Raw genomic sequence first — 122839 nt, forward strand, 5'->3', positions numbered from 1 at the left:
AACTTAAGATGCCACGATTCTCTTGTACTTGCCACAATTGTACCAATCACGATGACATGAGAGTGGACTCATGTCAGAGGGCTGTGCAGCCTTCGAAAATGCCAAAAATGGGGGCGGCGATGCGTAGAAAAAAGAAAAAGAGAGAGAGAGATAGAGAAGGGGGTGGGGGTGCTCTTAATCAAGATCCAAGAAGATCTGGAATTTTCCCAGGAAACAAACAGAAAAGGCAGGCCAGTCCTCCTGGCTCGCAAGCAAGTGCTCAGGGATTTTGATTCAAGCCCTCTCCCTCTCTCCTATCTGCCTAAATTTGCGTAATAATCAAAAGAGGCAATTGGATTTGGTAGTAGTGAAAGCTGAGCCGATTCGATTCCGTTTTTGGAACATACGGCGGAATGGGACGGGTGGTGCCCCGCCACCCGCCTGTGATGTTGATTTGAGGCCGCCGGCCGGAATGTGGCCTTTGCTTTCCCGGCAATCATCATTTTGGTTCGTTCATGCCCACTTCACACTAGTAGGTCTACAGGCCCTCCTCTCCTCCATTTTAGGCCATGGATGAATTGGGGATGGAATTGAAATCTTTAATAGAATTACATTTACCTAATGTATAATGTAGTCCTGAGTCTAGAAATATAGTGACATTAAGTGATCTTTTTGAAGTATTATAATTAATATCAGACCTTCAAACTAAACATATTAAGATTTAATATATTATTATTTTACCATAACTTTATATCACACAAACTTAGAAAGGAAATTCTATCTTCTGAGTGATTTGCTCTCTGGAGTCATATTTTATTAAAATATATAATTAAAATAATTTAAGTAAAAATTCAAAAATAACTTTACACAGCCATCCAACTTACTTCTCGCATATGCCATCTCGCCCTTTCGCTGCTGTCCCTTTCCACCTTTGCCTTCTATAGTGCCACCCAACGACGTTACTTCTTTGTCGGCTCCTCCTCAGAATTGCCATCATCAGCGACGGTCGTGGCACTGCCAAGCAGGGTCGTGCCTGCCATTGCCGGTGTCGATGGCGATGCTGCCCAGCGTTCCTTCAATCACTGTCGGCATCACTAGCGACGATGACGCCGTTCACTATCAAGAACCACGATGCTGTCCCACCGAACCCCAAGGTTCGGAGTGCCTTAAAGGGCCTCAAACCCAGGGGTTCGGGCCATCTTCTTCGACCGTCTGTGTCTGTGTCTGTGTCTGTGTATGTCTGTCTTTTTCGACTGTCTGTGTATGTGTATATGTAACTCTTCATTTTTTCTGAGTATTAAATAACTTAGGAATTTCAAGAATATTTTTTTTTCTCAATATAAATCATTTCCCGATAATCCCGTTCTACATTCCCAACATACCAAAATAAGAATCAATAAGTTAAGATAGGTAATCATCATAAATGCGGAAGCTAAAATCGAAACCTAATATGATACATAACCGAATTTACTTTAATCATAATATAAGAATTTGTACCATCGTATCATCAAATAATTAAATACATGGAGACTCATTTATTGAAATAACAACCAAGCATCTCAGGTACAATCTAATGATGCCTCAAAAATATATTAAACCATATCAATTATACATGATCATCAATATAGTATAATATTTTAAACATGACTAAAAACATATCCTAAATTCTCACGAATGTGCATATACTAGAACAACTCGTCGAACCCATCGGCCACGTCATGACGTGCCGTCACTTCTCAATCATCCCCTTGCCATAGCTGCAAATCCTAATTAGAACGTTTGAATGTTTTAGGGGCATAACCCAATTAGAAGATAACTCTTCTAGTGAGGGTTTAATAATATGATACAATAAAGTGAATGATCACATGTTCTAGTGTAACTTCCTTATCCCATCGGCCTGGCACGAAATTCTAGGCAGAATCCTGACCTATTTTCAGGATAATCCTAACGTTGTTCCATCATTTTCTCTTGGGGAATTACGATCACACTATTAGGGTGACATCTATCAATATGCCAATAATATCGTGCCATGTAAAAATCATAATCCATTGATGCAACAATACATGTATAAATATGATAGGATGCTCATATAATACATATAACTTAGCCACTTTTATGACTATCATACTGAACATAGGCAAAATACAATATGTATAAACTTTTGAGAAAAAATTACTCACTTTTAGCACGAAGTTTGGAATACCTCGAAAAACGTGCATCGCCTCGATTTGCGTGCATGACCTCGATTTTTGTGCCAAACCTCAAAAGTTGCACAAATCACTACTCCTCGAACACAACAATCCTATAAAATCATATTCATTCACAAAACACCTCAATACCTCAATATTTTAATATTTTTCTTTATTTTCTCCTATTTTCCCTTCTAAAAATTCAAATAAATACCTTCGAGACTATTTTCTCCAATATTTTTCCACAAAAATTCATTAAATTCTAAGAAATTCAAAGGAAAATTCTAAGACTTACCTCAAATCTTCGTTTGCATGCAAAACGAGGCTGGTCGTTGCGTTTATCAAGAAACTGGGAAGGCAAACACCAAAACTTTTTGCACAACCCTCAAGAGAATAATTTTTCAGAATTTTTGACATTTTTTTCACATTTTTCCAAGTTCCCACCCGCCCCTACTTGTCGCGCGTGGCTTCTGAGAGTGAAGGCTGCCCGTGAAGGTCACGCACCGGTCTTCTTCTCCAACGACGGTGATATTTTACTCTTGGTAATAAAATAGTTTTGATAATGACTATATGAAAATCAATCTTTATTATATGGATTATATGTATGAGAAAATCAATCTTTAAATCTCCTTGAAGCAAAGTTATGAAAATTTATATAGAAGAAATGTTGAAGTGTGGTTGAGTGTGTTTAGATTCAAAATAAATATATTTTTGATAATCTCAACTTGCTTTCAAAAGAATCAAAATGAGGAGTTATTAAGTTTTAAATCTTTTCAAATGGATAGTCGACTATGTGGTTTATTCTGTTGACTATGCCTGAAAATAGTCAACTATGCTGTTAAGGATAGTTAACTATGCATTAGAATAAACGATTATGCTGGTTTTATCTGTCGACTATTTGAGGCTTCTGTCGACTATTTTTGGATTTGTCGACTATCATGTAAGGATAGTCGACTATGGCTTTTCATCTGTCGATTATTTTTGTTCATAAAATTCAAAATCCTCTTCATATTTTTACATCTGTTGACTATGTTTAAGTATTTATCAACTATGAAAAATTTGTGTTATAAGATAGTCGACTATGCCTTCTTATCTGTCAACTATGTCTTGTTTTACTTGTAAAAATAGTCAACTATGCATTTTCTTTTGTCGACTATATCTTTTGTAGAAAGCTTCCAACGGCTAGTTTTTCAAACTCCAACGATTACAAACGGCTACATTTCTCTTCAATCTTTTGAGAAGCCTATAAATACAATTCAAGGATGATCAAGAAAAGACCAATGGATGGAAAGGAAATGATTTGAGCTTACATCGTATACATATTTGTATTTATATTGACTATGCTTTAATTTTCTCTCTTCAAAGTTTTGATCTTCACTTGTAATTATTTATTTCAAGCCTTGTATTATTTTTGAGAGACATTGTAACTAAGAGATTTATCTCTTAGATCCTCTCTTTGTTATACTTCTTGTATTTCCTAACTTGTGTAGCTAGAGGGCCTACTTGGTTTAAATAGAAGGTTGTATTTCCTAGCTTGTGTAACTAGAGGGCCTACTTGTATAAGTATGAGGTTTTAGTGAATTGGTTTAAAATTCTTAGTGGGAGCTAAGGTAGTGGATTAGGTTTGGTTTAAGCCGAACCACTAAAAATCCTTTGTGTCATTTATTCTTCTTGCTTTACATTTGTCATTTCATATGTTCTATGTTTTAAATCACTAAAACCTCTTGGTGTGTGTCATAGCACCTTTCGTTCTAACAGACGGCACATCGGAGATTTTGGGTCTCGATGCCATCTTCTTCGCCTTCATCAATCGATCCATATTGCACAAAGAACTGGTCGAAAATAGCACCGGAAGGCCTCCGTTTTTCTGGCCAAAAGCTCAGTCAGATGGTCCGCCTCCCATCTCCGGCGAAGCCTTGAATAGCTCTCAAACCACCACCAAAACGTATGAAAATCTCCAGATTTCATCATTAAGCCATGGGCAAAGAAAGTCCCTTAATTTGGTGCCCCAATTCTTTCAAAAATGAGGTAGATTTGAAGATCAAATCTTGCAAAACCCTCAGCCTCTATATCTTCTATTTATACTCGAATTCGACCCATAAAACGACTAATTTTGCATAACCCAAAGCCACTAGTGTCTTCCCTTGCCATATATCCGTCCAAAACCCACCGAAATAGCCCTCAAAAGCTTGATTAAAGTGGCCAAACTTTCGATCGAAAGTTGGCCAAATCCAATCGATTTTTGGCTATTTAACAGCCATGAAGCTTGTCTTGGCCTTGCTTCGAGACCCCTCATCCACTTCCTCGGGTCTCCCATGGCCGATTTCGACAATTGGATGGTTGGTCAGCCATGGATGTTTTTTTTTAAAATTACACTTTCACCCATTAAATTTTTGAATTGCATTTTTGGCTCTTTCCACAAGGCCCCCGTGTTTTCCAACATTACAGTTGAGACCCTTACATTCTAAATTTTTCGTTTGACCCCTGAGTTTCCAGGAAATACGTCATTTTGACCTTCCTCGGGTAATTTCAAAAATTACACTTTGGCCCAGACTTATGCTTTGCTTGCAAAACCTCCTTGTTTCACCATGAAACCACTTAAGGGTTGTTTATCAGGCCCAATTTGACTCTTTTAAAGGTTTCATTGACTTTTCAAAAGTCCCTTAGAACAATTCGATTTTTCATCCCAATTCGAAGTTGTACTGAAAATTGTCTCTGATCCGATTTTTCTCAATGCTAAAAATTATTTCTCGAGACGCTCGTCAATACCATATCATTTTTCTTAGATATCTCAGCTCCAAGGCACTCCTTGCAGTCGATTCGGTTAATTTTTTGAGCTATTTAGATATCAATCTTTCTAAAAATTTTATTTTTCTAATAAAACACTTATTCTCAAATAATTTTAATTTCTTGGGTATTACAGTATATATAGTCTTTATTGGTTGTCTAGAGGAATGGTGATGTTGGGCAGCATTGCCATTGACGTCGGAGATGGTGAACACGGTGTTGCTGGGTAATGCCACGATCGTCGCTGATGATGGCAATTTCGGTCGTGTTGTAAGCGGGACCGATGGAGATGGGACGTTGCTATGGAAGGTAGAGATGGAAAGGGATGGCGACGGAAAGACGAAATGGTGTGCGAAGAGTAAATGGGATGGCTGTGTAAGGTTATTTTTGAATTTTTACTTAAATTAATTTAATTATATTAAATTTTAATAAAATATGACTACGAAGAGCAAATCACTCGCCTGTAGATAAAATTTCTCAACTTAAAATAGGATATATGTTGGGCAAATAAATGTTGTATAAGAAAATACTAAAACAAAGGAAAAAGAAAAAAAAAAAAAAAAGGTTATCTATGAGACCACTATACATACATAATTAATATTCTTGATACGGAGTTGACTTGGTAGTACTAAACACCCTAAGTTACAAAATCATCCACGTAGTAACATTGTGGAATGATGGGTGTGAATTTTCTTTCAAACCCTTTTATTGACAAGTATTCCTTTCTTTTCTTACCTTCCAAACAAAGCTTTCAATCTAATCTTTGAAACCATCAACGTGCCAAAACTGCTATTCCAATAAAATTTTCTCCCACAAAATTCTCTATCAACCTCTCTTTTATTATTATTAGAATACAATAATAAATTTATTTAACTGAAAATATTATCATCAAATCGTTCGAATATGCAAGAAAAGAAAATCGTTAGCGGACGAAGAGAGATTCTTGTGCAAATATGTTAATATTTAAATTAGACACTAAAAATTGTGAATATTGAAATTAGTATTAGATATATACATTTTTTACAATAAGTATTTGCTTATTTATAGAAGGATATAAAGTAATCTTAAATAGTCTAAGATTAAAATTTTTATCATTAATATCTATCTTGATTTTTTTCTAATCATGTTTGGATTAAGATTCTTTATGGATAATTATTTATCCCTTTTGTAGATTTTTTAGAGGAATTTTTGAATGTTAGAATTATTTAATTTACACGTTGTGCGGGACCTTTGTATTTGAAAAAAATTACTCTTTTTAACTCAAAAAATTATTTTGAACTTTTGAAATTTTTTAATATTTTAATGAATTTTTGCGTATGACACAACATCTTTAAAAATGAAGTGCCTTTGATGAACTCATTTTTATTATTCTCTTTAAAAGGCTTATTATAATTTGATAATGAATTTTTAATTTTGAAATTGATGGTAAAATATTATATAATTTATGACTTATAAGACGTACCCATTGAAGATTGAGATGCAAAGAATGGTAGTTTTGATCTGTTTTTGTTTTCGAAATTTGGGCCTAGATTTTACTACTTTTGCCCCCTTTCCTTTATTTGTTTGTACATGAAGATGAACATGTTCACTTATGGGCTTCAGTCGTGGGCCTAGTAAAGCTCAAATGGGCCCTACACAATTTGGTTGGGCTGGACTGATTGTCCCAACACTCCACACAAGATAAAAGCAAAGAAATTACGCCCAATGCATCCCTCAACTTTTACCTTTTTTTGGTAGTATCCTTAACTTTATTTGGTTTCATTTATATCTGAATTAGCCAATTTTATGTTATATGAACACTTAGCTTAGCCGGGTTTGGAGATGTGTCTGATATGCACAGGCGTTGATGTGGACATTAGGCGGGAAACGTGCGCTGCAATAGACAACTCTCCAAATTTCCTACGCAAAATTGAAACCCTTCTCTAGAAATTAAACCTTAATCCTAGTGATCTGGTGGTAAAATGTGTCATATGTTTAGGTTTGCATTGGACAGATCTCTTTCTTTGAGAAAAGGTAAGAAAACTAGACATCGAACAAATCTCTTTCTTTACAATTTTCGTCGAATGGTTATTGGATTTAAAAAGTTAGGCTGTATTCTCTTTGCTTTTTAATTTTTAGTTTTGATTTTTGAATTCATTTTTAGTTTTCTATTTTGATAATCTGTTTTTAGAAAATTGAAAACGCGTGCTCTTTGTCATTTTGAAAAACTATTTTTCAAAACATAAAATTAGAAAACGCGTTCTCTTTAAAATTTTGAAAATAATTTTTTAATGATATTTTATTCAATAAATTTGATTATTTAGTAAATTAGAAATATTTAATATTAATATATTATTAAAAAAATATATACATTTTAAAGTTAATGAATTTTGTAATATTTTTTTTATTATAATAATAAAATATAAATAAATAAATAAATGTGTTTTGAGTTTAAAGTTTGTTTCGGATAAAAACATTTAAAACAACTTTTTGTTGTTTTGAGTCTTCTTTACAATTTTTTTTTTGTTTTCAAAAATATATTTTTAAAAATAGTAAAGAGAACGCGTTTTTATTATTTTAGAAAATCAAAAACTAAAAATGACTTGAAAACAACAAAGAGAACGTAACCTTAATTTCCTCTATCTGTGTTTAGGTTTGCTTTCAAATACTAAAAGCAACCCTTTTATATGTATTCTTTATTCACAATATGCAACTTGGTTGGGAATTTAATTTCGGTGGGAGATGAATTTAAGCACTTGTTTAAAATATTATTATAGGTATTTTTCGAACTACACCTTATGGGCCGGACTCGACCCAACGTGACGGCTCAAATCGCCTCAAGCCCAGTAAGCTCTAGCCGAGCTTATCAGAACAAGGTCATATATCGCTGAAACCCGAACTTAGATTACGGAACCAAGTGAGCTCCCAGTAAGCTCCCGGAAAACTTCCAGCGAGCTCTGAACGATATACCCAGCAAGCTCCTAGCGATGCTTCCAGCTTGCTGGCCTAATCATATAGTTCGACGGTAAAACTATTCAGCTTGCATAACAACATTGCTGCTGAATAATTGAAGGTATGGACCCATCTACTTTATTTGATGCAAACCAAATCCCTAGTAATACGAAGCCCCATTTCTAATTTTATGGAATTAATAAAGACGTCTTGTCTCCGTGATGTCATCCTCCCACTTTGGTATTTTATGCAATTATAAACACCCCCCACTATAAATAGGGGTTAAAAACACCCTTATAAAAAAGAAAAAAAATCAAATAATGATACACTGTTACTCTATCGGAATACCTAGAGGACAGTCATGGAGTAGGCATCATTCTGATAGAATTACGTAAAAATTCTCTGTATCCGTTCTATTTTGTTCTTCTTCCTTGCATTTCGATTTATTTATTCATTGTAGGCCTACGAATCACGGTCGGCTAATTCTGAACGTCGACAGATATATATATATATATTTTTAATGTCTGTAAAGGTGAGAATATGCAGTGACATCCCAAGGTGTCGTGCCGGGATCGATGATGGGGCAGTGATGGCGAATAAGGCAGTGGAAGATGTTGCGGCAAAGAGTAGTGGGGCATGGGTGTTGGATCCAATAATGGGACATTACAAGCTGGAGAACTAGGCGAACTAGATCGATGTGGCAAAGTTGCGTGAGATACTCTTGAAGAGAAACATGAGATGACATTGAGATGGAGATGAAAAGGCTGGAGGGCCGATTGATCGTCCATGCTACTTGAGATTGGCTTTCTTCTCAAGGTTTTAATTCAAATACAATCACCATTAGTTAATAGACGAGTGCACATCACTCATCTTGAGCCATGTTAGTCAAATGTTCATATGCTGTGAAATTAATTAATTCAAATGGAACCAAATTAAGTTGATGATGCCACAATAAAAAACAGTGAAAGTTGATGGTACATTTATGCATTTGGCCAAGAAACAAAAAAGAGGTAAAAAGACGTGGGGTTGATGAGGTGTTTCTTACTTACTTTCAACCCAAAGAAAATACAAAAAAGAATAAAAGAAATCACAGTCTTCTTTGATCTAATTTATTTCATTCATTCTTTTATCTAATGGAACAAGCTGATGAAGAAGATTAAAAAAAAGCTTTATAAGCAATCATATATATATATATATATATATATATTGAAATTTCCAAAATCTTAAAGCACCATAACTCTTGAGCAAGAACATCTCTTACTTATAGTTTCTTGCCTAATGAGGAGCAATCGATGAACCAATTTGGCCAAATCTTCGAATCTAATCTAATCTACTCTTCCCCTTCTTCCCTCTCCCTGGGAACAGCTCCAAAGTGATCGACCAAAATTTGAACAAGCAGGGGCACCAAATCTTCACAAGGCACAGCCTTCTTGTAGAGCTCTCCCAGATGTGAATCACTCCCAATCCTTCCTCCCAAGTACACATCAACTCCTTCCACAGCTTTCCCAGTTTTGTTCCTTGTCATGCATCCCATGAATCCGATATCGGCCACCTGAACCTGCCCACAGGTGTTGGGGCAGCCTGTCCAGTGCATCCTCACTGGCCGGGTAACCGCCACCTGCCTCTGCACCTCCTCCGTCACCTTCAGAGCCCGGGCCTTGGTCTCGATTATGGCTTGCCCGCAGAACTGGTTGCCGGTGCAGGCTACCAGTCCTTTCATTAGAATGGGGGGCGATGGCGAGAACCTGTCCTGCAAAAGAGGCTCTCTTAGCAGGGCTTCAATCTTCGAGTTGGGGATGTTGGGGATTAGGATGTTCTGCTCCACCGTCAGCCGGAGTTCTCCCGAACCGTACTCGTCAGCGAGGCGTGCCAGCTCGTCCATGTCGTCAGCCTGAACGCGACCCACCGGGATGTGAAGGCCCACGAAGCTGTAGCCTTGCTGTTTCTGAGGATGGACACCCAGATAGTCTCTCCTCTCCCATTGCTTCTGAACCAAATCTTCAGAGCCCGCTGCTCTCTCCAGCTCTTGTCGAGGCATTCTCTTCACTACCTCTGATCTGAACCCCTCAATCCCCTGCGTTTTCACAAGAAAAATTAGGAAAGCCCAATGGCTTATCGCTGCAGAAAAGCTGAGAGAATACTAAATAGACTCACCAGTTCATCAATCAGCCACATCATCCTTGTCTTTTGCCTGTTCCCTCTGGTGCCCAGATCTCTGAAAGTTTCCAGCACTGCCTTGCACACCGGGGTCACGTCATCTGCTGGAACCCAGGCATCGAGAGCAACTGCTTCAGCACACCGCTTGGGGCTGAAGAATCCGCCCACCAACAAATTGAATCCAAATCGCCCATCCTTTGTGGCCGGCATGTAAGCCAGATCATTGATGTGGGGATGCTCAAATAGGTCGTGAGAACCCACTACACACACATTCCACTTTCTTGGCCTGCCAAACCATATAGGAATGAATTCATAAGAAGATACAATACAATGCCATGCCGGTTTATAGCAGCATCAATGTATTAATAGTAGTGCAGTGAACTCACAAGTTAGTGAAAGCCGGATTGCCTTGAGAATTGGCAGTGATGAAGTGAGATAACAAGTTCGTGTAAGCCCTGGTATCAACAATTTCATGCGGGTCGATCCCTGCAAGAGGATTTCCAACAGGGTTCCTCACATTGTCCATTCCGCTCTGTAAGCTCGTCAAGCCCACTTCGGCCAGACCCTCGAGTATTTCTGGCACATCGCCCAATACCACCCCACGAATTTGCCAGTTCTGCCTTGTAGTCACATCTGCGCACCCTTCTTTCCCGTATTTCCTTATAACACTGGCTAGATAGCGAGTCTGCGCGCTTGTCGTTACGCCATTTGGTAGCTTCAGTCTCATCATAAATCTACCATCTGATCCATCACCATGACAAAGCAAATTACAACAAGAAGATGATGCCGTTTCTGCAAAACCTTTCTTCCAATGGATTATTGGAATTAAGTCAATCGAGTTCTGTTTGGTTACCAAGAAAATATGAAAAGGATAGAAATCCAAATCCAGGATTCTGAATCTTACTCCTTCCATCGAATTACTAATCTATGATAAAAAACAACCGAACTAGTAGACGTTTTTATAGGCGACAACTCTATTCACATTCAGATTGAGTTTTATCAGATTAGATGAAATGAAATTGAAGAACTGATGAGGCGAGAAGCTTACACTGATGCTTCCTCCGGTGGAAAAGGCCAAGCCATTTGAGCCTGACGTCGATGTCATTTTTGGTGAGCTTGGATTTATCAATCTCTTCAAGAGACATCTTAGCAAGCTCTTCAATCCCATTCTCCATGAACAGCTTCATCGGCTCCTTCTCCAGCTTCACCTTCTCTTGAGGATTTATGCCCGCCCTGAACTCCTCCTTCAGCACCCAGAACCCTTCCCTCTCCTCCACCCTCGGCTCCAGCCTCCCGGCCTCGATCTCCGCCGCCCCTGACGGCGACGGCGCCACCGTCTGCGCCGGACTGGCGCACACCCTCGTCCTCAGGCGGCCGGAATTTGGCAACGAGGGCACCATGAACCTGACGGCAAAAGACGACATCCTGTCGGAATTGCTGGCGGTGGTGAGGGATGGAGGAAGAGAGCATTATGTAGGGAGGGGATTGGAGCCTTAAGGCGGCGGCGGTGGCCATGTTGATCCATTGGAGTGGCTCTTGGAGAGCGCCAGGGGCCAGAGACGGTTAATTTGTGTGGACGGAAATGCCCCCTGTTGCCGTTGGATTTGTTCGCCCGGCGTTGAAAGCTGTGCCAGGTGATGGCCGCGTCCTTCGCGGGTCCCTGGAGGGGCAGAATGGTAAACGGATCAAAGAAGGACACGTGTCGGTTGGATGAGCCTGTGGTTCTGGTGGGAAATGATAACAATTAAGTTTAAGTCGGTCTGGTACGTTTGTCTAATGGCTACTCGCTGGTTGTATAAGGCGGATGGCGGGCACATGTCCTTTGGCTGTCCGAAGAGGGTCTCTTTAGGTACCAAATAAGAGAGGGCGAACCATTATTGAAATCCCACCATTTAGATTGTCCTACCTCTAGAAAGACTATAAATTTAAATTAAATATAAGATTATTGTGCTCATGAGCGAATTTAAGAGGGTATATGGGTTGTTTAGACATAAAATTATTTTAATCACGGACAAATCTAAAAGACTTGGCACGAACTATTTAGATTTAAGATTATTATGATCATAGGTGAATTTAGGGGAGGTCGACATGAGTTAATACTCCTGTATATGTATATATATATGAAGAATCAATAGTCAAATGGATTCATTGTCCCTATTGTTCCATCTACGAGTGGATCTGAGGAGAGCTAGTACAGCTTTCAATCCTTGGATTCGTCCTTAATTGTGATGAACCTAAATTTATCCAAGAGAGAGAGAGAGAGTGACTTATTGTCACAATTTTCTCTATTAAATCATCGTTGTCGTCTATGTTAAACCACCGTTATCTTTCCATCATTTAGATAATTCCAAATCTAGAATGATTATCCAGATTTATTATTCGCATCATTCTATATCTAAAACAATTGCTGATACAATCAAAGTCTTAGAGTTGCAACCATAGTCATTGTTGCTATCACTACCAACATCGATGGAAAAAGAGAGACGAGATTTGAGAATAGATATAAATAAAAATAAAAAAAAGTCCTAAATATGAAATATTTTGGTTATTTTTTATGTTTAATTGGGGTTACAACATAACATTAAACTGCATCGATAATTCACTATATTTTTTCAAGTATTTCTTATAATTATTTTTAATATAAAAAAATATGACACCTAATCTTTCGTATCAACGAGGAGGCCAACTTTGAGAGTTGGGTGCTGTCATTGATTTGATTTAATGATCAAACAATAGAGAAATGATTGGGTAGGAAGGAGCCTTAACGTGACAAGGCCTTCCCTCCCTCCCTCCCTAAGTTAGCATTGTTTTCAAATATTACTTTAATGAAGCCTTGGCTTAGCCCTCAATTTTTAACTCATTGTGGGGAACATCTTTTTATTATTTATTTCAGAAATACTACTTGGAACACTTCAACTATCATATTTAGCGTGACATTCTCATTTTAGTGCATTATAATATATATTAATGTAAAAGTATCATATTAAGTGTCACTCATAAATTTAAGAGTAATATTTTTTTTTATCAAATTTATATTTTTGTTCATATATTTTTTTTTTTTGGTTGTTTAAACTCTTTATTGTTTCGATTATATCATTAAATTTATATTTTTAAATTAATTTAATCTTTATATTTTAACTTTTTTTGTATGATAACATAAATTTTTTATTGTTTCAATTATATATTTAGATTTATATTTTTAAATTAATTTAATATTTATATTTTGATATGAACAAAACGTGTGACGTGTATTTTATTATTTTATTTTATTTTTTTACACATAAAAATAAAAATATTAAATTAATTAAAATATATATATTTAAAGATGTAATTAAAACAATGAAAAGATCAAATTAACATGTGAAAAAAATTAAAATATATGAATTAAATTAATTTAAAAATTAAATTCAATGGTGTAATCAAAACAACTACAAAATTTAAATAAAACCATCATTATAGATTTGGCCAATATTTTTGTAATTAGTTATCTAACTTATTGGTCGTTTTGAACCATCATATTTTGTTTGTATCATGTCAATTTATAAAAATTATTTATGAATATAGTAATTTTTTTAAAAATAATTATTATTTATCATTTGAAGTTGCTGCCATGACGCTACGGCTTGCAGAAAAATCTAAGAGCATTGAATAATTTCAGGAATAGACACTGACGACTAGTCAGCGTACCCAACTTGGCAAGCAGCTGAAGAGCCGCCAGAGCGGCGAAGAGCCACCACCGGCCTCCACCTTCCGCCGCGCCGCATCTCTCTTGGGGGGCCCGCCCGCCGAAACATGTGGCGCCCGGCATAGGGCCTCAGACCTTTAATTTTGACTTTCTTTTTTCCAAATGCCGTGGGCACCCCTTAAATTTTATTATATTACAATTTATACGCTATGTTTTAAAAATTATATTGACGTCCCCCAACATAGACAACCATTCACAAATCCAAACAAGTACGTAATCTAATACAAGAAATTAGTACAGTTTCAGGCATTAACTGTTAATTGCTTCTGATCTGAAGAGTAAATAAGCAATTAATTGCATTTAAACAGACCAAACAAGAGAGAGATAAGAGAGAGAAAGAGAGAGAGAGACAAAGGAGTTGCAGTCATCTGTGTAAAGGTTTAGGCTCCAAAGTGAAGTTTCTCCCCATAAAAGGATTTGCAGTTGGTTAGCCAAAACAAACAAACAAACAGCCTTTGGAGACTGTAAGCTGCAGATCCCCGAAAAAATGTCTACAAGGAGGGTTGAGACCAATAGAAGACTGCGTCGCGTCGCAAGTGTCGTGTTGTGTGACCTTTACAAAAAAAATTAGGGGGAGGGGGGGGGGGGAGAAATGCTGAAAGGTCATCGAGTCGATCTTGTCAAGCCAATAAGATGAGCTAAACGAAAATGACTTCGAATTTTGCACAGGGGTTCCTTTCAATGTGACTTCTGAATTTGGCATCCCCTTCGAATCTAAAGGTGTACAGACCTTCCCTCTGCGTCTTGCTGACGGGATAGATTCTATGAATTTTGAGGTCGTCTCCACCTCTTATGCTTTCGGGTCTTTCTGGTTTCCAGATTGGTGTATGTTTCAGAGACTTGAACTTCAAGAGCACAGCAGATGCCATGGCCTCCAGTGTCAAGTTTGAGTTCCTGCCATTAGAAACATAAAAACTGTAGAGACCAAGATGATGCAAGAGACAGGCAAACTGTGAGCATCATGCGAATTGCAGCATCCAATCTAAAGATCAAGCCTTTCAGAACAAAGAGAAAGCACTTACTATATTAATTTTACACCCAAGCCCTAGAGAATGATGCTCAGGAAGCAAACAAAACACAAGCCTAAACCGACAAAAGCAGGTTGGGAAAATAAAAATCTGCTTGATTAATTCGTTTGAAATGAGCTATAATAAGTAAGACACTGGGAGTAAGCATTTCACTGTGGTGCTTTGTGCAATTGACAAATGAATCTGGGTCGCATTGAAAAATTCGATGTTTAGCTTGGGGTTCGAGTTGGACTAGATGAAACAATGTTATGTTACTAGAAATGTTGAATATTTACTGTCAAGAATTTGAATAACTATTCATCAGCCAAAGCAAGTTTGTCCATTTGTATCAGTAGATCCTAGAACCACCAAAGAGCTAAACACAAAACACAACTATAGCACAATGAATAAATCAACTATAGCATTAAATTAAAATGAAAACGGAAAATAAAGGAGAAGAAGATGTTAACAAACAAGCAAATTCCTCAGTTCTGGCAATGAAGGATTCATGATATATTGGTGCATCTACCCTTTCAAATGATCAAACTCCCAATGGGCACTACTGACCATAAAACGCAGATAGATACATTCAAAATGCATTTCTGTATTGTATTGTCAAAGAAGGTTACCTCAAGAAAATGGATTCCATCTCAAACCTCCCCCTTTCCCTTACATATACATGATAGACAGTTTCTGAGCCTCTGGTACACTTGCAGGGGCGTTTCAGAAAGCGTGGGCTCTTTTCTTCTTTTTCACGGATCACTGTTGCTAGGTAAATACATAAACGGCAAGATGAGTGGACCGCTGCCATATCAACAAGGGCCTTGAAAGAATCAGATGGGCCTTCAAACTTCCACCTGAAGAATAAATATCAAATTATCACCCGCATCTACCCTTAGTTTAGGAAATAATAAAGGGCAAATCCCAGCAGATATCTAAAGAACCAAAAGTTAATCAAGGCATTCAACCTCTTCAAATAATATTCCATTAAAAACGATAAAAAATTCAGTACGGGATCATAAATTGATCTTTACCTTAATGATTGATTGTATGCATCAGCATTTACAGCAAGGTATTTCATGGTCTTGGCAACTGACTGAGCATTCTCCAGCTCTCTAATATGTAGAACTGAACTAAGAGAAGGAGCAAAATCTTGGATATTTGGTGCACCAACAACCACAGGAACACTTCCTACATATTTGACAACACTGACTATTATAATATATTAAAATAATTTTTAGGAAAATTCCAAAAATGATTTTTCGCAATGCATCTAAAATAACAAATAGGGATTATATGCAGATGAAACTATTTGCAAGTCCCAATGATGGTGCATAATGTCATTATTTGGAAATAGATTCCAGATATGGTTAAATAGCTCCCAGAACTGCTCCAAAGAGTTCATATTAGAAATGCATGTTGCATATTTAGCAGGACTGTTACCCATCAACAAAGTCATAATTGGTTTCTCATATTAGTCTGGATGCCAGCTCAAGTACCATCAACAGCAATACCAGTTTCACCAACTTGTTTTAAGATATATTTCAGAATGATATGCAAATATCAAAAGAAATAAATGAATTATGTGGCCTTTTTCTCAACTGAAGAAATTGAAGTCTTCCACTAAATACAGGGGAAATCAGATTTCTAAAACTTAACAAGACCAACATAACATTCACACAAACCCCCCAACACCCCCCCCCGGCAGGCAAAAATAAATAAATAAACAAGGGAGAAAAAAAAAAGAGAAAGAAAATAAGATATCCAGGTATTCCATATGGATCAAGAATAAAATACAGGGAAAAAATACGAGTTAAATTTCATACCTGCAACGAGAGACTGGAAGAACTTTTCAGTTACATAGTCCTCCTCATTTGAGTTCTCAAAAGCCAAGCTAAACTTGTACCGCCTCAGAGTTTCCACTTTGTCCACTGCACAACTTTGAGCACAGCAATAATTACACACAAGTTCAAAGGGAAGGGGTGAACAAAAGAATGATCAACACACAACAACACCAATTCTTAATCAAACTAAGTGGATAATATAATGGACATAAACAACAATTCCAAGCCTTAATCCCACTAGGTGGGGTTGGCTACAAGAATTCAAGATTTCCAACCATCTTCATTCACAACGACATAAAGGGTGTCCCCAGTGCACAAAAGGCTCCTCAGTCCTCATATTGTGAGGGATGAGGGTCATTTTTGTATGCAACTTTATCTTTAGTTTGCAAATAGGCTAATTACCTAGAAAATCATATTTTGCTATCAAATTCATGGAAGTGTTTAATATTAAGTTAAATAATTTTCCAGATAAGGATTCTAGTCAAGAGATCGTAGACAAATTAATGGCAACACAAATTCATGGCCATTCTCATTACACAAAAAATCAGTGACTACAATCACTTCACAGTCCAAGCTCCATTTTGCAAATGAAAGTCATAGCATATAATCTAATAAGATGGCTAATTACAGCCCCCAAGGCACAGGTCAAGTGTTTGGACCATGATAAATTGGGATTCGCATCAGTAGATTATGGGTTCGACTTCTTGTCCTGTGCAGTGAGGCAAAGCCTCCACCTATAATTTACCTCTTCTGCCGAAATCAAGGGCACGAGCGGTGGGGGATCGCGCAAGGGTGGTAATCCCAAGATGGCTAATTACAATAAAATTAAAGGAGACCCCCACCCCAATTTCCATTCTACACAAACATCAGTTATGGTAACTATGAAATTTTAAATAAATACTAGTATAGAATCTTTTCAGCATCCTGTCTGTATAAAAGATAGTCAGCAGAAATAAGTTTATCTAGTAGTGCCTCAAATAAAGGGGCATTTTTGTTCAATTCTCTCTCTAGTTAATTACCCAGGTGAAGGCAGTTCTCTTAAACATAAGTTCCCAGCCATCTTATTAAAGTAGTGTGGCAAACTCTCATTTTTAACTGCCATGACAAAAAAGTAGGCCAGAATAAAGGGAAAAGCAAAGATGATATTCTTTAAATGTTAGCATTATGGCAAGCTAATAGCTAATATAACTGAAACACCAAATTGATTTAGATAAGGGCACACAATATTAAAAGATAATATAAACTAGCTAGCCACCGAGCTAAAGATAATATAAACTGGTCAGCCTAGTGCCCTTCCTGTAATTAATGAAAGTACCTGTATAGTATAACAAATACAATATTATTTTATTTGATAAATTACAATGACCTTCCTATGTGCTTGTAAAACATCACAGGGCTCCCTCCATCCATTACACAAGCAAAATGGCAAACCATCATCATTAAACCAAGACTGAACCTCTATTACCAAACTGTTTCCAAATATGTGTTGCATATATTTTATATATTCAATCACACAACAATATCTTTCCTCCACCTTCCTACTACAATCCATGGGAGAATTTGAGATATACATCGTGATTATATATAGGTACACGGGTTTATGCACACAGATCTGCGTGCATGCTATCTCCTTCTTATTTTTGGAGGGGGAGGGGTGGGAGTTCTGGGGTGAGGGGAGGGTGTTCTCTCTATGGCCACCTGGCTCCTGCAACCCTTTCCACCTACACTTCATCTCTTTATACCACCCTTCCTCTCTCTACCCCATTCTCCCTGTGTTAATCTCTTTCTATCATCCAATCAGCCCATTAAGTTCACCCATCTTGAATCACCAGCATCTCCATAGGTGGGTGTGTGCACATCCATTGAATGCATAGAAGGTCTGTTTGTCATATTTGTATAATCCTTGAGTATACATATTGTGTATATACGTATAATCCACGTTTGCAATTTGAAACTGAAATTTGTACCATAGCTATCAAATTTTGTTTCCACCTGTCATAAAATTGTATGGGGTGTGTGAGCAAGAGATGCAGAGATTGACAGACATTGATGTAGAGAGAGACAAAAAATAAGCAGTGGTTTCATCAGGAAGTGTGTTCAGAATTCAATACAAGAAAAGTATGTTAATTTACTTCTGGTACATTATGAAGGTGTAGGTGTACAATGGGTATACACTGATAGTAAGGCCAGGTGTCACAGATTTCACGTAAGATAAAAGGGTACACCTTGGGCCACACAAGGGTTCAGCAATACCTATTTAAGTTAAAGTGTTTGGGCTGGCTTGGAAGCATCTGGACCTGACAAAGTGGTAACACTTCTGATTCTTGATTCAGTTCACATGAAGTGCTCTAAAGAGAGAATGTAGTGGTCCAACTTGTTTCCAGAGGCAGAGCAAATCGGGTAGAGCAATGGATCGCAGACCCCACATTGTATAAAAAGAGGGAGATTATATCATAGTAGGCAGCACCACTTGACAAATAAAATGGTAAGCACCTGGCTCATGTCACAGGACTACAGTGCAATCATTATGATGTAAGGATTGGATTACTGGGGGATTTTAGACATAGAGAGACAGTCTTGATTTGCTTGCTTCATGTGGTATCCCATCAATTTTCTAATTTCATGGTCTAAGCCTTAATCTTACTAGGTAGGTTCAGTTACATGTATTTTTTAGCTCTCCAATCTTCTCCGCTAAGGTCATATCTTTTGTAAAGTTATTATAACCCTTTTCATGTCTAAGAGTTGCCCACTATTTCTTTTTCTTTTTATCTTCTTCTATCTTGTTTACTACAAATTTTTCACATTTCATACACTTATATTCAAACTATCTAATTGCATTTAGCACATTTTATCTTCAATAAGGACCCTCAATTTTATTGTGAATACTTTTGTTTTTATCTCTACCTTTTCTTATACGCTTGCATAATCACTCTAACATTCTCATCTCAAATATGTTCATCATACAAAAATTACAGTCTTATAACTGTCTAATAAAAGTGTCCTTTTAACTTCAAACAAAAAATATGATCATAGAAGATATTGAACAAACTTATTCACTTCAACTATCCTACCTTGATTCTGGGAGCAACATTCTCAATAATTTTTCCCTTAATAATAGGAATAATTTTTATGGGAATAATCTTTTATAATTTGATAAATTAATCTTTTATAGGAATAATTTGATCTACAAGTCCCACACCACATCTATATTTCTTTTATACTAAATTTACATTCATATAATCAATTTTAGACCTGCTCAACTTGGCACTTTTGGCTTCTGAGGAGTCCCTCCATAATTTAGGCTTAGTATTCACACTTTCTTTTGTTCATCCACTAAGACAATATCATCTGCAAATAAGATAACAAAGGCATCTCTTCTTGGATGTGGTTTGTAAGTTCATCTATCACAAAAGCAAAGAAATAAAGGCTTCGGGAAAATCCTTTATGCAATCTAGTTGTAATTAAAAAAGCTCAGTATCTTGACCACAAATCCTAATACAAACAAATTAGAAACATTTTCTTATACACCCATCCACTTCTCTGCTCTCATGACCATTTAAGTCCTCTCCTACAATGGTTTTCTAATTCTCATGATTAGCAAAAGAAATTGTGGGGCCAAAAAGACAATGCATTACTGAAGAATGTGAAGTTGGTGAGCTCCAATGGGCAAGATCATATATGTATATACAAAAATAACACATTCTACGTAATAGGTAAGTGTAATTAGAAGACAATGTGCAACTTTTAAACTCATACTCATAAAAGTTCAAAATTCAAAATTCCCAAACAACTAAAAAGTTTAAAAGAGAGAACTATGTAAATCTAAATCTATATTGTTTTTATTTGATAAATGATATTTAACTTTATTTTTAGAACTTATAAGATAATTCTAGTGCAAGCTCAAGTGATGGAAATGCAGTAGTGTAGCCCAAGTGTTGTAAAGCATTCGAAACTAAATAAATTAAAAAAATAATAGGATAAGTTTAGATAAATGAAAGATGTGCATTTAGTGTATCCAACAAGTATTGAGTCCAACATGATACAGTGCTGCTTAGCAGATCAGTTCAAAAATTAACTCCTGGTGTCCAAATCTGTGTCTCATCTCTACCCTAAATGTATTTATTCTTCTTACAATTAGGCTGGCAGTCCACAATATATAGAACACTCCAAGGCCAACCATACAGCAAGCTTAAAGATTAGGAAAACCTATCATACAAGTACCTAAAGATATTAAAGAAGATGAGCTGTATAAAGAAATCCAAAATCCAGTACAAAAATCAGTGAAAACATAACAATTTCAGACTACCAAGAACTACAACCAGTAAATTTTAAAAACAAATCATAACAATATATATGACCTCATAGATGCAATGATAAACATTAAGGAAATCCTCCAAAATATCAAACAAAATATAGCATGCGCACCTCTTCCATCACGGTTGCGATGACAACCACCATAAGAATCTATCTCAATGCCTTCCCTTTCAAGTGCTTCAAGAGCTTGCAAGCGAAAGTTGCGAGCGCCACAATTGGAAATGAAAGCTGCTGCCAAAGCTTTTTCAGTCTTTGGTTTTACTGGGGCCATAATATCATACTCAGCCCAAGAGAAATACCCAACAGGGACATCTGATGAGAGACTAGTAGTCATTACAACACTATATCCCCTCCTAATACATGAATAACATTAAGATCAGTTTTATTAAGAGTTTCAAGCAGGATATAGCTTCTACATTAGGAACCCAAAAAAAAGAAATCCAAATACAAAAGCTAGGGGTCTCAGAATAGAGAAACAGGAAGAAATGTAATAGAAAAGTGAGAAAGGATTCACTTGGTTCTTATTGTGTAGGTTAGTAAATTGTTCTGCAGCACTGCTGCTTTTGTGCCTCTGAGGTAATCATGTTTTTTCAAGACAATGCACTAGATTACTGGTTGGTTCTTCTCATTCTCATAGAACCCCATCAGCATATTCAAGTTGTCCATGATCATACCAACTTTTCCTCTCTTTTCCTAAGCATTGTTAGCCAATCACTCATTGAACATTCCTATTTAGGGATGAAGATGGTAATAAGGCAACAAAAGGGAGAAGGAAAAGAAAAGGCAAACTTTATCGACTACAAAAAAAGAAAAAAAGAAAGTAAAAGTATCTCAGACACAGAACAAGATGAAGAAGCTCTGCGCCACAAAAGAGAAAAAAAGAAAAGAAAAGAAGATTTCATGTCGTTTCAAAGAAAATCATTTATTTTCAAATTAATTAGATTAGTTGAGCATTTAAGATTGCCTGTACAACATATCTCCTATTTTTGCACAGTGTCCTAACACCTATTAAGCATAATAACTAAAAACTTCATAGACAAAAAAACAAATATCTTTTAGAAGGAAAGGGATAGTTGTGAGCCCATTCCTACAAGCTATCTTACTAGTATCATACCCCTCCTGTAGTTCATATATAGCCATCATCCCAAGCTGTTATAGAACATCCATGCAGGGAAACTTACCATAGGTCTCAAAAGCGCGCCTAGGCTCAAGGCTCAGCTGAGGGCATTTTACTCTATGAGGTATGCACCTCACCCTGAGGGGCAAGGCACATGCCTTTTGCTCCATTTTTTTTTCCCAATGGATTTGCTAAAATCTAACCAGTAATAACCAGAAAAAATTAAAAGAAATTTAGAAAACAATAAAACACCCCATTATTTAGTTAAATAGTATAGGTTATTTGTTATTTATGATTTATAAGTTTGCAGTTACCTATTTATAGGTATATATTGAGAATAATGATCTATAAGTATTTTTATACAGATTTTTTTTAAATGTGTGCTTCGCATCCAAAAGGCTTGTGCCTGCACCTCATGCCTAGGCTGCAAGCAGTTTTGCACCCTAGTGAGTCTTGAGCCTTTGACAACTATGGAGCTGATTAAACCACACCAATGGTCTAATCTACATGGTTAAGCAGCATATTATTCCTTTAGGTTCTTTATATAAATAGGAAGAATATATAAAATTGTCCTGGGTTAATTATTTTACTCTGTACATCTTTTACAAACAAGGTGGTATCACCTTTGGTTCCTCTTCTTGATTAACTTATTTTTTTATCACTTATGATGCCTTTTCTTAATTTTTTTCTTAGAGAAACAATGGTAACATTCTTTAGGTGACAGATGGAAGACATTAAAAAGTAAGTACAACAGCACTGAAGCTCTACAGGAATCAGATACCAGGTGAGGAAAAAAAAAAAGATAAAACAGGTAGAAGAAGACCAAAACAAACCTAGTCAGAGACACTTAGGTTTAAAATTAATTAAATGGGCCTTCAAGAAGATAAGACTATAGATAAAAATGAATGGAAAGCTAGATTTCATGCAGCCAAGTCCGTATGGTGGGATAAAAGGCTTGGTATATTGTTTTGTTGCTGCTGCTGCTATGTTTAATATGCAACCCATAAGGAGTACAAACTGAAACCTAGGAGTAATAGGCACAGTACAAGCATACAAGCACTGTGTTCTGGAAAAAAAAAAACCATACACAGCCAGCAGACACAGCAATTTCTGACAAACAACATTGCAGCTTAGGTTTGTTGTAAATGGCCACTAAAAGTATGATAACCACTAATTAAAGGGCATTAATTTCATGAACAAGAAACCTCAAATTTATTATTCTTAGCAGTTTTGCTTTTCGAAATATGAATATGCAATTAATCACTCAGAGTGTGCTTACCCACCGTCGTGCAAGAGGAACATTGTTTTCAGAATAGTATTGGGCTGATTCCATAGATCGCAGCACACTAGCTGTCCCAGGTTGCCGAGGTAGCCCAAAAGCAGCATCAGGTTGCCTGTTGGGATCAAATCCAAACTTACATCCAACAGCACAAGACTTCCAATCCTACACCAAATCATAAAAAGCACACTCATCTAACACGAGAAAACAGAAAATAAGTTGTCAAGGGAAAAACATATCAACCCTGCAAACACATACAACCAAAAATTTCCCAAACCAGAACATTAACTTAAAGAAGAGCAAAAGTGACGCAGCATGTAGCATGTGTGTAAAGAAAACACATAAAAAAACCCTTGAAACAATAAGTTTCAAGTACCCTTGAGAGAACAAAATTCAATGACTAAAGCTGAACTCTCAACTAGGTACAAGAACCAAAGCTGCTTGCTGGAAAAAACCGAACTAATTTGCTGGAATTTATTGAATAATAAAACTGATTACAACCCCTAATTTCTAGGTATATTTATAGAGTTTGGTTAATCCATCTAATACTTGTAAATAAAATCCAACTACAATCCTAATAGAAATAAAACCCTAACAAACATGAAATAGAATTAACATTCTAAAACATATGAAGTATTAAAATATTGTTTCGCTACTGTTCCGGGCTACGTAGTTTGGGTCAGGTCGGCCTTGGGTCGAGTCTTGATCGGTGACCGCATTATTCACCTCCACTTGAGAAGAATTCGTCCTCGAATTATAATTCAGCAATATTAAAGGTTTTGAAAATACCCATATGATTAGGCAAATCCGCAACATAAGCATTATCATTGATCTTCTTTATAATCTTGTAAGAACCATACTTTTTTTGCTTGAGCTTGTTTTGCTTTCCTGCTGGAATCCGTTCTTTCTTCAAGAATATCATGACTTCATCTCCAACCTCAAATACCTTGTGCTTCCTATGCTTGTCAGCTGTCGCCTTGTACTTCTTATTCGCCTTGTGCAACTTTTGCTTGACATCTTCCTGAACCGCTTGAACTTGCTTGGCTAAGTCACTAACTGTAACATTGAAACCTGGTACCTTTGGCAACTTTACCAAATCCAATGCATGATTAGGAACTTTCATGTATACAATGGAAAGTGGTGATCTTCCCGTTGAGCAATGCATAGCGTTGTTGTAGACAAATTCCGGTTGAGCTATGACTAGGTCCCATTGTCTTGGCTTGTCTTTACAAACACTATGAATCAAATTTCCCAAGGTACGATTCACCACCTCTGTCTTTCCATCAGTCTGGGGATGCGTCGTGCTACTGAAATTCAAAGATGAATCGAAATCCTCCACAAGGTAATCCAAAAATGACTCAAGAACCTTGTAGCTACTACATCTATCGTCTTCTTGCATGGAAGAAAGTGCGTCATCTTGGAAAACCTATCAACCACTACAAAAACAAAATCCATACCTCGTTGGGTTCGTGGTAGACCCAACACAAAGTCCATAGACAAATATTTCCAAATAGCATTGGGAACAGGCAATGGCATGTAGAGACCAACATTAGAAGATTGCCCCTTAATTGTTTGACATACATAACACCTGACCACAATAATAGAAACATCTCTCCTTGCTCTTGGCCAATAATACCTTCCCATAACAGTTTCAATAGTCTTGTCCATGCCAAGATGCCCTACTAAGCCACCACCTTGCAAATCCCGAATAATTTTCTCACGAAGGGATGTGCAAGGGATGCACAGCTGATTTCCCTTCATGAGAAACCCATCATGCATATAGAAATCTCCTGATAGTTGTTGAGACATGCATTGTTCCCACACATGTTTAAAATCATCATCAGTCGCATATAATTCTTTCAAGCACTCAAACCCAAGTTACCCAACAATCTCACACTAAGAGTCTTGATCAAATCCACATGCCTACTCAAAACGTCCACCACTCGATTATGTTGTTCCGACTTATGCACAATTTTATATAGAAATTTATCAACAAAAGCATACCATCTAGCATGCATATCACTCCTTAACTGCCTTTGGTTACTCAAGTACTTAAGAGCTTGGTGATCCATGTAAAGAACAAATTCTTTGGCAATCAAGTAATGTTCCCATGTTTTAAGAGCCTTCACCACTGCATAAAACTCCTTATCATAAGTAGACCACTTTCTTTTGGCTTCACACGACTTCTCACTGAAAAATGTAATTGGTCTCTTCTCTTGGGACAACACAATACCTATACCCACTCCACTCGCATCACACTCAACCTCAAACAATTTGCCAAAGCTTGGCAAAACTAAGACATGAGTGGTACATAACTTCTCTTTTATCAAGGCAAAACTCTACTCTTGTTCTTCACCCCAATGGAACTTCCCTTTCTTTAAACACTCAGTAATTGGAGCCACAATACTACTAAAGTGTTTGATAAATCGCCTATAGAAAGTTGCTAAGCCATTGAAACTCCTCATGAACCACATCATGAAATTCTTTCAACAATCCTTGCACCTCCACTGGAATTTGATTTACTTTCAGTGGTTCACTCACGCTCTCCCCCTTGACAGCCAACAAGTGAATCTCTCAGGTATCCCTACACTCCCTCACAAACTCAATGTGCTTATGTGTAATGGTAAGAAAATTCCGCCCCTCCACTTTAGAGGCTTTGGTTTGGTTCTTTTCCACTATAGGTAACAAAGTATAACGTACGTTCTCTTTCTCAAGCTGATATGTGTTCTTCCTACCTGAGTGCTTAGCATCCACATCAAATTGCCAATGTCTACTAAATAAAATATGGCAAGCATCCATATAAAAAATATCACAATAGACTTCGTCAGAGTAGTTACCAATAGAGAAAGGCACATTGTAGCGTTCATCCACACATATGCCACCAACTTCTTTAATCCATCCGATCGTATAAGGGTTTGGATGCTTTTCAGGGGTCAGCTGTAACTTTTCCACCACATCTCTTCCTATAATGTTCTCCTGGCTTCCACTATCAACAATCAACTCAAAGATCTTTCCTTGCACTGTACACCTCGTGCGAAAAAGCTTATGCCGCTAAGTAGTATCTTCATTCTTTTTGTTAGAGTAGAAACACAACACTCTCTAGGACACTCACACTCACTAAGTCATGGATAGAGACTCACCAGTGTTCGAAAATTTGGCCTAGGCGGCCGCCTAGGCGCCACCTAGGCCTTGAGCAGCCATTGGCCGCAGCGATTTAGGGCTGCTCGGCAGCACTATGCTCCAGGCCTAACTAATCGGGCGACCGCCTGGGTCGCACGCGGCCTGGGCCACCTAGGTCGTGCACGTCCTGGGCTGACCTTATTTCCCCCTCCCTTTCTCTATTTCCCCTTTCCCTTTCTCTCTCTGGTCATTCATCGTGACTCCTCTCTCTCTCTCTCACCTTCGATCTCCTCTTGGTCGTTCGTCGCCGCCATCGATCTCTTCTCTTGGTCTTGCTCTCTCGTTGCAGCCGACCTCACCTGTTGGTCGCTCTCTCTCGTTGCCACCAATCTCATCTGTTGGCTGTCATCTCTCGTCGCTGATCTCGTCTTGCTGCGGTATGTATCCATCATTCCATCTTCCTCCACCAACGCAAGCTTGCGTTGCTGCTTGTTGCAGCAGCAAGCAGCAACGCAAGCTTGCTTGCTTCAACAAGCAGCAAGCTTGCGTTGCTGCTGCAACAAGTAGCAACTGTTGAAGCAAGCAAGCAGCAAGTTGTTGTGCTGCTTGCTACAGCAACGCAAGCTTGCTGCTTCAACAAGCAACAAGCAGCAGCTGTTGATCTATTTCATTAGATGTCTCTGACTCTTTTTAATTAAATTTCAATATCAATTATTCAATACTCAGGGGAAAAAAAGAAAATAGGAAGTGAAATGAATGATTCGGATAGGACTGGAAGTACAGGAGCATCGTCCGAGGCCTCCTCAATTCTTAAAAGGAAGTCAAATGATGTCGGATGGGAGTATGGAATGTTAATTGATCCGAAGAATATGACTAAAATTAAATGTAAGTTGTGTGGTAAAATTATGTCTGGAGGTGTTTACAGAGTAAAAGAACACATTGGCCACATTTCTGGAAATGTTTTTGCATGTCCAAAATCTTCTCCAACTGATCAAGCCAAATGTAAGAATGTTATTGCCAAAACAAAGAATAAGAGGAAAAATAAGGAGGAGGAGGAAGATTTGATGAGATCAACTGTTAATATCTCTGAAATGGTGGAAGGGGATGATGAAGATGAATTGCAAGAGTTAGATAGCAAAAAAACGTCCTGTACTCTTGGCCCTATGGATAAGTTTGCTAGCTCCATCAGCCCTAAAACTTATTTGAGTGCGAGAATGACCCAAAGGCAACAAACTATTAGTGAAGCACTATTTAAAGAGAGAACACAGTCTGTTCGTGAATATTGTGCTAGATGGGTGTATGAAGCTGGTATACCTTTCAATGCTATTGACAATGATAGCTTCAAATTGTTTGTTGAGGCGGTTGGTCAATTTGGGCTGGGCTTCAAACCTCCCAGTCAATACCAATTGAAGGAACCGCTACTAAAGGGGGAAGTTGACAAAACAAAAAAGTTATTGAAGAAGCATGAAGAAGAGTGGGCACGAAATGGGTGCTCCATTATGACAGATGCTTGGACAAATAGAAAAAGAAGGAGCATCATGAACCTATGTGTTAATTCTAATGCAGGTACTGCTTTCCTTTCTTCCAGAGAGTCTTCAAATGAACCACATACAAGTGAACTTATCTTTGAGTATGTGGATAAGTGCATTGAGCAAGTTGGGCCACAAAATGTCATCCAAGTAGTAACCTACAATGCTGCCAACAATATGGGAGCGGCAAAATTATTGAAGGTGAAGAGGCCAAATATCTTTTGAACCTCATGTGCTACTCACACCATCAATTTGATGCTTGAAAGTATTGAAAAACTGCCGAAGTATAAGAAAGTCATTGATCAGGCCAAGAGTTTCACAATCTTCATTTATGCACACCATAAGACCTTGTCCTTAATGAGGTCATTTACAAAGAAGAGGGATATAGTGAGACCAGGAGTCACTAGATTCGCTTATGCTTTCTCGACTTTGTAAAGTTTGATGGAGAAAAAGGCCCAACTGAGGGCAATGTTTACCAGCTCTGAATGGGAGGAGTGCAAATGGTCAAAGATTGTTAAAGGGAAAGCAACCTATGTTACTGTGATAAGCATTGCTTTGGAATGGTGTGACTATATGCCTTAAGGTTTTTGCACCTTTGGTGAAGGTGCTTCGAATTGTTGATGCGGATAGAAAGCCTTCTATGGGCTTTTTATGTGGAGAGATTAAGCTAGCAAAGGAAGATATTAAGGAGGCCTTAAATAATCTTGAAAAGAACTATAAGCCTATTATGGAGATTATTGAAGCAAGGGTGAAAGATAGGCTAGATAGTCCACTACATTTTGCAGCTTACCTTTTGAATCCCTACTACTTTTTCAAGGATATGGATATACAACTTGATAATGAAATGATGGATGAGCTTTTTAACTATGTGGAGATGTTTTATCATTATGGTGGTGAATTGCAAGGCCATGTTATAAATGATGAGTTGTCAAAGTATACTCGTAAAAATGGAGCTTTTGGAAAATCGTGGGCAACTCAAGGATGTGCGAAAAATGATGACAATTATAATCCAGGTATAAAATTCCTTTAATCCTTTCTATTGTGTATTAGTGTATAAATTAAATTTGTTTACTTTATACTTTTTTTACCTATGTAGTTACATGGTGGATGACTTATGAAAATCAAACTTCAAACTTGCAACGAATGGCGAGAAAGATTCTCTCGTAGTTCATCCAGTTGTGAAAGAAATTGGAGCACTTTTGAAGGGGTTAGTGTATATATGAATTATATTTATTTACTATCAATTAGTTATCCTTATTCAGTTATCATTTATATTGATTTGCTTTTATTTTATTTATGTAAATACATACGAAGAAAAGAAATAGACTAAACGTGAATCGATTGAACAATCTAGTCTATGTTTAATTTAATGCGAAATTGATGAACAAGCACAAAAGTGAGAAGGAAAGGAATGTTGATGTGCTACTTGCTAGTGATGTTAATAATGCACAATGATGGATCGTTGATGGAGAAGATGATGAAGAAGTTGAGCCTGGTACGGGACTCACTTGGGAAGTGGTTGGTGAAGCATCGGGAGCAGACGAGATGCTTCAAGCTCGAAGAAGTTCTAGGATGAGAGAGCTTAATGAAGATGATTTTCAATCAGAAGAAGAAGATGAGCAAGAAATCAATGAATTTGATTTTGAGTCCGATGAAGATCGTGTATTGGAAGAATATGGAGAGGAAGAAGACCAATTAGATAGTTAGACTTAGATTCTTTGGATATGGTTTATGTTGTATTATTGCTGCTTCTACCTTTTTGAACTTATAACTAATATAATAGTTTATTTTCTGAATCTTAATTCCATTATTTCACTTGTCTTTTCAACTTTGATTTACCTGAAAATAATATCAAATTACATCAAAAGATTTTTAGAAAAAAAAAAATATATCATTTTTCCTAATCGCCGCCTAGGCCCCGCCTAGGCGCTAGGCCCCAGCCTGGCGCCCAACTAGCGCCTAGCGCGTTTTTGAACACTGAGACTCACAAACACTCACGGCAACAAGAATTACAAAACACAATATTAAAGAACAGAAATCAAAATCAAGAACACCACAAGATTATCCTGGTTCAGTCTCAAATTGAGACCTATGTCCAGATTGGTTTGGCCTTCACTTTTCCACTATCTTGTATAAGTTGATTACATGTGCCTTTGACAGAACTCTCTCATAGCCCAAATATCTTGAAAACTATAGAGTTCCCAACCCAAAGTATACACAGCAATACCCGCCTCACTCTAAGCACACATCCAAAACCACTTGCTCACAAGATGGGATTCCAGCATAAAGCACAAATGAAAAAGTACCGCACAATAGCCCCTCCTGACCCCTATTTATAAGCCATAGGGCGAGAGTTATAATGACAGAAAATAAACGCCCCCCCTGGCAACTGACACAATCAGCAAGCTGTCCTAGAAATAATCATTCCAGAAGACTTTTCCTAACCAACTAAACAGGACATAAATAGCACTATTTTACATAAATTTTCCTTATATCTATTTCACTAATCTAGTACAAATGTTCTAACAAAATCTCCACCCATTTGCACTGGATTAGGCCTTCCTCAGGATCTTGCACCCTTCACACTGACCTGCATCTTCATTATCTGAGTTGCAGAAGCTTTATGCAATGCTTCAATTTAGCTGTAGGTACTAGTTTTGTAAAGATGTCCGTTGCATTGTAAATCTCCTACCACTTTGGTTAGAATCACAGTTTTATTTTCAATAATTGTCTGATAAAATGGTGTCTTATGTCTATATGCTTAGTCCTTTCATGGTATGCTTGGTTTTTAAACAAATGAATTGCACTTTGACTATCACACATCAAAGTGGTATTAACCTCTACACCTAGAAGCTCACTCATTAATCCCTTTAGCCACATAACCTCCTTAATAACATCTGAAATTGCTACGTACTCAACCTCCTTAACACATGTTGGAGACTTGATTTCCAATTAATAGTAGAGTTCCATAACCTAAAGACATAACTGGTCATGGACCTACGTTTGTCAATATCGCCAGCATAATCAGCGTCAGAATATCCTAGGATTATAGGTTGATCTTCTAGACTTGCACCACTATAAGTCAAAGCATAGTCTATAGAACCTTTCAAATATCTGCACATCCACTTAACTGCCAACCAATGAAGCTTACCTAGATTGGCCATAAATTGACTTATGAAACTCATTCCATGTGCCAAGTCGGGTCTCGTGCAAACCATACCATACATTAGGCTACCTGTCGCACTTGAGTATAGCATATGGGCCATCTCCTTTCTCTCTTCCTCATCCTTAGGGGATTGTTCCGAGGATAGTTTAAAATGAGATGCAAAAGGCACACTAACGACCTTTGCATTAGACATCCCAAATCTAGACAGCAACTTAGCTAAGTATGATTTTTGTTAAAGGTAGATTTTTCTATGTTGCTTATCCCTAGAAATCTCCATTCCTAGAATTTTCTTTGCCTCACCTAATTCCTTCATCTCAAACTCAGCTTTCAACCTTTGTTTAAGAAGCTGAATTTCTCTAACAGATTAACTTGCAATGAGCATGTTATCCACGTATAATAACAAATAGATAGAAATATTATGTGTGACATGTTTAAAATAAATGCACAGTCATAAGAACTCCTTAGGTATCCTTGGTTTATCATAATTGAATCAAATTTTCAGTACCACTGTCTTGGGGACTGTTTAAGTCCATACAATGACTTCCTAAAAAGACATACTTTCTCCACCTCTCCCTTAGCTTCAAAACCCTTTGGTTGATCCATAAAAATCCTCTCTTCAAGGTCCCCATGAAGGAAGGCAATTGTGACATCCATCTGCTCCAATTTTAAATCCAATCGGGCAGTGATAGCTAATAAAATCCTTATAGAGGTGTGTCTCACAACTGGAGAAAATACCTCATTAAAGTCTATGCCCGGCACTTGAGTGAACCCCCTAGCTACCAACCTAGCCTTGAACCTAGGTTTAGCATTATTTTCAGCCCTTCTTTAATCTTGAAGAGCCATTTGCAGCCTACTATTCACTGCCCTCTTGGCCTTTCAACTAATTCCCAGGTATTATTCTTCTTCTTAAGGGATGTTATTTCTGACCTCATGGCTTCCAGCCATTTATCAATATCCTTAGAGGACACTGCTTCTTCATAGGTGAGGGGTGTCACAAGACAAGGGTGACATCTGATTTTTTGCAGCTAAGTTTTGTATTAGATTCGGATATTACCTATTTGTATTGCCTTAGTATTTTATTCTCTTGCTTGTATTTCTTTTTTCAGTTGGTTAGTTTGTTATGGGAGAATCTGCCAGGTGTCTAGGTGCTAGAATAGGACGAATTAGTTAATTAGAAAGGGTGTGATCTGCTGTGGCAACACCCACGGATCAAGCTATATAAGCTTGCTCCTCCTTCTGTAAAAGGCATTCAAGAAATTCAATCAAGACTTTATTACTCTCTCTCTTATTTCTCTCCCTCCCTTCTCTTCTCTTCTACATTTCCTTCTCTGTGCTTCTTTTCTGTTCTAGCACACTCCTTTGATTCACGTTAAATCAAGAGAGTTGCTAATTGTCACAGCATTGCCATGACAAGGGGTTTTTTGCCTATAGTTTCAGCTGCACTAGTTAGGGCATACGCAACTAGGTCAAAATAACCGTATCTTTATGGTGGTCTACAGTTTCTAGGTTGTCGGTCTCTTGCTACACTATATCTGTCTGGATTAGGTTGATCCCCTAAGCTAGAGTCTACATCACTATCATCCTCATCCCCTTCAAATTGGGAGGATTCTATGTCCTGATCTTCATCTTGACTTGGTTCAGAGATATCATGATCAAAGATAGATGGATCTTGGGAGTTATAAGGGGTGATTTCAATGATTTCTACCTGAACGGACTCTCTATTTTGTTCCTTATCATGCTGTGATTCATCATTTGCTAATTTTATGGTAGACTCCTTATCAAATGTCACATCTCTTGTGACTATGGTTCTCGGTCCTTCTGGTTCTAAATTCCATAGTTTGTAACCTTTGACACCAGATGGATAACCTATAAACAGGCATTTATTGGCCCTAGGCTCTAATTTGCCTTGCTTCACATGAGCATTGGCAAGGCATCCGAACACTCTAAGGTGGTCTAGGCTTAGTTTATGCCCTATCCACCTTTCATATGGGGTTAGGAAGTTTATTGCTATGGAGAGAGACCTATTTATTACATGGGCTGCTATTGTGACAGCTTCTCCCCAAAAAGTTTTGGGCAAATGAGCATAGGACAGCATGCATCTAACCCGTTCTAAGAGGGTTCTGTTCATCCTTTCTGCAAAACCATTTTGTCTAGGGTTTTCGGGTGCAGTTAGGTGTCTCATAATCCCACCATCTTTACACATTTGGTTGAAATCCTTATTACAAAATTCTAACCCATTATCAGTTCTTATTGTCTTGATTTTCCTACCTTTCTGGTTCTCTACCATAGTCTTCCATGCCCTAAAGGTTTCAAATGTGTTATCCTTAAAACTTTAGGACATATACCCACAACATTCTAGAGAAATCATCTATTATAGATAAAAAAATATTGAGAGCCTCCATGAGATACAGTTTAGGCTGGACCCCATAAATCTGAATGAATGTAGTCTAGAGGTTCTTTTGATGAGTGTATTCCTGTTTTATTAAATTTTACCTTTCCTGCCTTACCATATATGCAAGATTCACACTTGCCTAAACCTATGGTTTGTCCTAAACCCAATATACCTTGTTTTGTGAGCTCCTTAAGACCCTGCTCACTAATATGTGACATTCTTAAATGCCACAGAGTTACCTTAGATTTAGGGTTAGGACTTATAGTTGCAGCTTCACCGCATAATGTGTGGTAGCCTGCAAAAGGTAAATACCATTTCTTAATACAGCCTTCATACACAATAAAGACCCCTTAGATATTTTAACAACTCCACCCTCACCCTTAAACTTTAAGCCGTTTCTGTCCAGCTCCCCAAGAGAGATCAAATTCCTCTTTAATTCTAGAACATACCTCACGACTGTGAGGGTTCTATAGGAGCCATCATGCAATTTTAACATAATGTCTCATATCCCTTGTACCTCACATTCATGGCCATTGCCTAGCAAGACCTTACCCCCATTAATGTCCTTAAAAGTTTGCAACCAATGTCCTTTTGGGATCATGTGATAGGAGCAGCCAGAGTCTAATACCCATTCTTAGTTGTCAGCTTGCTTGCTTACTATTAATGCCTCTGAACTATCATACCTCGTGTCACAGAAATTGACTCCTCCATCCAAATTTCCCTTCTCAGCATAATCCTTCTTTCGCTTAGGACAGTTCCTCTTTAAGTGACCCTCTTCCCGACAGTAGTAACACCTTATTGGGCCGTTTCCAGTCCTATACTTAGACCTTGATTTACCTCTGTTCTTAGGGTCTCTCTTAAAGCTTCTTGATCTTGCTATTAAAGCATCACCAGGAGTAGATTTACTGTCCATTTTAATTCTTAATTCTTTAGAGTTTAATGCCCCTATTACATCTTCTAAAGAAAGTTTATCTCTACCATGCCGGAGAATATCCACAAAATTCTCATAGGACTTAGGTAATGAATCGAGAAGAACTAAGGCTTTGTCTTCATTCTCATATTTTACGTCTATATTTTCTAAATCTAAACATAGTTTGTTAAAGTCGTCTGTATGATCCTGAAGTTTTTGATGTTCATGTATTTTAAAATTAAAGAACCTAGCCTTGAGGAATAACTCTTTGGAAAGTGTCTTCTTGAGGTACAAGTCTTCCAATCTTTTCCAGATTTTTGCCGCAGACTTCAACTTTGACACCTCCCTGAGTACTTTGTCTCCAAGACTCAAAATCAATAGGTTGTAAGCCTTCTTCTTGATCTCCGCCTGAGTCTCCTTCTGTTCAGCCGTTAAAACCAATGTCTCTTTCTCAGTTGATGTCCCTATTGTCTTGTCTTCTTGTTCCAGCGCCCTTTCTAGGCCTTCACTGCAGAGGAGAGCTTCCATCTTGATCCTCCACAGGCCGAAGTCGTTAGTCCCATCGAATTTATCAATGTCATACCTTGATGTAGTTGGCGCCATACCAATTTGAGACTTAGACTTTTCCTCCTTGAGTTTCTTGAAGAATCTTGAATGCCTTAGAGATTATAGGCTCTGATACCAAGTTGTTAGAGTAGAAACACAACACTTTCTAGGACACTCACTAAGTCACAGATAGAGACTCACAAACACTCACAGCAACAGGAATTACAAAACACAGTATTAAAGAACAGAAATCAAAATTAAGAACACCACAAGATTATCCTGGTTCAGTCTCAAATTGAGACCTATGTCCAGATTGGCTTGGCCTTCACTTTTCCACTATCTTGTATAGGTTGATTACATGTGCATTTGACAGAACTCCCTCATAGCCCAAATATCTTGGGATGTCCTCACTTGCAGGGGCCCTGTCGCTCGATTTCACAATTTTTTGCATGAGAGGTAAATCTGAGTCTAATCCACGGTGGCTACGCAGGGAGTGGATTTGAACTTGGAAACCCAGGCCGTCCACCACTCCCTACTAACCACTGAAGCAACCTCAGGGGACACTCATAGCCCAAATATCCTAAAAACTATAGAGTTCCCAACCTAGAGTATACACAGCAATATCTGCCTCACTCTAAGCACACATCCAAAACCACTCACTCACAAGATAAGATTCCAGCATAAAGCACAAATGAAAAAGTACCGCACAACAGCCCCTCCCAACCCCTATTTATAAGCCATACAGCAGGAGTTACAATAACAGAAAATAAATGCCCCCCCCTCAAACTGACCGTTACACATAACAATCGACCAGTTGTCCTTCTAGAAACAATCCTTATAGAAGACTTTTCCTAACCAACAAAACATGACATAAACAACACTGTTTTACATAAATTTTTCTGATATCTATTTCACTAATCTAGTACAAATGTTCTAACACTTTTGAGATTGCATTAACTTCCTTACTATACATGTACACGCTTCATGGTCATACTCTTCTTTGTCATCCTCCCCATCAGGCCCGCAATATACTTCCTCTTCAGCAACATCTTCATCCTCCTTTTCTATAATATTAACTGATTTTCTCCTTGGGCAATCACTAGACTGGTGCCCAACATTATTGCACTTGAAACACTTTAAGAGAACAGGCTTTGCATAAGGGTTATTGGATTTTGGAAGATTAGAAGTAGTACCTCAAGTGTTTCCCCCCTGTTGTAGCCTTGATTGTATTAGGTGGATTGAAAGGTTGCATGTCCTGAACCGATTTGCCTCTATCAAAAATTGCTTGTTTATTTTCATTCCTGCTATACCGACGATAGTTGTCATTACGGACTCTCTCACTCAACATTAACTCAGCTTTTAAAGCTAAGTTCCTTACTTCTTGAACACTCAGAACCATCTGAACCCCAATTTTATCACAAATAGCAGGCTTCAATCTATTCAAGTAACGAGCTGCTTGTTGATTGTCATTTTCTGACAATTAGTTTCTCTCCACCAATCTCAAAAAGTCAGAGGTATATTCATTCACATTCTTCATTCTCAATGCACATCTTTGATAGGTTTCAAACATGTATTGTTCATTATTAGGGGGTAAAAACCTACCTCTTAACAGCTACTTCATTCGTCTCCATGTTTGAACTGGGTGTCGGCCTTCCCTCAATCTCGTATCTCTCAATGGCTCCCACCAAATAAATGCACCGCCCTTCAATCTATAAGCCACTAACTTCACTTATCGTTCATCTGAGATCTCCATGTATTCGAAAAATCGGTTAACCTCAGTGATCCAATCTAGGAATCCCTCAATATCAAGATCTCCACCAAAGGTAGGAATATTAACCTTTAGTTTATACTCATCGTTGCCCCAATGGTTGTGCTGATGCGCATTCCTCCTAACCCCTCTACCACCAGGGTTAGCTATTGCTTGACCAAGATCATCCTCTTCATCGCTATCTTCAATCATTGGTCTTCTAGGATTAACAAGAACATGATTAATGAATGGTCTTCCCGCTTTGGCTTGATTCACCCTATTATTCAGGTTCCTGTCATCATCAACTCGTAGTAAGGCACCCAATTGATTTGCTCCAATTGCTGCTGGATGGTACGAGTTACTTCCTGTTGTTCTTCGATTTCTCTTCAAACCGCGGACAACCCCTGATCACCGTCACAGACTGGTTGCTATAGTTACCTTCAAGATTAGCCATTTGATTGGTTGATTAACCGCTCTGATACCACCTGATGCAGCATGTAGCGCGTCTATAAAGAAAACACACAAAGAAACCCTTGAAACAATAAGTTTCAAGTATCCTTGAGAGAACAAACTCCAATAACCAAAGCTGGACTCTCAACTAGGAGTAAGAACCAAAGCTGCTTGCTGGAAAAAACCGAACTAGTTTGCTGGAATTTATTGAATAATAAAATTAATTACAACCCCTACTTTCTAGGTATATTTATAGAGTTTGACTAACCTATCTAATACTTGTAAATAAAACTAATTAGAATTCTAATAGAAAAAAAATCCTAACAAACATTAAATAGAATTAACATCCTAAAACATATGAAATATTAAAATACTGTTTCGAGCTGCCCAGTTTGGATTTGGTCGGCCTTGGGCCGGATTTTGATCAGTGACCGCATCAAAAAGGAAGTGCAATCTTGATATACTTACAAAACAAAATTTATGTGGTGAATCCATGAAATAAGTCCTAAAATAGATTATCTTGCTTAGGATTATTAATACCAGCTTGAATAAAGCTTATCTACCAAACTGATATTCACACATTGAGAGTAAAGAAGCAAAATCAGGCATGCATGCCGCAATTTATGGGGGCACAAAGGCGCATCCCCTTATGAAAGTTCAATATATACATGGATGTGTACACATTCCTATAAATATGTATATGCGCCACATATATCTAAACATTTAGCATTCATTACTGGCAAAAAATAGTAAGACTGAAAAAGTGATCTTTCCATCTTAAGTTGATCCAGCAATCAAAGACATATCAGCTAAAAACAACTTCCAAGAGAATTGAGATGAAAAAGAAGATAGAACCAAAGGAGATATCATAGGACCGAGGGCAGAAACAAACAAACAAACCTGTTCACCACCAGTAACGAAGACGGGTTCCTTGTCAAAATCCCTAGAATACTCCAGATTGTCTTTCCTCTCCAACCACTCCTCACAACTACCTACTTCGGAGCTCCGATCGACACCCAGCCGATAGCCCGAACGGCCCCCTCCACCCGCCGCCGCAACCGGCGGCGCCGGCGAGAAAGTAAACTGATAGAACGAGTCGGCCAAGAGGGCGGCATTCTTGGCCATGTCGAGTCGACCCAGAAACACGATCTCCGCCACAACCACGAGCACGACGACCAGTGGCATCAAATTGGTCCATCGCTTCCTGGAATTGGAATTGTTACTCGAAGAAGAACCACCTCCACTGGAACTGGGCAAAACATCACCCGGGCTTTGTACTCGTTGATTCGGGATAAAACCCATCAAATATTCTCTCTCTTTTCCTTTCCCCAGGTTGACTTTTTCCCCGGAAAATCGGGAGAGAAAGAAGAAGTAAACAGGAGAGAACGAAGGAAAAATCACCGGATTCTGAGGCCGAGATGGGTCCTCGACATTTTTGGGTTCAGTTTAGCTGAATCCAATCGGAAAGTCCGCCATTACGGTAAGGGTTTTGGAGAGATTTGAAGAGTCTTCGCCTCGTCGTATCGCAGAAGCAGAAATGTCAATAGACAAAACAAAAGTAGGAATCCAGAAAGAGACGGGGATTGGCGGACCATGAAAATTGGCCCCAATCACTAGCAGGCGACTATATTGGACCGTTGGGAACCATCTCCTTCGCGCACTGAAGAGCAAACGAAGCATCACAATCTGAAAACAAACCTTTCAACTTTAATTTTGGGCTCTTCGTTATTTGTTTTTAATTGAAAATAAAAAATAAGTATTGTTTAGTGATAAAGCTTTTGCTTATTTAATTTTGTATATTTTCAAATGTTATTAAAGAAAATTAAATTAAAAAATTGTGGAGATTGAATGGTATATAATATATATAAAATATTATTTTTAATTTAGAGGTGCCTGGATTTTGGACTGGGTCAAAAAATTGGACTGAAAAGCCCAATCAACTCCACCGAAGAAGTACTGAATAAATACAATAGTGTATGTAATTACATTAATTAATACACTGTTTGTTACATGCAGTGTATGTAAATTGGACCGGTCTGAAGTTATCCTTATTTGATTCAGTCTTTCGTTCAGTCGCCATTTATCTAGCCAAAAAATAAAAAATAAACAAGCTGCCCTTCACTTAGATGGCACTACAAATGTAGTCTAACTAATGACAGACTCGGTTATACTATTGATTAACAGAAAAAACACTTAAAGAGAGCATCCTCGGTTATGTTATGTGCTTTTTTTTTAATTTAATTTTCACATCATGTGCCCTAATAAGGCCATCATGAATAGCCTTTTAAATTGGTTTGTCAGCGGTGGCATTAACATGATTAAAGACAAATTACAAAGCTCGCTGTAAACATACAACTTTGCCTGTCTAGCTAAAGAACCAAGGCATCAGAAAAATAGAACAAATAAATTTTCAACACCTAAAATTGTCACTATATATAGCAGCAATGCCTCTGAAGCTCTCACCATTTTGAACACAATTGATAGGGACAACCCACACAGTTGCCCCTCAAATATTTGCACTCTGCACCTACCACCATATGAGAGAGAGAGAGAGAGAGAGAGAGATTTTATTCTACATCACTAACCAGCTCTCATCTCATATATCATGAATTTCACTTGGCCTCATCACTGTATTCCAGCTGATACACACACACACACACACAAACAAGTAATCTTCTCACACCAAAGTATTTAATCAAAAACTTTATCCAGCATTCCATACCTACTACTCTAAATCAGCAAAAACTCTGCTTTGCAGCAAAACACTTGATGAGCTGCTCTCCGATTTGATTCACTGGGTGGGAACTCGAAGGCTTCAGCCATCTTGAATCATTTACAGCAACATTTCAAACTCCAATTAACACAGCTCAACTCTCTCTTAGAAAGGATTTCACGTTATGTTTCGGGAATGTGGAGCCTTCCACCTCTTCCGACAGACACTCCTGTCGTACTTGCTCTTCTCTGTCTGACAAGGTGTTACTGGAAGCTGACATTTCCACCGCAAAAGGATTCCCAGTCTGAAAGAGACAGCCAAAACATGTAAAAAGGGGGGAGTGTTACCTTGCAATGATGTGTGATATAGATGCACAATCCACTGCCAAATAGGAAAAATCAACTGAAATATAGACATTACTTGATCTTCTGCGGACGCGTTGATCGCAGATAGCTTAGATCTTTTTGGTCTGGGCAAACTGTTCGATGTCTCTTCACCATCTTCATCCACAAAGTTCTGATCCGAAACCTCTGCAGGAATTTCCATCATCAGTTAGACAATCTAATATGCAATAGTAAATAAATACATAAAAGAACATAGATGAACTAAGGCAACAAGCCAACCTACATGCCAGCTTCACCATAAAAATTGTGGCCCTCAGTCACAATGACAAAAATACAAACTTACTGTCTTCTCTCACCTACCACGTGCAAATGACATAGTGATGCCTACGTAGAACTATATCAATGGGCATTATTGTACAGACCACGTTGAAGAACCTAATGAAGTGGCTAACTGTATTATTCAATATTGCTCTTCTTGTGCATTCCCAAGATGGAAGGTAGGCTGAAAAGATTAAATGGAAAGCAACTGAAAGACAAGCATAAGGTGGGTAGTAGATTAGCAGTGGAACTAATCAATTGATGCGAGGTCATCTAAAGAGAAAAGTAAAACAAACATATTAGTAGGTAGTATATCAACAACAGGAGTCAACTACCATCCAAAGGAATAATGATAGCAACTTACAGAGGAGAACTAAAATTTGAGCGAAATACTGAACAAGTTTCTTAACAGCACTCTACATCCTTCGATTAATTTGTTCCTATGGAAACATACTTTTGTAATGTTTTTCTTTATTAGGTTCTTGTTGTCTCTTTTTTGATCTGGCAGCAATGCTTGAACTCAAGGAACAAAAAGCAGTGGAGTGAATCAGAAAGTCTCAAGACTTCTAAACAAGCCCTTTGTTTGGTATGAACAAGATATCCAGATTGACATTGTTCTGAAAATGAAGAGGTGTGATATGGCCACAAATGGATTTGTCCAGACAATGACTGACATAAGCCCATGGTTCAAACTTACAAATGGTTAAGACATATAAAGGTTCTCTAGCCATGCAAAATACAATTATAAGGATATGAATCTATTCTATATAATCAGTACAGTTGCATGTGATCAACACAAATGATACGAGAGTCGAGAAACCTTAACAACCCCCCCCCCCCCAAAAAAAAAAAAAAAAAAAAAAACCAAAGGCATGCCTTAAAAAGGAAACACCAATAAGTGGGAGGTAATATGCCACTAAACATCCTATAGATATGGAAACACAATTTATTTTTCATAGGACCTGTCAGCAACAAGTCTACGAATACTAGGCACAACATAAGGATCTGAACTTCAGTCTCCAGAATGAAAGCACCACAAAGTACATAAACAACAAAATGAAAGCAATTGATAAAAAGAAAAAAGGTGCAAGAGACTCAGCATAAAGCTTTAGTCCTGTTACAATGAGTTAACAAGTAAAAATTGGTAGAAAATAAATTTATTTTGCACATAACTATTTTCTCACAGCGCCAAGCAATAAATATGATTAGAAAGTGAATTGAAAGAAAGAATATTTTCCAATCTTCTTACAAAGAGCATGGATCAAGCTTCTCAAGCGAAGAGGCATGTTTGATTTAACGTATGAATATGTTGATTATGCTGATATTCATCTTGAACAACATTTCGACAAGCAATATTCATAATTCACCTATAAAGAAATATCCATCATGTTAACTTTTCCATCCAGTTAAAAAGAGATAAGGGTGAACTTCTTATGTGCCCACATTGATTTTCAGTCACCACAGTAAGCGTTGGCTTAGAATGTAGTAAGAACAAGAAGCATTATGCATTAACATTTTCCTAAATAAAAATTTCAGTATTGTTAGTGCAGAAAGGCTGAAACCATTGCTTGTTATGCAACACACTAATTTCTCAAAAAGACAACAACTGCAGGTATGTTTAGGAATAGCACATGTGGCAACCAGACCTCAAAGGTGGCAATATTCTTCCATAAATCAGCGAATCTAAACCTTCAAACTGACATATATTCCTCCAAGAGTTGAAAGAATCTAAATAAAGCTTCCATTCATGATACAACTGACTATACATGGCCTAGAGCTTGTTTGTGCATTTACTAGCCAAAGAGAAGGTGAGGGGAGCAATTATCCAGTGGCTAAGTTTCACTTTGGGAAATGTAAAAGACTGCATTATCAAATCACAAGCATCCTTTCCCTGCTTGCAGATTTGCTATTCCTTCAGAACAAAATAAAATATTTTATAGCATGCGTGCACACATGTATGTGGGAATGACCACACAAGCAAACCAGGATTGAGATGGAATGAAATGAGCAACTGGCATTGGCAGAGCTAAGACCTATAGTTCAGCAGGGGCAACTTTTTAGTATAGTATAGTAGCATATTATACATTATATTGACTAATTAAAACAAAAAGTTAAAAGTTCATCAAAATAGATTTATTATTAACATTTCATATTAAATAGATACATCTTAGAATTGTACTTAATAAGATTTCATATTTTGAAAGCATTGTAAAACCAACTCATTACCGATGCTATTGAATATATTCCTTTCAATGTATGTGACCAAACCATCAAACAATTATTCATCCAACCATTGTCCATCTGATTATGCAATTGATTCTTAACTATCACCATTGTTGAAAATGTTCTTTCTACGATTGTCATAGCAACATGTATAATGAATGCTAGCATCACAAGCAAATAAATATAATTCAAAAGACTATCAGTCCGTCAATAATCAAAGAATTATAATTAGTTAACATTACTTATCCCAAAAACACTAAGTTTAGAAAATATAAAAAAAACAAAAGGAAAAAATAAAAGGTAGAGATTTTTCTTGATTACCTTATAGAAGTAAACTTGCTACACATTGTTGAAGAACTTTGGTCCCTTTTCAATTGTATTTCTCTTTGTTTGTCTCTATCTTCTTCTCTTATGTTTCTTTCTTCTAGTAACTCCGAGCAGTTGTTCACAAATAAAAATCTTTCCTTCATTTAGTTTATCAAGTGGCAATAAACAACAGCAACAACATACCAAGCCCTTATCCCACTATATAGGTGTTGGTTACATGAATTCTAGCATTCCTTTCATTCCTACCTATTGTTTTATCTTCTCTAAGGCCTATATAATTAATATCAACCCTAAGTGTCTCCACCCAAGTTTTTCTTGGTCTTCCCCTACCTCTTTTGCTAAATACTTATTTCATTTCATCCACTATGTTGGACGAGATAAGAAGGTTAGAAAGGAAAGGTGATAGATGGAAAGAAGAGGCGTGATTGTGTGCAAGATACAGCTATGCAATAACTGTTAATATGGAAAGAGGCATGATTGTGTGCAGATTTACAGCTATGCAATAGCTGCTAATAACTTCCTAATCTGGAATAGGATCTTCCCTATTCCAGACTTAGGAAACTTTCTATAGCTTGTAAATAAATATCTTTCCATATGTTGTAAATTTTGTGTAGATGGTAGGTTTCCTTTTATGTACTCTTTCTCCTCTATAAGGGGATCTTCGGGTGTACATTCAATGAGAGTGAATGAATTAAAGTTATTCAGTTCCTTTTTCATGGTATCAGAGCAAGGTTCTGATCACTAACAACATTATCGTATTAGCTGTTTATATGATCATGGCCGAAGCTCAACAAACCCCAACTTTGATCGAGGCATCAACCACAAGCCGTCCAAGTACCCTTCCTCCTTTTCCTCCTTCACCAAATCTTTCAACAAACTCTATTGATAATCATCCTCTACAAATTACTCACCACAAGTTAAATGGAAGTAATTTTAGATAGTGGTTTCAATCAATGAAGCTGGTTATCAAAGGAAGAGGCAAAGCAGGATACCTAACCGGTGCTATACCTACTCCACCTACCACTGCAGCCACTTACAGCACTTGAGAGGCGGAGAACTCAATTATCATGGCATGGCTAATACACTCTATGAAGCCAAGGATCGGTAGAACATATTTATTCTACAAGACAACAAAAGAGATATGAGATTCCGTCCAAGAGATATATTCAAACTTGAAAAATTCCTCTCAATGCTTTGAGATAAGGTTAGCCATTAGAACAACCAAACAAGGTAATCTCAGTGTCACAGATTATTTCAATATTTTGGTTGAACTATGGCACGAAATGGACCTATTTTACACTATCAGTTGGGAATGTTCAGCTGATAGTACCAAATATGATAAGATGGTTGAAAAAGATCGTATGTTTGATTTTCTACATGGTCTAAATCATGATTTAGATGAAGTACGTGGAAGGATTTTGGGTATAAAACCTTTGCCATCACTCAGGGAAGTATTTGCAGAGGTGAGGAGAGAAGAAAGTAGATGAAAGGTGATGCTACATCAACTCAATGAGCCCATCCTAAACCACCAAAATTCAGCCCTTGCTACTGTCAAACAAGGAGAAATCTTCTCGAGGAACCTTGGATAGGAGAAACAGTGGTGTGATCACTGTAAGAGGCCCTACCACACAAAGGAGACATGCTGGAAAATCCATGGAAAACCAACCAATTGGAAGCCACACAGCAAGAGAGAAACAACAAGATCAGCCTATGTAGCTGAGGCATCCACTGAAACTGGGAACAAGACAGATCTAAATCTCTCAGAAGAGCAAATCCAAGCCCTTTACAGGTTGAAAAATCAAGGTATAAACCCTTCAAGTCCTCCTAACCCTCAACCTACAACATCCATAGCCTTGCAAGGTAATTCTTACTACTCCCTAATTTCAAGACAGCTTCCTAAGAATGTGTGGCTAGTAGATACGGGTGCATCAAATCATATGTCAAGTGCTGCTAATTCAATGACTGATTATACCCCTTGTAGTAACTCTATTGATATTTCTATGGCTAATGGTAAAACATCCCCTGCCTTGGGACTAGGGATAATGTGTATTTCCAACCTAAAGCTTAAATCTGTCCTACATGTGCCAGGATTACAGTGCAATTTGTTATTTGTCAGTAGAATTATTCAAGATATGAACTACAGTGTCATATTTTTTCCATCCTATTGTTCATTTCAGGACCAAGCATCAAAGATGATGATTGGCAATGCTAAAAGAAGGAATGGCCTTTATTATCTAGCCGCAGAGTCTACTGGTTCCTCTCCCAATAAGGTTGTTCTAAATGTCACATCTAATGCTAACGTTCTGTTATGGCATAAACGTTTAGGACACCCTAGTTTCTCTTACCTAACATTCTTGTATCCTCAAATTTTCAGCAATAAAGACCAAATTTTTTCATGTGAAATTGTACTCTTGCAAAACAGTCTCAATCCCATCATTCTATTCAATCTTATAAGCCATCTAAACCATTTCATTTGATTCATAGTGATATTTGGGATCCTTCCAAACACCCCAATATTTCAGGTTTTAGATGGTTTATAACATTCATTGATGATCATTCTAGAGTTTGTTGGGTATATCTTATAAAGGAAAAATCAGAAGCTAGCAACATCTTCAAAAGATTTCATAAATTCATTTTGAATATGTTTCAAACTTCAATTCAAATCCTTCAGACTAATAATGGTAAGAGAATATTTCTCTCATGACTTTACTAATTACTTGTCCAAATATGGTATTTTACATCAAAGCTCTTGTCCATACACACCACAACAAAATGGCGTGGATGAAAGAAAGAATAGACATCTCCTAGAGGTGGCTCAAGCTATGAAGTTTGATACCAATGTTCCTCATTTCTATTAGGGGGAAGCTGTTCTTACAATTGCATATTTGATTAATTGTCTATCTTCTAAAACCTTGGAGTTTAAAACTCCTCTTGATACTCTGTGTGATCTCTAACCTAATACCCCTTTTCTATCCTCCATTGATCCAAAGGTTTTTGGGTGTATTGTCTATGTTCATAACAATAGTCTCTCTCGGACCAAATTGGATCCCAAAGCCCTCAAGTGCATCTTTGTTGGGTATTCTCCTTCCCAAAAAGGATACAAATGCCATTGTCCTACCAATAGAAAATTATGTGTATCCATTGATGTCACCTTCTATGAGGATATTCCTTTTTATCCATCTGTCGGCTCTCTCAAAGAACCTACTATTCCAAAGTGAAATCTTCCACTCTCCTTTCCTATACTACCCATATGTTCTCAAGGGGGAGCATCCTCAACATCAATTCCTTATAACATACTGGCAGCACCCAGTATCTCTTCTTCTTCTAAATAACATGTCACTAATTCTTGTTCTCCATCTCCTGTTACCTCTACGCCTGAGAATACTATGTCTATTCCTCATTCTCCTAACATTTCAGCACCCGGTAGTCCTCTGCGTGTTTAGTCCAGACGTCCTAAAGGCCATCCAAAACCTCAACACAGTCAGCCATCATTTCCAAAGGCTGGTCCATCAGAGGAACATACTGGTTCAATAGAGGATACCACAATTGGACACAACAGTGACAATAGTACTGCAAGGGAAGATGATTTGGATTGGGCCATGCCTATAGTAAGGAAAGGGGTGAGATCGTGTGTCAAGTACCATATATCTAATCATTTGACTTATGCAAAATTATCTTCTCAATTCAAAGGATTTGTTGCAAAAATTGACAACATTGAGATTCCTCGAAATATCCAAGGTGCTATGAGTGATCCTAAGTGGAAGGCTACTGTCATGGAAGAAATGACTACCTTAGTTGGAAATAATGCGTGGGATATTGTAAAACTACCTTTAAACAAGAAGGTAGTTGGATGCAAGTGGGTCTTCACTGTGAAACATAATGTTGATGGCAGTGTTAAAAGGTATAAGGTTAGATTGGTGGCCCAAGGGTTTACTCAAACCTATGGAATCAACTATGAGGAGACTTTTGCTCTTGTAGCTAAGCTTAATTCTATCCAAGTACTACTCTCCATTGTTGTTAATTTAGATTGGCCCCTCTTGCAATTTGATATTAAAAATGTCTTTCTTAATGGTGATTTGGATGAGGAGATATATATGAAGATTCCCCCAGGTTTTGAGCATGAAGCTAACAATGGAAATGTTTGTAAACTTAAGAGGTCTCTATATGGTTTGAACCAGGACAAGCAGGGGATGATATGGTATAAAATGATTAGGGTATAAACCAAGACAAGCAAATCATACATTGTTTATACAACCCACAGAAAATGGGAGAAAATCGATATTAATTGTCTATGTTTATGATATTATTGTAACAGGGGATGATATGCAGGAAATTAAAACTTTGAAGGAGCAATTGAGGGCCGAGTTTGAAGTTAAAAGACTTAGGAATCATGAGATATTTCCTAGGGATGGAGGTAGCTCGGAGCAAAAAAGGCTTGTTTATCTCACAAAGAAAATAAACAATTGATCTACTTAGAGATACAGGAATGTTGACATGCAAGCTTACTGGAACTCCTCTAGACAAAGGTTGGAAGTTTGAACAAAAAGATGATGATACCGCAGTAAAAAAACAAAGGTATCAAAGGTTGGTTGAGAGGTTAATCTATTTGTCTCTTACTAGACCAGACATAGCTTATGCAGTTAGTGTAATTAGTCAGTACATGCATTCTCCTACTCAAAAGGCATATGAATGTTGTTTTTCATGTACTAAGATACCTCAAAGGGACACTTGGAAAAGGGCTAATATTTCAGAAAATTGAGGAAAGGGGAATTGAAGGCTTTGTTGATACAGATTGGCAAGGTATATTGAAGACAGTCGATCAACTACAGATTATTGTACTGAGTTATGGAGAAATGTAATCACATGGAGAAGCAACAAGCAATCAGTGGTGACTCGTAGTAATGCTGAAGCAGAATTTCGAGCCATAGCTCAAGGAATCTGCGAGGTGATCTAGTTAGAGAGGCTAATGGAAGACCTAATGATACCTTTGTCCCAAACCACAAAGGTATACAGTGATAGTAAATTGCAATTAGCATTGTGAGGAATCATGTTTAGTATGATTGCATGAAACATGCAAGGATAGATCGAAGTTTCATAAGGATGGAGATTGAGGAAGGTGGAATAATTTTATCTTATGTTCCTATCACTGATCAAGTAGCTGATGTGTTCACAAAAACCATGGCAAGACCAAGGTTTGAGGCATTAATTGGCAAGCTCGGAATGACCAGTATCTATTCTCTAATTTGAGGGGGAGTGTTGGACGAGATAAGAAGGTTAGAAAGGAAAGGTGATAGATGGAAAGAAGAGGTGTGATTGTGTGCAAGATATACAGCTATGCAATAGCTATTAATATGGAAAGAGAAGGCGTGATTGTGTGCAGATTATTCCAAACTTAAGAAACTTTCTATAGTTTGTAAATAAATATCTTTCCATATGTGGTAAATTTGTGTAGATGGTAGGTTTCCTTTTATGTACTCTTTCTCCTCTATAAATCTTCAGGGGTACATTCAATGAGAGTGAATGAATTAAAGTTATTCAGTTCCTTTTTCACACACTACTCACAGAAGCCTCTATTGCTCTTGTTTTCACATGACCAAACATGTTAATCATGTCTCACATCTTATTCTCAATAGAAGCCACTCTAACCTTATTACAAATATCCACATTTCAAATTTTATCCTTTCCTTTATGGACAAACATCCATTTTAATCAAGGAGCAATAAAGAAAAATGTTTCTTTCTAATTAATCAAGCCACGACATTATACAAAAAAAAAAAATTCAAATCAACCTCCCAACATGTGCAAAATATGAGTGTGATTGAGATAAGAATGCTAAGATGGATGCATGGCCATAAAAATTAGAAATGAGGTTATTCTTAATAAGGTCGAAGTGGCTCTTGTTGAAAATAAGAGGTGGGAGATACGATTAAGATGATTTGGTAGAGAGACCAAATAGTTCACAAAAGTGGTAGAGAGACCAAAATAAAACTTCTTGTGAGACATTTTGGTTTGGTATTCAGTATATGGTCCTTATTGAAGAAAAGGCAATGGATAGAAATGAATGAAAATATAGAAATTCATGCAGCCGACCCCATGTAGTGGGATAAAAGCTTGATATGTTGTTGTTTGAGCTTGAAGAAAAACCGTTGGATGTATTATTGAATCTAAGAGATGACACTTAGATAACCTAAAGTAGAACTTTATTGATTATGGTTTGAAATTACTAAAAATACTCATTAATATATTTAATTTCTAAAAAATTTATAGAATTACAAAATATACCCCCTTTTGTTGCCCTAGATATTTTAAATTATTATATAATAATTCACAGTTTTCCACTCTTTTTTTTCTTTCAAATTTACCCACATGGTATATTTAAAGCGGGGGCAATAAAAAAAAATTAAACTCCATACCTATGTGCAATTTTTACAAAATTAGGGAGTGGGGGAACTTGCCACCCTAGGATGCATATGGCTCTGCCATTGGGAACAGAAAGCCTTAATTACTAAATGAATCTTGGGGGATAATGATAGCGTTAGGACCCTGGTCCTAACTAGGTTTACTTCTAAGATATAATTGAAAGAGTAGGAGAAATAGAGATAGAAATAAGGGAGAAATAGACAGAATGAAGAAGAAACAAGGAGAGAAATAAAGGAGAAACAAGGAGAATCCGAGAGAAATAAAGGGGACATAGACAGAAAGTAAGGAGAAATAGGGGGAATCCGAGAGAATAGTAAGGGAGCATTGGAGAGAAAAGGGAGATTTTTAATTCATAACATCATAATGACACCTGACCATGTGGTTATAGCTTTATATATGCGCTATTCACAGCAATTACCACTCCTCCATTACAGGTAACTGTTCCTAAATAACTCCACAATTGACAATAATCTGAGAATAAAGGTAATAACTAACTCTTCTGCAAAATAAAACATTCAGCAAAAATTAAAAATAAAAATACTAGCTAAGTCGTGACACTCCCTCCCCCAATTATAAAATTTCTTATCCCCAAGAAATCTCAGCATCTAGCCTCACTTCTTCATCCAATCCCAGCTTCCATTAGACTGTAGGGCATAAAATCTTTAACCTTCATGTAGTAATCACGCCAATTAGTTTTAGCAATAAGTATTCCGGCAGAAACCTTCTTTGCTAAAACCAGCACCAAAAACTGGTCTACACCATTTGAAATGCCAGCAAGACTGTCATATTGGTCTACACCATTCCTCCCCAGATTCCATTCCTGGACATTAGCTGGTCCTGTAGACATTGCTTCCTCTGTCAATCCATCAAAGAGTTTCTCATTGTTCTCCTACAACCTCTCAATAGTCATATCATGATTTATTAGATGTTTTCAATCTCAATCTCAAGAACTTCTCTGTTAACATCTTATGATTTATTAGATCTTTAATTCATAGCATCATAATGACACCTGGCCATGTGGTTATAGCTTTATATATAAGCTATCCCCAACAGTTACCACTCCTCCACAACAAGTAACTACTCCTAAATTACTCAATAACTGACAATAATCTGATAATAAAGGTAATAACTAACTCTTTTGCAAAATAATACAATCAGCAAAAATTAAAAATAAAAATACTAGCTAAGTCGTGACAGATAGATAAGTTCCAAGTTACCTGCAACACTGCCAACTGTATCCTGACGCAATTTGTGGCATGCACACTTATGTTCTGAACACATCAACCTGTGAGTGAAGATCCTCTTTCCTCTCAAGGGCACGGTCTCATTGTGGGATACACTGCACTCTAGCATATCTGTTGATATTATGGTGCCATGTTTACCTGAACATCTACAATGATGTATCCATGGGCTTTCTGTGACAAGATGAAAATCAGCTTCACTACAAGGTAAGGAAACATGAGGTCTTCCAAATAACCGTGAGCTGGTGACTTTCTGGTTCGTCTCAAAATTGATCTTCTGCCAAGAGCCATCTCGTAATACTGTGAACTGGAAAGGAAGTTCAAACATAAAGAAATAAAATAGGAAACACAATCGCATGGTTAACAAAGGGAATTCAGAAGGGGCAAACATCATTGAAAATTTAAGGAAATAAACCTCTGAACATTCACGTGAAATTATTTGAGCGCCTAACCTGGTCAGAAGAGTAACTAGCATCAACGGGCTGCTGCAGATACAGACTTGAATCATGAGTGTTCTGTTCTAAATGCCAAGGGAGCAAACCCCGAGATTGGTGTAACTGCTTAACAAATGATGCTTCCAAAGCACCAAGATATAGGTTGTGCTTCTCATTTGTCCATGTTGTGCACTGAATCAGTATAAATTGCCCAGTATGAGAAATTCAAACTTGTACAAAATAAAGAAAATAGATGTGGTAAACAACTTGTGCAACATAAGCAAATAAGTGTTAAGTAGTTGTCAAGCATATTAAGAACAAAAAAATGTGTGATAATCAAAGAATTTATTATTTTACCATTATTAAGTTTTCAATAGTTAATATTAGTGAAAAAAGTTTAAGATAGTTGGCATGCCGTTTAGTTTCTACCATGCTTCCTGTTGATTTCTCTAAGTTTTTGATAGGCTAAATGGTATGGTGTTTCACATGAAAGAGCATGCTTGATCCAAGGTCTATACATGCCCTCTAAATTATCAAACCAGCTAAGCTAGCACACAATATAGAGAGAGGGCCTATAGGAAATTTAACAAGAGAAAAAGATATACGGAAAGGTCCACTGAAGCAAGAACCTGCATCCCCATAAACAATGACACCTATACAGTTGTGAGATAAGAAGCAGCAGGTGAGGAAAGGCATTCCAACAGGAATAATCAATTACCACCAGTTAAAGGAAGGCCAAACCTGAGGGGGGAGGTGGAGAACAAAATGAATGAGAAAGAAAAAATACAAAAGCCCATGACACTGTCTAACATCAATATCGCATTGACATTTGAATTAAGTATATCTTTCTCGTCTGCATCCAGCTAAGAGTATCCAAGCAATTGAGCTAAGCCCAACACAAAATTACGAGCTTCTGCAGCAACCCATACGCATTAAATTGATACACAGTGAAACAGAATTCTTGCAGCTGATTCAAATCTCATCATTACCTTGACATGCTGATACTATACAAATTTTTTAAGTCCCAGCCTACAAGTTACAATATTATGACAACATAATCATCACTATCAGTACCATGTCCCATTAATTCAGATCAAACTTTTTTATTTTATCATTTTTAGGCCAATTCTAGATTCTGCAGAAAATAATTTAGTGATATATGTGATTGGTTATTTGAGATATGTTTCTCAAACACTTGGCTTAATCACAACTGTGCTGCCCAAATAACTTGATAATGGGTGCCGTTGATGAATTTTTTAATAATTTAGTGATAATGGCTGCCCAAATAGCTTAATCACAACTGTGTTGTCGATGCCCTCAAAGACATTTCCATTTCAATCAAGCAAACAACCAAGATAAAGAATCTATGGAACAACAAGCAGATTGATGAAATAAAGATTGCCAACTGTCACTGCATCTCAGTCTAATTAAAATCTAATTTCAAACATATTGGTAATCCTTTGTATTCATGCCTAATCAAAAGCTGCACAACAGATCACAAGTTGCAAAAAAAGCTTCATGTCAACTTGCATCGTCCTCCAACAATAACAATTCAGAAAGTGACAAGATGAATCAGTAACTTTAAATCTAGAAACAGTTTCCTATGAGACCAAATATGAAGCTGAAGTACATTTGTGTAACGATAGAGAAAGACAGATTGGTTAACCAGTACCTTGTGTTTGATCCATAGGAACATAACAGTTTTCTAAGGATAGTTAGTGAATATAAAGTAATTGAGGTACCTTGATGAGTTCAGAGAAAATGGTTGACTGGCTTACAAAGATTGCTTAATGCAATAAGAGACCAGGAGCATTTTGAAAACATTACCAATGTAACATACGTAGGAAGACTACACCATTCAGAATTCTCACTTCTCCAGCCCAACAATCCATCAGGCTATGAATGAGATTATTATAATTCAGATTCACAATCCAAAGCTTGAAATCTGACTACCAGTAACAACCAACTCAACCAGAGAAAAGCCTATCAATCACTCTCGATCACAATGCCTATCATACATTTTTAATCCTCAAACTTATCTTTCAGACTTAGCTGCTTCTCAGCCCTCTACACCAACAAGGAGCTTCCAATCACCCATAAGGGCATGCACTCATCTGGATCAGCTGCAAGGCATTTATTTTGGAAAGAACAATGATAGGCAGGCCAAAAATCATTACCAACACAAGGGCAAAATTGCCATTTTGGCCAGTCGGCCACCCATTTTGGCAGCCTGTGATTTTGGGCTGCCCATCATTGCCCTTTTGGAAATACAAGCACAAAACCGCTCATGGGTTCAATAACCTTATAGAAGTCGCCTCATGTTCAAGACATCCCCAAGTCATAACTTCTCCGTGTCCTTTCTTTGTCCACACCCCTATCAAAACACACTTTTGCTTATCCATTCCCCTATTGCATAAGTATTAACACTGTTATGCTACCAATCTCTAAATATCTGAATTCTAAGCAGATGAGAGAGATGACTCAGAAGGCTGAGCACGGAACAATATTTAAATTATTCTTTAAAACAGAAATGAACAAATTCAACATCAATTACCCTCACAAATAACTCCTCCTCCGCCGTGCATTCTTAACCCTAACCAAAGCAAGTAGCATCTAGGATCTCAACGAATTCAATCAACTTCCATTTAAATTACGCATCATATGCAAGAAGACATCTCGCAACAGACACACAAACGCAACATTAACACAGCAGCAAGAACAAAATATCGAAGACGAAAAAGAAACAAGAAAACAAAACCAAAAGCGAGGAAATTACCGATCGAATACTCGCGCTCCGGTCCGCGAAATCTTTCCAACTATCGACGGAGAGAGTCGAGGAGGAGGAGACAGAGGTAGCGCGAGTCAACCGGTTCCCGCAACTCTCCGCGGCGGCGAGATCTGGCGACGCCGGCCGGGAATTCTCTTCCATAACTACGTTCAGACAATGCCGGAACAGGTCCAGATTGAAGAGAAATTGAGACAAACCCTCGCTTCGTAGAGAGAGAGAGGAGGGGGGGGGGGGGGGGGGGAGGGGAGGGGGAGGCGGTGTGTAATGAAGGGGGCCGGAGAAGGGGCCACATGGAGTCGCTTTTTACATGTGTCAGTGAACCGGGACCAGTGCCACGTCATCAGGCCGATGATATTTTGGGCCGATGTCATCCAGATATTTTTCCTCTCAAAGTCGTTGTACTTTCGGATTTGGTTCGAGGCTATGGAACGACGGCGTCTCGACACCCGGATTTGCTCGCGCTCGCCACGTGCGCTCTCCGTAGAGTCCACCATAAGCCTTGTCCCCGCGAATCACTTCCTTCTTGCCTTAATTTCATAATATAGTTAGCCGCCTTCATGATTTTTTTCTTTCCTTTTTTTTTTTTTAAGATTACGAGTACAATATAAATCTTGGGTATAATTAAATAATTTAGAAATAAAATATTAATGTATAATTCTTAAAATACAAAAAACATAAATTAACTACCCACAATAAAGATTATTAAATAACAAAAATTATAAAAAAATAAAATAAAATTCATCAATAATTAAATCAACTAAATTCTAACATTGTTCATCATATCTCCACAAAATTTATGTGAATAGATTGATCCACAAGAGCATTTTAATCTTATTCTAAATAATTCATCAATATCGTTAAATTCTTAAGATGATTATTTATTTTATCGAGTGTTCTTATTATCTTGCGCTTAAAAAGATAATTTTTTTATTATTGTATAAGATATTTACATTATATTAAAATTTGCGTGTCAATGACTTGTAAATAGAGAATTAATTAGATGATATTATTTTTATTTAATTAACATAAAATTATATATCAAATTTAAAATATAAAAAAATAATATATAAATTTTATTTGCTTAATATAACAAGACGGTACGTATTGTATGTTTATTTTATTTAATGTAAATGCTATTTAGATATTGAAGAATGATATTCGATTTGACATTTTTATATTGATATATTATATTATGTATTTAATTAATGTGAATATATAATATATTAATAAAAAAATATTAAACTAAATTTCAGTTGTAAATATTTAAATAACATTTTTATTTATTTTATTTTACTTTCTCTGCAAGAATAGAATATCATTTGTCGTGGAGAATACGCCAGCCTAGTCCATGTGGATGCTAAGTGGGCCCGACGGCGCAGATGGCTGAGGCCACGTCAAAGAAGTATCTGAGGTAGGGATGATGCAATCTGAAACCTAAGCAAAGTAGGTAGAACACTTTGTGCGTGTTCGATATTTCGATTAACTGAAATAATTAAATTAAATAGATTAAAATTATTTATTTAATTTAATTTAAATTGTAGATTAATTTAATTCAATCTTAATTTTAATATTTTATAAATTATTTATGTATTTAGAAAAAAATATTTTCTTATAAAATTTAATTCTAACAAATGGTCGATGGCCGTTGAAAATTTTAAAATTTTTATTTCTGAAATAATGAAGTTTTTAATTGATATTATTTATAAACTTAAAAAAAATAACTTTCCTTTGCCGGCAGTCTGATTGATAAAGAATTCACCAAATAAAGTATACAATTGAATTTTTTTTGAACAATTTATATAATTTTAAAAATATTTTAAGATTATTTCATAATATTAAAAAAATATCAAAATTCATCCAGGAAAAGGTTAGAACAGAATTTTTTTTCAAAAAATTCCTATATTATATAATATAAAAATATAGAAAACTTTTTTTACTACATATTATAATATATAATATATAAAATAAATATTATATATTATATATTAATTTATAATATATAATTTTGTATACTAAAAATTATATTTACAAAAGATCCCTATATTATTTTTTATTTACATGTTTTCCCGCCTTTTATTTTTTATATTTTTAAAATATTATTTTTTATTTTCATTTAATATTTTATATGTTTCTCATTTTCATTTCTATTTCCAATATTGATCTCACTCCTTAAAAGTCTTTTGCTTCATCATAGCAGGGAGGATCCTTTCCAGTCACGTGAATTAATACAATAACAAACACTCACCATCTATATCATAAATAATAACTACATTAACCCACCAAAATGATAAGCTACCTAATTCATATAATTGAGCACTTTTTATGTATTATTTTTCACAAAATAGGGGCTTTTATTTTATTAAAGGAAAATGCATTACTTAGAGCTAGAATTTAGAAAAAACAAATGACATTTCAAGTTTAATGATATCTTGGTATTTGATTGCAACAAATAACTACATAATTAAAATGGTAGAAATTAAATATTTTTATTTATTTACGTTATATAAAGATAAATTATTTCTTTTACGATTTAGACCATTTGTTTGGATATTTTTTGTGACTTAAAAATATTCTTGACTATCCAAATGACTATATTTTTTTGCATAAACCCTATATAGTTTTACTAAATTTTTCACCAAGACATAGGGTCAACTCAAGCATATGAAGGACCCTAGGCAATGCGCAATCTCTCGATCTTTCTCACGTTGTCACCGACAAATCGGCATCTCCGTATATTGCCGTCTTCTTCGAGCTCTTCTTGCTCTTGGTCTTGGCAATTGGCACCTAGTAGCCATGCCTCCTTTTAGGCAGGGCTAGCAACTGCGACCTCGTCTCTGCATATTTTTTGGGGCTCCTTTTTGGGAGCCGCCAACTAATCAGTTGCTGATAGCCTAGAGTCATTTTAGGTAAGGTTGGGGCCTTTGTAACTTTTTGTTTTGTTGTAACCCCTTTTGGGGCACTAGGCATAGGTCACATCGACCTATGCCTTAAGCTGACCCTATCGAGACGATAATTAGTTATTTGCACTATTGAGCAAATTGATAGGATTCCCTTTTTACATCCCCATGCTCTCTCATGTGGCAAAAAAAAATAGGTGTCATTTCATTCGTCATATTATATTGATTATATTTTATACATAAATACCACATTTTAATATTTAAATTTATATTAGTAAAGTATTTTTTTCAAAAAATTCATTATATATTTGTTTACAAAATAAAAACCACAACATTATTTAAAGTGAAACTCATCTAAATTAAGAAAATATAAGATTACGTATATATGGAATAAAATAAAATAAATTTATTATTAGAAATAAATGTTAATTAGTGGCCTAGTTCGAATTTGTAAATATAATAAAAAAATATTTTTTTTCTATATAAAAATAAAATATTTATATAGTTTCTCCCTGTAGTTAATACTCATTAATTACTATTTAATTCACCGAACAAATCCGCTATCTTTCTCCGGCCGCCGGCGAATCGTAAACTAAACGCCGTCTTTCTCATCGACGGCGAAAACTTTCAGGTTCCCAACCGTAAAGGCACTGCAAATTTATTTACTATTTTGACTTTATATAGCGAAATTGATTTGGATTGAGAATAGGGAGCTCCACGTCGGGCTTGGGTGAGCCATCTAGGGTTTGATCAGTTTGGTGCTCGCAGCTTCTTGTCGCGCTGCAAGTGCAGCCACCTTCGCCCACTGCTTCAGTCTCGCCTTCACCTTCTTCGGATCATCTCCTACAAACAGAATTTTGAATCGAAAACCGAAAACGATACGAGATCCAAGGGGGTCAGATCAATACCTGTGTCGTCGAAGATGGCGCTAAGGCTTGCACTCATCGTGCCCGTATCGGACTCGGAAACCGCCGCTGGCGCCGAGGACGACGCTGTCGGTGGTCGGCTTTGAGTGTAATCGCTGTACTGCTTGGTAACGGCGTGGTAGAGCCGGAGCGCAGGAAAGGAGTCAGCCAGGTGCGGGTCCTTCTCGGCGGTGTCGGGCTCGAACCCGAACCCCAAGTCGAGGCTGGCTTTGAGCTCGTCGACGTCGTCGTCGTTGATACCCTTGATGCCGCGGCGCTGCTTCCGCCTCTGGTTCCTCCTCCGGAGCCGCCAGGCCCTGTCCCGGAGGCAGTTCGGGCAGCAGGAATGGTGGATCGAGTAGGCCGGCGGATGGTTGGGTTCCGCCATGGAGGAGGCGGCGGCGGGGAAGCAGCCGAGTAAAAGATGCGATTTTGGTTTGAGTGTGTGGGCTGGATGTTGTGAGTATTTGAAAAGGCTGGTTCCAGAAGCAGCGGCGGCGGCGGCGGGTGGTGGGGCCGTGGTTTTGGGGCTTTAACTATGAGATGGCAGCCAATAGGAAAGCGCCACGTGAGGAGACAGTGTGGGAAATTGCTATAAAAGTCGTGGTTTTGTGGAAGGATTTCGTCACAAAGGCAAAGCAAAGGTCCTTGACGTTGCCAACTTGCCATGTGGACGGTGCGACGGTACTTTCCGTAGCCGATCGTAGTAAGATTTTTCACCAAAATTGATATTGGGAAAAAAAATAATCTTTATGTTGCATTAATCCTTTTTTAGATAAGTTGTTTATTTAAATTTTTTGTTTATTGTTATTTTTATAAAATTTAAAATATAAACAAAATCCAGGCAAAGACACAACAACGATCAAAATAAACGACTACAAGTTGTACTTATAATAAACTAATTCTAAAAAAAAAAAATTAATACATATATATCGAATTAAGAATCGATGCGAGATCAAACAAAACACCAAATAATGTATAAAAAATTTATAAAATGAGACGTAGTTATTGTAGACACACATAGCTAGGACATGCAAATATAAAAAATGTGTTTTATAATTAATGTTTACTTTTTTTAGGTAATATTAACACCAATAAACTACACATATTTTATCAAAAGCCTACAACGCAATCAAAAAGACTATTCGAAACCGAGCTTGGTGTGTAAATAAGAGATAATATTTTGTAAAATTAAATTGAAGTGAGCAAATGACTGGTTAAATTTTGTACCTTAGGATATATAGTTGTTTTTATAAGGATGAGATGTTGAGAAAATCTTGAATTATAAATTTATCATTAATAATTCTCTAGCCTATTATAGTCTATCATGTGTTTTTTTAGCTAAAACATGTCATCTTTTGTGTCAATTAGGGTGTGACACATAATCCATTAACTTTTTTGTTACTTGGTGACGAAAAGATTCAAGTCTAAAAAATTTTATCTAGAGTTCAAAAATCTTGAATGAGAGATTTGGTTGAGAATCCCCTTTTGTCAATTATATACTCGACTTATATAAATGAAAAAAAGGCTCAACAAATAAACACATCTTACTTCAAAGACTTTGTAATATCTTCCTTCACTTTTTCCTAAGTACTAATTTGATCATTGAAAATTATATATGATATATTATAGGTAAAAGTCTGTTAAAAGATACAAAAAAAAAAAAGAAGATCCTAAAAGCTCAAAAATAACTAAAGGGGTTAAAAATATAAAAATCTCAGATAAACTGAAAAATTGGGAGACCGTTACGGTCTCTCGGAGAACGAACACCAAGAGACCATAAGATCATCTGGAGAGAGAATATATAACTGAAAAAAGTATAAACTATTTTAAGTTATTAGTCTATTATAATATGTCACGTGTCTTATTAGTTAAAACGTGTCGTATATCTTGCTAGTTAAGGTGTGACATGCAACTTATCAACTTTACCTAGAATCCAGAAATCTCAAGTGATAGGTTTGGTCGAGAATTCCATATTGTGTGCTCAACTTATATAAATGAGTAAAACTTTATCAAATAAACACATTTGACTTTAGAAACTTTGTAATATCTATGTTTACTCATTTATAAATACTAACTTGATTATTGACGATCGCATATAGAAGGATCAAACCTTACTTTTACAAGAATTTAAATGTAAATGTTCTCAACAATTTTTTATAACATTATTAATTAACATGTTAAGGGAACAACCATTTTGTGTATGTTTTTCGATTTGTTGTTAAATGTTAATAATCTCTTAAATATTTCATTTAAAGAAATAATAACTTATTATATAAATAAGATTTGAATTAATGACCTCTCATATTTAATATAAAATTAATTATATCACTATATTCAAACTTATCTTTATATAAATATTATATAAAAAATTAAACTTCAACTATCAATAAAATTATTATAAATTTTATGTATTATGCCAATTTGAGAGAATCAAATTTATAAATGGATATACAATGTTTCTATTTTCACTATCGTCTCACCGTAAAGTGGCAAAGTTTACCAGCATAAAGGGTAATTTTGTCATTTTAATCCTTGACCGGAGACTCCATATCAATTGACCTTTAGAAATTATTTGAATATTACTCTGTTGTGAATGCAGTTTATTGTAGTGTATTTTTTACATTTAGAAGATTAAGTGTTCAAATCTTCTCAAAAGCATTCATGCTTTCTCTTTTGGCGTCGGGGAATGCCTTGATCATTTTATACAATGATTTATCAAGAATAAGACCTATGATTCTGTCAAGCTAATGACTGCACGAATCAACTTGTTGTGACCATAACATAATATGGACAGCCCAAGAGACCTTTGGAACCAACTGGCCTCCAATGCTTAGCTCAAACAAAAAAAAAAAAATGAACCATGTGTTCCGACAAAAAAAGAGAGAAAAAGTACTTAAATCATCTCAAATAATTCGTTAATATTTACAAAAATTTTCTTATGTGGGCATCCTGTAAATCGATGATGCTTATTTTACAAAATCACCCTCAGCATGTTATATGCTAACTATATATATATATATATATATATATACTTTAACAAAAAATTTATGTGGCATCCTAAACTTTTAAAACGTCTCATTAAACACTTCTAATTTAAAAAAATAAAATTATTAAACACATTTTAATTTGTATTAAATTAAATTCACTTTTGTACTTTACCAAAAACTTCTCGTAACACTCAAATTTGTTTAAAAAGTGTTTAATAGTTTTATTTATTAATTTAAAAAAATTCAAGATGTCATAAGATTTTTTTTAATAAAGTACGTTTAATTTAATACAAATTAAAAAGATTTTAATAATTTTATTTTTTAAAATAAAATTGTTTAATAGAACATTTTAAAATTTTAAAATATCACAAGACTTTTATTAAAATACAAAAATATATTTATGTTTCACCTATAAGAAAATGAATGCTATGGTGGCAAAGCAAATTAATAATAATAATAATCATAATTAGTAGTAGTAGTAGTAGTAGGTAGTAGGTTGAGAGGTGACAGATGGGATCATTTGACAGTGGAACACCATGCAAGGCAGAGATTGATTAAGGTTGCGTTTTAAGGAAGATTTTCTGGCATTTTTGGCAATTCCTAGGATTCCACAAACCCACCCCCCAAAATATCAACTCTTCCGGCATTTCCCAAAACGACACCTGTCCACTCCCTCTCTAACCCGTCCTTTTCATCGTTCCCAAACCCGACTTTTAATTTTAAGTTTGATATTTTTATATTAATATATTATATAATATATCATTATTAAAATATTATTTTTAAATATATTACTCATAAATAAGACAAATCCATATTTTTTCTTTAGTAATTTTATATTTTTTAGGTATATTTATTTAAATTTTTTATTATTTTGATTATATATTTATATTTAAAATTTTAAATCAATTTAATGCATATACTTTGAATTATTTTATAATAATTTAAATTTTTTATTATTTCAATTACATACATGTACTTATATTTATGAGTCAATTTAATCTATATACTTTAACGTATAATAAAAAGAGAATTAAATCGATTGATTTCACTTTATCTTTATTTATATATATATCAAATTATAAAAATTAAATTGACTTGAAAATATAAATATAAGTATATAATTAAAATAATAAAAAATTTAAATTATCATAAAATTAAAAAATATCAAAATATATAATAGGTTAAATTGATTCAAAAATATCACTCTAAAAATATAATTAAAATAATAAAAAATTAAATAATTACAAAAAAATATAAAAATAAATTTAACCATGTTAAATATTTAAATAACATTTTTGAATACCATATATGTTGCCGTGTCTCACGTGACCATATATATGTGGCTTATGTGGCCACAAATCCAGTTATAGTAGAGGACAGCTTGGCTGCTTCTTTCTCTCACGTGACCAAATACATTAATTGCCACAAATATATGTCCAACTTTTTTTGTTTTTCAACTATAAACCTAACATTTTCTTTTTACAAATTAAGATTTCTACATTTTTTTAAAAATTTGATAAAAGATAGAGACATTTATGATATTTGAAAGAACGATAAATATCTCTTCTTCTTTTACAATTTTGGTTACATTTTTTTCTATTTTATTTTACGTGTTAAAAATTTTAATGAGAAAAATATATGATTATGTTTTTTCTTTCCTTTTCTCCCTTCTTCTCATTTTCTCTCTTTTCCTTCTAGCTAAATTTGGTTACCTATTAAAAACTCTCTCTACCTCTCTATTTTGACAATAATTTAACCATTATCGAACTAAAAAGAAAATTAAGAAACTTTAGATTTTGACTAAGTTTTGGACAAATGATAAGGATAATGGAGTTTGAGAGAATTGTATTTTCATTATATTAATAATTTTAATAACGATATAAACAGTGTGATTAAGAATTATAAAATTACTATCGTTTTTTAAATGTTAAGGGTATTGTTATCTTTTTGATCAACATAAAAGGAGATCGGTGTAATTTATTATTTTTAACGAACTGTTGCCTATGATACATTTTATATTATATTTAAATACAAATATTTTTTTATTGATTAATGGGTTAGAAGTTTGATAACTTCATTTATTTTAACACTAATTAATAAAAAATGTTCCGACTTTTGCAATAGAAAAAAATATTTAAGTTTAAAAATAAAATAGAATTTATATACCTTATCTAAAAATAAGATATATTTATATTATTATAATCTGTGTATATATACAAATCAAATTCCTATATATATTATTGTCTGACGCGGTGAAGATATCAAATCTATATATATTATATATATCTAATGATCTTTATTTGGGTGTCCCAAAACCAAAGGCAAATGCTGATTCCCAAACCCAATCATTGATATTTTTGACAGCTTTCACCCAATCTTTTCCCTGCCAAATCTTTGTAATTCCATTGGATCTTCAAACCATCAGCTGATGATAGCTACTCAAAACAACTTCTATAACATCAACACTTGAAACACTACAGATTGCATTTTCGTGTATATCTTACCCTCTCCCACAATCCAAACAACATAATATTAATGGCCTGTCTCTCTCTCTCTCTCTCTATATATATATATGTGTGTGTGTGTGTGTAAAGCAAAACCTTAAAAACTTACGATTAATAGTAGCAAATCAAAGTTGTATTGATTAAACAAGCAACATTATGAGGAATGTATCTCAACTCTCTTGGCTAAGCATTGGGTGCATGGCTGTTCTGCAAGCCACAAGCGGCACCCACTCCGTCGTCTCGGCATACTCGTTGATTGATCTGGAGCATCGCTTTGGCATCTCTCAAGTGCAACTCAATTATCTGGTTGCGGCTCTGGATGTAGGCCGCCTCTTCGGGTGGGTGTCGTGTCTTGCAGCCGATCACCTCCCCATGTGGACAGTGTTATCCATCGGGTTGACGCTCAATTTGGTTGGCTATGGCCTCCAGTACTTGAATTTGATCCACAACCTCGCCTTCCTCTCTTATTGGGTTGTGTTTTTGCTAAATGTTATAGCTGGAAACGGCGTCTGTTGGATCAACACTTACTGCCAACTAGTTGCCGACCAGAACTTCAGGGAAAATGACCCCAAAACCGTGATTGCATTAACATCATGCTACTCTTCTTTGGGTGGAATGATTTACGCATCTTTAGCCCGAGGATTTATAGGGCATGATGATGATCAGAATTCAACTTCCATTTATCTACTCTTGAGTTGCATTGTTCCGGCAATCGTCGGTTTGGCTGTGGCCATCTTACTCGGCCACCTCCCAAAACCGACCAGATTCGGAGGGCCAACCATCTTCCCTACAGCGTTTGCGATTGCAATAGCAACAGGGGCCTACGCTTGGGTCGAGAGCGTAGCGCCGCCGTTCAAGTACATGTCCTCGAGGCTAAGAACTGTGATCTTAGTCCTGGTGATAGTGGTTCCATTTGCAGCCACTCCGGCTATATACGCAAGCTTCCTCAAATTGAAGAATTGGCGGCGCTCACCGGACTCAGGCTCGGACTCGAATTCGCTCAAAGGAGATCAGCCGACGGGACTGCAGCTGGGGGATCAGATTCAAGACGAGCATGGGGTGAAAGAGCTGTTGATGAATCTCAACTTCTGGGTGTATTTTGTAGTGAGTGGCTGTGGGGTTACGCTTGGAAGTGTGTATACAAAGAGCTTGGGCAGAATATCTGAATCACGTTGCAAACATGAAGTTTCATCATTGCAGGTGTTGTCCTCTCTATCTGGCTACTATGGAAGAGTTGTCTCACCCATTTTCTATTGGAACACAAGGTTTGGAACTTCTATATATTGATACACACACTTCATTTCACTTTTTTCCGTCCTCACAAACGCAGTGTATTATATTACCTTATAGTTCAGTTTTAAGCCTAAATTACCAAGAAAATGTATTCAATTTTCTTCCATGTTAGAGAACATTTTTATTTTTTTATTTTTTTACAACTAAATATTAGACTCTTGACATTTTATATTTCAAAAATCAATACCATTAATTTCTAAAAAATTTAGAAAATATTTTTTTCGACCAAAGATTTTACACAACATAGAAGACGACATGTTAGAAAATATTCTTCACAACCAAAAGACCCTTTAATTTTCTATTCCGGTTTAATTCTAAATACCCATCTAATTCCATTAAGTTTAATTTGCTGCTAATTGATGATGTGGTAAGTCTTGTCTTTCTATAATCTTCACCTGCGAGTATGTCTAGTCTTAATTATATATTAACTCAAAGAGTAAAGGTAAGACTTATCACATCATCAATTTACGACGATACTCAACGAAATCAAATAAGAATCTCCAATTAGAATGAAACATGAAATTAACATCTTTGCTGAGAAACCTCTAGACACGCACAAGAAGGATGAATTAACTTGTAAATCTTCAAATTTGGGTTGCTTCAGGGTGAGGAAATTACTACCAAGGCCAGCGGTGATAGGCTTGCTGATGATCCCCATGTCAGCATCACTCTTCTTGCTGGCAATAAGCCACGACAACACATGCTTGTACATGACTACAGCCGTTCTGGGAGCCACTTCTGGAGCCATAATCGCCTTTTCAGCATCCGCAACGGCCGAGCTGTTCGGCGTCGAGAATGCGGCGGTTAACCACAATATTGTTCTCATCAACATTCCCGTGGCTTCTCTCCTGTTTGGACATTTGGCTGCTCTCAACTATGATCGAGAAAGAGGAACCAATATTCATGGCAAATGCCTAGGGTTTAACTGTCATCGACAGACCTTCATCGTCTGGGGATTTGTTTGCTCTGTGGGAGCAATTCTCAGCTTTGTTCTTCATCTTCGAACACGAAAGGTTCACTCCTAAGTGATTAATGTCGCGTGTGAACATTGTATACAGGGAATCATAAATAATAAAAGCTTCTTTCCCAAAAAATAATTAACAAATTCCCCCACACTAATTCTACTTAAAAAACTGTAGATTTTGTTAATTTAATTATAATTCAATTATAGACAGCAAAATTGATTTGAGAATTGAAAGTATCTAGGGTTTCAGTTCGATGCAGCTTGACGCACTGCACAAGCAACCACCTGCGCCCACTGCCTCAATCTTGTCTTCACCATCTCCGGATTATCACCTTCATGATGAATTCCGTAATCAAAATTTCAATTCAGACAAAAAAAATTGAATCAAAAGGCAATAAATGAAAGTCGATTCGTAGCCGTCAGATTAATACCTGAGTCGTCGAATATGGTGCTAGGGCTGGCACTCGAGAGCGACGCCGTATCTGAGTCGGAAACCGCCATCGACGCCGAGGACGATGACCTCGACAGACTCTGAGCGTACTGCTTGTTAACGGCGTGGTAGAGCCCGAGGGCAGGAAAGGTATCGGAAAGCTTCGGATCGATCCCAACCGAATTGGTCTCGAAACCGAACCCTAACTCGAAGCATGCCTTGAGCTCTTCCAAGTCATCGTCGGTGACGCTCCTGCTGCGGCGGCGCAGCCGTAGCTTCTGGTTGCCCTTGCGCCGCGACCAGGCCTCGTCACGTAGCAAGTCCGGCGACCAGGAGTGCTGCTTGGAGAGCGCCAACGTGCGCAGCAGAGGCTTCTGTTCCTCCATGGCACGCCGGCCGCTCCGCGATTCACGGCGGACGAAGATGAAGAGTTGAAGATGAAAGATGTTAATATATATATATATATATATCGGTGGCGGTGGGCCAGGGGGATAGATCGGCTACGGTGGGGCCGCGGTTTGGTTCTTTAGGGAAAGACAGCTGCCTAATAGGCATTCGCCACGTCAGGATGCCGACAGGGTGGAATTGCGAGAAGGTATCGCCTACAGCCTGGTTTTCCGGGATCGCTTTGGTAACACGGTCTGGATGATGCCAACTCGTACCAAGTTTTCTTTTCTTTTTTTTTTTTTTTGTGTGAAAATAAAACAAAATGAATAGAAGCTTATAATTTAATTCCATTAAATGATTCCTAAAAAATTGTTATAACGACTCGAAGTTTTCATAATTTTCTAGTCACAAAAAAGTCGTAATTTCAATATCTATAGAAGACTCGAAAAAATGTTAGACATCAATGTTTACGGAAAAGACAAGAAAGAATGTTGACATGAAAGGAGACTAGAAAATTGAAGGCATGAATTGCTGAAGTTGATAAGAGAGCTGTGTCCATTCCCACATTCCAGCTCTATCCAGGCTGCTTATTCTTATATGGCTTAGAAAGTCATAGGAATATGATGCTTGAAAGGGTGGGTTGGCAACAGACTGGTGTTTGTTGAGGGTTCTTGCTGAGTAGGCGACTGGGGGGAGATAAGACATGCTTTTTCCATATGGAACTCATGCCATATCTCAGCAACCAACATGGTAGAAAAGCTTCAAAACTTGCTTGGGAGGGAGTCGATGACTTAACTTCCTTTCACATCCAAAAGAACAGCGATAAATACTACGACAACAAAACAAACTGTACAGCAAAAGATCAGATAGCTGAGTCCAAAGATGTGGATTGTTAGAAATTGCACAACCGCTAGTAAGACACGAGGTTCGTGTCAAATGGCTACCAAGCACAAACATATGTTTCGCACATCTATTAATGGGTACTATTACCTAAGTGGTATAAGTAACAATACAGAAAGACGCTCCGAATGTCAAAACTTGTTTACCAGACATCACACGGATGAACTCTGCAGTGCTCTCTTGCCAGGGGGAACGATACACAAAAAGAGGCAACTAGTCCTGCTTCCTTGAAATTAGTGGTATGAGTGTCCGTTTTGTTTGCATGCACGGCTGAGAAAGCAGGAAGGCTTGATGGCACCGGTCCAGAGTAAGATCTGCAGCAAGTAATAGCAATTAAATGATGAGTACATGAAACTTTATTTGACAATGCATCACACTAAATGACCATATTAACTCATGCCCCAAGTTTGTTATACCTGGAGAAGTTCCGAGATGCCTGAAATTGTCGATTGCCAATGAGAAAGAGGACAATTGAACCCTCATTCACAAGCATTGAATGAATTCTCTCTATAAGTGAATTTGCCGGCGAACTAAGTGGAACTTCGTATTTACTTATAAAAACTATGTGAGAAATGTCACTGTTTCCAGTGGCTGATGGAGTTGGAGGAGAAAATGCTCCATTTTCTAGGCTGCTGCCAATTATTATCAGATACTTGGGATCATCTTCTTAGCTCCTGGGGTACTCAAAGACTAGACCTTCTGCTACACTCCTTGCCCTTGCATGACCAAAAAGTTTGCTCACAATAGCCAATGCAAAATCCATTGCCGTGGTAAGCCCCTTGCTTGTGATCAGTTTGCCATCAATAACTACTCTAGCACCATCCACTGTTTCATTACTGAGCTTGCTTATGATAGAAGGATGAGCCGTGGCTCTCTTTCCCTGTTTTGCCAGGGTACACGTAAGTTTAAAGTGTGTAGTACGGTAAATAAAGAGGGGAGATATGTTGTTCCAACTCAACTAACCTTCAGTAAACCTTGTTTATGGAGGACAGCAGGTGAAGCACAAATTGCCCCATATATTCTCCCAGCTGATTCTTGTTCTTTAAGCAGCTTCCTTAGAACCTTTGATTTCTGCATCCGCTCAGCCCCCACAATTCCTCCCTAAAAATTAACAATTAGCAAAAAGATGAACACTAGAACCAAACACATTCTTTCTGTGGCACATATATTTGTCAGACGTTAAAATATGTGTGTAGACAGTTCAAGGTAAGACCCAATAAGATAAAAAACACGAATAGACATAGAAGTCATCAACTTGAATGTAACAATTGAGTATAATTTATTTAAATACACAATTAATTATGTAACTAAAAGAGACCATTTAACCCAGTAACAGCAGCAATGTAATAAGCAAGCAACTGGACAAACTCAAGAGAAAATGTTTGATGAACTCATTATGAGACCTTGTATCAGAACACACAATTTTACGAAACACTGCAAAGATCTTTTCGCTAGTTTCAAAAATCTGTCTCATGCGAAAAGAAGAGCTTGTTCAATTATAGAAAACATTTTCTAATTTTTCTATTGAATGGTTGAATCTCCAATTACAATATAGAAAACTCAATTTTCTAATTTTTCAACCCTATACCATGAATGGAAAACATAAAAAAATATGCTTACTAAATTTTCTAAAAAAGAATAAATGCTATTGCTTTTTGAAACATAAAATATTAGAGTGTGTTTAGTTGTAAAATTGGAGTTGAAAATTGGAAAATGATTTCCACAACTGAACGGGCTCAAAGATTTCTTGAAGATGGTGTTTCCAAAGTTTGCAACATTTTCAGAGAAGAAAAATGGTTAAATAAAGGATAAAACAAACACGGGAAACATAAGTAAACAAGCCCTAAGATTCTAGAGTATTATCTTCTTTTCTTTTCTGTAAATAAGTATTATCTTGATTTCAGCCTATGCAAACTTTGCCCTTATTTCGAACAAGTCAAAAGGCAGTGTCCAAATACAAAATCCAGTCTCTCCAAGAATGAATCAAGTACAGGTTATATAAGAGAATACAATCTGAACTTTAAAAAGAAAAGAACGATAAAGCATTTTCTTTTTCCTCACCGGTAGGATGATCAAGTCATATATTGATTCAGCAGCACTACCAATTAACATGTCTGCAACAATTTTCGTGCCTTGAGATGCCAAAATATGCAGAGACTTTTCAACTGAAGCAATCACAACATCTGCCTTTGCTCGACGTAGAATATCAACAATGGTTACCACTTCAATTTCTTCAGATCCATTTGCAACTGGGATCAGCACCTGTTACATTTGGTGGATAAAGATGGTCTAGGGTTACCATATTAAGCCAAATGCTAAAATCAACAGTGCTGAGCAAATCTATCATTAAAAAAGGTTAAAAGATCTTAGAAAGCTCGAAAGAGGAAGAAAAAATATGGAACAAATAAAAATTTTGGGCATGATAAACATGCATTTGATATATAAAAGACCACCTGATATATTGCAGCACAGTTCCCACATCTCAAACTGTAATACATCTTATTATCAAGGAAACTCTCCCAAATCATGACTAATGAGATTCTTTAATAATGTTTGAATATATACGTGTTTTAGGACAGGTGAAATTTGAATATTCTTAACATTTTAAAAATATTCCTTCAACTAAGAGAGAACTTAGAGAAGTTTCTTCAGACAGCTATAAGACCACCATTCTTGTATGGCTGAGAATGGTGGACAGTTAAGTACCACGATGTGCAAGATATAAGAATAATTGAGATGCGCATCAGTAAGTTGTGGGTTCAACTTATTGCCATGCACAGTAAAACAAAGTCTCCACTGTGATTTACCTCATCTACCAAAATCAAGGGTACGAGCAGCGGGGGACCGCGCAAGTGCGGTAATCCCAAGAATAATTGAGATGAGAATATTGCACTTAGATGTGCAACAAGAAAATAAAATAAAAAATAAGGTAATATGAAATAGGTTTGGAGTAATGCCCATTGAAGATATGATGTAAGAAACGTGATTAAAATAGCTTAGATATGCAAAAAGAAGACCAATAAGTGCACCTATGAGACAAGTGGATGAAATGAAAAAAGTTTTTAGCAAAAGAGGGATGGGAAGACTAAAGAAAATTTGATGGAAAACTTTTAACATGACAGACTATAATGGCCTTCCAGAGGATATAGCCATGGATAGAGATGACTCCACTGTCAAGTACCTAGGCTAACCTTTATTTTACAAGTTAAATTCGTATTTTGGAGGGAATTCTCTTGCTGGAGGAATGTTCCAACAATGCAAGTTGATAGACAAGTGGGACTGATTCTAGAAGGGACTTGGCAACCATTTTCGCGCCAATCCCAAGCTGAGGCAGTATAAAAAGACTGACCTAGCTCATTGTTACATACGATTGATAATTGAATCAAAATATTTCCCTCCTAATTCTCTCTCTCTCTCTCTCTCTCTCTCTCTCTCTCTCTCTCATTTCTCCCCCTCAATTCTCTATTCCTACCCTTTTTCCTTCTACATTCCCACGAATTCTCTCTCAATTGGAGAGAATTTCCTCTGTTAGATTTCGGATTTGACATTTTGGTATCAGAGCAAGGTCCTAGCCAGTGTACTCGAAGGATTAGACGATGGCTAATGGTACGAAGATGAGGCAGATGGGGATGCAACTCCAACAAGTATCTGCATCAGTGGTGGAAATTCAAAGCCGTGTGGATACGATAAAAGAGAAGATTGGATCGGAATTTGGAGGCGGTTGCGGAGAGGTTTCGTGGAGACATGCATGAATAGATCAAGGAGGAAATGAAGGAAATGCGGGATGCGGGATCAGGGCAATCTGTTGCGTGATCAATTGCAACAGTTTATGCTTATGTTTTCCGGATAACATCAGGTAAGAACTTTGCCAGATTTTCCCCCTAAGGAGGGGTTGGAGCCAATTCTACCAAGAATTGGTACCACTAACCGAAATGCCAGATCATCGGAGTTGGAAGGGGATCCAACCATGGTTGGAGAAAAAGTGTTGGAGAAAAGGCAGGAGCTGCCAACTCTCTCAAAACACTCGGGATTCCCAATGCCTAAGCTAGAATTGCCTATATTCGAGGGAACTAAGCCTTGATGGTGCATCAAGCGGTGTGAGAAATTATTTTGAATCCACCAAGTGGTGGATAATCAAAGGGTGGCCTTAGCTTCGGCCTACCTCAATAATGCAGGGGATGTATGGTTCCAGGGTGGTCCAAAGTAAAGAGAACTATAATTGGGAGGATTTCACCAAGGGGATGTGTGAAAGGTTCAAGGAGAGAGGAATGATGGATGTAGTAGCAGAATTCAATCACCTAAGGCAGGAGGGAATGGTGATAGAGTATCAGATGAAGTTTGAAGAGCTTAAGTCCTTAATGTTGAGCAGAAATCCTTACATGACCGAAGAATACTTCAGGTCTAGTTTTGTAGGAGGATTGAATGATGAATTGAGATCCGCAGTGAAGGTGCTTAAACCAAGGACAATGCAAGAGGCAACCAAGGGGGCCTCTTTGCAAGAGATGACATTTGAAGCCCTATTGAAAAAGCAAAGGGGGTAGAACAGAGGAGGACTGCCAGAAGTAATGCCGTATGGGGGAAGGTCTATTGGAAAGGAACCTTTGAGAATCGGAGCAAGGGTCAAGTATCAAGCATTGCCTCCAAGACCCCAAAATTTACAGTATAGAGACAAGTTGATGGAACATAGGAGGCTAACAGGGTTGTGTTTCAAGTGTGGGGACAAATATGCCCCAGGACACCAGTGTAGGAAACAATTGTTGTTACTAGAAAGAGAAGGAAAAGAGGAAGACCTGGCACTGATAGATGATATGGGAGAAGAGAATAATGGGGTAATTTCACTGCATGCCATTAAAGAGATGGCAAGTAGCAAAATAATTAAGGTTGGAGGCAGTGCACAAGAAGGCACTCTAATGGTGTTGATCGATAGTGGGAGTACTCACAATTTTATTGATGAGAGTACGGCCAAGAAGATGAAATATCCACTGGCCAACACACAACCACTTTCAATTGTGGCTAATGGGAATGTTGAATTGGGAGCACTGGTATTCTCAATCTTTGCCAATTCACAACCACACACACATAGTTTTTTTAACCCCAATAACAGAAACAAAAAACCAGAGTATAAACAGAATTCAAAAGATAATGAAAAATATGCAAACCACAGAAGTAGACAACCGATTTATCTTGGTTCAAACTGCCAATAGCGATCATACATCCAGCCTCAGTCTCGAGAGCAATCCACTATGAAATCTTAATGAAATCAGTACAAGAACCCTTTTCTCACACGAGTACAATGCTATATGAGATTATAAAGAATTTTCCCTACAAGCCTTTCCTCTCACTTTACAATAATTCACTCGTATAGCATAACATGAATGATGATCATGACTGCCACCCCATGCCTCTTATTTATAAACAAATAGGACGAGTATTACAAGGTTTAAAACTTAGACTACACAAAGTCTAATATAGCCCTCATACATACAACATAAGTTAGACTCTCTCTAACTTAGTTAATTTCAGCCGCTTGATTCACCTGAGAAATCCTCTGATTTCTTCTAAATCTTCTAGGCTATACTCGATGCAAAACACAACAGGAACAAGGTGATAAGCAAGTCAACTTGCTTAGGATTTTGTTGGGAGATGCAGGGTGAAGTATTTGAATCAGACCTAAGATTATTCAAGTTGGGGGGTGCCACATAGTTCTTGGAGTAGATTGGATGAAAGGGGTGGGTCCCATTAGTTTTGACTTTAACAAAATGGAAGCGACCCTAGAAAATGAGGGGAAAAGGGTGATTCTCCAGGGGAATATGGAGATGGGGACTTGCAAAATGATGAAAGAGAAGAAGTTGCACCAGCTGTTTTGAAGGAAAATGTCCCAAGTGGCACAATTATTTTCAGTTGAGGCCAAGGAAGAATGGGAGAACAAGGAGGGAATAGAAGGGGATGACTCCAAAATTGGCCACAAACAGCTTAAAGCTACATGGCAGGTATCTGACTTAGCCTTACTTGATTTATTACTAGTTGAATATCAAGACCTATTTGTAGAACCTAAATCTATATCACCCGAGAGACCTTAGACCATTCTATACCCCTTTGACCAAACATTGAACCTATTATTATTAGATCATATAGATATCCTCCTAAATTGAAAACAAAGTTTGAGAGAATGGTTAATGACATGCTCTCTCAATAAATTATCAAGCCAAGACGTAGCCTTTTTGCCTTTCATGTCCTTTTAGTCAAAAAGAAAGATAGGACATGGCTTTTTTTTGCCGATTACAGACAATTAAATGCCATTACCATCAAAGATAAATTCCCAATACCTATCATTGAAGGCCTACTCGATGAGCTCAAACATGTCTCATCTTTTTCTAAACTAGACCTATGATCAGGCTACCACCAAATACGAATGAACCCACCTGACATCCCCAAAACCGTTTTCAGGACACACCAAGGCCACTATGAATTTACAGTTATGCCTTTTGGCCTTACTAATACCCCTACTACATTTCAAGCACTCATAAACAAAATCTTTAAACCCTATCTCATAAAATTTATCCTGGGTTCCTTTAATGATATCTTAATATATAGCTCTTCCTTTGAACAACACCTAGAGCACTTGAGGACTATTTTTAAGGTCTTGCCATTCAACCGGTTTTATCTCAAAAGGTCTAAGTGTGCCTTTGCACAGACTCAAATTGAATATTTGGGGGCATGTTATATCTAAAGAAGGTGTGGGAACTGACTCTAAGAAGATTAAGGTCATCACAGCTTGGCTTAAGCCCACTAACATCAAAGCATTGAGAGGGTTTTTGGGACTTACAGGGTACTATAGGGAGTTTGTGAATATTTATGGGTTGATCAGTAAACCAAAAACTGACCAACTAAAGAATGAGGGATTTAAATGGGATTAAAGAGCTGATGAGGCATTCAAGAGACTCAAGAGGGCCATGAGTGAAGTACCAATGCTTGGATTGTCGAATTTCAACAAGCCTTTTACACTAGAAATGGATGCTAGTGGAGTGGACATAGGAGCAATCCTATCTCGGGAGGGTAGACCTTTAGCCTTCCTTAACCAGGCTTTGAGCCCTAGACACCAAGGGCTCAGTATTTATGACATTGAACTCCTAGCAATGCCAATGGCGGTGGAGAAATGGAGGCACTACTTAGAGGGGGAAAGGTTCATCATTAAAACGGATCATGAAAGTCTCAAATTTCTATTACAACAGAAATTAAATTCTCATTTGTAGAAGAAAGGGATGGCAAAATTGATGGGGTTGGACTATGTGATACAGTTTAGGAGAGAGAAGGAGAATGTGGCTGCAAATGCCTTATCCCGCTGCCAGGAAGGGAGTGAGTTCACTACTATTACTACAATGGTACCTGATTGGTTCCAAGAGGTCACTAAGAGTTATTAGCAAGGGACATGAGCCAAAGAATTACTGGAGCAACTAAGTGTTAATGGGAGTTGTAGACCAAGCTACACTCTGACAAATGGAGTGATTAGATATAAGGGCAGATTGGAGATTGGGGATAATGTGGCACTAAAGAATCAGATCCTACAGACACTCCATAATTCCCCACTAGGAGGTCACTCGGGGATTCAAAACACATACATGCAAGTTAGACAAGTTTTTTATTGGCCACAACTTAAGAAGTTTCAATGGAATACATTATGAACTATAACGTATGCAAAAGATGCATGCACGAGACAATGGCCCAACAGGTCTTACTACATCCCTTGACCATTCCAGAGGATGCTTGGACTAATGTAACAATGGATTTCATTGAAGGGTTGCTAAGATCTGGTAAGGATTACATCCTAGTGGTGGTTGATAGGTGTACCAAATTTAGCCACTTCCTTGGCTTATCCCATCCTTTCATAGCTTAGGATGTTGCTAGGGTTTACCTGGATAATGTGGTGAAAATGCATGGGGTACCTCAGTCCATTGTTTCAGATAGGGACAAGGTCTTTACCAGCTTGTTTTGGAAGGAGTTACTAAGGTCCCTAGGCACTAAACTACACATGTCCACTGCCTATGATCCAGAAACAGATAGCAGTTTGAAAGAGTGAATCAATGCCTTGAATCATACCTAAGGTGTTTGTGTTTTCTACAGCCAAAGGAATGGCACAAATAGTTATTAGTGACCCAATGGTGGTGTAACTCAAGCCATAAACATAACCCCCTTTGAGGCCTTATATGGTTACAAGCTATCACTATTACCAACAGTGGGGGAATCAACTACAGTGGCAGCAGTGGGGGCTTATATGCACAAGAGACAGGAGATCCTAAAGTTGTTAAAGACTAAACTAGCTAAGGCGCAAAATAGAATGAAGCAAATGGCTGATAGGAGGAGGAGTGAAAGAGAATTTTCAGCAGGTGAAGAGGTATATTTGAAGCTAAGCCACCAACACCTCAAAGCCCTTTCCACACAGCCAATGTCTAAATTGAGCCCTAAATTTTATGGACTGTACCCAATACTTGCAAAGGTAGGGCCAGTGGCCTACCGCCTTCAGCTACTGAAGGGATCCCAAATGCACCCAGTTTTCCACGTTTCCTTGCATAAAAAAGGAGTGGGATCTCAGGTGGTCAGCTTATCCCTTCCCCTTAGCATCAGGGAGGAAGCCCAGCCAACAGTTCCTATGGTTATTGTTGATAGAAGGATCATCTATAGGTAGGGGGCACCGATCACCCAAAGGCAGGTCAAATGGTCATCGCTCCATTCTGACAACACCTAGGAGCATCTGCCATAGTTACTGAGGCAGTTTCCTAACTCAGCAAGCTTACTGCATATTTCTTGCGGACAAGAAATGCTAGGAGGAGGGGGAAAGTTGTCACGTACGTAGGCTAACCTTTATTTTATAAGTTAAATTCGTATTTTGGAGGGAATTCGCTTGATGGAGGAATGTTCCAGCAATGCAAGTTGACAGACAAGTGGGACTGATTCTAAAAGGGATTTGGCAACCATTTTAGCGCCAATCCCAAGCTGAGGCAGTATAAAAAGATTGACCCAGCTCATTGTTACATACAATTGATAATTGAATCAAAATATTTCTCCCCCTCTTCTCTATTCCTACCCTCTTTCCTTCTACATTCCAGCAAATTCTCTCTCAATTGGAGAGAATTTCCCTTGTCAGATTTTGGATCTGACATCCACCTAGTGGGATTAAGATTTGTAGTGGTTGTTCTTATAACATTTTTATTTGATGAGCATGCAAAGGGTGGAATTCCTGGTCTGTAAATACATCCAGGAAAAAAATGCCAACCCTGAATTTCCTGACATAATAATAATAATATGAAGAAACACTAATAAAGGGGAATGGTGCCTGCCATCTTACCACGTGTGTGAACTGCCATCTTACTAATGGGGGATACAAGCAAATATACCACCCGAATTTCACAGTACCAAGGTGCACGAATACCTAAGCACGTCAAATAGGAAAATTAAAAAAAAATACTTTTAAAAGATTCGTGTTATTAATCATGGAGGCACTAAGGCCCAAATGGTCAGCAAGGGGGAGCTTTGGCAAAATGATCTTATGAAGGAATGTCAAGATCAGGATGAATTTCTTTAATAAAGAAAATGCATTTGAGAGTTGAATATGTTTTTAGGGAACATGGTATCTAATCTTACAAGTGTTCATTAAACCAATATTAATTGATGGTATTAATGGAGGAGGATGACAGAAAGGAGAAAATAAACATCATTAGAGCTTTGAAAATCAACTAAATGACATAGCACACAAGTATTAATGTCAGTTGATAAGGCTGGCTCCCTCCCCCCCCCCCCCCCAAAAAAAAAAAAAAGAATAAAAAATGTTGAAGTTTGCCTCGAGTTTTGTCCTAGAAGATAGCAAAACCGGAAGGAGTATAAAAGAGTAGTTTTGGCCGAAGAAATTAGGCAGCTAGGGGTTAAGTGTAATTAGTACATTTTGTTGGGGTTAATATGTAATTTCCCCAAGTTAGTTAGTTGCCTAAGTGTGTCTGCCTTCTCTATAAATAAGAGGGCAAGGCAGCAGTCTAATAACTCCTCTCTCTTGTCAAGTTCTCTGTTTCTATTGTGAGTATTCTTTGTTCTAGAGAAAGTGAGGCATGTGTATTGTGTTCTTGAATTTTCTTGGAGTGAACAAGGGTTGTACTTGAGCGATAGGATTGAGAGAGAGCTTGAGTTTTGTTTGGAAATAAAGACTGCTTCAAGGGTGTTTGAAGGCTGGATGTAGGATTGCCAAAGGCATTTCGAACCAGGATAACTTCTGTCTCCGTTTGGTTTGTTGTTTATCTTTCTGTATTTCTTGTTTACATTCTGATTTTGTCTGATTTATGAGAGGGTTTTCTCGCCTAAGATTGTAATCTAAGAGTCCTAAGGTTAACAAAAAAAATTGGAATCATAGTGCTTCAGTGCATATCATCCAAAATAATCTAGGAAGAAACACTCAAGTACTAAGTCACATAAAGCAGAAAAACAAATATGTAGATTAAAACACAAAACATAATCTGCTAACCGGACAAAGGAACTACTTACCCGAGGTGTATGGTTAACAGTCCAATCAACTCCATTGAACTCTTCCTTTCTGGGATTCTCATTAGCAGTATCCATTAGCTAAGGAGAAGAAACAAGTGTTAACTTAAAATCACACCACAGACTATGCAGGTAGAAACTAAGGTATACAAGAAAACAGCAAATGCTTTTACCATTAAACACAGAACTAATTTTGCTTCATCAGTTTCAAACAAGTATACCCTACTTGTGTATTACTACAATAGCATCAATATGCCCATTTTCTTTTCCTTCTTCCTTTTATTTCAGTTAATTTTTTATTCCTATCTACCAGCTAAGAATAATCTGTCTAAAAAAGCCAGGGGATATTTGAAACACTCTTAGATGTTGATGTTAGGATCAAAATGTAGCATAAAATTAAAGAATAGCCTGAGTATGAGACCTGTGAGGGACAGGAGGTCCTAGCTTGGTTGATGCCAAGGGGGGTGAATGTTTGTAATAAGTTCCTCCTAAGGAAATGTTGATATTTTGAGCATGTATATTAAATGACATGTTTTATGTTGCACTGAAGCGTGTGAGCATGGTTATGGCTGGCATATCTCTATGTGCATTAAATGCTTGTGAAAACCTCTTTTTGAGCTTCACCACACTCACCTTGCACATTAAAATGTGTTCAAGACAAGAAGAAGGAACTTCCAAAGTGAAGGCTTCCGTGATGGGATAGATATTTCTTCTTATTGCTTTCTTTTGTACATTTTGGTTAAGTCATGATAGAGATATACTTTGGAAGAAAAATGTTGTATAATTTTGATGTTATTAGCATGCCCAGAACTTTTGGAAGAAAAACATGTATGCTTGAGAGTTTCATCATGGCTCAATGTGCACGTATTTTGAAGATTGATTGCATTAATTTTTATTTTGGAAGATTACACAACTTATGCCTTTATAATTGTGTATTTAGAATGCATGATGATGATGTTTTGAAAGATACCCTAATGAGGTAAAATTCATGCAAAATTAACGTAAAGAATAATGATATGGCAATTTGGTAAACGTAGTCAAGTATCAAGTGCATAGAACACTTGGAATTGTAAAAAAAGCAGCAAAACTGTCCCAAAAGCTGACTGGGAAGTCAACTGAGCTTTGGTTTCAGAGGAACATTTCTGGTAAAGCCAATTGTCCAACCACCTATCGGATTTCAGAATGTAAAAATGATCCACTGATTATGTCCAGAAGGCAAAAATAAATTACTGAGAGAAGCATCAGGCAACTGACTGATCACCTGGGGAAAAGCAGAATGTTCAGGTGAGCGACTAATGAAGGAACAGCAACCGCATGATTGACTTAAGGTTGAGAGTTGATCATTAAGTCACCTGGCCAAGAACAAAACCCAAACAAGATCGATTCTAGAGTTGACAGTTGACTGCTGATGTCAGCTGAGGTGCGCAGAATCCCATAATAAGTGTAAAAAAAGGTGAAAATTAAGTGCTTAATAATTGGGAAGCATAAGTAAAGGTTACACTCCAAGAGTTCAAGGTTTATCATGATTGAATTTGGGAATAAAGATTACTTTGTGGAAATGGATGAAACTGTGAAGACACGAGTGACACTGGGCAATGAGAATCAGGTGCAAGTGTGTGGGTTGGGCACTGTTGTTGTTGTCGCCAAATCTGATAAAAATAATTAAAAAAAAAAAACTTATTCACAAGGTTATGTATGTTCCTGGGTGGGCTCAAAATCTGCTCAGTTTGGCTCAGTTGTTGAAGAAAGGAGAAATAAAGCTGGAATACTGCAATACTGATTTTCAACCTACAGACATGTTTACAAAGGCTTTATCAAAGGAAAAACTCAAGAAGTTTCAAAGTGAGATTGGAGACTCACCCATCTTTGAATTATAGGGTGATTGTAAGAGTTAATTTAAATATTGACTTAGTCAAGGAATAGTTGTCCCACTACTTGGTTTATATTTATTTGATTGGAGAATTGTGAAGATGAAATGTTAACTCTTGGCAAGTTATAAGTGATTAAGAGCAGTGATTATTAAGGTAAATAAATGGTGGGAAAAATCACTTAGAACCCAAAGGACATGACCGGGAAGCAGGGCATCACAAGCTCTCTAGGAAATGGCCGACTTAGAAATTTCCAGTAAATTATTAGGAAACTAACTACCTAACTGTACAAGCAAAATACGGCTACAGTACGCAAGCTGAATAAGAAGAAACAAATGGAAATTTAGCATGTCTTACCAGAAAATCTCCAACCTCCTTGGCAACAGACTCACCAAAAAGCTGCTCCACTAGTGTTATAGCAAATTCAAATGAAGTACCAGGGCCACGGCTTGTTGTTAGCTCCTCTGAAACTTGAATGGTCGACTTAACTGCCCAGAAGGTTGGAAGCTTGTCCATAAATGCAGGGTGACAAGTTGTCTTGCAAGAAAAACTAGATTCCAGTTAGCCAACTCAGTGGATATAAATGTAGAAAGCACAATAAAATTCAAAAGCCCAGACCAACAGCAGATACCTGCTTTCTCTTGAGAAGACCCCATGGAAGAAGTGTGACTGCTGGAGCAGCACAGATAGCACTGTACAACCTTTTCTCCTCAGCTTGCTTGCTGGTAATTTTACGGAGAATCTCACAATCTCTCAAACGGACAGAACCTGGCATTCCACCCTTCAATGAACACAAACAAAAATAAATAAATAAAAATAACACAGTTATCATGGATTCACCAGAAGGTACACTGACAACTACCACAAAATTTAAAGTATGTGTATCATTTGCCACTGGAATAGCTTGTAGCAAATATCAGGAAAATACAAGTAGCCCCCCATGAGGGGAACCAAGCAAGTGATGAATTGTAGGAAAGCAATAAAACTTTGTGCTATTTTTACCACTGGAAAAGAGATGCCAGTTTCTATCTACAAATGGATGGCATCATATGAAGCTTATTGTCAAGAGGTCTTCTCTCTAGTAGTCCAGTAACATTTGTAACCCTGCTAGATTCATATCAGCATATTCACCATGTATTAACTAAGAAAGTAAAGAACCAAATCTAGAAGCTGATTTCTGATTTTGGAAACCCATATTAAAATGGCTTGAAATTTTCATTTAGCTCCTATTTTCCACCAAAGTTAAAAACTACCATCTAAGCCTCTGAACTCTGATTCTTGTCCATCATTTGCTTTAGAATTCAGCAATCAGCCTGCAAATTGAACATGACAACAGGATAATTATCCCTTGCAAACTCAGCATACCCTGTGGGTTTTATGATGATCTCAAAGCCTGGAAATGCTGATTATGTGCTACTTTTGTGCCAAATCAGGTTCACGATTAGCCACAATGAACTATGCTGTCTCATAATTCATAAACCACCAGAAATTATTGGGCTACTAATACCCGCCAGAAATCAACCTTGATAATTGGAATATCAGGATATGATCATAAATTAATAAACTAAACACAAAACATGTATTGATTTCTATTCAAGGAAGAAGGGTTTTGAATATTGTCTTGTTTTATCTTAAATCATAATGATTTAAGTGAATTACAAGAGTTTCCCATGAAATCAGCTATGATAAGCAGCCATTGCCAGGCAACACAGAAAGATATCGATAAGTGTCGGGAAAACGGTAAACCTTACCGGCAAAGCAACAAGATCAAATATTTCATCAGAACATGCGGATATTGATGTGTCGGCAACCAGCCTCGTACCACCAGAAGCTTCGATTTCCTGCTGCGGCTCGACCGACGCCACTGTCACATCCGCACCGGCTCGGCGCAGAACACCAACCAATATCACGGCCTCCATTTCTTCCGTCCCAAACCCAATTGGAACAAGAACCTGTACCCACAAAAAAACAATAGAATCAAATCCCAAACCCCTTATTTTCTAAGAAAACCGATAGAGAACCATTGAAATACCTTCTTGGGAGGCAGGGAATTGGGCGCTATTGTTGTTGTTGTTAGCGGCAGTGTTGGAGCTGGAGACGGAGTCTTGGTGGGTTTCGAAGAGCGATTGGACGTGGGTGCCTTCGGCTTCCGGGTGGACATGGAAGCCAACGGCGAGAAGTGGAGAGTGGGAAGAGAGACAACTAGCGGAGGTACTGGCAGTGCAGAAGTCTGCGCCAGAGACAGTGGTGGGAGAAACGACGATAAAGACGCCATTGTTCAATTCAGTGCAAAAATATGCGTATGTTGTTGAACTCTCAGGGTTGTGTAGTTTCGCAGAGTTGAATTGGGTGAAGAATGGTCGGCGATAAGCTACACTGCAGAGACGACAGACGAGTAGGGCATTTTGGGGAAGATGATAGAGTAATGGCGGCGGCGGGAATATATGATCTTGTTGGTGCCTCGACCTTACTCGGGTCCAGCTCGCTCAACCCGGGTATTAGTCTTGTATAGTTAAAAAAACTATACATGGCTCAATTCCCGGCATTCGTTCCCACACTTGAGCGTCTCGTCATTTATGTTTTTAATTTCAGCAAATAAAGTTCATCGTAGATTAAGATAATTGAATTTATGAGTTATTGGTGCGAATCCAATAAATCTCAACTTTATTTTGCTAATATTGTGACATAAGCAACATGACCTCGGAGGGTGTTTTAATTCATGAGAATATTATATTGTCCTTGTTATAATATTTATTCGACACAGACAAAATGAGAATAAAGGCGTGGGCCACACTTTGATGGGGCGTTTGGTATAGAAAAAATTTTAAGATTTCTGAAAATGTTAGGTTGGGAATCTGTATTCCTATATTTGATACAACTTTTTTATAAAAAGAATCCTGAAAAATAAGATTTCCAAAAATAATTTTTAATCAACTTTCTCACAAAAAGATTTTCATTGGGGGTTGGGAATCCAAGTTTCCCATGGACTTGGGAATATTTTTAATAAATAAAAAGACTAAAACATCCCTTACCCTTTTATAACCCCATACAAACATATTATATATTAAATATAAAAATATATTATAATATATTTATATTATTTATTATCAAATATTATATATATTAAAATAGATATTCATACAAACATATATATTATGTATATATATATTTTTATATATATATACACATGCATATATATATACATAATGTGTAAAAAAATAATATTTTTTTATTATCTAAAGATATTGTGGGTCCTAATATTTTATATAGTAGAAGAAATTTATTATTTTTAAATAAAAAATTAAATAAGGGTAATTTTGAAAAAAAAACATAAATTCCCAATAATATTACATTTAAACCAAACATAAGAATATAAGATTCTCATAAAATAATACTTAACATTCCTGAGAATGTTTCAATATATCCAAACATAGAATTGCATAAATCTTGGGAATCAAAGATTTTCAAGAGCATTTATAAGAATCGTGAATCCCAATAATTTAAAAACTTTTCCCGTACCAAACGCCCCATCAATCTAATGCTAACAGGAGAACAAACATATTTAATAGTATCCATAATCACAATCGAGTGTTGTAGGAAAATATAAAAGCAAATAGTAAATTATTCAAAAAAAACTTTGAAGGTGATATATGTTATAAGATTTAAGGATAATTTTCACCTTTTGAATGGTTTAAAAGGCAAAGTATCATTCTAAAATACAGTAAATTATTCGAAAAGCACGTGTGCATTTCTAGTTTTAAAAATAAATAAAATAACAAGCAATGAACACAAGAATCTGTCAAACAATAGTAGTATGGATGGGTTGGGATAGCTAAATATTTTATTTTTCACAAATGTAAGGAGATGCCATATTTATCAATAAGTGACAATAATATTAAAGAAGAAATTTATATACGAATATGAGGGAGAAAACTAATTTAAATTGAAATATAAATAATAGGATAAAATAAGAATTGTAGACCAATTATTTTGTCAATATCTCGATTATTTTGTCAATATCAAATATTAATTAAAAAGTAACTATCTCATGTAATACAATAATAAGATAAATTTTGGAGAAAATAAATACAAAATATTACAATTTGTGTTGTAGTTCACGCACGGAAGTAAATTCTTAGATTTGCCTTAAATTGACCTAATCTATGTGTGAGAGCCCAAATCTATTCATAGTTTTCATAAGTTTATAAGGATATAATGAATATTAAAAACAAGTAAAAATGTTTGTAGCATAGCAATAGGAGATTGAAAGTATTGAAAAACTATTTAAAATATCACTTAATTTATAACACTAGATTTAAAAGACATAGCTGCATAATTGCCATATAAAATATTTTAAAGTTTCGAGTAGACTTTGAAGATAATTACTACTTGCAATGCCTCTGCTCACACCCTTACGGGTGCTTCTAATTGGGGAGAAAGAGCAGGAGGGAAACCATTGCCTTTGCAACATTTTTAAGGATAGCAAATGTAATTTCCTAAAAATAAAAAGGCAATCCTAGAATTAGACCAAATGTTCACGGTGATTTGGTAATATGCCAAATGTAGTATTATATTGTTGTTAATATTCACGGATAGAGCTGGCCCGGCTGACGAAGATAAAGAAGCTAAGATCAGTGAGTCAGCCACCGGTCCGCCGTCACATCCACCGGCCGGAATCAAAAAAACATGCTTTTCTCCTCCTCCTCTCCCCTCGTATCCCTTTCAGTATTGGTACTTCATTTCTCATTGACATTCGATATTCATACATTGGGACCAGTTTCCATTTCGAGATTGCGTTCGCTTTGCGGTGATCTGACAATGGCTTCTCACGCTTGTGGCTCGCCCTTCTCTTCGTCTCACACCCTCTCCTTCGCAAACCCTAAGCCCTCGTCGTTGCCTTCCCTCTTTCGACTTCGGCCCAAAACTGGCACCGGGATTCGGAACTCTCATCTCCGTCCGAGAGTCTCGTGCCGCCGTGAACCCGAAGGTAATCTCTTCACATGCTCTATGGGAAATCATCTGTGCACAGGAGATTGTTTGTGTTGCTGTGACAAATTGTTTTTGATTTCTGTTTTCTACAGAGCTCGCGCTTTTCGTGGCCAAAGCGATAGAAATTCGGCCTGTTCACTTTTAAAATGCTTTTAGTTGATAGTTCATGTTTAGGGGAAGATTACTTGGACAACTTCTCAATGATCGTTTGCTTGCTTCTTGCCCTGATTATAGATCGTAGGAGCGCATGCTTTGCTGGAGCCTGTAAACCCGCTAATAGGTTATAGGATCACATTTTAGAAAAACAGATGTGGAAGTTAATTGCAGGAACAAAATAGATAGTATCTCTAGCCCAGCCATAGTTGATTAAGTGGAAAAAAGAATCTGTATATGAATATGTTTCCTGTAGATTGTGGAACCGGAGTCTAAATTTGCTTTCATAAATTCTCAACAAATACGGGGTTTTTTGATTAATGCCTATGATCATTTGGTGGCATCTTAGATGGGAATGGCACGACCCTATTTATAAGCAAAATTGGGAACCTACATGTGAAGATAAAAATAAATCCTCCCATTAAGGATGATTGTATCTCACTACTTGTTAGAAACTGAGTTTACATAATAACCCTTTAATCACATTTTTTTTTCATTTAATCAAAATAATTATCCAATTATGACAATAATAGTTTGAAAAGCAGGCGATAAATATGGACCACATTTAAGTCTCCAAATGGGAGACATTTGTATCATAGGTGTGGGTAGTCTTTACTCTTTTCAGTAATTTACCAGAAGGAAGCCATTCATCCTTGTGATAAGGATATGGTGCTTTATGACAACATTCATGACATGCCTTAGGATTGAAAGGAGCAATGAATTCAAGGGAAAACTTCATCTATTGAAAGATCATGTAGCTTGAGATGCTCTTGGAGGGAAAAATTGGGTCTAGCATCCTATCTTTATACCTTGTGGGAGATCACAAGGCTCAAGGTTTGGGTGTTGTCATGATAGACAAGAGAAAATCCTTGAATCAGTGTGATACAAGGACGGGCAGAGGGAGTGGAAGAGAAGGAGAAAGATTAGAAAAGCGTATGAGGGAGAAGAGTATGAGAATAGAGAGAATGGTGGAGGAAAATTCTTAATTCATTCATGTCCTCTTTCCATCGGTGGAGGAGTTAATATACTCGCTCGGTGGGGAGAATCTCGCCCATGCAAGTGGTTACAGCCGATTACCTTAGATCCCTTTCCTAACCAATTCCTTTGTCTTTTCCTCAGGCCTTACACGTGGCCTGACATCTAACCGAATGCTAGCTGTAGCAGAAATATTCTAACGGAAATAAGGAATTACAACCAAGCCGAAAATTAACTAGGCTAAGAGCAAAAATTTAAAATATCTGCAGCAGGTTCGTGACAACTTTCCCCCCTTGAGATGTTTCTTGTCCTCAAGAAACGCTGAGGAGGCTCGCAACTCTCGGAAATTGTTGCAGTAAGCTTGGAAGATATTCCCAAGTGCTATGGTGAGTGTCCTCTTGCCTCCATTTCACCAAAACTTGAATGATGGGAATCCCATGGTTATAAATCACTCTTTTGTCCATGATAGCCTCCGGCTCCTTCTGCTCATCCTTCTCCTTCTCCTTAGATGTTGCTGGCAAGGCTGAATTGACCTGTTCGATTCCGGTGGATTTCTTAAGGAGAGATACGTGAAAAACTGGGTGTATGTGAGTACCTTCCGGTAGCTGGAGTTTATAGGCCACTTTGCCTATTTTTTTTGTGATGGTGAACGGACCAAAGTACTTAGGGCTTAATTTAGTGACGGGCTGTTGGCTAATGGACTTCAGATGCTGGTATCTTAGCCGTAAGTATACTTGCTCTCCCATCTCAAACTCTCGGTCGCTTCTCTTTCGATCCGCGAATTGCGTCATCCTGTTCCTGGAAGAGGCCAACTCTTGTTTTAGTTGTTGCACCACTTCCCTCCTCTGCTGCAAGTAGTCATCCACTGATAATTCCGTAAAGGGTCCTCTTATAGCTGGCAGCAGCAGGGGTTTAAACCCATACAATGCTTCAAAGGGAGACATCTTTAAGGCTGAGTGATAGGTGGAATTATACCACCATTGAGCTAGGGGGAGCCACTTGTGCTAGTGCTTTTGCTGCATGATACACATGCATCTCAAGTATGTTTCTAGTACTTGATTTACTCGCTTCGTCTGCCCATCCGTTTGTGGATGGTAGGCTATTGACATATTGAGCCGAATTCTCATGGACCCCATGAGCTCTTGCCAAAATCGGCTGGCAAAACCTTGTCACGATCGGATACAATGGTTCCCGGTACGCCATATTGAGAAACCACCCTGTCAATGAACAGCCGAGCCACTTCTTTGGCCGTGTAGGGGTGAGCTAACCCAATAAACTGAGCGAATTTGGTAAACCTGTCCACCACCACCATCACATTGTCTTTTCCTTCTGACTTAGGCATCCCCTCGACAAAGTTCATGGCTACGCTATTCCAAGCTCTGTTTGGTATAAGCAAAGGTTGTAGGAGGCCCGGGTGGGCCACATTTTCCAGCTTACACCTTTTGCACGTATCGCACTCTAACACAAACCTTTGGACATCTCCTCTCAAGTTAGGCCAGTGAAATATCTGCTTAATCCTCAAGTAAGTATTCTGAATGCTTGAATGCCCACCCACTGGTGACTCATGTAGAGTTTGCAATATTCTATGTTTGAGGTTTCCTCCCTTTCCTATGACAATCCTCCCTTTGTACCTCAACAGCCCTTCTGTTAAGGTGTAACCGTCAGCCCCCCTTGGTGATACCACCACTTCCTCTAACGTCTTCTTCATCTGCTCATCCCCATCATAGCTATCAATTACTTCTTGACACCATGCCGGCACTACCGCAATAATTGCTGAAGTGCTGCCCTCTTCTTAGCGCCTTGATAGTGCATTAGCCACCACATTTTCTTTACCTCTTCTGTACTGTATAGAGTAATCGAGCCCCATCAGCTTAGCCATCCCTTTTTTTTTGCAGTTGAGTGTGTAATCTTTGCTGAAGTAGAAACTTGAGACTCTCATGGTCTGTTTTAATAATGAATCTGCTGCCCTCCAAATAGTGTCTCCATTTCTCCATTGCCATCAGCACTGCTAGGAACTTTTTTTCATAGATACTTAGCCCCAAATGCCTTGTGCTGAGGGCCTGGCTTAGAAATGCTAGCGGTCTACCCCTCTGCAGGAGAACTGCACCAATGCCTACACCACATGCATCCGTTTCCAGTGTAAAGGGTTCGTTGAAATTGGGTAACCCCGGAATGGGGACTGTCCCCATTGCTTCTTTGAGCTTTTGGAAAGCCTCCTCAGCCTCCCCTCCCCACTTGAAATTTCCTTTATTCAAGAGTTCTGTCAGTGGCCGACTCAAAACCCCATAGCCTTTTACAAATCTCCTGTAATAACCGGTTAGACCAAGGAATCCCCTTAATGCCTTAAAGGTTGTGGGTTTAGGCCAAGTGAGCATAGCTTCTATCTTCCTCGGATCTGTTTTCACCCCTTCACCAGAGATTAGGTGACCCAAATATTCAACTTGGCTTTGGCCAAAAGAACACTTAGATCTTTTGATGAAAAGCTGATTGGATTTGAGGACCTCTAGGGTAGTTTTCAGGTGCTTTAAATGCTGGTCAAGAGAGGGACTATACACAAGAATATCATCAAAGAAGACTAGTATAAACTTTCTCAAATATGGTTCAAAAATTTGGTTCATAAGGGACTGAAAAGTGGCTGGGGCATTGTTGAGCCCAAAGGGCATCACCAAGAACTCAAAGTGCCCATGATGGGTTCTAAAAGCAGTCTTATGGATGTCTTCATGCTTCATCTTGATCTGGTGGTAACCAGATCGAAGATCCAACTTGGAGAATATGGTTGCATTGTGTAGTTCGTCTAGGAGATCTTCTATTAGGGGTATTGGGAACTTGTCCTTTATGGTGATGGTGTTTAATTAGCGATAATCCACACAAAAGCGCCAGGTCCCATCCTTCTTTTTAACTAAGAGTACTGGTGAGGCGAATAGGCTATGGTTGGGTCTTATGAAGGACTGGTTCAGCATTTCTCTCACTATTTTTTCGATTTCTGATTTTTGGGTTGGCGAATATCTATAGGCCCTGATGTTTATGGGTTCTGAATTTGGCTTGAGATGGATGGAATGGTCCAGGTTGCGGGAAAGGGGTAGGGTGTTAGGCTCAGCAAACAGGTCCCCAAATGTAATAAGCAATTCATCGATAAGATACTGAGAGTGTACCTGGTCAATCCTCCCTTGTGGGCTGCAGGTCACCACTTTCAGTTCCCCCACCGTTAGCTGTTCCCATCCTTCGCCCGCAGCTACCATTGAGAATAATTGGGCCAGCTTGCTCCAGTTATTTTTGAATGCCTTATGCAGCCTCTTCCCTGTTATCAGCTTGCATGTCCCAGTCTCCCTTCCTCCTTTTAAGGTCATCCTCTTTCCTCCCTTGTCAAAGGAGACTTCCATCCTATTAAAGTCGAAACTTATGGGGCTCACCCCTTTCATCCAATCCACCCCGAGCACCATGTCACAACCCCCCAGTTGTAATAGCCTAAGATCAGCTTCAAACACCTCTCCTTGCATCTCCCACTTAAATCCATAGCAAGCTGAACTGCTCAACATCTTACCCCCGTCCACTACTGTCACACTAAGGGGCTGGGTATTAGAGAGCTGGCACTTCAGCTTTCTAGCGATTTCCCCATCCAAGAAGCTATGGGTGCTTCCGCTATCTATTAAGACCAGCAAGCCCTTGTCCTTCACTTTCCCTTCCATCTTGATTATCTTGTTGTCGGTTACTCCCTTCAAGGCATGGAGTGATATCTCCCCATTACTCTCATTCTCAGATTCCTCCTCCTCTTCACTTTTATCTCCTTCCTCTTCTTCCAGTGTTTCTGAGTTTCCCTCCAATAGGAGAAGTTGGCGTTTACACTGATGCCTTGTAAAATACTTATCTCCGCACCTGAAGCACAGTCTAGGCTGTCGCCGCTGGTCATTGTGCCTCGCACTTGGTTGGGGTATCGTTGGGGGCCTCATTCCAATATTGCCCCCGGACCACTCGCGGCCAATTCCTCTTCCGCCTTGGTGGGAGGATCCTACCGTCATAGTTTTAGTTTGTTGCCTCTGTTTCTTCATCAATGCTTCTACTACCATCTCTTGCAACCGGGCACTCTCTACTGCTTGCTCCACCGTCCGAGGTCGGATCATTTTAACCATTAGCCTTAAATCATCACTGAGGCCGCTCAAGAAACTAGACACAAAATATGCTTTAGACAGGTGCGGATCTTGACTACTCATTAGAGATCGCAGCTCCTCAAACCTTTTCAAGTAGGTTTTCAGCTCACTCATTTGCCTGAGTTTATTAAACTCTTCAATAATGTCGGTCATACTACGTTCCCCAAATCTCTCACATAGCTTCTTGGTGAACTCTCCCCACATAGGCTGGCCCCTCACACTAACCCATCCTTGGTACCATGCATCCACCACGTCATCAAAGTAGGCAGTTGCTAAGGCCACTCTCCGTCCCAATGGTATGTCATACCAATTAAATATTCTTTCGCACTTCCGCACCCACCAACGGGGATTGTTACCCTCGAAAACAGGTATCTCCATTCGGGACATGGGAAAACCGGCTTGTTGGCGATGCTCCTGTTCTTCACGTCCCCTATCCAGCATTATTCCTTCCCCCATGTCCTGATCATTCTCCATATCAGGAGTTTTAGGCCTATTTCGTCCCCTCTCATGATGTAAGAGAGGTTCTGTTCTATCACGCAGGAGAAAGTCGGGGGCCAGACTGACTGGGTTTTGCCGTGTAAACATCAGCATGAATTGCTGGAGCTGGTTACCCAGCTCTTCCCTCGTCTGCACCATCTCTTCGTGTAGTTGAAGCAGTGTTCCATCTAGCTTTTGATCGATCGACAAGATTGCCTCGTGATTGCGAGTGTTCCCCAGTTCGAGCTGGTCTACTCGTCTCTGGACCTCAGCCGTGGACGAGCTAACCTGTTGCAGTTGGGTCTCCATGTTTTTCATGCGAGTTCCTTCCGCCATGAGTTAGAGACAAGCCTGGCCTGGAATCGAGCTCTAATACCAATTTGTCATGATAGACAAGAGAAAATCCTTGAATCGGTGTGATACAAGGACGGACAGAGGCAGTGGAAGAGAAGGAGAAAGATTAGAAAAGCGTATGAGGGAGAAGAGTATGAGAACAGAGAGAATGGTGGAGAAAAATTCTTAATTCATTCATGTCCTCTCTCCATCGGTGGAGGAGTTAATATACTCGCTCGGTGGGGAGAATCTTGCCCATGCAAGCGGTTACAGCCGATTACCTCAGATCCCTTTCCTAACCAATTCCTTTGTCTTTTCCTCAGGCCTTACACGTGGCCTGACATCTAACCGAATGCTAGTTGTAGCAGAAATATTCTAACGGAAATAAGGAATTACAACCAAGCAGAAAATTAACTAGGCTAAGAGCAAAAATTTAAAATATCCGCGGCAGGTTCGTGACAGGTGTGTGTCTGATGCCTTGGGAGTAAATGAACATAATGTAACATGTGGGGTGCATAAACCAATTTTGTATCCAGAGCTGAACTAGCTCGCGTGCCGAGTCTACTGACTATTGGGATTGGTGCCTCCACAAGAGAGTTGTGGGAATGCATGCAAGTTGATGGCAAAATTTGAAAAAGGATCTGTCACGGTTGTGAAGTAACTATAGGATCGCACTCCTAATTCAGGTTGAATTAGGAAGATACAATCGGTTTAGCAAAGAAAATAGAGAGAATGAAGAGAAAAAGAGAGAGGAAGAAGACACTTAGAAAGAGAGAAAGATAGAAGAGAGAAGGAATATCAGAAATTCTATTGATCTTCGTTTTCCCCTTCCAAGAGAGACTTGGAAGGTGATATACTCGGGTAGGATGCTTGCTGGCATAGACAATCAATCCTCCCCCAACGGTTGTAACAACATCTTTTGTCATATTCTAGCCCTTTACATGTGGGCAATCATTGGTTAACAAACTATTATAGAATTTACAATAGTAAAAATATTACTACGAATTATAGCCTAATGCAAAAAATTAAAATTCATGCTACTAAGAAGTATTGTCATGACAATTTCCCTCCCTTAACGAATTTTTTGTCCTCAAGAAATGCTACGGAGGTTGGTTGTCCTCGGAAATTGCTTGAGGAGATCCAGGAGATACTCCCAAGTGCTGCAATTAGACGAACTACCCTACCACTTGACCAATACTTGGATAAGGGGAGCCCCGTGCTTGTACACCACACTCCTCTCAAGAATATCTTCTGGTTCCATCGATCTGTTAGTTTCTTTAGGGAGTATAGGCAAGGCAGTACTCACTGGTTGGGTTCCCATTGAACTCTTTAGGAGGGACACATGAAACATTGGATGGATTTAGGACTCTACTGGTAACCGTAGACGATATGCCACCTTCCCCACCCTGGCCTCTATGGGAAAAGGTCAAAAGTACTTTAGGCTGAGTTTAGTTACATTGCCTTGAGTAATTGACTTCAGATGGGGGTACCTTAACCTCAAATACACCTTGTCCCCTACTGCAAACTCTCTCTCACTTCTTTTCCTGTCAGCAATTTGTTTCATTCGATTTTGGGCCGATGCTAACTCTTACTTCAGTTGTTGCGATACCCTTCTCCATTCCTGTAGATAGTTTTCCACTATTACCACATTAGATCCCCTCCCCCAATGGCAGATAGGATAGGTGGTTTGTATCCAAATAGGGCCTCGAATGGGGACATTTTAATAGAAGAATGGTGGTTGGTGTTATACTACCATTGGGCCAAAGACAACCACTAATGCCACTCCTTAGGTTGTAAAAGACAAATGCACCTTAAATAGGTTTCTAAGCTTTGGTTCACCCTCTTGGTTTGCCCATTTGATTGAGGGTGGTAAGCTATAGACATGCTTAATTTAGTTCCCAAGGCCCTCATGATTTCCTACCACATCAGACTAGTGAAAATTCTGTCCCGGTCTGAAACAATGTACTCAGGGGTCTCATATCTCTTTACCACTCGGTCCAAGAAGGCTCTAGCCACCTCTTGAGCTATATAAGGGTGAGTTAACCCTATGAAATGAGCAAATTTGGTCAGCTGATCTGCTACCACCAATATACTGTCTTTACCCTCTGACTTGGGTAACCCTTCCACAAAATCCATGGACACACTTGTCCAGGCTTGGTTGGGGATAGGTAGTGGTTGCAATAGCCTGGGGTAGGCTATCGTTTCTGACTTACACCTTTTGCAGGTGTCACAAGCTAGCACAAATCTTCTAACTTTTGCTCTCATTCCCAACCAATGAAAAAGTTGTCTAACCCTCAAGTAGGTGTTTTGCACTCCTAAATGCCCCCCTATAAGAGACTCATGTAAAGCTTGCATGATTTTAGTTTTGAGTTTTGCATTATCTCCAATCACCACTCTCCCTTGGTATCTCAACATTCCTTCTACTAAGGTGTACCCCTCCTCTTTGGCTCCAGCAGCTAACCTTTCTAGTAGCTCCTTTATCTTCTCATCTTCTTCATGGCTATTAATCACCTCTTGGTACCACTCCGGGACTACCAGGGTTATGGTTGCTACACTCACTTTCTCATGGCATCTCGATAAAACATCAACTACAATATTTTCCTTTCCCTTCCTATATTGTTTGGCATAGTCCAGACCCATCAGCTTAGACATACCTTTCTTTTGTAGCTAAGTTTGTTGTTTCTGTTGTAACAGAAACTTGAAGCTTTCATGATCTGTTCTAATTATAAATCTACCTCCTTCCAAATAATGCCTCCACTTGTCAATAGCCAGCCATCAATACAACTATAAACTCTTTCTCATAAATGCTGAGCCCCATGTGCTTAGGACTCAAGACTTGACTCAAAAATGCCAATAGCCTTCCCTCCTGAACCAACACTGCCCCAATGCCCGTTCCACTTACATCTGTTTCTAGAATAAAAGGCTTGCTAAGGTCAGGTAGCCCTAGGACCAGCACCCTGCTCATAGCCCCTTTCAACTTCTCAAAAGCCTCATTTGCTAAAGGCCCCCAATTGAACCCCCCATTCTTCAAAAGGTCTGTCAGGGGCTTGCTATTGGCTCTGTAGTCCTTTACAAATTGGCGGTAGTACCCGGTTCATCCCAAAAATCCTCTTAGGGCCTTCATCGAAGTAGGTCTTGGCCAAGACACCATAGCCTCTACTTTTCTTGGATCTATGCTAACCCCTTCCCTGGATATGATATGCCTCAAATACTCAACCTTTCATTGACCAAAAGCACACTTAGATTTCTTAATAAAGAGCTGGTTAGATCTGAGGATCTCAAAAGTGGTCTTTAGGTGAGATAGGTGTTGATCAAAAGTAGGGCTATAGATGAGTATATCATTAAAGAATACCAATATAAATTTTCGAAGATAAGGTTCAAAAATTCTGTTCATGAGGGATTGAAAAGTGGTTGGAGCATTGGTGAGCCCAAAGTGCATCACTAAGAATTCAAAATGCCCATGGTGGGTTCTAAAGGCTGTTTTGTGTATATTCTCAGGTTTCATTCTAATTTGGTAATAACTCGAGCGTAAGTCAAGCTTAGATAAGAATTGGGCATTGTGTGGTTCATCCAAAAGGTCCTCAACAAGGGGTATAGGAAACTTATCCTTGATGGTCATGGCATTAAGTTGGCTGTAATCCACATAAAATCGCCATGACCCATCTTTCTTCTTAACTAATAAAACTGGGAAAGCAAAAGGGTTTTGGTTAGGGTAGATGATAGATTGTTGAAGCATATCCCTAACCATTTTCTCAATCTCATTCTTTTGGATTGGGGGTATCAGTAAGATCTAATGTTAACAGGTTCGATATTTGGCTTTAGGTTAATAGTGTGGTCATAAATTTTGGTAGGGGGGAAGGGATGTGGGCTCAACAAATAGATCCTCATACTCTACCAGCAATGTATTAAGGAGATCTAAGTGATGTACCTGGTCGGGCATACCTTGGGGTGTGCTGACTGTCAAGAATATTTCTCCTTGCATCTTTTGATTGGCCATAATTGAGAATAGGTGTGCCAACTGATTCCGCTTTCCTTTGATCACCTTCTGCAACCTTCTTCCAGAAATCATTTTGCAAGCCCTTGTTTCTTTTCCCCTTGTCAATGTCATCTTCCTTCATTCTCAAAGGAGACCTGCATCCGGTTGAAATCAAAGTTAATGAGGTTCACCCCCTTCATCCAATCCATGCTAAGGACTACATCACAACCCCCTAGCTGCAGTAGCCTTAGGTCTGCCTCAAATCTCTCCCCTTGCATTTCCCAACCAAAGCCATTACAGGTTGATTTACTCATCACTTGATTCCCATTGTCTACTGTCACACTCAGGGTGGGGTTCTTGTGAGCTGACACTTGAGTCTTTTGGCCGTGCTTTCATTAAGAAAGTTGTGGGTACTCCCACTGTCAATTAGGTTCATCAAGTTACAACCGTTAGCTTGACCCTCCACCTTGATAATTTTATTGTTAGCTACCCCATTTAGAGCATGAATTGAGATCTTGCCATTATCCTCCTCTCCATCCTCCTCAATGTCCTCTTCCTCTGTTTCCCCTTGAACCTCCTCTTCATCTCTTTCCAGTAGAAGAATCTGCCTTTTACATTGATGCCTGGGGTGGAACTTGTCACCACATCGAAAACAAAGGCCAACCAATCTCCTTGCTCCCTTAATTGCTCTCCATATGGAGTTGAACTCAATCCCACTATATTTTTTACTCCTTGATTTCCCTTCACCATATTCTGGTTATAATTCTTTCCCCCAACAGTGAATGTCCCAAGAACTATTCCGTTCTGTTGCTGCCTTTGCTTTTTCATTAATGCCTCTACCAACATTTCTTGTAATCGGGCACTCTCAAAGGCTTGCTCCATTGTCCTTGGCCTCATCATTTTCACCATTGGTTGTAACTCCTCACTAAGGCCACTCATGAAGCTTGACACGAGTGAGCTTCTGAGAGGTGGGGGTTGTGACAAATCATGAATGATCTTAACTCCTCAAACCTTTGCAAATAAGCCCCAACACTCCCTGTTTGTTTAAACTTATTAAATTCTTCTATAGTATCCGCCATACTCCTTTCCCCAAAATGCTCACATAGTTTTTCAGAAAACTCCTTGCACGTATAGTCTCACCTCACACTAAGGCACCCCTAAAACCAAGCATCAATTCCTTCATTGAAATAAGCAGTAGCTAATGATACCCTATGCTCCCTTGGTACGTTGTACCAATTGAATAACTTCTCACATTTTCTCAACTACCATCGGAGGTTGGCTCCTTCAAATACCAGCATCTCCATCTGGGGATGGGGAACCCTGGAGGATGGGTATGAGGTTGCTCATTCCTTCCCCTGCCCATTTCTCCCTCTAATCCTTTCTCAGGATCTACCTCAATCTTTGAGGTTTCTTCCATCCTATTCTTTCTATTCCCACGTAGGATTAGATTATCCCTTTCTCTAGGGGGAAAGTCAGGGGCTACTCTTACTGTATTTTGGCAAGTAAACATAATCATAAATTGCTGCATCTGAGCTCCCAGTCCTCTCCCAGCCTCGCCATTGACCCTTCCAAACTCTGTTCCATTCCTTCCAAAGAACTCTCCAGTTTGCGATCCATTGCCATGATCGCCTCATGGTTTTGGACACCCCCGATCTCCAATTGGTCAATCCTATTTTGGAATTCCGACATAGTTGAGCTGACTTGCTGCAACTGTGTCTTGAAATTCTTCATGTGGATTCCTTCCGCCATCATGCCAATCTAGCAGCCTCAGCTGAGAACTGATTTTCCGATACTAGATATTGTCATGGTTGTGAAGTGACAATAGGATCGCACTCCTAATTCATATTGAATTAGGAAGATACAATCGGTTTAGCAGAGAAAACAAAGAGAAAGAGAGAAGAAAAAGAGAGTTAGAAAGAGAGAAAGATAGAAGAGAGACGGAATATCAGAAATTCTAGTGATCTTTTCCCCTTCCAAGGGAGACTTGGAAGGTGATATACTCGGGTAGGATGGTCGCTGCCACAAACGATCAATCCTTCCCCAACAGTTGTAACAACATCTTTTGTCCTATTCTAGCCCTTTACACGTGGGCAATCATTGGCTAACAAACTATTCTAGAAGTTACAATAGTGAATAAGAAATACAAGTAGTAAAAATAATACTACGAAGTACAACCTAATGCAAAAAATTAAAATTCATGCTACTCAGAAGTATTGTCGTGAAAGGATCCAACCAGATCTTTCCATCCATTTGGTAGAAAAGGGAATAATCTGTGTATGTTATCACTGCACTACAGAATTTGAGAGTTTGTGCATAGGCACATAGGGTAAATTGATTGCAGACCCCTGAACTTTGTTTTTTGCCAAATCAATCGCTTAACTTTCCCGAAATAGCAATGATGCCCCTTTTGTTACTAATGGTGTTAAGTAAATAAACCTTTCGGTTGTACTTTGGTCTTTTGGCCTGAACACTACATGAACTTTATTTTTTGCCAAATTAGCCCCCAAACTTTCCCGAAAAGGCCACAACATCTCCTCTACAAAATTAAAAACTCAGAGAATAAAGTATAGGGGGTTTTTTTATTTTGTAATCCTACTTGAGAGTTTGTACATAGGCACATACATATATAAAACAGTTCTATTCATCAACTAGGAAATGACAAATAAGGAATAGGAATATATGTAGGAATAGTAACAATCTAAGATTTTCTAAATAGTCTAGCTTGGTGATATCATAACATATTGAGAGGTAAGATTAAGATGAATTGCTGGCTGTCAATTTATTACACCATCAGTGAATTGCATGGATTGAACTCAAGGGAGAGGCAGAGAAGTGTTGAATTGCAGAGTGGTGCAAGAAATCCAATGAAAATATTTGAAGCTATTGAGAGGTGATGCAAAGCAAGTATTCAGCAGATATACCTACCATGAAAAGGAGAAACTGAAAACTATGCCTTCAGATAAATACTGCTAAATGCTGTAATATCATTAAACTGAAAATTGCTATCTTGAGATTACTTTTGCTACACCATTGTTGTTGAGCAACAACACTGCTAGTTTTTAAAACTAGTGGAAAAGAATTATTGCATGTTCAACTGATCAAACTGATAGGGGAACTAGCTTTCTTGGTGTGTTTATCTTCACCCTGCAAAACAAGTTAAGTTGGAATAAGAGACATCAATAATTTTTAACCATAAATTTTTCTTATTTCTCAAACTAGCCACTCCACATTTTATGAATTGATGTATACCACTGTCTTTGCATCATTAGACAGCTAGTTCTACTTGCAGAAAAATAGTGATACATTAATCCTGGCCTGCAATTATAGAAATTCGGAATGGTATATGGAGCATTCTTTGGAGAAATATACCAGTCATGAAGTGAAGATCCTCCTAAGTTGTAAGGTTGCTTTGAGAAGTGAAGAAGCAGTGACGCTTCTAAAAAGCTTCCATAGCGTGGTGTGATCACCTGATTCTGAGTCCCTCCTAACATTGATGCCTTATCATTTTGTGCATTCATCTTAATGGAACTAGCCTGTGTTTTTACATTGGTTAAAAGGAAGCTGCATTCATGACTGCTATGAGTTGCTTTCTTGGATAGGATTGGCTTAAATAACAGCCTAATTTTTGCACTCACTTCTTTCTGGTTTTCTGGTCATACTTGTTAGATGTCCTGTGCTTTTTCTGACATAAGGTTTACTCTATGCAGCCAAAACTTTATTTAGAAAAGTGATGTATCAATCAACACCTCAATTTGAAATGTTACTATATGGGCATCCAAGGGGCTTGATTTGCATTCCCCTAATAATGGGTACATATTTGGGCCTCTACGAGTAACTTACTTTTGGGTGGGGGAATAAAGTTCTCTTCAATAAATAAAGGTTCTCAAATGAGTCAGTGCAATTGCACCATCATTTCTGTTTTTATAATTGTATTGGCAACTTTTTTATATTGCTGTTGTGATGTCTTTTTGGTTGTACATGTATAGGGACAGAAATTTAACCTGGTCCCACTGGAGCCTGCCCGCCCTAATTGGGGTGGGGTCAATGCTTGTTGACCAGGCTCCGGGCTAGGATCAGAGTTTCCCCAAATCAGTTTAATCAGGGATGGGGTGGGGATGGTATTTATATACTCCACTCCGACTGACCGGTTTTGGGGCAGGGATTGGGATTCCCCTAATCGGTTTAATCATAGATATGTGGGAATGATATTTTATGTACCCCGCCCTGACTTGTGTACTGCCCCATCTGTTATAATATTTACATTAATTTATATCTAAAATATATATACCCAATTACTCATAGTTCATTTCCCATTTTAGGCCTATTATCCAAACCCAAAGAATATGACCCAACCCACCTACATCTCATCCTCAAATCATGCTCGCTTTGAGTAGAGAGCAAGCTTGTTCCCTCGCATCAAGCATGCTGTGAGCAGAGTAGAACCAAGTTAGTGGTTTATTTTTTGTTTATTATTATTTCAATTTAACAATAAGTTTTAATTATTATTGTTTCCTTTATGGTCGTGGGTCGGGCATCCCTGTCCCCCATTTGGGGGGTGGGGACGGGGTTTAAAATTTATACCCTACTGAGGGATGCTTTGGGGAATGGGATATCGGGTAGGGGATGGGGTGAGCAAGACCTGGCCCTGCCTATTTGGCTTCTATATGCAAAATTCTAGAGCTGGGCCAGACTGTTAGGATTCGTTACTGTGAGGAGCAAAATAATGTGGTTTAAATGTGCAATCATGCCTTCTCAACTTAATTAACATTTATGCAAGTACACTTGTTTAAGAATTAATTATGATAAGTAGCAGTCAAAGGAGAGTTGTCCCTGTATTCATTACGATAGCTACATGGTACTCTTACTTTCAGGATTCTCGTGATATAAAGATCGGTTCAGAAATCTGTGTCATGCACTGAAATTTAACATCTATTCAGGTGACAAATAGAAGCCTAGAAAGAGTTGTTCTTGCAACAACTGGAAGCAAAAGAGATGTGAAAGATAATATAATCTGAAGTATGATATTATTCTTTCCCAACAATCCATTCCTGCCTACTTTTTGTTCTTATGGAGTGCTGCAAGCTGATGATCATATTCAGTTTTTATGTCGATAAAATGAAAAATTAAATTGCTCTCTTGGCTGTACTGTGTTCTTCGATCGTGCAGCTGCTGTTGTCACGGGGAAGAAGTGGGACGAGTTGATTTTGAAGAGTGAACTCCCTGTTCTGGTCGAGTTTTATGCTAGTTGGTGTGGACCCTGCAGAATGGTTCGCCGTGTGATTGATGAGCTCGCAACAGAGTATGCCGGGAAACTGAAATGCTTCATACTCATGGCAGACGATGACTTGCAAATTGCAGACAACTATGATATCAAGGCTGTTCCAGTGGTTTTGCTGTTCAAGAATGGGGAGAAACATCAATCTGTGGTCGGTACCATGCCCAAGGAGTTCTATGTGGCCGCCATCGAGAAGGTCCTGGTCTCATAGCTGTGATCAGACTCAACAAAATCCCAATTAGTCGGATCAAATTTGTCACCTGCCCCTCATTTCTTAGAAGAAGCAGCCGGTGCCTTTACACATTCATATATTTGTACATTTCTTGAATTATTTGGCTCAGTTTATGTATGAACAATGTAAGTTTGTTTAAAACTTAAAAAAGGGTATTTGATTTGATGCTGCTTTCTTGATCTCTCAATTAGTTCTTGGATTGTGTTTGTTGAAGTGGAATGATGTGTGTACATTTCACGTGTTGATGATAGTAAGGGCCCTTCCATTCAATTAGCAGCCTTTGAATTAGCCCAAGTCTTGCCAGCTTCTTCAATTGAGAATCAACTTATGTCACTAAAAAATGTCCCAATTATGGGATCTTTCTCACAAAGGGAGGGTAATCTTGTGTAAATTATTTCCTTAATTCAATCACCGATCAAAGGGTATAAATATCCTTTGACTATCGTCTTTTGGATATTTTTCTTGACCTTTTTACTTTCTAACACTTGTATAATTATATTTATTTCAAAAAAATATTTTTTTTCTCAAATAACTTAAAATTACATATTTACACGTATATTTTTTTTTACATTCCCACAATACTATTATTTCTTTTAATTTAAACATTAGTGGGTCTACGTGAGGTAAATTTCTGTGTAATTTCTTATTACAGAAGAATGTTGTCTATTAATAATAAATAAATAATTTTATATTTATTATTACCGTCTCTCTAGTGAGATATAAGAAAAACAAACAATATTACTAAAGCCCAAACGAAAAGGAAATATATATATTCGTTTCTGGTGTGTGTGTATATATATATATCTTAATCCAAAAGGATATATAAGAGAAAATGCTAGAAGGTCTGTGAGAAACAATGGCCAATGAGCCCTTGGCGACCATCCTGGTGCTTTGATACTAGGCGGTGGCGCTGCTGCTGCTGCTGCCTGACTTCACACAATCGCACAGTTCAATACAGTTCTCAGCTTCACCGCCAAGCCGAAGGTCCCAAGTTCCATTGCAGAAGGCTATAAAAACTGAAAGAAAAGGTGAGGCGCCAAGTTCTCCCTCTTTCTTCCCGGATTCATATGTTTGTATATGTATATGTATGGGTGTAGGGTTTCTGTTTCAGATCGATCGCAGAAATCATTAGATCTTGCTAGGATGCTGGTTTTGCATGTGCATAGGATCTAGGGTTATGGCACGGATCTCGTTTTCTGGCCAATTTGATTCGATTGATTTAGATTTTTTCTTGGTGTTGGTTGGAGAAGAACTGACGATATTAGGTAGTTTTTTTTGGGGGGTTTTCTTTGGATTATGCTTAGCCTTTCTGGTGTAGGTTTGGTTGTCGAGGTTGTGGGTTTATGTGTTTCGCGATTGTTATTAGTTGTCTAACTTTTGTTCTATTGCTGGTGAATTCTCAACAGTTAGTTGAGATTCTGGACAAGTGTATTCTGTGTTGCGCTAGGACTCTGCTGCTTTTTCGTTTCTTCTGTTCAACTTCCCTTATCCGATTAGGTCAACTGTGGCAGACGCACACGATCCACATATATGCAGTATGTGGGAATATTGGAATGTTTTTCAGTTCAGCCAACAGTTTTAATCCTTTCTTTACCATCTGTCACTAAGTGCATTGATTTATGAAACAATACCATGTCCTCTGATGGTAATAATTTTCAGTTTCTTTTATTTCTGTTTTGTCTTTTCCTGATCACTTTTCTCACTTGTTAGTAAGTTTCATTGCATGTAGATTTAGAAAACTAGAAGGGGCCACCATGTTTGCTGCAGCACCAATGTTCCAAAAGTCTTTATTGTGTGTAACATGGCTTTTTCAATGAATCCATCGATTGCTACTGGAAATGTTTAAATTGATACATGATGGTCTTTTTAATATGAGAAGCAATGATATTTAGGAAAAGGATGTGGGAAACTGTGTTTATTAATTAATTATGTTAGGTCCTGACAATTTTCAATTGTGTGGGGTTAAACCCTTCAGTTCTTCTTAGCTGTGACTATACTCTCCTTATATTTGCTGTCGTTCATAGTATAACTTATAAGCAAATCCTGTTGTTTAGGTCAATTTTATAGACAACCCCTGTGACCTAAATTTTTTATTTGAAGTTCCTTTTTTTATTATTATTATTATTTTTAAATCAGCTCTTTATATTAATTTAGATTTTAACACTGTTAGCTAACTTATGTAAACTACGGCATTTCCCATTGATTTAAATATTTTGAGGATAATAATTTTTTTATTGGAATTGGGTTACAGCAACAACAAGCAAGAATACAGGATTCTGGGTGCACTGTGCGCAAATCAAATTGGAAACAAACCAAAAACTGAGAAAAACCCTGCCTTCTTCCTCTTCTTCCTCTTCCTCTTCCTCTATAACCCAGTCATCTTCTCCTCCCCACCCCACCCCCTATACAGTTCAATTCCATGAGTTCAGTGCATCTCTAAATAGAGGAGAATTTAGAAAGAAACGAATTAACTAGTTGGCTAACCAACTGACCAGCATTAAACGAATCAGCCCAATAACCAACTAGTCGCTATGAGATGAGATACAGATTAGCAGAGAAGAAGGGTTGGCAACTGAGACATCACTCCTTGCCATCAATCAACCCATCCCTCCTCATTCTCTCTTTCTCTCCTGCTGTACCTCCCCCCACGCCAACAACAATTTTGCCAGGTGCACTCTACCTCAGATTTTTTGTTTTATTTGTCTTCAGTTGCTGGATCTTGTGGTTGGATTTGGAGTTGATTTGTCTCGGGGGAGGAGCCAGACTTTGGGTTTAAATTTGGGTAGATTGCTTGTTTTGTTACTATATTTGGTTGGGTGGTCAGTGTTAGGGAAGAAAGCAATGGCTGGTGTTGAGAATTAAAAATGACCTAGTTTAAATAAGTTTGTTAATGGCGTTAAATTCCAGATTAACATAAGGGGCTATTAAAAAAAAGAAGGGGGACCTAAGTGGAAGAATTTAAACTGGAGGGGTTTGTGTATAGAATTAACCTAAACCACGGGGGATGTGGTTATAATTTACCCCTTATTGATATCATATATTAATTTGTTTGAGACATATGGGTGCATCTTTCTGGTCAGTGTGGATTTTAAGTTGTCATTCTTAGCCTTGTTAACTTATGAAATGCTAATCCTTTTCTCCAAGCCCTCCTTGTCCAACTTGATTATTTCCACAAAGGGTGTGTTTAGGATTGAGTTTAAGGCCAGGTGTAGATGAGTTTTGGGCTAAACTCAGTGGACAGGGTGTTTGGTAAACTTAAAATCACATCAACTCAACTCGGTTTGGGTGCATTTGATGGCTCGAACTCAACCTCAATATTTTGACAAGGTTGCATTTAAAATCTAGAACACAGTTAGTGAAATCTTGTATATTCCTGTACTGATACAAATTTTGATTCCTTCTATGTCCCTGTAAAAGCCCTAACCCAAACATTTCTCCCCATTTCTAATTTGCTCTCTCACAACTCATGACAAAGAAAGGAGATGAAAACACCGGCTGCCGTAACTGCAAAGAGGAAGGAGAAGATCATCTTCGGCGAACCTAGTTTGTTAGAGTGTCATTACCAGCCACTGCAACTACAACAAGGAGAAGGTCCTTGCTGTCAGTATGAAGAAGAAGAAAAGCCCTAATTGATGTTATCCAAATCCTCTATTCTTGCAAGCTGTAAGCACCCATTTACTCCATTTTTACAAGATCTTGAGCACCCACTCCACAGTCCACCCTTCTGTAATCCATCTTTGTCACTTGGCTTGCCATTGCTGACAACATCTTCCCAAACCCCTATTTGCCTATATGAACAGGAATTTGATGTAGAGCCTTGGTCTCACCAAAAGACACCACTAGCTTCAGAAGAGCTTCGACTCTTGTATTGCTGCATTTTTTATTTTTAAATATGTTTATATATTTTTGTTTATTTCATATATGTGTGTGTGCACAAATTTTAAAATATAAATATATTTTTTTGTACATATAAAATTAATTTAAGTTTATATTTTCTATTTTAGTTCATAGTTATATTCATTAATTTATTGTTTTGATCATTGATGTTAAAATGTTTGCCTAAGGATTAGACTCGGACACGGTAGAATAATGTTTGCTTAAGTTTGATATTAAAGTTTGATATGAAGTGTATGGGTCTAAATGAAGATATGACAAAAGACAAAAATACATGGAAGTCTAGAATTCATGTAGCTGACCCCACATAGTGGGATAAATGCTAGATATGTTGTTGTTGTACGGTAGAATAATGTTGGTTAGAAGGAATTAGAATAAGTCTTCTAAAAGCCTATTAGTTAGGGGTAGTTTTGTAACAACAGGCGGTTAAAAGAGTTGTAAATCACGCCCTCTATATTCTATAAATAGAAGGGCATGGGGTCTCATTTGCATTCTGTTTTTGCGATCTATCTTGTGGGAAGAGTATGTGCTGTGTGTGAGCGTAAGAGTAAAGGGTTTCTTTGTAATCTCTGGGTAGTGCTTGGTCTGGTAATAGGGTTGAGAATGTGTTAACAGCATATGTAATCTTTTGTTTCCAGTTTCAAGATAGTGAAGAGCAAGGTAATACCAGTCTGGACTCTGGATGTAGGTTCTCTTTCAAGAGTTCCAAACCAGGATAAATCCTTTGTCTTGTGTGTGAGTGTTTGTGATTCTGTGTTGGTTCATGTGTTTTTGATTTTCTATTCTGAGTCGTGAGTGTGTGGTTGTGTTTGCCTTGAGAGGAAATCGAGTGTGTGTGTGTTGGCGAGAACGATTACAACAATTGATGTAGGATGGATTTGGCGCTCAAGCTCAAAATAGCCTTTATAATATTAGTCAAAACAATATTTTAATTTATGTCCATTTTCATCTTTTCAGTTTTATGTCTATTTTAGGGTTTAGGGTTACTAGAGTATTTAAACATCTTCTCCTCTTCATTAATGTTAGCTTTGAATGAAATTATTTTGTGAGTTTTACTCCAAATTGCTAGTGGATTCCAGTTTTCGTACTCCTATCACTGGTGGATTCCAGTTTCTTTGCTTCTCAGCGAAATCTTTTTTGTTAGAAATTAGGAGCACAAAAGGATCGGTTCTTGCCAATTCTCACACCCTCACCCGAGAAAACACCCACGACAGAAATGTAAACTGGAAATGCAAGAACAGTAAGAAACATCAAACCAAACAGTAGGCGCAAGAAGTTATCCTGGTTCGGACTGATTTACATCAGTCCTACATCCAGCCTTTAAAAGAGAGCAATCCACTATAATCTTGATGAAGAATAGTACAATCAATCACTTGCACATCCCCACAACCCTCACTGATACACTCGAGTTGAGAACCCTCACTGCAGATTACAAAGCTTTTTCTCAAACTTTCCTAACAGTACAACACTCGACTCAATGAGAATGATAAGATTTTTCTGTCTTCGACAGTCTACCTATCGCCTTCTAATTATAGACATAAGAGGTGGCAGTTACAAGAGAGCAAGAGAGAGAGAGAGAACCCGGAATAAAATACCCTATCCACCCACTTAAATACATGTAAATTAGACTTTTATTCCTAATTTGCTATTGCCAAAAAATAATCTAACATGATCGAGATCTTCTAGATTATTCAGCCCCTCAAATGCAAAACTCAAATAACAATTCTCCACCATTTTGCTTTGAGTGTCTGCCTGAAATCTGCCTTCATCAAGCTGCTCATCATCTGGACTGCTACAACCTGATCACTTCAAAACAAACAACAAACATTAAGAATAAAACCCTGCTGTAAATTTCAACAATGGAATACCTTGGATAATACTTCTAGTTGCATTACTACTCCTTGCAACTTTTATTAGGATTGATCCTCCTTCTCAAGGATTTCCCTAATGAATACATTCCTAACACCAATATGGTGGGACTGAATCTAAGCCAAGTGGACTGTCCATGGACTATTTCAACTCCTACTACCTAGACTTTTCTTTAGGATTCCTGCTGCATACCAAATGCAACATATATACCCTAAATTCATAACTATTCATCTAGGCACACTCCACCATGAACCAAATCCATACTTAGTGCTATTCATTAATCCCAAAGTGTCCAAATTTTTCACAGCATCACATCAACAGTGCACCATACCCGGATTGGCTTTAACATTGCTAGTCTTTACTCCTAGCTCCCCAAAATCGGCCTTTTAGGCTTTACCACTGTCCTTCCTTCTCATGTTTGCTTCAAACTTAAAGGACCGCTCATTTCTCTTGAGCCTCTTCTATCTACCAGCCTATCAAGATATGCTTGAGTTTGGGTAATCCTAGGCTGCCATGAGCTGTCCAAACCCTATTCCCATCTCTATGCCTTAGTATTTCCTAGCACTGATCTAAACAGTCAGCTTGAGATTTCTATTTTGGAGAAAATACCAATGAAGCTGCTTTTCAATATACTAGGCATACCACTGGAATATTCTCAGCTTCCTCATGCACTCAATTTTAACCCTTGGACTTATCCTAAAAGGATCTGATTCTTATACCTTCACCTTGGGAATTACTATCATTCCTAGAGAGACCTTCTAAGCCACCAACCTTGCTTACCTTTCCCTCTAGCCTCTATTCCCTTGGGCTACTCTATAAGATCAATTTTCCCTTAATTTCAACATGGATCATGGTTGTTAGAGATACCTATTTGACCCAAATTAAGCCTTCGCATGCTGCTTTAACCAATAGCCATTTGTCTAGCCTTTTTCCTAGACTTTTCCCCATTTCCAGCACTTTCCTTAATTCTCAAATAGGCACTTCACAACACTCCACCCATTTAGCCTAGGGGATCTTCCATTTAAGTCCAATATTCTCCCCAAATTTACATGGCTCCATGCCATTCATTTGGACAAGAGTGCATCACCTCTTCTTACACAAGAGGTTCCAATTTTTCAGCCTATTCCTTAGCACTCAAACCTGAGCCTAAGCATCCTTCAAGCCCGACATTCCATACCTCACCGGTACTTTCTTGTGGTTCTATCTTTTATCCATCCTAGACAACACTAGACCTTCTATTCCCTTGCTCATTATCTACAAGATGATTCTCCTTCCCTTTCCTTGCTTAACCCGGATTTTGATCAACATGGGCTACATCATACAAGATAACACTTGCACACACCATTTCCCCTCACTGTTCACAAGGACCTTCACTGCAAGAGCCAAAGCTATCTAAAACACTAGCTTCCTCCCTCTTACAATCCAGCCCAAGCTTACACAATGAATATGATAAATTTTTTTTTCCCAGATTTCCTTATTGCTATACCCTGGTTCATAGGTTAGTTTGACATCCCAAAGGATTCTCCTTGCTGTTCTTCTTTACACATCATTCCAAATTCATCCCTTGACCTTAGAAACAACTAATTTCATGTCCTATTGGTAGAGTTTTCCTACATAGGTAAGAACCCTAGTTTTAGGAGACCTAGGCATACCTATTCCAACAACTCTACTCCACCTAACCTTTCACACCAGAAGCAATTTCCAGCAAGCTCATACTTAATTCCAGCAAGCTCATATACGCTTGGGAATTCCTTAGGGACACACCATCACCACTAGGTTCACCTCACCTAGTTCCACCATGAGACAATGCCTAGATAGGTCCCCCTAGATCCTAGAAACTGATCTCTAATGGCTTTTAACATATACAAGGTCTTGTTTAGGAGACTTCTACTTTGGTGACCTTACCAAGCATGGTTCCTATTCCCGTATACCTGCAAAATTTTTCCTCCCCCTAATATCCCTAGTCTTAGATACCTTTCTTAGTCCTTGCTCACCATTGTGAGCCATCCTCAACAAATGCCACAGCCTAACCTTATCATAGGCTATCCTTTAGTGGCTTCATTTTATCCACATATAAATGCAAGCCTGCACCACATAACCTCTATTCTTGAGGGTTGCTACCATCTCTCTAAGAGATCCTTGCAACTTCTTAGGACTTCAATTCTCCTTTATAGGAGAAACCCTTTCTATCTAATTCTTCCTAAGGACATTAGGCTTTCCTTTTTTTTTAAGACGGAGACATATTTTACAGTTTCTAAAATTCTGGAACAGCTCCACCATGCTTTCTATTCTCTACCATCTCCAATTCCCTTGACCTTAATTGTTGCCTAGACAAACCATTTCCCCCTCCACCATGTTTATATGGGTAAATACCCATTTCCTATGAGAAGTACACCCTAAACCTAGGACCTATGCTACTTTACCTGCATACCTAGAAAAACTATAGGACATCCGCACTCTCATAGCCAAAGTCGCACATGGTGTTTGAACATTCGGGGCTGGTCTTCTCTTGGGTTTCTTTATTTCTATTTGGGCAATCCTTCTTCATATGCCCTTCTTCATGGCAATGAAAACATTTAAACTCTTTCTTACCATTCTTAGACTTGGATCTAAACTTCCCTTTTGATTTAAATTCTCTTTTCTTAGGTCTGCTCCTTGCTGTCAAAACATCACCAGCAGCCTGTCCATCAATTTTCTGCTGTAACTCCTTAGAGTTTAGGGCTCCTATAACATCCTCTAAGGTTAATGTATCCCTACCATGTTTTAGGATATCCACAAAAGTTTCGCCTGACTTAGGTATGGAATGTAATAACACAAGGGCTTTATCCTCATCATCATAGTTTACTTCTATATTTTCTAAGTCAAGGCACAACTTATTAAACTCATCTATGTGACTGCAAATTCTGCCCTTCTTGCACCTTAAAGGTAAAGAATTCTGCCTTCAAGAACAGCCTACTTGATAGGGTTTTTGTCATGTACAAACTCTCTAACCTAAGCCATATCTCAGCCGCAAATTTTAATTTTGACACTTCCCTAAGGACCTTGTCTCCTAGGCTTAAAATCAGTGTATTGTAAGCCCTCTCCAAGATATCCTTTTTCTTGTCATTCGGGTATTCCTTAGGCATTTTAGACTCCCCATCAAGAGCCTCTTCTAACTCTAAGTTACCCAACAAGGCTCGCATTCTCAACCTCCAAAGCCCAAAGTCATTTGTGCCATCAAATCTTTCAACTTCATACCTAGCGACACTAGATGTGGACGCCATGGCAGGAAAGATTCCTAAAGAAAACTAGATTCTTGGCAATTTCTTTAATTGTCCTTGGCTCTGATACCAATATGTTATAAATTAGGAGCACAAAAGGATTGGTTCCTGCCAATTCTCACACCCTCACCTGAGAAAACACCCACAACAGAAAATGTAAACTGGAAATGCAAGAACAGTAAAAAAGATTAAGTAAGAAACATCAAACCAAACAGTAGGCGCAAGAAGTTATCCTGGTTCGGACTGATTTACATCAGTCCTACATCCAGCCTTTAAAAGAGAGCAATCCATTATAATCTTGATGAAGAATAGTGCAATCAATCACTTGCACATCCCCACAACCCTCTTTGATACACTCGAGTTGAGAACCTTCACTGCAAATTACAAAGCTTTCTCTCAAACTTTCCTCTAACAGTACAACACTCAACTCAATGAGAATGATCAGATTTTTCCGTCTTCAACAGTCTACGTATCGCCTTCTATTTATAGACATAAGAGGTGGTAGTTACAAGAGAGAGAACCTAGAATAAAATACCCAACAATCACCAGATCTACTTTCGTCGCGCCGTCGCTGCAACTGCTAGCTACTTTAGATCTGTCGTCACCAGGTGTTCCCTATCGTTGCAGATTCGCCAGGTGTTCCCCATCACGACGCCCAATCTGTGCCGACAGTTGCGTCTCTCTCCCAGATTTGGCTGCCAGCGTCGTCATTGCATCCATGTCCAACGCCATCGCACAACAACCTCGTCGCTGTCCAGATTCGCTGTCGATCGCTATCCCTACTGCCGACAGTTGAAGACCTTTTAGATATGCTCCTTGCATTGTTCCGTTCGTCTTCTTCACATCAAAGTTGCCGACCGTTGCTGTCCTCTTCCTTACTCGCCGTCGGTGATCTTTTCTCACCAAATATGTTCCTCTCAGTCGCAAATTTGTCACCGATCGTCGTCGTCGCTACAACCACCAGCCACCACCTCGGATCCGCCATTCCTCTCCGATTCCCTGCCGCCTATTAGATCCGCCACCACTCGGATTCGTGCCGTCACCAGCAACTCCACCCAGATTGCTTGAAATCCCCTTGCACAGTTCGTCAGGTGCTTCACCTTTTGTGACGCCCAAGAGCGCCAACAGCAACGACTTCACCCAGATTCGCCCCCTCGATCTGTTGTTGCCAGTGACGGCCACCTCTGATCCATTGTTGGCTGCCACTTCGCTCACCTTGATCTGACCACCATTGTTTAGATCTGCTCCTAGCTCACCCAGATTTAGCCTTTGCCGCCCAAGTTTGCTACTTCTACATCGCATTTCATTGAGTTTTTCCCATGGGTAACGCACCACTACCAATCACCATGGTAGATTTGGATGCCCAAAATATGCGGATTGACGATCTCACTACTCATGTTGGAGAGATCTGACAACTATTGTTATAGGCTGTTAGACATAATGGAGGAAACGACAACGAGTTGACTGTTAATGTTGATGGTTGACAAGGATATAACAGGAGGCCTACAGTGGGAGAGAGTGACTCGAAATTAGATGGTGATCTCGAGGATGTGCCTCGAAACCCTGGTTGTCGAAATTGAAACACCTTCGATGATTATAGGATCAAGGCAGATATCCCTCCATTCTCGGGAAATCTGAAGAACAAAGATTTCTTGGATTGAATCAAAGATTTCTTGGATTGACTAGTGGAGGTTAAACGGTTTGTTGAGATCATGGAGGTTCCGGAGGAGAAAGTAGTTAAGATGGTGGCTTACAAATTGAAATCAACGGTTGTTGTGTGATAGGATCAAATGCAAAAGACCTGCCAAAGACAGGAAAAGAGCAGGGTTCAAACCTGGAGAAAGATGAAACAGCTTATGATGGATCGGTTCCAACTTGCAGATTATGAACAGATTTTGTATCGCATGTACTTGGGATGCATGTAGGGCAATTGTACAGTGTCAGATTATACCAACGAATTCATGCGATTGGCAGAATGTAACAATCTGCTAGAATCTAAAAATTAGAAGGTAGCCTGGTATACCAATGGTTTAATAGTTGCTATTTATGATAGAATTGGTATGCAAAATATTTGGACATTGCAAGAAGCCATTAATATGGCATTGAAGGCTGAGATGATGAGGCTGATAAGAGAGCGATCAATTATCGGAGGGTTGCTCAACCTACTGAATAGTTAACGTTTGTTCCGATGAACAAAGGGAAGACCCCCACAACAAACCCAAGTCAACCCTAGTAAAGGTGTTGCTGAGAGCAATAATAGGGTTACTAATAGAGGTCCAGCCCAAAATCCACCTCAAAGGGAGAACCTGCATGCCAGACCCATGGGAGATATTTGCTATAGGTGCCACAAGCTTGGGCATCGCTCCAATAATTGTCCAAAACGGAGGCAGGCTAACTTACTAGAGGTTGATGAAGACGAAGAAGACAAAGAAAAAGAAGAAAATGTGATAGTGGAGGATGAATATGATGGGGTCGAGTTTGCTGTCGAAGAAGGAATGGAGAGACTTAATTTGGTGTTACAACAAATCCTTTTGTCACCTAAGGAAGAGGGACAACATCATAGCATTTTCCGTTCGCTTTGTTCTATCAAGAATAAAGTGTGTGAAGTGATTGTAGACAATGGAAGTTGTGAGAACTTCGTTTTGAAGAAATTGGTGAACCTATTGCAATTACCAACTGAGAGCCATCTTAGTCCTTATTCACTCTGTTGGGTGAAAAGGGGCCATTCAGTTCGGGTTGCTGAAACTTGCAAAGTACCTCTTTCTGTTGGGAAATATTACAAGGACAATGTGGTAAGTGATGTTATTGGCGTGGATGCGTGTCGTATCCTTTTAGGTCGTCCATGGTAGTTTGATGTGGATTCAACCTTTAAGGGGTGTGATAATTTAGTGATCTTCACATGGGATAGTCACAAATCGCCATGGCTCCTCTCAAGCAGGCCGACAAATCAACTAAGCCACAACCAGAGAGTTTCCTTTTTCTTACAAGTAGTAAGTGAGAAATTGCAGATTTTGTAAGAGACATTGATTGCATCTACCTGGTAGTGGTTAAGGGGCTTATGGTGGTTAGTAAAAAGGGAGAAGATGTTCCAGTTGAAGTATAGAAAATATAAAATGATTTTTAGGTTTTAACCTCAGACAAGTTACCAAACGAGTTGTCTCTCATGCGAGACATTCAACACCAAACTGATTTAGTGCCAAGGGCTAGTCTTCCAAATTTGTCTCATTACCGAATGAGCCCGAAGGAGAATGAGATTCTAAGAGGGCAGGTCAAAGATCTACTGAGGAAAGGATTCATAAGAGAGAGTATTGTGACGACTCCAATGTGACAATGAGAACAACCTTCTAATTCGGTGTGAATTAGAGAGTTCAATAGGGATTATGGAGAAGAAGAAGAAGGTAAAGAGAGATTGGAATTAGAGGGAGAGAAGAGAAAACAAAGAGAAAGAGATGAAAATAGAGAGAAAAGATGGGATTTCTTCTGGATTTTTGCATGCCTCTACAAGCAGATTCTAGAGGATATTTATACCTCTAGCCTGGGTGTTGCCATAGTAGATCCCCACCCCAATAACAAACTATTTTATCTTTTTCCCAGGCATCTTTACACGTGGCCTCCCCTATAAAATATCTCTAACAACCCCCCTATAGCTGTAATATCCAAACCAACACAAATACATAAAGTAAATAAAGACATAACAACATAACATAAAAGAAATGAATAAGAAGACGGTGAAAATTGTAAATGGGGCTACCAATGTCGTGCCATGATCTTCGTGTGTGACTATTACCCCTCCCTTGAAACATTTCTTGTTCTCAAGAAATGCTGAGGAGGTTGGCAGTCCTTGGGAATCGCTGAAAGAGGCTTGGTAAATACTCTTAGGTGTTACTTCCTTTGTCCCTTTGCTGCCACTTGACCAACACCTGAATGAGAGGGACCCCATGGTTATAGATCACTCTCCGGTCCAATATTGCTTTTGGTTCTTCAACCCTTTCCTTTTCCTTAGGCAATGATGGTAGTTCGAGATTGACTTGCTTCTTGCTTGATGACCTTTTTAAGAGAGACACATGGAAGATGGGATGAATTCGTGATCCCTCTGGAAGCTGCAATTGATAGGCTACCTTTCCAACTTTAGCTATGATAGGGAATGAACCAAAATACTGGGGAGTCAATTTCGTATTTGATCCTTGAGTAATGGACCTCAAATGAGGGTGTCTCAGTTGCAGATAAACTTTCTCCCCAACTTCCAACTCTCTGTCACTTCTCCTCTGGTCTGCATACTGCTTCATTCTATTTTGGGCAGAGGTCAATTCTTGTTTCAGCTGTTTAAGTACCACCCTCCTTTGCTGCAAATACTCCTTTATTGAAGCAGTTGTAGCCTGTCCTCCTATAGCTGGTAATATAGGGGGCTTATAACCGTAACTGGCTTCAAATGGAGACATTTTTAGGGTTGTGTGGTGGGTAGAGTTATACCACCACTGGGCCAATGCAAGCCATCTATGCCATTGGTTAGGATGTAGAATACAAATGCACCTAAGATAGGTTTCCAAACTCTGATTCACTCTTTTCGTTTGCCCATCATTTGGGGGTGGTAAGCAGTTGACATGTTGAGTTTTATCCCCATTGACTTCATCAATTCTTGCCAAAAGGTGCTGATGAATATTTTGTCCTTGTTCGATATGATAAATCTTAGAACCCCATGTAGAGCCACCATCCGGTCCATGAATGCCTTGGCCACCTCTTGGGCCGTATAGGGGTGAGTCAAACCTATGAAACGTGCAAATTTAGTGAACCTATCCACCACAACCAGCACACTATCTTTCCCCTCTGACTTAGGTAAACCCTTAATGAAATCCATGGACACACTTGTCCAAGCTTGGTTAGGTATTGGTAGGGGCTAGAGCAATCCGGGGTATGCAACATTCTCATACTTACACCTCTTGCAAGTGTGGCAAGATAACACAAATTCTCTCACATCAGTCTTCAATTTTGGCCAATGGAACAACTATTTCACCCTTAAATGGGTATTTTGGACCCCTGAATGTCCCCCCAAAGGAGACTCATGTAGTGACTGCAATATTTTTTTCCTAAGGTTCCCCTTGCTGCCAATGACCGGGTACCATGAATCCACAACATCCCCTTTCTTAGGGTGTAACCATCAGTTCCTTGTGATACCACATCCATTCTTTGTATGAGTTCTTGCACTTGTTCATCCCCTTCGTAACTATCCACCACTTCTTTACACCACTCCGGTACCACCATGGTAGTGGCCGTCAAATTCCCATCCTCATGGCATCTTCAGAGGGCATCTGTTTACACATTCTCTTTGCCATTCCTATATTGTATTGAATAATCCAATCTCATTAATTTGGCCTTCCCCTTCTTTTGTAGTTGAGTTTGCAATTTTTGTTGCAACAAAAATTTTAAACTCTCGTGGTCCGTCTTAATTATAAATTTTCCCCTTTCTAGATTATGACGCCACCTATCACCATCAAAACACCAAGTATTCTTTCTCATATATGGTTAGGCCAAGGTGTCTCCCACTTAGAGCTTGGCTTAAAAAGGCTAAAGGTCTTCCCTTTTGGGTTAATATTGCCCCAATGCCACTCCCACAAGCATCTGTTTCTACCACAAACGGTTGGCTAAAGTCGGGTAATCCCAAAACAAGAACCTTACTCATTGCCCTCTTCAACCTCTCAAATGTTGCCTCGGCCTTCTGCCCCCAACTAAAGCTTCCCTTTTTTAAGAGGTCTGTTAGAGGTTTACTTATAGTCCCATACCCTTTGACAAATCGACGATAATAACCTGTCAGCTCAAGAAATCCCCTCAAGGCTCTCACTGTGGTGGGTTTGGGCCAAGCCAACATGGCTTCTACCTTCTTAGGATTAGTACTAACCCTTGCCCTTGAAATCAAATGCCCCAAATACTCCACTTGATTCTATCCAAAGGCACATTTTAACCTTTTGATGAAAAGTTGGTTAGCTCCAAGGACCTCAAAAGTGGTTTTTAGGTGAGATATATGTTGGTCCAAGGTGGGGCTATATACACAAGGATGTTGTCAAAGAATACTAAGATAAATTTTCTTACGTATTGCTTAAAGATTTTGGTTCATTAGTGATTGAAATGTGGCCGAAGCATTGGTGAGCCTGAATGGCATCACCAAAAATTCAAAATGGTCGTGATGTGTCCTAAAAGCGATTTTATGGACATCTTCTGGCTTCATTTTAATTTGGTGGTAACCGAATCTAAGGTCAAGTTTTGAAAAGAAATGGGCATCATGTAATTCATCCATCAAGTCCTCTACTAAGGGTATAGGGAATTTGTCTTTAATGGTTAGGGCATTCAATTTTCGGTAATCAACACAAAAATGCCAAAATCCATCATTCTTTTTAACTAGGAGGACTGGCGATGCAAAAGGGCTTTGGCTATGTCTTATGAAGGATTGGTTTAACATATCCTTCACCATTTTTTCAATTTCGATTTTCTAGATTGGGGAGTACTTATAGGACCTGATGTTGATGGGTTTAGCACTAGGCTTAAGGTTTATGGAGTGGTCCAAGGCTTGGGTAGGCGGTAAGGCTATGGGTTCAACATATAGGTCCTTAAAGTCTTCCAACAGTTCATCAATTAGGTGTTGAGAGTGTACCTAATCAAGTTCCCGAGGCTGAGATGTGACAGTCAAGTGTACTTCCCCTTGCAGCTCCTTCTCGGACCCTTCCTCCATTGCCATAAGTGAACCTTCCCCCACAGCCACCAGTGAGAACAATTGGGACATTTGACACCATTTGTCCTTGAACATTTTGTGCAGTTTCTTGCTCGAGATCATTTTGCAAGATCCGGTCTCCTTTCCCCCAATCAATGTCATTTTCTTTCCCCACTTGTCAATGGAAACCTCCATTCTATTGAAATCGAAACTTATGGGGCTTACCCCCTTCACCTAGTCAACGCCCAACACCACATCACATCTTCCTAATTGTAGCAACCTCCAGTCTGTCTCAAATTTCCCTCCCTGCATCTCCCAAGTAAACCCATGGCATGCTGATTTGCTAAGCACCCTGCTGCCATTTGCCACTATCACACTTAGGGGCTAAGTTCCTTGGAGAGGGCATTTTAGCCTCTTAGCTATTCCTTCATCAAGGAAACTATGCGTGTCTATCAATTAGGATTAGCAAGTTATGATTCTTCACACTCCCCTCTACCTTAATTATCTTATTGTTAGTCACTCCTTTGAGTGCATGTAGTGATATTTCTCCATTGTTTTCTTCCTTTGATTCACCTCCATCTTCTACTTCTTCTCTGGGCCCCCTCAGTTTCATCCTCCTTGTCTCCTTCCAACAATAAAATTTGCCTCTTACATTGGTGTTCGGGATGATACTTATCCCCACACCTAAAACAAAGGCCAACTGGACCCTGCCCCTTGTTTCATTCCTCCTCCACTCTTGCTTACTTCCCTATTAACATGTCTGACTCCCCCACTGGTTGATCCCCACCATTAGCCCCTTGTGTTGTTGTTTCTGCTTCTTCATAATTGCTTCTACAATCATTTCTTATAACCTTGCACTTTCAACCGCTTGTTCTACTGTTTGGGGCCTAATCATTTTTACCATTGGTCTTATATCCTCACTAAGCCCCCTCAAGAAGCTTGATACGAAATAAGCTTCAGTGAGGTGTGGGTTTTGTTGGGTCATATAGGACCTTAAATCCTCAAATCTCTTTTAAGTACATCTCCACACTTCCAATTTGTCTTAGCTTGTTGAACTCCTCAATGGTGTCTACCCTATTTCTTTCTCCAAATTGTTCACACAGTTTGGCTGCGAACTCCTCCCAAGTAAACTCATTCTGCACACTTAAACATCCTTGAAACTAGGCATCAACAACCTCATTAAAGTAGGCTACAACGATTGTGACTGGCTGCCTCATTGGTATTGTTCCACACAAAAACTCTCACATTTCCTCATCCACCACCTGGGGTTAACCCCCTTGAATATAGGAATTTCCATCCGGGGCATGGTGAACCCCGGGTGCTGCACATTAGGCACACCATTCCTATCATTTCCCACCACTCCTTCCAACATCTCCTTTGGATTGACCTCTATTTCAGCATTGGTATGACCCCCGTCTCCCCCATCTCTATGCAACAGAGGCTCATTTCTATCTCTAGGGGGAAGTTTTCAGCTACCCTTGCCTGGTTTTTGGCGTGTGAATATAACCATAAATTGCTGCACGTCATCTCACAGCCTTGCCATTGACCCATGTAGCCTCTGCTCCATCCCTTCCAGCCTCTGCCCCATTCCTTCCAGGGCACCTTCCATTCTGCTATCCATAGCCCTGATCGCCTCTTAGTTTTGGGCTTCTCCCGCCTCCATCTGACCCATTCTATTTTGAAACTTGGCCATCGTTGAACTCACCTGCTGCAATTATGCCTCAAAATTTTTCATATAGGTTCCATCTGCCATCCTTCACTTCCACTGCTATGCCTATGATCGGTGCTCTGATGCCAATTTATCACAACTCCAATGTGACAATGAGAACAACCTTCTAATTTGGTGTGAATCAGAGAGTTTAGTAGGGATTATGGAGAAGAAGAAGAAGGTAGAGAGAGATTGGAATTAGAGGGAGAGAAGAGAAAACAAAGAGAGAGAGATGAAAATAGAGAGAAAAGATGGGATTTCTTCTAGATTTTCGCATCCCGCTACAAGCAGATTCTAGAGGATATTTATACCTCTAGCCTGGGTGTTGCCACAAAAGATTCCCACCCCAATAACAAACTATTGTCTTTTTCCCAGGCCTCTTTACACGTGACCTCCCCTATAAGTATCTCTAACAACCCCCCCTACAATTGTAATATCCAAACCAACACAAATACATAAAGTAAATAAAGACATAACAACATAACATAAAAGAAATGAATAAGAAGACAGTGAAAATTGTAAATGGGGCTGCCAATGTCGTGCCAAGATCTTTGTGTGTGACAAGTATGAGCCCATGTGCAGTACCTGTCCCGTTGGTGCCTAAGAAAGGTGGGATTTGGCGCATGTGTGTTGACAGCTACGCCATCAATAAGATAACTGTGAATTACAGGTTTCCCATTCCACGATTAGAAGACATGTTGGATGTGCTTCAGGGTTCTAAATTGTTTTTGAATATCACTAAATGCACTCTTGGGAATATGATTCGAAGCTTATGTGGGGATAAGTCAAAACAGTGGGATTATGCGTTACCTCAGGCTGAGTTTGCATACGATAGTGTAGTTCACACAGCTACAGGCAGGGTTCCATTTGCTATTGTGTACACTGAAGTTCCCAACCATGTAATCGATTAGGTGAAGCTACCCCAAGGTCACAGTAAGAGTACAACTGCTGAACGCTTGGCTGAAAATGTGATTGCTGTCCGTGAGGAAGTAAAACAGAAGTTTGAAAAGACTAATTCATAGTACAAGGCAATGACAGATGCTCACTGGCGGAATAAACAATTTCAGGAAAGAGATTTAGTGATGTTGTTTCTGAGGAAGGAGAGATTTCCCCCGGTACCTACAACAAGCTGAAATCTAGAAAATATGGTCCTTTCAAAGTGCTGAAGTGTGTCAACAACGCCTACATTCTTGATCTGCTAGCTTCTATGGGAATTTCTAGTACCTTCAACGTGGCAGACTTGTATGAGTTCCATGAAGATGATAAACCTCTCTATCCAGATTATAACTCGGGTCGAGTTCTTCGGAGGTGGAAGGGACTGATGTAGGACGGATTTGGTGTTAAAGCTCAAAATAATCTTTATAATATTAGTCAAGCAGTATTTTAATTTATGTCCATTTTTTGTCTTTTCAGTTTTGTCTATTTTAGGGTTTAGGGTTACTAGTAGTATTTAAACATGTTCTCCTCTTCATTAATGTCAGCTTTGAATGAAATTATTTTGTGAGTTTTACTCCAAATTGCTGGTGGATTCCAGTTTCTTTGTTCTCAAGAATTTCGCTGGAAATCCTTTTGCTTTGTGCTGCGTCAATCATACTCAGGAAAACAATATATTGCTCACGGTTAATTATGTCATTTTCAGTCATATGGCATTTTCATCAAACTCTATTGTAGTCTTTTACTGAACAGTTTTTTGTAATTCAACTTACTTACCTCAACTCATTTTTGTTAACTCAATCCCAAACAGGCCCTAAGCTATGGCTTCAAGTTTTTGTTTATTTGCAACTTCTGTGAGTTGTGTGGGAAATGTGCAAGCAATTTATGGAGATAGAATAAGAAATGTTGATACAGAGTTTCCCTCTTGAAAGCTACATTCATACAGCTATATGAGCAGTAATGTCAGTTGTTAAGTTGCCAGTTTGATCATATTGATGTTGCCCTTGGAGTTTCACATCTGCTGACCAGTTTGATATAACTTGGAATTTTTAATTGCTGAAGTGACTAGTGCACTCTCAGAGTGTTTATTCTTTCTTTATTATTGCTTTGTTGTATTGTTACTGCACTCACATGTTGTTCTTTTTTCTGGCCAACTGCAGGGACCTGTGAGCTGTTATTGTGTTAATAATGTCTAGTCCCAACAGATCAACTATGATAGTGGCTTCTGATTCTTCAGATCAAAGTAGAGCACATAAGGAAAACTCAAACATGAATTCCCTGCAACCACCTTTGGTGCCGACCCAAAATTCCTCATATGGTTCTGTGGCTATTCTTTGGGACATTGAGAACTGTCCTGTTCCAAGTGATGTACGCCCTGAAGATGTAGCTGGCAACATCAGAATGGCTTTGCGGGTCCATCCTGTAATCAAGGGAGCCGTGACAATGTTCTCTGCATATGGGGATTTTAATGCCTTCCCTAGGCGACTGAGGGAAGGTTGCCAGAGAACTGGTGTAAAGCTTATAGATGTGCCAAATGGAAGAAAGGATGCTGCAGACAAGGCCATATTGGTTGACATGTTTCTTTTTGCTCTTGACAATCGCCCACCATCTTCCATCATGCTGATATCAGGGGATGTTGATTTTGCTCCAGCACTGCATATACTTGGTCAACGTGGGTATACTGTGATTCTGGTGATTCCTTCTGGTGTGGGTGTTTCATCTGCCCTCAGTAATGCTGGTAGGTTTGTATGGGACTGGCCTAGTGTGGCTCGTGGAGAAGGCTTTGTGCCTCCTCGTAGAGATTTAATCCCCCCTCGGGGAAATCCAGCTGAGATTGCTGGGTATCTTATGGAGTGCCACTTATATGATAACCCTGATGGTCAGAATGAAGAGGAAGCAATTGTTTACGGAGGGATCTCACAAAATGTTTTCAACTCAAGGGGTTTCTCAATGATATCACGGTCTTTATCTGAGTATAATAATACTTCAATAACTATGCCCTGTTTTCCATCAACTTTAAGGTCGTTAAGCCTTCCATCTGGTTTGAATGAAGTTACGGAAGGATCAGCTGCTTCTCGTAACCAGAACGATTTGATTTGGGTACAACCTGGAGATTTAAATGGCTTGAAGGTACAGCTGGTTAAGCTTCTTGAATTGTCTGGGGGATGTCTGCCTCTTACCCGTGTTCCTGCTGAGTACCAGAAAATATTTGGGAGGCCTCTTTACATGTCAGAATATGGTGCGCCTAAGCTTGTGAATCTTCTCAAGAAGATGTCCGACACAATAGTCGTAGATGGAAAAGGCCAAAAGAAGCTTGTCTGGCTCCGGAATTTAAGACCTGGACCAAGTGCACCCCCACTAACTCTGGCAAAGAAGGATACAAAAGGGAAGGGGAGTCAGGAAGATAATAATATAGCAGGTGCTGGTTCTTCAGATGAGTTCTCCGATGAAGAGAGGGTAGTCGTAGAGGAATGTGATGAGCAGATAGGCATAGAGAAGATTGCTCCGAGAATGGCATCTAGATATGATACTGGTGACCCAAGTCTTGAACAGTTCAAGCATGAGCTGCAGGAGATTCTAGTAAGTTACTCTTGTCGGATTTTCCTTGGTTCCTTTGAGGCTATATATCAACAACGGTACAAGAGGCCACTGGATTACAAGAGGTTTGGTGTGAAGAAGCTGGAGGAGTTATTGGACAGGGTGAGAGATATTGTGGTTTTGCATGAGGAACCAGGAAGCAACAGGAAGTTTCTGGTCACTGCTGGTGGCTAGAAGAATGGAACAATCTGGCATCTTTTTGAGTTTTTAGCAGTCTTTAACTAATTAGGATCTTTGTAGCGTTGGTGTACTTGATGGTGCCCGTTACCCTTGTTCCTTCCAGTTTTTTCACCTGGAAGTTACATAACCGTGATAGGAAAATGCTACTTTTATTTCATGCCTAACAGTGTTTTGCAGGTGAATATCAAATTTCCATGTAAGATGTGTGATTCAGTCCCTGTAATAGATCAAATACCCAAACCAATTGTCTGTAAATAAACATCCGTTTTAACTTGTACTTCCATTACATCAACCACAGCATCTGTCTTCTTTTTGATGGTTTAAATAGTAACTACTGAACTTTTCTGTACAATAGAACGCATGTAAGTCAATTGTTTTGACATCTTGAACTACGCAGGCTTGTAACCTTTATTTTCTTCTCTTTATAAGATTTCAATTACAAAAGGGGGATTGATATACAAAGAGCTGAATGCATACCCCAAAAATGCAGAAACAGCCCCTAGCTCATTGAATCCTTGCAAACAAGGAGACTGGATGACTGCTCTGTGAAAAAAGTCAACTCTATTCCATTTCTAATTGTGAATATTTTATTTTTTGCAAGCTTTCATCTGTTTTCATAACTAGTTGGCAAAATAGTCCAGATATGCATCTGGGGCATGGATGTGTAAGATGAATCCAGATCTAGCATATTATTATTGCTGTTCCGGTCTTTGACGCATATATTTTGTATATTGTTATGCAGGTGGGGTTAGCATAGTCTTATACCTCTTCACTTGATGAACTTGACATTGCAAGTGCAAAGAATTATAATGTTTTTAAAGCCTCAGAAGGTTCATTTCATTCCTTTACAAGTCATGAGCACTGTATATGATATTTTCAACCAACTTAGGTAGTAAAGTGATGATCTGTGATTGCTCTGATTTTTTCCAGTGCTGGTAATTATTTGCCCTTTCAACTGTCTTCTTTCACCAGATGCTTTGTGCAGGAATGAAGCTCAACAACACCGTGGTCTTTAAGCTGTGCCGTTGAAAATGAAAAAGAGCTTAGACCCCAATTAGTTTCAAAAGAACTTGCCCAGGAAGTAAAGGAGGGCAGGAGAGAACTTAAACAGTGCCCTCTAACAAGTATTGCCCTCTTTTGACCCTGGGTTTTTGTTTTTCAATTGTCTTCTAAGATGGTAAACTGTTCATTTCTATACTGAATCTGATAGTCTCTTCTCTTTCTGTCCTTTTAATTTATTTGCAGTTCCGTACAAGTACTCTGTTTTAGAAATTTCATTAACTACTCATGTTCAAAAGTTGTATCAAAATAGATTTACGTTACACGGAATTCTTATCGTGTGTTCAGCGGATGGGAGGTTAGTGTAATTTTCATAAGGTGGGGCATACACATTATAATTTAGTAAAACTTTAAGGGTGCTTAGTGGAATTTTACTCTTGATTTATCTTTTGGCCCTCTATGCT

General features: G+C 38.3%; 10 protein-coding genes across 14 annotated transcripts; 3 read left to right on the plus strand and 7 right to left on the minus strand.

Annotated features, from left to right (window-relative positions):
* Positions 1-9033: 9033 nt before the first annotated feature.
* On the minus strand, positions 9034-11535 carry LOC127802773 (ferredoxin--nitrite reductase, chloroplastic). Its single transcript, XM_052338793.1, has 4 exons — positions 11092-11535; positions 10430-10784; positions 10041-10329; positions 9034-9960 (listed from the first exon to the last, which is right to left on the minus strand). The coding sequence occupies exons 1-4, from the start codon at positions 11465-11467 to the stop codon at positions 9217-9219; spliced, it is 1764 nt and encodes a 587-aa protein (XP_052194753.1). The 5' UTR covers positions 11468-11535; the 3' UTR covers positions 9034-9216.
* A 2445-nt stretch (positions 11536-13980) lies between these two features.
* Positions 13981-40077, minus strand: LOC127801549 (glycoprotein 3-alpha-L-fucosyltransferase A). The gene is made up of 8 exons (XM_052336785.1): positions 39932-40077; positions 38110-38895; positions 23354-23514; positions 21065-21306; positions 16622-16726; positions 15830-15986; positions 15425-15652; positions 13981-14682 (listed from the first exon to the last, which is right to left on the minus strand). Exons 2-8 carry the CDS (start codon positions 38509-38511, stop codon positions 14427-14429), a joined length of 1551 nt encoding a protein of 516 aa, XP_052192745.1. The 5' UTR covers positions 38512-38895; positions 39932-40077; the 3' UTR covers positions 13981-14426.
* On the minus strand, positions 39602-54241 carry LOC127801550 (cold-regulated protein 27-like). 2 transcript variants are annotated; one of them, XM_052336787.1, is made up of 5 exons: positions 54006-54241; positions 51248-51421; positions 50772-51102; positions 40343-40452; positions 39602-40226 (listed from the first exon to the last, which is right to left on the minus strand). In XM_052336787.1, the coding sequence occupies exons 1-5, from the start codon at positions 54156-54158 to the stop codon at positions 40077-40079; spliced, it is 918 nt and encodes a 305-aa protein (XP_052192747.1). In that variant the 5' UTR covers positions 54159-54241; the 3' UTR covers positions 39602-40076. The 2 variants fall into 2 exon arrangements, with proteins under 2 accessions (XP_052192747.1, XP_052192748.1); XM_052336788.1 differs by lacking the exon at positions 39602-40226 and adding an exon at positions 40627-40792 and having other exon boundaries at positions 40345-40452.
* Positions 54242-57614: 3373 nt separating this feature from the next.
* On the minus strand, positions 57615-58237 carry LOC127801244 (uncharacterized). The gene is made up of 2 exons (XM_052336180.1): positions 57823-58237; positions 57615-57757 (listed from the first exon to the last, which is right to left on the minus strand). Exons 1-2 carry the CDS (start codon positions 58205-58207, stop codon positions 57654-57656), a joined length of 489 nt encoding a protein of 162 aa, XP_052192140.1. The 5' UTR covers positions 58208-58237; the 3' UTR covers positions 57615-57653.
* A 5274-nt stretch (positions 58238-63511) lies between these two features.
* LOC127802246 (protein NUCLEAR FUSION DEFECTIVE 4-like) lies at positions 63512-65631 on the plus strand. The gene is made up of 2 exons (XM_052337959.1): positions 63512-64578; positions 65211-65631. Exons 1-2 carry the CDS (start codon positions 63512-63514, stop codon positions 65629-65631), a joined length of 1488 nt encoding a protein of 495 aa, XP_052193919.1.
* Positions 64841-67088, minus strand: LOC127802581 (uncharacterized). The gene is made up of 2 exons (XM_052338468.1): positions 66002-67088; positions 64841-65902 (listed from the first exon to the last, which is right to left on the minus strand). Exons 1-2 carry the CDS (start codon positions 66384-66386, stop codon positions 65817-65819), a joined length of 471 nt encoding a protein of 156 aa, XP_052194428.1. The 5' UTR covers positions 66387-67088; the 3' UTR covers positions 64841-65816.
* Positions 67089-67235: 147 nt separating this feature from the next.
* Positions 67236-82155, minus strand: LOC127802580 (protein DJ-1 homolog C). 2 transcript variants are annotated; one of them, XM_052338465.1, is made up of 9 exons: positions 81712-82155; positions 81431-81631; positions 80311-80460; positions 80037-80216; positions 77815-77892; positions 69349-69549; positions 68251-68388; positions 67704-68167; positions 67236-67601 (listed from the first exon to the last, which is right to left on the minus strand). In XM_052338465.1, the coding sequence occupies exons 1-8, from the start codon at positions 81952-81954 to the stop codon at positions 67955-67957; spliced, it is 1404 nt and encodes a 467-aa protein (XP_052194425.1). In that variant the 5' UTR covers positions 81955-82155; the 3' UTR covers positions 67236-67601; positions 67704-67954. The 2 variants fall into 2 exon arrangements, with proteins under 2 accessions (XP_052194425.1, XP_052194427.1); XM_052338467.1 differs by lacking the exon at positions 81712-82155 and adding an exon at positions 80682-80992 and having other exon boundaries at positions 81431-81551.
* Positions 82156-84287: 2132 nt separating this feature from the next.
* Positions 84288-100421, plus strand: LOC127802748 (thioredoxin M3, chloroplastic-like). The gene is made up of 2 exons (XM_052338754.1): positions 84288-84666; positions 99894-100421. The coding sequence occupies exons 1-2, from the start codon at positions 84366-84368 to the stop codon at positions 100211-100213; spliced, it is 621 nt and encodes a 206-aa protein (XP_052194714.1). The 5' UTR covers positions 84288-84365; the 3' UTR covers positions 100214-100421.
* A 636-nt stretch (positions 100422-101057) lies between these two features.
* Positions 101058-121657, plus strand: LOC127801595 (uncharacterized). Of its 3 annotated transcripts, XM_052336846.1 has the most exons (4): positions 101058-101262; positions 102486-102903; positions 103710-103897; positions 119759-121657. In XM_052336846.1, the coding sequence occupies exon 4, from the start codon at positions 119787-119789 to the stop codon at positions 121368-121370; it is 1584 nt and encodes a 527-aa protein (XP_052192806.1). In that variant the 5' UTR covers positions 101058-101262; positions 102486-102903; positions 103710-103897; positions 119759-119786; the 3' UTR covers positions 121371-121657. The 3 variants fall into 3 exon arrangements, with proteins under 3 accessions (XP_052192806.1, XP_052192805.1, XP_052192804.1); XM_052336845.1 differs by lacking the exon at positions 103710-103897; XM_052336844.1 differs by lacking the exons at positions 102486-102903; positions 103710-103897.
* LOC127802247 (uncharacterized) lies at positions 113133-113696 on the minus strand. The gene has a single exon (XM_052337960.1). It carries the CDS (start codon positions 113694-113696, stop codon positions 113133-113135), a length of 564 nt encoding a protein of 187 aa, XP_052193920.1.
* Positions 121658-122839: the final 1182 nt, after the last annotated feature.

Source organism: Diospyros lotus, chromosome 5 (genome assembly GCF_014633365.1).
Source record: "Diospyros lotus cultivar Yz01 chromosome 5, ASM1463336v1, whole genome shotgun sequence".
NCBI classification, from domain to species: domain Eukaryota; kingdom Viridiplantae; phylum Streptophyta; class Magnoliopsida; order Ericales; family Ebenaceae; genus Diospyros; species Diospyros lotus.

Bases quoted from the DNA above. Each gene is read 5' to 3' on its own strand.
- LOC127802773 (XM_052338793.1), bottom strand. From the start codon at position 11,467: ATGTCGTCTTTTGCCGTCAGGTTCATGGTGCCCTCGTTGCCAAATTCC. The intron at 10,785-11,091 runs GTAAGCTTCTCG...GTGATGGATCAG, and splicing joins CCACCGGAGGAAGCATCAGT to ATGGTAGATTTATGATGAGA. The intron at 10,330-10,429 runs GTGAGTTCACTG...ATGGTTTGGCAG, and splicing joins AATCCGGCTTTCACTAACTT to GCCAAGAAAGTGGAATGTGT.
- LOC127801549 (XM_052336785.1), bottom strand. From the start codon at position 38,511: ATGGGTTTTATCCCGAATCAACGAGTACAAAGCCCGGGTGATGTTTTG. The intron at 16,727-21,064 runs GTGCGCATGCTA...AAAGTTGTGCAG, and splicing joins TCGCAACCGTGATGGAAGAG to TGGACAAAGTGGAAACTCTG. The intron at 15,987-16,621 runs GTATGAAATTTA...TCAAATATGTAG, and splicing joins CTTCCAGTCTCTCGTTGCAG to GAAGTGTTCCTGTGGTTGTT.
- LOC127801550 (XM_052336787.1), bottom strand. From the start codon at position 54,158: ATGGAAGAGAATTCCCGGCCGGCGTCGCCAGATCTCGCCGCCGCGGAG. The intron at 51,422-54,005 runs GTAATTTCCTCG...ATACTGATTCAG, and splicing joins GGAGCGCGAGTATTCGATCG to TGCACAACATGGACAAATGA. The intron at 51,103-51,247 runs GTTAGGCGCTCA...CTTCCTTTCCAG, and splicing joins CTAGTTACTCTTCTGACCAG to TTCACAGTATTACGAGATGG.
- LOC127801244 (XM_052336180.1), bottom strand. From the start codon at position 58,207: ATGGCGGAACCCAACCATCCGCCGGCCTACTCGATCCACCATTCCTGC. The intron at 57,758-57,822 runs GTATTGATCTGA...TTCTGTTTGTAG, and splicing joins CGCCATCTTCGACGACACAG to GAGATGATCCGAAGAAGGTG.
- LOC127802246 (XM_052337959.1), top strand. From the start codon at position 63,512: ATGGCTGTTCTGCAAGCCACAAGCGGCACCCACTCCGTCGTCTCGGCA. The intron at 64,579-65,210 runs GTTTGGAACTTC...GGGTTGCTTCAG, and splicing joins ATTTTCTATTGGAACACAAG to GGTGAGGAAATTACTACCAA.
- LOC127802581 (XM_052338468.1), bottom strand. From the start codon at position 66,386: ATGGAGGAACAGAAGCCTCTGCTGCGCACGTTGGCGCTCTCCAAGCAG. The intron at 65,903-66,001 runs GTATTAATCTGA...TTCATCATGAAG, and splicing joins CACCATATTCGACGACTCAG to GTGATAATCCGGAGATGGTG.
- LOC127802580 (XM_052338465.1), bottom strand. From the start codon at position 81,954: ATGGCGTCTTTATCGTCGTTTCTCCCACCACTGTCTCTGGCGCAGACT. The intron at 80,217-80,310 runs GTATCTGCTGTT...TTTTCTTGCAAG, and splicing joins GTCTTCTCAAGAGAAAGCAG to ACAACTTGTCACCCTGCATT. The intron at 69,550-77,814 runs GTAAGTAGTTCC...CAAATGTAACAG, and splicing joins CTGTTAACCATACACCTCGG to GTGCTGATCCCAGTTGCAAA.
- LOC127802748 (XM_052338754.1), top strand. From the start codon at position 84,366: ATGCTTTTCTCCTCCTCCTCTCCCCTCGTATCCCTTTCAGTATTGGTA. The intron at 84,667-99,893 runs GTAATCTCTTCA...TCGATCGTGCAG, and splicing joins GTGCCGCCGTGAACCCGAAG to CTGCTGTTGTCACGGGGAAG.
- LOC127802247 (XM_052337960.1), bottom strand. From the start codon at position 113,696: ATGTCTCCATTTGAAGCCAGTTACGGTTATAAGCCCCCTATATTACCA.
- LOC127801595 (XM_052336846.1), top strand. From the start codon at position 119,787: ATGTCTAGTCCCAACAGATCAACTATGATAGTGGCTTCTGATTCTTCA.